Source organism: Bombus vosnesenskii, unplaced genomic scaffold, assembly GCF_011952255.1.
Source record: "Bombus vosnesenskii isolate JDL3184/JDL3185 unplaced genomic scaffold, Bvos_JDL3184-5_v1.1 scf7180000013379, whole genome shotgun sequence".
NCBI lineage: Eukaryota > Metazoa > Arthropoda > Insecta > Hymenoptera > Apidae > Bombus > Bombus vosnesenskii.
This window is the reverse complement of record NW_022883009.1, coordinates 1,362,228-1,480,869: the sequence shown is the minus strand read 5'-3', so window position 1 is coordinate 1,480,869 and position 118,642 is coordinate 1,362,228. Positions and strand designations below refer to the sequence as shown.

Below are 118,642 nucleotides of genomic sequence, written 5' to 3'. Positions count from 1 at the left end.
GTTTAGGAAGTACATTTTTATCATCTCGTTTACCTTCGACTATTCCTTTTGTAACTGAGATTTGGGCACCGTGTGAATTGCTGCTTTGCCAGGAACCGGATGCTATACTGCTGCTAATCATTTTTTTACCAACTTTCGCGCGCGAAATACAATTTCTCGTTGATGAACGTAAACATTCGCGAAATTGCTCCATCTAGCATTTTTCGAATTTTTACACCTGATTTGATAACGATTTCGAGCTTTATATCGCGCATGAATGTATTTTTTTAATGAATATTATTTTATTAGGAACGATTCAAATATCATTCACGCATTTCTTGTATTTTATATGCACATTACATTTTACAATTTTTTGCACGAATTGTTCAAAATAGTTGCACATCGACATTTTATTATATTATGCAATTTAACAATTTGGTAAGAACTTTACTTATTGTCTCAAATATAGAATTTATATGTGTAGTTGGAATTTTTCTTTTTAAAAGCAAATACTTAAAGAATAATGCATAATTAAACAGACTGAAAATCTACATATAATCTTTTGTCAAAATCAAATACTTAATTAAATACTCTAGTCGATGTAAAAGAGAATATGTTTGTATAATAAGTTTAATACAAAAATTTACATATTTTATTTTTTACCGTTAGCAAACAATTTCATTAAATACCAACTTAGCTTATTCGTTGCATTTTTTTACTACATTGCGTCCTTCGTGCAATGAGCTCTAAAATTCGTTCAAACTGTTATCATTTTAATGAGTAACAAATGATAAATGATGATTATTAATAATGCGATTATACACGAAATACGACGAAGTACAACGAGAAGTATAACACGGACGCGCTTGCAGATTTATAGTCGGGCAAAAAAATTATCACATTTGTTTTCATAAAGATGTGTATATAGATGAAGTTGATAATCATAAGAATAAATTCATTGTTACCGCAAGGATTAAGTATTGTAAGATATAATATAATGATGTTCATCCGACCAATAAATCGGAAGCTATCGGTTCTGGGCAAAACAGGCTAGACTTCACAGGTGACGCGTAAACCCCCTGTATTTTTATGAATAAATAAGATATTTTAAAAAAAAAAGTAAATCTGAAGTCTGTTTGGAGATGCCTTTCATAGGGATTATATAAATGTAGATAATATATTATACATAATGAACATAAATACACTATATTATTATATATAAATAGTAAGGAATAAATAGAATTATTATATATACGATGAAAATAATATTATTACAAGTAAATAAACTAATTAAAGATGAACAAATTTGGTGATATCTTTATTATTCTATACCCATACCTACATACGATAGTTTCTCCCTTTATCATTTCACGGTATATATATGTATGTATACGTATATGTGTATGCGTGTTATATGTATATATTTGTACTTTACTTATCACAATAATAACGGGAGTATTATTGATAATGTCAGTTGCAATTTTTGCGCATTTTTATTACAGACGTTTCATTACATTAACATAACAAAATCTATACTTTCAAGGTACATGATCGTTAAAATGTTGTCTACCTGTGAGATCTTTAAGAATTATGCGCAGTGTTCAAGCTCCTGCACAAAACGTTTATTAAGCTAAAGTAGTCTCATCATTTAATGTCATTGTCTTTATTCCTGTGAGCTTACCGATGTAAATCGCCGCAAGCGCTTGGACACTTCGATAAGATTAAAGCGATCACAGACAGAGGCATTTCAAAGGTGACTGCTGTGAATACCTAAGTAGACACAGAAGCTAATACTTTTATGATTCCTAGGATATCCCCGTACTACGTAGGCATTCTCACGCATCACCACCGTTTTACGATAATAATAGAGGCTGCAAAACCGACAGATCGAGTTTGTAACGTAAACTCCGTGTCTTGCCTTGTGTAATGATCTATCTAATATAATATCAATAATGTAAATACAAAGCAGTGATTAATGTAAAATCGTATAATTGCATATTGTAACAATCTGGATATATTATATATATATATATAAATCGTATTTTTTATCGATAATATTGTAAAATGTAAAAAGTATCGTGTAAAGCAATCATCGAATTGGACGCCGAAATATCTTACGAGATAATAATAAAGATCGAAATATGATAAAGTAATTGTTAATGATATTTTCTGGAATATAAAAAAGTGAAGAGAATTCCTTACACACGCCTTTGTTAAGCTCTCTGTTATTTATATGATCCGTCCTAGTTCGTCTATGATTATCCGTCAGTATTTACTTCTAGTAGACCGTCGTGTTATAGTTCTGAAGGCACTGTTCAAAAGTTGACTATTTTTATTTTTTTTTTCATTTTTTTTTTGAAATAACAAGTCTTCAAAACATTTTCAAACGATCCGACATGGAAAATCGTTACAAACATCGATGCAATTTTCACATGCCTCGCTTGAACTATATCACAAAACTCAAAATAGAGTAGTTTCAACTTGACAACCAGTGCCAATGCCAATGCCATAATTGTCGGGTCTGTGATCGGTTAGGGAATATCATGAGCTAGTAAATCGATGGTCAGAATTCAGGCTTATGATACGCAATGGCCGGTGCGTTCCATTGATTATGTATCAATATCGTATCATTATATTACACAAACGCTTATTAATTTAGAGGCACATTGCTAAGGGTCTTGGTTCTTAAAAGTTGCTCCCTACATTAATGAACTTATGACAGTCTAGCTATTATAATTATTCAGTACGACAGCGATTTGGCATATAATGTGAAAACTGTACAAAGATTCTGAGAATATAATAATATTCAAACTATTGCTCTGTACACATAAAAGTAGAACATAGTTAAAAAGGCCGATATTATGAAAAAATTTCAGTACTTTTTAAGATATTTTGCAAATAGTATTTTGAACCCGTAAAAGGAAAAAAGGGAATGAAATATAAAATTGTCATGTGCATAAAAATAATAAGAAAACTTCTATTATATAATACAATTTTTCTACTCAATTTCCTTACCTGGGCAGGAAATCTTTGGCTACTGCTACATACTATTTGTACCTCGGCAGAATCGCCGACTTTATGTTGCTAAGAACACTGATTGCGCATCTAGAATAAAAAGAATTGCACACAGCGTACACAATGTCTAAATCAGAAACAGATCAATTACATACTCAGGAAGACCTTAACAGTAGTATATATGCTCACGCTTTAATAAACCTGAATTCTACGCACAACGATCATAATATCAATGAAGCATTCACTATACTCAGAGACTCTCCCACTTCGGAATGTTTAAATGGTTTCTCATTTATTCATTCATACATTACTGAACCTGCTGTTGTTTGTGTTCATAACTTATTTTAAAGCTCTTAGCCTTTAGAACGGTACATTCACAATACTGCTCTGAGATACGAATGCTCTAGAATGTCCACAGTAGACAGCAAAAGCGTCTAGACCATAGTGTTCACATTTCAATGCGAAACATTTTTCAAACTAGGAGAATCAGGCTGATGCAATGGCAGGCGCAATTATATATAAAAGTTAATTTCTTAATATACAAAAATGGATAAATTTCCTAAAAACTGTGTAAAATCATTCCTTGAATAAGTAATCACACAACAATCCTGTTCTCTAAATAACATTTAAGTATAAAAACATAAACAAAATTTTTTTAATTAAAATTCTAAATAATACTTCAAAATTTGATGCTCCGTCAAAGTATCAGCCTGTGTCCGTCAACATGAAGAAACAGTCATGTAATTCCGTAACGTCTAGACGCAGATACCACCTTTCTGCATCCAAACAAATGGAACACTAGATTAGATCACAAAAAGTATGGTGTAATAGTTAAAGGTGGAATTACTCTTTCAGAATCAGGCACTGCCTGAAATAGCACTGGGTTTCTTTGATCGACAGTTGTAAACTGTAAAATACTAGCTACGTTACCACAACGATAACAATAATTTGGAGCTGACCATACTGTTACAAGCTTATCATTAAACATGTACCTATAACCTGTAAATAAGACAGAAATATATGAAATATAATCATAAAGTTCTTTTGTGTGCATTTTACGCATAAATAAATACGTATAATTTGTGTAACAATATATACCTTCATGAACCAATTGATGAGCTCTACAAATAAGTTTAAGATCGTTGATTTCCATAAATTCATATGTTACTTTACTTCCAAATAACCAACCTGCTCCACGTGGACTAATAGTCCATGATTCAACATCTTCTGGATCGGACCAAACCAAATCACAAAAAGCACCTAAAACAGAAATCGAAATGTATTCAAGTATAATATAACGTAACATATTAAAAAACAGTAAAAATACCTTTATGCGGAATTTCTTGATTTCTTTCAATCGTTCTAATTTGATCTAATGTTTTAATGGCTGGAGACAATCCACCATGTACACAAAGTACTTGTTCATCAATTAACTAAATAAAAATATCCACGTTTTTATTAAACATCATAACACAATATTAAATTTATTTATTATTTACAAATACTAACGGCAGCAACTGCAAGTAAGTCGAACACCTTACAACAGTATTTCCATGCATTCGCATTGCCATATTTGTTTTGACATTCATCTGCATAGAATATAATAGATCTAATTATCATAACTATCAAACATGCAGAGTAATGAGTTACTATCAAATAATCTTTTAGATGTTATATTACAATAAATACATCACATTTTTATAACATAATATATACTAACCATAAAAACCATAGACATGAGTGATTTGTCTGGATTCGTGATTTCCTCGAAGTAATGTTATTCTATCAGACCATTTAGCTTTAAGTGTGAGTAGGCGAGTAAATGTTTCTACGCTATAATACCCTCTATCTACAAAATCTCCCATAAATATATAATTTGTTTCTGGCACAGCGCCTCCATTACGAAATAATTCTTCTAGATCGTAAAACTAAAAGAAAATAAACAATCATAAAAACCGATTTATATAAAAGAATCATACCTTTATCGTTGAAATAGTTATCGTTATCTCTGAAGATATCATGTTGAGGTTAGAATAAAACTGTAAAGTTTACCTGGCCGTGAATATCTCCACATACTGTTACCGGAGTAGATACTGGTTGAATATTAGATTCCTCTAATAATATGTCACATACCATGTCACAAAGTTTCTGAACAAAATTAATTTTATTGTTAAGAGACATATAGGAGATTCAAGTAACCTATGAGTGTATGTTTAAGGTCTTGTTATATATGTTAACAAAATATAACAAATTGGTAGTATTATTATTAATATCTTTCACATATTATTTACCTTAAGGTCATTTTCAGGAAGATACTTGCACTCTTTTGCAAGTTCCATCCATTTATCGATGTCTGACATTTTGGACTCGTATCGCAGAAAAATACTGATCGCGCCCTCACTTACATATGTGTGCACTGAATTTGTAGTTAATTTATATATTTTTAAGAATTGTTTTAGCGGATTAATTTCAATTAAACTTTCGATCTTTATTTATTTTACTCATAAGACTTTAGACATTCTATTTAACAAAAAATGACTATTTTTCATCGTGCTAAACACAAAATTAATTAACCTACTGTGAAGTAAGATTAAAAAAGACCAATTTTCATTCTGTTCAATCCTTTCATATTATTGGTCCTAAATTTTCGTACTGTAAACAGAAAATATATTTGAAACTGAAACCATTTTAATAAAAATATATCGAAATATCTTTCTACTCGTTATTAATAATGCCAATATATACAATCGTGTCATATCACAATATATGTAGTTGCTACTTAATGATTTTAAAGTAGATGTTACTTTTAGGAATATATGATATATCTTCCAATAATGTCATTTAAATCCTAGTAATTTTTGTTTTTCTCTTGTACGCTTAATAAAAAGTTTGGAAGACTATTTGATAATTTTACTACGCAAACTCAAAACTACTCAGTAGAAAATTTAAATTTATATCATTCCAATGTTTTCCAAAATTATATACTATCTGAACATTGTATTAGTCATGAAACATTTGATGAAATTACATTTGCAAAAAAATAACTATAATCAGTAATATTGAAAGTATACATTTTAACAGAATAAAAAATGGATTTTGTTTAAATGTTTTTTATACAATTACATAAAATAATTAACCAATGCATCAGAGCAATGCTAATAATCAGAAATTAATAATTATGATATATATTATTGCCTTCAATTAATAATTACAATGATAATATGACACAATCTATTAAAAAGTTTTAATATTACATATAACTGTATATAATTACTGGACCTTTTGAAATGAATATTTATGGATTAAATATTTGATTATCGATTTTGCAATATATGTAATAGAATCTAGTATTCCTATTGGCCACCGTCTATTTTCTTAATGGTTATAAATGTTCCTCGCCAATAAAAGTATTTACCGCGCAATATTTTAAATGAATAGCTAGATTCAGGAAGAAAATGATAATTTATCATGACTGGATCAGAAAAGGACAAAAGGTATAATTTCAGGTTCCTTCGATAGCAAATCAGTGTGGGACGTGGAAAAAGGTCAGCAGCAGGAGGACGATATGGATTTTATCTTGCAACGAAAAGTGGGTCACAACGAAAACGCCTGTGCGCACGCTTCGATTATCGATTGAAACGTTACGTTTCTTGAGTTCGTACGTTGGATCTCATTTATGTGAATACAGTGACTGTGGATGTTCGTGGAATGAGTTCCTCGCAGTAGGCCAGTTGGCTGACATCTCTAGTTCGTTGTCCGTGCGCGATCGCGAGTTTTGGAAAAATGCGGTGAAATTCGATGTATAACAACGTGCCTTCGTGAAATCGGCCATTTTGATAGTGCGTGTTTCACGAAAACGGATAAGATCGTTTCTGGCAGCTACCTTCAACGGTTGTGCGTGGAAGTGGTGGCAGCTCGGAGTCGACCACAGGACACAGCCGTAAAACTGAAAACGATAGTGGTCTTGGGCTAGTAAGAAAATAGCCTCAACAAAATGGCAGGAAATACGGGTATGGAACAATTAATCCCAATCGTGAACAAGCTCCAGGATGCATTCACTCAACTCGGGGTGCATATGCAACTTGATCTACCACAGATCGCAGTGGTAGGTGGTCAAAGTGCAGGAAAAAGTTCAGTTCTTGAAAATTTTGTTGGAAAGTAAGTATCTCATGTCCTGTCATTTTAGCGTTTTTCATTTCATTCAGCGTGTAATACTTTCTGATATGTTTTAAGAATTAGAAGAATAATCGAACGTTTGGTTTAAAAGGCGTGGCGAACTACGTCACATTTTAATTCTAATATTTATCATTAGTTATATAAATTCGACTATTCCTCTTTTCTATGCCCCTTTAGGTTAACTATTTTAATCTATCGATCGTGACATCAAAATTAACTATATCTTTATGATTTGAGGCCGCCTACACAGCGACCTGTCAAATGGTTATTTTCCCCGTGCTATAATATTTAACTTTCTGATAAATTACTCAAAGTGTAACTAGGAAAATTATTAATTTAATTGTTCTCGATCTAGACCGCTTAATGTTATATTTTATTAACTTAGCTTTCTCCGGGAGCTATGAATATGTATATTAATGTGATAAAAATGTTAGCAAATTTGTTTAGTGCATCAATTTCATAAGTATCTTATGCATAATTTTGCTTTGAAAGAATCATTATTAGAATGGTATCAGTAACCGCATTTAACTTATTCAATTAAGAAAAAATATAAATGTTGCTAAATATAAAGGTATAATAGTTATAAGATATGTTAATTTCTAACATTTTTCTTTTATCTTTCAAGTTTTAATCTTTAAAAAGTGAATATTATTATATTTAAATATATTATATATATACTTTGACATATCCTAGTATATCCCTAATTTTATGAGATAATTATAATATTATTATTATAGTAATTATTAGATAAGAACAATATTTTTTTGTTTTCAGGGACTTCTTACCTAGAGGATCTGGTATTGTAACCAGACGACCACTTATCTTGCAACTGATTAATAGTACAACTGGTGAGTCATCATAGATAAATAGATTATAAAATTTGTTATATTATGAATGAAAAAAAAAGTTTGACATACATTATAAATTATAATTGCTTTCAAGAGTTTTAATATTACATAAAACCTTTAAATTACACTATGTCAAATTATATAATAACAGTTTATTTTATTATATATTTTAAATTGTTTATACATTGTTCATTATTTTCTTTTGAGATATACTAAATACAAAATTAATACAAGTTTTAATGGCTTGGTATTTCTTATAAAATTTAGTACTATTTATCTGTAATTGTTGTCTGTAAAATTATCATATTTCCTGTAACAATGAGCTTTTGATAAGCAGGAAATCAAGAATATTATCACTTTCAGTATGAAGTGAAGCAATGAAAACTGTTTCAATAAGATATTACTTAGAAAACTTTACATATTAGCAAGTAAATTATTTCTCTATTGTAGAAAATGCTGAATTCTTGCATTGTAAGGGTAAAAAATTTGTGGATTTTGATGAAGTACGGAAGGAAATCGAAGCAGAAACAGACAGAGTTACAGGCAGTAACAAGGGTATTTCTAATATACCAATAAATTTAAGAGTATATTCACCTAATGGTAAATACAGTCTTTTATTATATGTTGATTTATGTTAATAATTTCATTAATATATTTATTATTATTAGTTCTAAATTTGACATTGATTGATTTGCCTGGCCTCACGAAAGTACCAATTGGAGATCAACCAGTAGACATAGAATCTCAAATTAAAGCTATGATCTTTCAGTTTATCAAAAGAGAAAATTGTCTCATATTGGCAGTAACACCAGCAAATACTGATTTGGCAAATAGTGATGCCCTTAAACTTGCTAAAGAAGTAGATCCTCAAGGTACATGTTTTTAAATATTTTAAACTTAACAGATATTATGTATTATATATATATATATATATATATAAATGTTAACAAATACATACAGAGAATTATTTACATTGTAAATTGTTTAAGGTGTTCGTACAATTGGCGTTATTACAAAATTAGATCTTATGGATGATGGTACTGATGCAAGAGATATTTTGGAAAATAAATTATTACCCCTAAGACGTGGTTATATAGGTGTCGTTAACAGAAGTCAAAAAGACATAGAAGGTCGAAAAGATATAAAAAATGCTCTAGCAGCAGAGAGGAAATTTTTCTTGAGGTATAGATCAATCATAAAGAATACTTCCATGAATCAATTTTTTAACAGAATGTCTAAAATATTTCTTTTTGTACACATTTAGCCACCCATCTTATCGACACTTGGCAGATAGGTTAGGGACACCATATTTGCAACGCGTTTTAAATCAACAATTAACAAATCATATTAGGGATACTTTACCAGCATTAAGAGACAGATTACAAAAACAGTTGCTTGCACTAGAAAAGGATGTGGAACAGTACAAACATTTCAGACCTGATGATCCTGCCATAAAAACTAAAGCTATGTTACAGTAAGTATTTCTTCCTTCATACAGGCTATTATATGTGAATTTATAATTTCTTTAATTTTGCTAACTTTTATTATATTAGAAAATAAAATAAACTTAATGAAAAAATAATGATACATATATAACAAATAATGTATAAAACATATTATTCTATAATAGATTCATAAGTATTACTTATATAAACTCTTTTCCTTTCCTTAAAATGCATTATGGGTGGAGGGTGTTGATATTTTAGAGCCTTTATTCTTATTTTTCAGATCAATTCAAATGTTTCTGTAGGTATCACACTTTTTTTTCATCCGTGTGTATCATTTGCATGTAAATTTTAATACATCTTTGTATAACCAACTAGAAAGTGAAAAATAACAACAAATTTTCATTAAAATTAAACATTTTGATGTATTAATGAATTATGTAGAATTTATTTGGCTTTGCAATACTAAATATCATGACTCTCTGCCCATACAACTAATGTTGAGGTTTAGTGCTTGTTTTTATATTGATTGAAAGAAAAACATTTTTAAGGATGATACAACAGCTTCAGTCAGATTTTGAAAGAACTATAGAAGGTTCAGGATCTGCACAAATCAATACAAATGAGCTCAGTGGAGGTGCTAAAATAAACAGATTATTCCATGAACGTTTTCCATTTGAAATAGTTAAAATGGAATTTGATGAAAAAGAACTGAGAAGAGAAATTGCTTTTGCTATTAGGAATATTCATGGTAAATGATTATTTCAGTTTTAATAGTTTATCACTGTAATTTCATTACATGTATATATTGAGATAAGTAAGTGACTTCAAAAATAAATTATTAACAATAGTATAATGTCATAGGTATCAGGGTAGGTTTGTTTACTCCTGATATGGCCTTTGAGGCAATAGTCAAAAAACAAATAAATAGACTCAAAGAACCTAGTCTGAAGTGCGTGGATTTAGTTGTACAAGAACTCAGTAATGTTGTACGCATTTGCACTGACAGGGTAGGTACAGTTTATTAAATTTGTAAGGTCTGTTCTCTTTCGATAACATATTTTTAATATAATTTTTATTTTACATGGTAGATGTCACGTTATCCTAGACTGCGAGAAGAAACGGAACGTATTATAACCACTTATGTTAGACAACGAGAACAATTGTGCAAGGAACAGTTAATACTTTTGGTTGATTGTGAACTTGCATATATGAACACAAATCATGAAGATTTTATTGGTTTTGCCAAGTAAGTTACCTACATTTTGTTATGTGTTTTTGTAGCTACTCAGCCAAATCAAAAGAGTAAATAATATGATAGAAGAATTTAATTTTTGATAATCGCACATCTAGCGCTATATGTTGCTCTTATTATTATATTCATAACTGCAGTTATAGATTTTAGTGTACTTATACATATCTACAAAATTCACTACACTATGCTTAAATAATAAATCTTCAAAATATTAAAAATATTTCCTAAATAAATATTTTAATATAAATATAATAATAAATATTTTTATTACTATTAAATTATTCATGTTTATATAGAACATTTTAACGTAACATAATAAAATAATTTTCTAAACTTGTACAGTATTATCAATTAGAAATATAACATAAATTATGTTTTTTATTATTAAAGACATACAAATATTTTCATAACAAATATTAAATATTATCTTTGAATAAATATAATTTTTGCTAATTCCTCTTTCTTTATAATGATGATAATAATAATAATCTATATTTTTAATATTGAATAAATTTTGCATCATGCATTTTATATCATGTAGATTTTTGATATATGAATTTTTTTTTACCTATACACCATAAAATGCTTGAATCATCAATTCATGATAAACATGATAGACAAATTTAAGTTTTTTTTATAAATCTTACAAACCTTATGAAATCATTAAGTGTATGTCTTGAACATTTCTTTATATCTTTAACAATGAATCACATAATAATATGTTTTATTTCTGATTACTGTACATGCTTAATTAATACTTTTGAGAAACTCGAATTTGCAGTAATGAATTCTATCTATCTTGCATGACTAATGTAAATTCAACACATAATATAATTCACATAATGACAATGTGCTTTACTAATATAATACTTGTAAAAACTAGTTTCATTAGTTTCATTATGGTTATAACTTAAGCTTTTTATGAAATAAAGGAAAAGATGATAAGAAAATTCACCAATTACATATACTGTTAGTTATATTAGTTTGCTTGCAACCTTTTTTTTGCAAATTAGGAATTATATATATTGATTTGTATTTTATTCTATATAAAATACATATCAATGTATATAATACATATATATTTTATACCGTGTGTTCCTGAACTAATACGACTCAAAATAATTTACATTTCGAAACATATTTAGCATAAGACATTTAATATACATTCGACTATATTCATATGACTTTCACAATCAAACTTATACGGTATATTTTATAATCAATGCATGCTATGCCAAAATCAGTTCACATTGCAAGCTTTAAAATAGCGATTCTTAGTTTACTTTGTTCTTTAAAGCTAAGGCACACATTTTTAGTATCATTAATAAATAGTAGAATTTATTGTTATTTTCTCTATTTCATGTACATCTATATGACCCATTGTGTCATATATATTGTCATATTAAATTATATCTCACTTACATTTTTTCTCTTTGCAATACGCATACTTTTAATATTTTAATTCTCTCTTTCTGTATAGCAAACATGAATTTTATTCATTTTTATATTTTGCTTATTTGACACTTTAACATCTTAAAGATTGTAGTTCTTAAATATATCGCGAGAAACGGGTTTAAAAAAGAAAAAATATTAGAAATATTAAAATGATTAGCAATTTCAGTTCAATTTTTGTTTCACATTCAATAATAACATTCTATTTCCGTTTTTAACTTTTTAAATCATATTATGTAAATTATAGAAAAATTTACATAATAGGTTTCCTTCATATTATATAGTTTGCAATAATTGAATTAGGGAATAAGAATACTGTAATTACTGTACAATTTTTTATGTCATTAAAAGGCAAGGCATACTTAATATAAAAAATTATCTATGAATATCAACTGGTATACATATTTTTCACCTTTTTTATACTTATTGCATTAACGAACGTATGTCTTTCCTTGAACTACATGGCATATACACATTTCGTGACATTTCTTTCCATTCATTAATACTTTATATTTCACAATTAAAAAAATTATTTAATTATATCGGCAGCGCGGCAGCCAGTAGCCATAATGCAAGGTAAGAATTATAAAGTACATTGGAACAAAAATTTACACTACATTTTTCTTCCTTTTCTATTATCACGCTCTTAATTTGTTATGCTTATTTTTTATTTAACTTTTTCTAGCTTTCAGTTTTATAACAAAGAACGGAATCCTTAAAAAGCAATATTGAACTCATTTCCCATATAGCAAAAGATTGAAAACTATATTTTTCTAGTGTACTTTAAAGTCTTTTTCTTTTGAATGAAATAAAATTTTATGTGTTTTTATTATTCAGTATTTCATTACTAGTTTAGTGTATAACATCATAAAAGGTTAATACTATTTATACATATATGTACATGTATACACTTTATAGATCATAAGAATAGCACTTGAAATATCATTTTTAATTATTCATATACAAAAAATGGGAGTGGTTTGTGAAAACAAAGAAATAAACTTAACCATCATGAAACATTGTATGCCATTATGAGTAAGCTATTATTAAGTTTTCATTGGCTATATTTTTTTATCTAGTTTTATATATTGTAGAATACAGCCATAATCTATCACAATTTTAAGAATTTGATCTGAATATTTTGTACATGGTTGCACAATTCAACTATATAGTTAAATAGATTATTCATTGCCACAGTCATTCATGAATACTCCAAATCGTATATTTCATACAGCAGCATTAGATTTTAGTTCCATCATTTTTCACATGATTTCACAATATATGTAATATTTGCTTCTGCAATTTTCCATGTGTTATGATCTGCAAAGATATTACAATGTTAATTAAGTAGAAATAATATTGTGTGTATTTATATGTTACAAATAATGTTTGACTGCATATTCAAAAATATTCAACTGCAACATTTAAAGCTGTATGAAAGAGTATGTGCATGGAGTTGTTGTGGCTGTTGTTATAATTCTTATATGTAACTAAAAACAATGTAAAAGGTAAATTTTTGTTTAACACATAAAGATTTCATTATTAATTAGTTATAAATCAAAGATATAGAAGCTATGTAATTATCCTCTCTATATTGTCATTTTGTGATCATGTCTCATTTTCAATATTTTGTATTATAAACACAGATATTTTGAGAAATTAAATTAATTACTTATATTTAATATATTACTTATATTTTACGATGTAAGATTAAATTTGAATATAAACGTTTGTGTACGTTAATACAAAAATTATTGCTAGGTCTTATTCTGCTAGATTTTTTACACAGTAAACTAACAAATTTTTGTGGCAATTTATTACAATGAATTTTGTACATGGGTACTCAAACGTATTTTTTTATTAACATTTCATTATAAATTATACGTTATGTTACAGTGCTCAACAGTCCTCAGAAAATGCTGTTAAATCTGGTCGTCATACATTAGGAAATCAAGTAATACGCAAAGGATACATGTGTATCCACAATCTCGGTATAATGAAAGGTGGTTCAAGAGATTATTGGTTTGTCCTAACGTCAGAGAGTATTTCTTGGTTCAAAGATGAAGAAGTAGGTATTTTTTTGCTATAATGTAGTTAATAACACGTTAATTATGTAAGTTTTATGTATTATTTCCTTGCTTAGGAACGTGAGAAGAAGTATATGCTACCTTTAGATGGATTGAAATTGCGTGACTTGGAACAAGGATTCATGTCCCGACGTCATTTGTTTGCTTTATTTAATCCAGAAGGCAGAAATGTTTATAAGGATTACAAACAGCTTGAACTGAGCTGTGAAACTCAAGATGATGTTGATTCATGGAAAGCTTCTTTCCTCAGGGCTGGTGTATATCCCGAAAAATCAACAGAGCAAGCAAATGGTGAAGGAGAGGTATGTTTCTTATTATATGATTATGCTGTTTATATTCTTTCATATATGTACACAATTAAGTATATTGTATGGTGGAAAATATAACATATTTAGGCCTGGGACACTCGAGTGCCATTCGTCTAATCACTACTCGCGTTTATTTTTTTAGATACAAACAAGATGACAAATTGTATCACGTGTAAATTTATTTATATAAATTTATATATATTGCTGAAACGCAATTGCAAAAATGACGTATGTCACTCGTGCGCACCGATTGTAACGCAACTTCGATAAAAGTATATTGATATATTATGTAATTCTTATTTATAAATTAGTTATTTAATTATTTGTTTTGATTAAAGGAAGAATTATTTATTATTATATTGGAATATATTCTGTTATGTTTATTAGAAAAGATTATTTTGGTTTATTTTAGGATATACAGCGGGTGAGTTAGTACGAGAAATGTAATTAAAATATTTTGTTTGAATTTTATATTTTTAACTGTGTGGTGATGTGATGCATTAGTTTGGAAATATTTTAAATTATTATAGTAAATTATTCTTAAGACTATTGTTAAATATCACATTCTAAAAATATTTCAATTATTTATTAGATTTTATGACTAAAGTTCTATTTTAACATCGCAATGTTCATAAACTTTCATTTTATATTAAATACAATAATTATATTGAGAGAAATTGATTCTTTGCATCTTTTGAAAATATATTTAATTTAATAGCGTTTCTTTTTAATACAAGTATGAATTGCGCAATTTGCATATGTTTTATATTATTCAGAAATTAATTAGATTCCAATATTACATTCACAATAGTTATTACATTTTTTGCTTCTAATTAACTAAAGGAAGGATATGAGGTTCGTACAATGTAGAAATTTTGTAGTTATACAGAACACACAACACTTACATGGATATGAAATACCACTACACTTAGCTTTGCTTTTTTGCTGATAATGAATACGATTAAAACATGTATGAATTGTTTGTAAAAATACTTTATGTTTCCCTGCAAGCAAAGTTTCCATTTGAGCACAAGATCAATAACACTTTATTAATTATTGAAATGATGTATTATTTTTTGTTCTTATTTATGTTAACTATGTATGTGACGTTATCTGAAGTATTGCTTTTAACTTCATCATTTCAACAAAGAATGCAGGAAATTTATTATTTCCATATTTATAGGGTGGATCGGAAGCTCAATCATCAATGGATCCTCAACTTGAACGTCAAGTGGAGACCATTAGAAATCTGGTGGATTCGTACATGAAAATTGTCACAAAAACAACTCGTGATTTGGTTCCAAAGACAATTATGCATTTGATTATAAACAATGCAAAGGATTTCATTAATGGAGAGTTACTGGCACATCTATATGCAAGTGGTGATCAGGTAAAATACATATGAATTTAGTATATTGTAATTTTATATCCACAAATAAATTTCCAATGTTCTCCTAAGCTTATTATTTAAAATTTTACTGTTTATTTCCTAATGAAATAATATTTCAAGGAATACTTTTTATTTTTTTCCATTAACAACAATTTTTTGTAAAATCATTACATACACTAAATACTTACAGTATTCTAGTCTTTTCTGCCAAATTTATTGTATACTTCAAATTTAGAAAAAAGTATGTGGACGTGAATTACAGGCTTCAATGATGGAAGAATCACCCGAAGAAGCACAAAAACGAGAGGAAATGCTACGCATGTATCATGCATGTAAGGAGGCACTTCGTATTATTGGAGATGTTTCGATGGCGACAGTATCTACTCCAGTACCACCACCTGTGAAAAATGATTGGCTAGCATCTGGGGAAAATCCAAGGTAACAATTATGTTATTATTTTCATTGTCGCTTATGCATTTAACTAATTTATTATCTTTCAATCTTGTACTGCCTGCTTTTGCCTCATACACTTGAACACCATTGAAACAGTCTTGGGTAAGAGTTACTATGTACATTTATTATACTAACTAAAATTTGTTCTCTTTTTCAAATGTACACTTATTTCTCTGCTTTGTAGTTTTATTTCAAGTATGTAGGTCCACCGATATTTACTTTGAAAAATTATTTTATCGTTTATACGTTTCTTATGTTTTGCATAAAATTAGAAAGAATCTCCTATGATATTTTTATTTGCACATAAATTACATATATTTGAATACCTGTTAGAGTGAAAGCATTTAAAAATGTTTTTAATATTAAATTGTAGTACAGTGTAAATTATAAATAAGAAAAGATTGTGTGTTCTAATCTCAATTACGACAGTATAATAAATATACAGCCTTTATGGAAAATAAGCTGTTCAATGTATAGAAAAGTCTTTAATAAATCAGTGAAAATTTATATTTCATTTGTCTCTTGATTGCAAATTTCAACTGTGATAAGTTAACAAACCATACAGAAAAGAGGCTATATAATTTTTTTTTAATGCCCTACACACCATGAATATTTCGTGTTCTCTTATTTTTATCTTTTGCTTTCTACATAGGAGCAATAAATATAACAGCTATTGTTCATTTTATGTGTTACAGGTTATCACCACCATCTCCTGGTGGGCCAAGACGCGGAGTGACACAGCCACCACCTCTTTCTAGTTCTCGAGCCCCACCTCCGGTTCCGTCTGGTGGTCGACCAGCACCGGCTATTCCTAACCGACCTGGACCTGGTGGACCTCCGCCAGCCCGTGCCACACCTGGCCTACCTCCTCCTCTTATACCATCGTAAGTACTAAGAATTTAATATAATTTTCATCCAATTTAACGGAATTGTACCTTGTGAAGTAGTACAGAGAATTTAAAGAGACAAAACGTTTGGAACACTCTGTACTATCGAGTATCTTTCGATTGTCGAGTTTCTCACAAATTTTGCACAATGTTCTGTTAGTTTGTGTTGAGGTAGTCTTGTGTCTTAATTACAAAGTAGAGGTCCTTTTTTTTCTTAAACGTCACGAAATGTTTTAAAGAGAAATTTGCAGTTGCTTGTCCTCCATAGCTTTGTCTAATTGGGGCTTTGGTGCTAACTTCACTTTCTATTGCAGGCGCCGACAATAAGTCATCGCACTAACTCGCCTATTCACTACTAATTAATATACATATATACATATATCAATTGCATCTAGTCAGTGTATATTTTACACGAGATACAATTTCCTAATGCTATATGTTTTGTCTGCAAGTATTATGAATTATTATTGTTAATTAGGGGTGTGTAAGTTGTATAAAAATTAATAAACTTGTGAATATTTGTATTAGTTAGAGATTAAAAAGAGCTTCCAAGAACTTTGACGGGCGATTTATCTTATACGTATTACGCATTATATCAGTAATATATCAAATTATTTCATGGTCCAATTACTTCGTAAGAACGAGCGAGGAATTATTATCCGTATTGTTTCGTCGTTTTCATATTATTTAACAAATATTATAGAAACATGCTGCTCGCTTTTTGTAATCATCCTAAACAAATTTATACAATCCCGATGTAATGTTACAAAATTGCACACCTCTAATTAACAATCTAAGTGTCTACGATATATTTAATCGGTACTAATGACAAAAAGTATGTATAAATAGATCACGATTCATTCGCGACGAACAAAGAAAAATGAGGTAGAATGACATTTGTTTCATTGTAAATTAGTTGAATGAAATTGTAAATTATATCTGTATATACAACTAAGAACATTGTAAAATAAATGATCTTGAGTTCTTATCACAGGTGGTGGATAAGTATTCATTCGCTTTACTAACAGCATGACATTTTAATTGTCGCGTAAATGAAATACATTTTCAATCGATTCGCAGAGCGATATTTCAATCGATGTAAAAACCTGTATGAGAGAATGTGATACATGAATATATACGGAATAAGTTTTGCCATAACGTGTTGCATTTGCATTTGGCAGCTTCTGAAACTCTCTTAATATTACTGCTTTCTTGCCATCGTTGATTCAATTGGTAAAATCACAGAAAAAGCGAGAAAAATTGATTTTAATATTGTCAACTATTTTGTCATTATGGGGGATGAATGTGTCGGTGCCTGCATTGAAAACATTCTTTCTATTGAACGAATATCAAGCAGTTGATCGTCAACGCTCTACTACTCGTTATCGAATTCCCGCGTCTGTCGCTTAGTAGAACCACGCGAGAGATTACACATACTTCTTAGGACATTCGAGGATGCACGATATCAGTCTAAAATGTAGTGCATCATGCAGATATTAATTTAAATTTCCATATATTAGTCGAATTCTCTCTTTATATAGTAGCATACTATTGATAAGGCATTGAAAACAAATAAGATTTGTAGTAAAAGCTTAGTGTCCGTGGTGTATGTTTAGTCGTGGGGGTGGTCTTCAGCAGAGGGTGACGCAAGCTGCGACGCAGGCCGCTGCTAATGCCGCCGTGAACGAGCTGATGGAAGCATTCAAGATCAAGTAAATACTCTTGCTGCCTCATAACTCTTTTTTTATATGCGAGATATCTTGCTCTTTTAACCACGATAATGAATTATTATGGGCAATCTTATTTAAGTTGCGCTAGATTGGTAGACTGTTCAGGGTTGAGAATGAACACTAATTTGATGTCTCACTGTTTTCCGATAGTGTGTTTCGATAACCAATTTTTGCGAATTATAACCAGCTATGTTTTTTTTTATCTCCCTCGCTCTCTCTCTCTCTCTCTCTCTCTCTTGCATGATCCGAAAAATTGGATTAATAGCGATGATGTTGCCTTCAACGTTATATATCGTTATTCGACATACATACGTGTGCGAGATATAGACATTATATATACATATTGAAAAAAAAGAGAGTGAACATCCCTGTGCACACGTTATAGAAAAAAATATACGTGTGTAAGGGAATATCTCTGTATATTTGTAAGACATGTAATTCGCTTCGTTACATTCCATATGTATGTTGTTCTTACTTCGTAAAGTAGTTTATTGTTAAAAGGAAATAAATATTCTTTCATGAACTGTAGAATGATGACGTGTATTGTGTAATCCCAGAAAGCATAAAAAGCTGTAAGACCTGATATAACATATAATTTATTGCTGTTTCGCTTTGGATGCTGATATCAAGTATTGAATACTTGTACATACATATCTTCTTGCTTAGAGATATTTAAAGAAAGGAGTTCAATTTTTTAGACCGATATATTTATATCTCCAGTGACTCTATATCCTGGAAAGTCTACCAGAACCCTACGATGTGATCAAAGGTAGTTTCGATTAGGCGAAAGTCCGATTCCGATTGCGATGTCAAAATTCATTCCCTGAATTTTCATAAAATAAAATAAAAAATGTCATGCTGTTGGGCAAAAATTGTCGACAATTATTATTGAATGTTCGTTTTATCGCATCTGTTCGATCGATTTCTAATCGGCGACAACTGCGTTACAAATAAGTTTTAGTATCTGTAATTATTAATTGCGTGACTCAAACACAGTCACATATATACACACACAGATACACATTACACACTGTTTCTCTACCTCTTTAGATGTCACCACACTTTATTCCATTCTTAGCCATTAATATTAAAACTGTCATATAGAGTTATACATATATACATACATAGCTAATTCCTAATGAAGTATTAATGAAAAAAATGTGCTCAGACATAGGATGTGATATAGCGTAGAGTGCTTCAAGGATTTTGCATGAAAATCCTGAGTCGCGAACTCTCTCCCTCCCTCTGAATAGTCTTAATAAAAGAAGATTAATACTAACGATACCGAATGAGAATAATAAATATATATTATATATATACAATACAATACTAATCGTATGTCGTTATAATGTATAATGAATGTATATCACTCAGCATGCGTTCAGGAGCTGCGTTATATTTGGAAAAGGTATTTGTTGTTTCTTATGCTCCTCGACCGTGTTTAGCAAATTAAATCAATTATACATGTACATATTATAAGGAAAGGGAATATGATGTATTCTACTACATTCTTGTAATTAAATCCACGGGGCGCGATGTGCTTTCAGATTTATGTAGTACACATGTTTGATGATCAAGAATGCTCCTCTCTGTACTATATTCGGAATATTTATGTATAAACTTTTGAATAAGATTATACAAAAAGGAAACTTATTGGTAAATAGATGAAACATTTGATGATACTTAACTCTTAAATAGCTGCAGAATCGTTTACTAGAGAAATGTTTAAATTAAAAATTATATTAACTTTTTACAAAAATGGCATATGTATTTCATATATTATTTTCACGAATTTATCTTTTACTTTTTTACTTGTTATAAATAATAGAAGTTTCGTTATCAATATTATCGTAATTAATTGTTAAGAAGTCTCGACACATTTACCGACAACGCTATCACATTTTGCGTTATAATTACTCGACTTAGAGTAAACTTTGTCCCACTTCAACGTGACTTTTACATATTGCATACATGTATGTATAAACATTTTTTTATGAGCAAATTATTCGTCATTGCAAGAACGATACCATGCAAAGAGAAGGATTAAGTCTGTTACCAGTGACGCGTGAAGTATCGAGGACAATGATCGAAGTGCCACTATGAAAAAAGAAAAACAAAGGAAGGGAAGAAGAAAAGAGAATATGTATTACTTTCCATTAGAGCAAAATATCGAAGGTTTATCTTGGGCAAATAGTAACTATGAAAGAGCGTTGAGGACAATGATTCGCATTTGCCGCGTCACTATATCTTTCGTGTTTGTTCTGATCGATCGAATCAAAGAAGAGGCAATCTCGATGATGTACAATTCTAAATTGAGTGAAATCCATTGTTAACTCGTTCGTTTCAGTGTTAAAAGGGCCTAATAATATTCATTGATGTCGTTCCACCATACATATAGAGATGTATTTATTTACGTCAAATTTACGTAAGAGCCGCCACCTTCTCTTTTCCAAAGATAATGTCTACACATATAAATTGATATTTTGCGTTAAAGAAAATGGCTTTTGGAAAACAAGATTAGATGAGGATCAAACTTACAGTCTGAGTGAAAGCACATCGCATTCGCAAATCGAATTATCTAACGCCTGTTGATACTGGACACAACCTTTAATCCGTAATTTAGATCATTCGCTGAGTACTAATAGATTGAATTGTACCGTGTACGTTGTTTTCTATCAAGGAAATGAAAAGAATTACGGGAAGATAGACACAGACATACACAAAAAGAACAGGAAACTCGGAAAAGCGAACAATCACAAGTGGTATTACTGTAATGTTAATGTACAGATATATATATATATGTGTGTGTGTGTGTGTGTATATATATATATATATATATTATGTTGTTTTATACATATATATATATATACATACATATACATATATACATATGTCTATTGATCATTTTATGCACCGTAATTCCAGAATTAAGTAGATCATACATTGAAACTACCGAAGTGATTGTGATTACGATTCACAAATTGTGAATACAATTATAATTATAATTATTATAATTATTGTTATTATTAACGATATCATTATATTGTATATTGTACAGGATAAGAAAGATAACGTTATTCGTTTCAGTAGCGTGTCAGATTTCTTGCTCGATAGATCGTGAATTTTTATTTTCGTAAAGTTACATACTTTAACATGGTTCCTTTAGAGACAAGTCTTATGAGTATTAAAAAGACGATAGAGATACAAGTAGATGTACAAGCCTCGTAAGTGCGTGGTGTTGCATTTCAATAACACTGGGTATATCAAGTAGTAGAAACGTGCGAAGAAAAATTGTTCTTCAGTACGTGCAGGTTCTTATATGTTCATCAACAGTATTCTGCGGTTCCACCCTTCGAGATTATATTTCGAGTTTTTTACATCACTTCTTGTACCTTTGCAACTACAAAAATTTTTGTCTAGTTCGTCGAATATGCGTTTTGGCCTTTGGTACCAATATACGTGGTACGTTGAAACTATTTGTGAAAATTAGATGAAAAAGATTTTTACATTGACATTTAATTTGTGATTCGTACAAATTTTGATTACTAATGGGAATACCCGATTGGGTGGAATCTTTATTTCAAGTATTACAACGAAAAACGACAAGTGAAGTTGCCATCAGTGAATCGTGAAGGAAAGAATCTTCACGGTTTCCTACTTGATGCGTCTTTACGTTCGTACCGTCAATTAACAATTAATCGATTGCTTTGTTTCCAAAGAAGAAAAAAGGAGAAATCTCCGTACATTTTAACTTTTACTTCATGTTGTACGATCTATGATAAATACATTTTTTGGGTATTGGGCCTAAAATGAGATCTTTGAAAATAAGCTCGGCTTTTGTGACTAGATCCAATGAAAATAGCGTTAACCGTGTTTAGCGATTACTCTATTTAGAGACCGATTGTGGATGCAAAAAAAGCAAAGAAATCATAAGCTCCTTTGTGAACATAAAATACAAATATTGTTGCCGCACTTTAGCTTTTAATCGTTCAATCGAAAGGCGATCCTGAACGTATCTACAATAAAATTAATTGAATACTTTTCAAAATCAGGTGCAAATTTTGTAACCTAATAATTATATAATGCTCGGTTCAAACGTATAGTATTCATTTGTCTGAATTAAAAATACTATTTCTTTACCGTGTATATTTCGATTGTTTAATACCATCCTGTGCTGACATAAGTACGTTCAGATCGTCCCACGTTCCAGAGAGAGGAAGAGAAGAGAATAAATCGCGCAGGAAAAACAGAAGAGAGCAGATCGATGAATGAGATTTCATGACTGCAACACGCATCCTATTCACGCGACAGATTATATTGTTACATGCTTCCATCGAAAAGCCTTAAATGCAGAGAAATTCTAGTTAAAAAGGTTACTTTGCGTAAGACGGATCATCGAGTAATAAGCGTGATTCTATTGTATATCACGGGCCAAGCGTAAACGTATACAATCTCACGTAACAAGAACATGCGAACGATGGAAATGAATGATGGTAAATGAGCGATAAAGACGAATATGTAATTAATAAAAATCGATGGAAATACTATTCGTGGCTGGATTCGTCGCCGACGTTATTTTCACGTGGTCAAAATTTAGATGGACGTCGGAACGAATCGTAGACAACAGATCTCTAAGTAACCCACGTGTTATCAATGGATCGATCCTTGATAAAAATGATTCGAAAAATTAAAAACAAGTATTCAACGTTTCTGAAGATGTCAATAGAGCTTACTGCTAGTTTTTAATTACATTAGTAAATTTTTCATAATTTTTATACCTGTTATACCCCTGATTTTTGATAGAAATGATCGTTTTCTACATCTCACTACAAGAGAAAGCGATTGTTCGTTGAACTCGATCACCGATATTCATCCGCGAACATTTGTTGTAAAAAATATTTCGTAAATTCAAAACAAGGAGAACATTGACAAGGGGGGTTACTTAGCAAATTATTCTATGTGGATTGTGCACCTTACACGATTCACCATATTGTAATATCGCGCGATGGTCGCGTGATATTTCCATACACCGTTTTACTGCAATATAATTGTATATATAGAAAAAAATAACATGTTATAAATTCAAAATGTATATCTACATATATACATACGTACGTACATATAGATATATTCATATATGTGCAAAAATGAAAATTGGGAGAGAAGCGTGTGTTATTATCTGATGACCGGAAACGCATTTCCGCTGGGGAAATTAGTATCCAATGAGATTAACGTTCGATTACTGCGGCTGGATAGTGTTCTTATCGTGTTGTAACACTTGTGTTTAATGTGTTGACCACGTTTTTTACATGTTCCATTAATTCTTCTCTGATTCTCGCTTAATTCCATATACCGTTGCGTGCAAATAACAAGTAATATTTTTAATAGAGTATGTGCGAGATTGTCCTGATCGTTCCCGCACGCTGAGATGCGTATTCGCGTTCTGCGTTATTTTTTGTTTTCTTTCTCTTCTTTTGTAATCAAATCACTGTCCAATGTCTGCCACCTTTTTAATATTTTTTCCCATAAAAGCATCCAGGATCTTACCTCGTGAAGTATTTTACATACGAATCAATTCAATTGTATTTATCTGTATCCAAAGGACGTTTGAAAAGATGCAATTAAAGTTAAGATTTCATTGAAAATGTCTAAAGGTATGTAAATTTAAAAACGGTTGCGAAAAATTGTAGAATGAACGTCCTTTTTATACATTCATTTCTGCATGCGTTTTTGCTACTGCTTGAGCATGTGCAATTGGATTTTTTCTTTTTTTTTTCCTTTTTGTTTTTTGCAGATCATCATCCCATGTTGTATTTAATGACGTCATTTATTCGTTTATTATTATAAGTACTTTCTTTCTTTGTGCGCTTTACAGAACAAATTCGTAGTGTATTTTTGTCGTTATTACTTACAAGTACATACATTCATATTGAAGGAGACGATATGTCTGTTGCACTTTACTCTCTGTTATATATTCGACAATTATTATTACTTCTCTTAATCCCAATTTTATAACGGAAAATATATTCTATCTCATATAAAATACTCTCATTCTCATATCATAGCTTAATAAAGTAAATATTAGCAATGCCCAATTAGATTTATTCACTTGGATTTGTTACGTATATAATTTCTAAGGTGAAGTAAATTTAATTGGTCATTGCATAGCTTTACTCAATCTCTCCAAATGCGAATTAAAATATATTTAAAGAGTAGAAAATATCATTTTGTTAGACAATATGTCTTCGATTTTTCGAGAAAAATGAAATGTGACAAGCACTTACAATGCAAATAAATTTTTGATTTTACATACAATTTAAAAATATATGAAAACTATAGAATTCAATAAATTTTATTTAAAAAGAAATGCACAGTATTTTTCACAAATTATACGATTATCTTCGCATTTGAAGGGCAAAATTATGTTTCGTGTTCGCGCGACGTTCATCACCGCTTTACTTGTTTAAAGTAATAATCAATCGTCGCGTCTCAAAAACTTTGGTGAGAAGCACCGAGTACTTAATCACTGTCTGTGTTATAGGCGTCCTGTACCCAATATTCCTCCCCGAATTCCCGACAGACCGTACTACGGCCGATTAAACTGAGCTAATCCATGGAAAGCACACGACATCTGTGCACATCCACGCCCGAAAGTATTCGAAGAGTTTCGTTCTGAAACAAGCCGATGACCGGGACACGAAAACGAGCTCAGGACGAAGAGATGGAAGACGTTACCCAACATTTTTAAGTGGGTGATAGATGAGATGAATTCGGGTGAGAGATCCCCTCCAGGATCAGAACGCACGTCCTTTTCAGATCTGTGTCCTCCTTTAATTTTGGTTAATGTCGTTGCACAAAAATTGTTGATCGTTTTCGTCCGCGTAAAGAAAATCGGAAAGGAGGGACGTGATCGATGAACGGAGCAGGAGGAACAAGGCTGTGCCACAAAAACAAAACGGAAGAGGAAGAGGGACCAAGAAATGAACAGACGAGAGCCATTGTAAGGGAAGAAGACGGTTTACTAGTCTGTTACTATTAGCGATCAGTCGACAGCCAGAGATCCAATTAGTCACTTCTACTTCTTCTTTCTCTCTTGATATTTCATCTTCTATGTTATTTATAACGTCGTTAGACGTGTTAGATTACATGTTAGTTGTTAAGTATTAAAAGAATCGTCGATGTGCTGGATGCGCACGACGAATGCTGGAGGAACGATTGTTAGCTTGTGTAAGATGCATCTTCCGGCAAGAAGTGACACGGTTATTCTTTTAAGACCCGTTAGCGACTTCGTTTTCTTTCATTAATGGTTATCAGTATTATAAAACAAAGGGAAGAATCGAAATCGAAATATGTATTCATCCTCATGGACTGCGGATGTTATGAACACAACTAAAAAGACTTCTTCTAAATGTATCTCTTAAATATTCTAAGTGTTATATAAAGAGTTCTTTACATTGGACATTTTGTATATTTTTACGTATTATATATATTTTACACGTTTTTACGTACATATCTAAGTTTTCTATGCATGAACATCCGCAGTCTAATGATATATTATTTAAAATCGGCAAACCTTGTTACTGTTTATTATTAATTTATCAGTCTGCGTCAATCGATTAAGAACTTTTCGTAAATATAGCAATGGAAACTAGAACTTCTAAAACGTTTAGGAAAACCATAGACATGAAAATTATAATTAAATAGTCATCGGTTTTTGCTTCTTGTCCGGGGACTCGCTAACAAGGTATTGTTCAAATGAGATTCGTGGACGACGTAACGCGCAACCCGATTACCTCGATTTTAGGAACTTACTAGAGCAAAAGAATACACACGGTTCACCCTACGATTCATTTAATTGACGGGTGAACGAAATACGAAATGAAAATATTCGATCGACAACAGCATTCCAGAAATGTCCGTGTGCATGCCTTTGCAAAACAAAACAAAAACAAGGTATACATACATACATATATATATATGTATATATGTATGTATGTATGTATGTATGTATGTATGTATGTATGTATGTATGTATAAATATAGAATGGGTGAAACCACTACGAATCATATTGTGATAATCACATAAAATGCAACAGTCCTTTTTGTACGATTAATTTATTGAAGTACGATGACGATGCCATTTTACAGCTTGAATTTAGGGAAAAATATGATACAATTTACGGACAACGAATTACGGAACAGGAATCCACCAATTTGATCTTTTTGCGGTTGAAAACGGAATTAGATGTACATGTAACGCGCGAAAACTTCAATCATTTTTACCTTTTTTTCTTGTTACATTTGCATCTTAACGCGGTAGCTGTCATGATATAGATGCTTTTGAGGGATAGGATACAGGAAAGCCAGGGTCGTGTCCTGTTCCTCAGAAAATATTAATTATTTTAAAACAGAAGCCAATGTTGTAGATAGGAGAAAAAAAAACAAACAATTGTACATATAAAATCAAATACGAGTATAGTATTACGTGTCGATTTATATGAGAAGGTGGAGGCATTTTTTGTCTTTCCCCATACCATCTCTTTTTTTTTCATTTTGTATTGAACCAAACTTCACGCGTCGATAACCGATCCACTATGATATACGACACCGACTGACATTTAATGTAAGTATCTAGGACTCATACGACGAATCAAATAAACGATATTTAATACGAGCTCATAATCCTTTAATTGCTTTCCAGCACGTCTGAACCTTCCGGTAGTCAATTTTTCTTCTTATTCAGTATGTATGCGTCAGCAAATTCTTGTTTCCTGTCTTGGTTATATTTTATAACGATAACGTCAATACTACCTGATGTTCCCATTTAAAAATGCAACTCAATATATCTTTATGTTAATATTCAATTATGGTGGAAAAACTCTATTATATATATCTTCTTCTTCATCATTAAGGATCCTTTAATTTTTGCAGTAAATCATGATAATGATATACGTGATATATACATGAAGATTATATTGATCTTTAGAAATTACATATGTACTTTAAACAGCCGAGCTAGTTATAATCAGTATGGCGGCATGTTATCGCGATCAACGAAGAATGGGTCAAATGATCGATCAAATGAAAATACTTGCCAGTAATTTGGATGAGTTACGTGCTGAAATTAATGCATTAAGAAATACTTACTTGCGAAACGAAGAGGATCTTCCACATGCAAATGATTTCAAACGAAATAGGAGTAGCGAAATTAATATTTTACATAAATTAAGAAGATATATGAAGAAAGTAACAAACATATACACATTGAGGAAAAGACAAAAACGTGATAAAATTCGAGAGGTATATTATTTACAACATGTGTATATTGAAATATTTACCAATTAGTTTATGCTATTTGTTTTTGTTATTAAATGTTAAAAGTAAAGAGAATTCATGTTTAGTTATGTATATGTACATCACTATTACTACGAAAGTGATTATTTCTTGAAAGTTTGCAGATTAATGTAGTTTTTATGTATAAATGATTTTTATTTTTTATAAAATTACAATTTTATTCTATATATCTTGTTACCAGTCTTATTATCCCTGTACGAATATGGACCCTGCATTACCTATGTTTTTAAACTGCATCATTCGTACCCGAAAAAAAGAAAATATGTTACAAATACCAGCTAGGATTAAATATTTGAAAAGTCAAGGCAACCAAACGAACGAGAATATCGGAAGTCGGCACTATATAACGAAACGTCCATCAGCATCTATGGACACTGAAAATACAAACTATCACGGATCATTATTCACAAAACATGGAAATGAACAATATAATAAAATAATATTTCCAAAACAAAATACAACTCTTGTTCCACATTGTTCCGAAATAAGTTGTGAATTAGATTTCCAAATTGAAAACTCAATATTTTCCTCTGGATCCAATGTGAATATTTTTTCAGATTCGTATACTTTAAAAAATTGTCCAGAAAATACAAAAGTAGTTTTGTCAAATGGTAATAACAAGCAATCTGCAACAAAATGTACGCAAACAAGAATAGCAAAACTGGGACGAAAGTCCAAAAATTTTAATTTTTATTCTAAACGACCTAATCTTTGCTTTTCTAAAATAAAGAATGCTGTGATTGAAAAAAGAATTATAAGAAATTCGAATGAGCGTACGTTTACGATACGTCGAGAAGTCAATAATACGAAGAATTATCCAAATTTGAAGAAAAATCGTTCTGAACAATGTTCGTGTAGAAAGAAAAGAAACAATTTTACCCAATTGAATGGTGAAAACACGGGTGGACAAAATTTTCCCATCGAAAAAAATATAAAAAAAATAAAAAACATGTTCGAAAATCTACTGCCTGTTACAGAACCAGAGTTATCGTCTTCGTTACTTTCTTTGGAGTTAGATATTAATATTTCTAATAATTCCAGTAACATCGAGGAATTTTCAGAACGTAGAAAACCAAGAACTTATATAATACGTCAAACAACACAGGAATGTAATCGAAATAACTGGTTGAATAATTTTGAGAAGAGTGTCGTTTGTGTGGAACATACTTCCGATTTGACCCTTTCTTCATATAGTTTTTCTAATCACAATGTTCATTTTAATTAAGGGAAGTATTCGTAGTTATTTATTTTTATTCATGGGATTATACTTTGTTTAAATTCTAATGTTTCAAAATTATAAGTAAAATTATATGTAAATCTTCATTACATTAATTGTAACTAGGATATAGTTTCATACGCGTTTGTGTTGCAATTTATTAGATAACAATACAAAACAATATAATATTTAAGTAATAATATACAAAATCTATATATACAAACAATATAATATTTAAGTAATATACAAAATCTATATATAGATATATTTCTATTTTTTATAAAAATCTATATTTTATTTACTTTGTATTTATCATATATCACTATATTTTAACAGTTAAACAAAATATTACAACAGTCTTTTTAAAATTACATGTAGAAATCTTTACCATTATGTACCAAATTAAAATTTGATAAATTGCACCATAGTTGCCAGGAAAAATATTTTATTTATCTACGTACAATTAAAAAAGTTGTAAAAAGAATATGCAATACTGTTGCAATTCTCTATAATCGTAAGTCGTATATAGTATTTAAATTTCCTTTAATTATTACAGTTGAATTAACAATCGATATTACACATATCAGATCATCAAATCATCAGATACTGTTCATCTCTTTTGCATAATTTGAGAGTTATTGTTGGTAACTGCAGTTGTAATTACCGAGTTCGCGGCATATGCATGGCTGTGAGAAATAGTCTCCCAAATCGCCGCGAACTTACCAAACACCCCATCATTAGAATTGTTTTTCTTGAAATTATGTACCGAATAACGGTTATAAAGTCCCCAGATGCTGTTCATTAATTTGCTGTTATATTTTAGCGGTGTAAGCTCTCGGCCTATAAATATTTCGTCGAAATTAATTAATATATGTATATAATATGTGTATATAAAAACACAATATATGGCAATGTGATTCTATGAAAAGACAAAAATATTCTTTCTCGTAAAATACTATTCTAATAACATTCTAAATTCATTATTTAATTCGTTATTTTCATAGCAACCTAAAATATAATATATGATTGATACTTCATGGATTTGATATGTACCTTCCGAAGGGGGTCTCATATTGAATGTGTTTTCTTTACCCACTTTTTCCCTCTCCTCTATTGGTGGTGTTATCATAGCATTGCGTTCTAAATTGCGGCGGACTTTGCACGCTGCAAATGCACCCTGCGGAATAGCGGCCATTCTCTCGCAATCTACAATAAAAGAAAGAATGCAAAAAAACCACTTATAATATTCAGTACTATTTTTAGTTCTTAATCAGAAATGATGTTACTAATCTTTTCTGAGGATAATTATCGCAACACCACTAAAAAATAATACTAAGTATATAAAAAAAAACGAACCTTTGCAAATTTCGAAAAGCAAATCCGCTAAACTCCTTTTAACACTTCTCGTTGTTGCACTTTCTTCGCGGATCTTGATTTTGAAATGTTGAAATTCCTTGACCCACAGGAACTCTCGACCTTGTTTCAATGTTTCAAACTTCATACAGCCTCGACGAGAATTTCTCAAAACAATCATCGACTAATTAGAAAGTTTTTGTAAAAAGAAGAGAAAAGAAAAGAAAAGATATATATACAATGAAAACGAACGCACTTTCTATTATTTTGCAAACAAAACATTCGACGCTCTAACTTTGTTAGGACCCAACGTCGTACTAACTTCATATAACAATATTGGTTTCGATTTATGAACGTGCCTCGCAAACAAGTGGGGAGAGACAGATTTAACGAGAGACAAAATGGGAAATGAACACGGGAAAAAAGCATTTTTGTAACGAGTAGTCGAGATATCAGCGTTCTTCGAGATTGATGACGCCGCCGACCACCACGACTTTCTTATCTTTACAAAGACCTCTCGTATTTAAAGTACGCACTTTTATTCTGTGATATGTAATCTACATGTGTATTACTGAAATAGAGAGATCCTACTATAATCTTTACAATTTCTAGATTTATTTTGTATAGTTTATACTGTTATTATGTAAACTTTTAATCTTAAAAGGAAGAAGACTTATGCAATTGATAACGAAAATGGAAGAAAATTAAATATTTCATTTTCTGACATAGATTTGTAAAATGTTAAAAACAAATCTCTTTCATAAAAGGTTCATCATTTATATCTCAATAAAATAAGTTTGGTTTTTCATCCATCCAAAATTTCTAGTGCAATGTTGAAAGCAGAAATATTTTGTAGTATATAAAAATCCATTTAAATATATTTGAATAGTTATATTCACGTATTTTTTACATGAATTTTTGCATGAAATTTGTTTTAAATTTGAACATAAATTGATGATACATTGTAAGCGAATTTTACTGTCATGTAAGGTTAAAAATTCCTTTTGTTTCGTTCTTCATCTTATCGCTATAAAAACGACACTTTTGAATAGTTCCAACAAGGAGAACCAATTCTTCGGTGGGAGAAAGTTAAGTTAATTACAATAACATAATTTTAATAATTAACTGTGAAAAACCAACAAAGAACATAATAAATTTTATTATGTCAGATGGTTTAATATAGAAATACAATAGAAGTAATCATATTTATAACATTTTCTACAAAAATAATAAAAATTTTTCCATTATTAGGAATTTATATTAGATATTTCATATATATATATATACACCAATCCATATTAATTTTTCTCATAATCATGACTCCAAATAGGTTTTCGCTTTTCAATGAAACTTTTGATTCCTTCTTGAGCATCTTTCATTTTTAAACTATTAATCATTTTTTCAGTTCCTAAGAAATATGCAGTTGACATATCAAGATCCAATTGTTCATACAAAAATGTTTTTCCAACATGAATAATAGAACGGCTTTTCATATTTATAGATGTAGTAATCTTTTCAATTTCTTCTTCTAAATAGGACACAAGATAAAATATTCTAGAGTTAATAGCATTTCAATTAATTATTCTGTTAAATGAAATTTCAACTTACCAAATTTATCATTTTGTACAACTTTACTCACAAGTCCTGCTTCGTATGCTTCTTTGCCAGTAATGCTAAAACCTGTAAATAGCATGTACATTGCCATCTTCTTGGGTACATTTCGAACTAAGGGAATACCTGGTGTAGAACAAAATATTCCAAGATTGGCTCTAAAATTTAGTGGTAAATAAGTATTATTTAAACTGTAAGAATTCATTAAGGAATATGTATAACACATTTATACGTAAAAGTAAATTTGTATTTATATTTAAATTTATATCTAGTATACAGAATGTATATACCCTGGTGTAGCAAATGAACTTTGTTCAGTGCAAATAGCAATATCACATGCAGTAACCAATTGACAACCAGCTGCAGTTGCTATACCATCTACAGCAACAATTATAGGAACAGGACTTTGAGTAATTGTTCGCATCAACTCTGAGCATGTTTCAAAGATTTCCTTGTGAAGTTTCTCATTGTTACCAGTCTAAACAATGCAAGCCAATCATTTCTCTACAATGAATGTAAATTCTTACATTAAAAAGACTTCTACTACTAGTATTTCATGATCCATCTACAAACCAATTCTTTTAAGTTGTGTCCAGCAGAAAATACTCTTTCCAATCCAGATTTAATAACTATGGATCGAAGATTTTTACTATCTTCATCCTTTTTTATGTTTATTAATAAAGACTTTAACATTTTCAAAGATAAAGAATTGCGAGATTCTGGATGATTTAATATCAATGTCTTTACCTAATTGCAAAAAAAGGAAAAGATAGTTTAATAGTATATTTATAATATTATTGATAGTTAGTAAATGATAATTAAATTAATATGTTAATAGTTAATAATATATTTTTTACTGTAGATTTAAAATTAATATCTATGGGAAATAGGAAATTTATTGGTACTATTTTTGTAGATGTAATATATTCTTACTCCATTATCTTCCTTGATTTCTAGATATTTTTCTTCTGAAAACAACATTCTATTTATAGAAAAAGTCCTCGTACTAGATCTTCCCACCTGCAATATCCATATACATACAATAGAAGGAACAATTTGAAGCAATTTCACAATTCTCGCTAGATTCTAATCGTGTAATCCCGTAAATCTTCATAGGTATCAATGCCTCTACATATATATATTTGTATCTATTTGGAACCAAAATTTTGGACATTATCTTTAATTGTGTTATATTAATATATATGTTCCAAAACGTACACATAACTAAAATCTTTATCAATAAAATTGCAAATGGAAAATAATTTATTAGAATTAGGTTATATAACCTTCATTACGTACGGTAACACATACTTTACGTAATATGTACTTATACATATATATAATTTATTTTGAAAATGAAATACCTGAAAATAAATAAAAATATCTTTCTTTATAAATCTTAACATTTTAGGTTGATTCCTTTTATATTAATTTCTTTGTAAAATAATAGTATTAATTCTGTTACTTTTTCGAAAGCAAATGTAACTTGTGACATATACTGATTGTAAATCATGATTTGGCTAAAGTAATGATAATGACGATCCTCAATTTTACAAATAGCAAGCCATTCTTTATATTAATATAAAATATTAAATAGTAATCAACTGGAAAAAAATTATTTTTTCTTTAATGCATAAATAAATGTGAATAATATGATCATTTATATCAGTTTATACAGAACTACAGAACAATAACAAGTATAACTAGAATCAAAAGTAACAGATATTTCTAAGTTTTGTATAAAAAGTCATTGACAACACAATATTTGCTTAAATGTAATATAATGAACAAACTAAATCTTAAAGAAATTTTTTAAACAATATTTTGGTTACATTTGTACATTAACCAATTATTCGGTACATTAAATAGTGTTTTTGTTACAAATAACTATACTTTTAAATGTTTTGGGTACAAAAACCATTATAAATAATCAAAATTCTCTACTGGCGACCATTATCGAAAACAGAATTCTTTTTTTTTTATTTTTATTAATTCTTATACTGTAACTTGTTTAATTTTGGTTATAATAATAATTGTTGCAAATTGTTGCAATCCTTGTCCATAACTCATACTTTATAGACATAGGGGACAGGTCATACAAATTAATTAAATATCTGCATAAACAGCGTTATAAAGGAATTTCTTAAAGTAAAAAATAATCGTATATATAATAATAAGAAGAAAAATATTGTTAAGACTTGAACACTGGATAAATTAAATTAACTGGATAAAAGAACTCGATGAAATTTCTACAAAAATAAATCAAACAAACAAAAAGTTTTTATTCAATAATCTTACAGAATGTAGTATATAAAATTTAGATAACAGATAAATCAATAATCAGATGAAGTGGGGAGCAATGTTATATGCAATCCAATAATAATTTCATCAAACCTCTGAACTCTCCAACTGTCAGAGAATCTGTCATCGGTTACCATGGCAATCATTGTTTCCCCTATCAACTAACATGGCGGAGGTTGAGGGTAAGTTTGCATATGTCAAACAGTCTCTGTTAGTATTTACGAAGTCATGGCAATTCGCCTGATACAAATAACGCGTCGAGAGATCCCAGCGATTACCGCGTGAGTTTTTCTTCGTGTTATACTTCCGTCCGGTTCCAGTTTCGTAGCCGGAGCCGTTTTCTAATAATATATGTATACAAGAACCACGCGAACGCGAAGGTATTCGGATGTACATATGTATAAACGGAAAAGAAAGGAGCTAGCATTGATCTCTGATCTTTGATCGAATAGATCGATTCCTTTCGAATGAAAAATAGTGGCAAAAGGTGAGGTCATATTTTGAATTTTACACAAAATCGGATTGATGCCTGGCGAATGAATAATCGACATACAATCTTGATACAATTGCGATCGAACGTAACGTATGTGATATTTATGTCATAAATGATAGACATGAAATACTGCTATAATGTTTATTACTGCATATATCTGCTAGTTATTTTCATTAAAATTACTGCAAATTGTTTAATTCATTGGGTTTTATTTAATAATTTACATGAAAATTTGAATTTTTAATTTTTGGGTTATTTGAAATCTTATTTTAAAATTTATTTGAAATTTTGGAAATAATTCTATTGCTATTTCTATCAAAAGAAAATTTTGCTTTAACCTTCGAAATGCTTTTAGTTGCATTTGTCATTATTATAGAAATAATTTAGATTTGTTAGATAAGTAATGATTATCATTGTTATTATTCTCCGAATCAGATACGTATATAATTAATTGTTTGAACGTACATAAATTGTTCAAGTTATTCAATTATTGAAATGTTTCTTACATCAATACTCATTTCAATGTATACATATATGGACTTGTATGTGTTTTTAATGTACTCCTAACAGTATTGATTAAATCTACGTGTATACATATATGACATCGATATATTAAATTATTATATTTAAGAGAGATCCATGTTATATGGTCACAATATTTACCGGAATTGAAACCCGTAAAATGAATTAAGAACATGAACTTGTGTGTAACCGCTACTTCTTTGCAAATAAACTCTAGGCAGTGATTGCACACGTTGCTGAACTTTTATCGACAATATGAATGCAATTTCACATTCGAAACTTTTTAAAATTTCGTCGGCAACTTAATGCCAATTACATTGTTACTCTTTGAATTTTGTTCTTAAAAGATCATTAGTGCTTTCATATAATAGAGTGGGATTAAGAATAAAAAAGAAAAGAAAATATGTTATGTGTGTGTGTGTGTGTGTATATATATATATATATATATATATATACACATAACTTATTCGTAGGTTTTTAATGGAAAAAAAGTCCACATAATTCGTCTTACATAATGAATAGATATTCGCTATATGTTTCAAAACAATCTGTCGTGACGGCTTAGGTGACAAAGAGGCATCGTGTATCTAAAATCACATTTACACTTTATTCGAAGCGTCGTATTTGATACTTCATAAAATTATTTAACTCCTCAGAGACGAATTTATTAAGTCCAAAAAAGATTGTCCTCTATAATTATTTATTTCATATTATTTTAAATTCTTTTTAATATTTTTACTTGCTCGAAATATACTTAAGATAATATTAGAAAATATTTTAAAAGGCTTAAAAAAGGTAATTTCCACATATGGAGGCATTATATTTGCATTTTTTAATATTACATTTGAATTCAAGAGAAAATAAGTGCACACACTGTGTACATATGCACATATATGTCCTTATCTCTTACTACATTAAAAAATTTAGAACTAGAAGTTATCTAGAAATTGACCTCAACTAATTTTCTTGATAGAGTGAGAATGAGAGAGTAAAGTGAGAGTGAGAGTATCAATCCTATCGCTATTAAAAGGAAGGAGCAAACGTTCCTGACTCTCTCGCAGTGACACCTAAAATAAACTCCATTTAACAAGAGAAGAGAACGAGATCACGGATACACGTTGCGTACAAGAACAGCCTCGTGCCGATGAAAAGACTCAGTCGGTGCGTCTCCATGCTCTTCAATGTTGTGCTGTGTTTCGAGAGGAGCTATCGCAGGGGCGGACCAAGGGCCGCCCTATGATCACTGTTCGACGATAGAGCAACTTATCAACTTAACAGAAATAGTCCAAGTCGAACAATCCCGTGAATCAGGTGAGATTTATGTGATGAAAAGTGGAGATTCTCTCAAATTTTCGTGAGTGCTTTTCGTTCGCCTTTGATTACTCTGGTCTAATCATTGTGTCATTTCTAATTAACAACTTAACAGTCAAATTTGATTCTGTTAACTTTAAATTACGTTTTTATTGATTCGTCGTTAATATTGTTTCTTTTCTTTGTTCATATTTCATGTGGTGAACGTTGCAATCAAAGGTTTTTTTTATAGTTTAGTTAAACAAAGGATATTCCAGTTAGAATATATTGAAGTTAATATTAATTTCTTCATGTTTATGTAATCTCTTTTGTTTTTTGCAATTTATTATAATCCTTGCCTTTCGATGCTTATATCACAAACGATAGGATCGAATGTTCCTGGAAATAGTGTTATAAACAACGCGGAATTCATTGGATCTCCTCGGTTGGTAATGAAAGAGAATGCCAATATTGTTATCTTGTATTTTATGGCTAGCTCGTTACTATACGCCTTACTGTTAGTTACGTGATCTGCAAGTGAAAGATGACATAATTTCTTCCTGAAGTAACAATGTGAATGTCTGGAATTCTTAGTAATTTTAAAATCAAATAATAGAAATATCTTTCCTGATGCAATAAACACGTGAAAGGATACTTTATTAGATTTATCGATTTAGGAATTTATCGAGCTCCTTGCTCGAAGGAACAGGCTTCTGAAACTCAGATTTAGAAAAATACGCTCATAAATCTATCTATCATCGGTGTACAATGTAAAAAAATCGCAGTGATCCGCATAAAGAGAACGAAACCCATCTGTCGCTAATCATCGATGAATAACGCGTCGGCAGGATTATGAATTCATCCGTGAAGGTGACACTTCGAAAAGGCAAACGTTGGACGGTATTTAACGTGTTCATGGAAGTCATCGAAAAAGCGGGGAAGGAAGGAATCGCCGCGCTGAGAGCAGCATGTTGCAGCTCTCGTCCATAGCGCAACACTAGACTCATAATGCTCAAACGGTAACTCGGTACGCCAAAAAAGGAAGCTTGATCGTTCGTGGGCGAGTAGTTCTTGCGAGGGCGACACCTCGTCCTCATCCACCTCCACCTCGTCTTTGTTGTCGTGGACGTCGTTCAAAAGAAGAACCACACAGGTGGCTGCTATCTACGCGTGCACTGCAAACGATCGATCTGTTCGATCGTCAATTACCTATCGATTCATGGAATTCGATCTTGCTCGATATCGAATCGATACTTTTACATGCGCTTGATCTCTACGTGTTTCTGTTTTTTGCCTTAATAGTTTCATCGCAACTCTGGGTATTGAAGTGATTAGTTTGGACATTATCAGTTATGAGAAGCGAATAGTTTGGACAATAATTTCGGAGACTTTAAGTTTGACGAATTGACCTTTGGTACAGAGTGATATTAACTGAGTTAGAATTAATTGTGATACGGCGCTGCTGATTTTCAAATAAATCCTTATTTGAAGCTTGTAAATATAAATAAATCTTTAAAAAAGCTTTAATCGTTAAAGCTAAAAATAACATTGTAATTTGTAAGATTTCAGTGACTTCACTTAAGCTCTAACTTAACGATTAATACCAAAATTACTAATCTCTCGACGCGTTCATGTGTGCACGTTCGAATGACTTCCATTTATCGCAGTCTGAGTCAGAAATCATGGATTCCTCGATTGAAAGAGATGAGAATATTATCAGGCTGAACTGTTGAAGATACATTGATATCGGCTCACTAATGCTGGCTGACGCGTTTCGATCGTTCTGATTCATTCTGCTCGATATACGGACGCATCTCGTGTGCCTGTCGAACAGGAGGATCACAGCAGCCAATTAATTCTTGGTAAATGGACACAGATGTGCCGCCCATCCTTCTGCCGTGCGCGATCTGCGCACGGACCTTTATGCCGCAGTCGTTGGACAAGCACTCGAAGATTTGCGAGCGATCCGCGAACAAGAAGAGGAAGCCCTTCGACTCAGCCAAACAGAGGATCCAGGGCACCGAGTTGGCAGAGTTTCTGCCCAAGCAAGAGAAGAAACGACGTTCACTGGATGATAAATTCTCCAATACCAAATCCACTTGGAAACAAACGCATGATGATTTTCTGCGGGCTATCCGCGCAGCACGCAACGAGATCGTAAGTCTTGAATCCTCTGATATATTAACGTAAACCAATCAAATTTTACAGGTGTATATTCAATCTCAAGATTAATAAAAGTCAGAGGCTTTAATTTTAATTTTAAAATCAGATAAGTAAATTAGCTTGAAATACATACCTTTATGTATTATGTAAAACGTATCGTATGTTTAAGAAAAATTGTTACTTGTGTTTTTAAAAGGAAATAATTATTAAATTAGTAAATAACTATTTCGTAATTAACCTAATGAAACGGAACGATCAGTAAAAATAATTGGCACAATTGTTACAAATAATTTTATATATTTATGACTTCGATTCAAGAGACAAATTTATACATAATATGTAAACGGAATAATTGGGTAATATAAGATTGCACGGTTGAATTGAAATGAGAAGGTAACTAGTGAGGCAGGCAGGGGGAGGTGAGAATTGCAGGTAGAATTAACCCAGATGCATCACGAATGATACAAGTGCGTTCGTGCATGCAATGAATTCTCTTCGCGAAGTGCTTTATAAAATTATAGTTTGCTTATATCTGCTTTGCTGCTTTGTTGATAAATCGTAATATAATTATTGCTGATTGAATTTTCATCTGTGTATCTATTGCTGTGTAGTAATAATTATTATATAAGATATATAAACTGTAAATTTGAATATATAAAATCTATTTGCATATCGTAGGATTTTATACAGTGCTGCAATATATTTTTAGGCAGATTCTACGATGCAGAAACAGTGTGGCACAACGATCATATCAAATGCACCAACACGCGCTAACGAACAGGGCATGTGTCCTACCTGTAACCGGCATTTTGGTGTCAAGGCATACGACAGACACGTGGCCTGGTGCAAGGAAAGAATTACACGAGCGCCGGTCAGCCCTGCGACGAACATCGCCAAGGAACGTCTTGAAGCAAGGATGAAATATCGAGCTCCAGTGTTGAAGAGTCGTCGACAAGCAACCCGCGAGAAGTATTCTACAGGCTCAGCGATCACCCTGAGTTCCGGCAACAAAACGTTGCCGACACTGGCAGCTAATAATAAAGCCAAAGAGAGCGCATCAGCACCGAATTGCAACAAGACCAAAGACAACCCCGTTAAACAGAAATCGACTGTCGTGTAAGTTGCTTGACTTTTTCCAGGAAAAAGCGAATACTTTTTGGCATACAACTGAAATTCATTTATTTGAGCCTCGAGCCTATCATAAATGAAGTTACCCTATCATAAATCGGTTCATGTGACCGGAGTACATATAAATTCGGTGATAAAATCTACCCTTTAACTATCTTTCACCTTATAAATTCAATGACATCTTTCAAAAATCAAAACTTCACTTTTTTAATAACACGAACTTCTCAAATATCTATACATACATATACTCTAATTTTTAATTACTTTTACAATTACAGCAGACGTCTTAGTCAAACGAGAGAGTCCTCCAGTCCTACGGTTCCGATGAAGTCACGATTGATAGATCGTATAAATAGGTATGTTGCCTTTGAATATACATAACCACAATCAATGTGCGTCTTAGGAAATATATACGTGGAGCTTAATTTAAGTACATGTTAGTAGCGTGCATGAGGAGAAGGAAAAGGGACAAGGTTGTTTTTAGTCAGAAATATTTAAGCGACAGCATGCATCAGATATTGATAAAGCCTGATGACCTTCTCCTGATGTCAGGCACACATCCTTGATCCTGTTTCCTCATCCTCAGACCACTGGAAGACGAAGCCGGACCGGTTACCTTTCGACCTGCTTCCCCTGTTAAAAGAACCTCTCACCTCCCTGTTCCGCCCTTAAAACATAAGAAAGAAAGTTTCGAAGAGTGCAACAGCGTCCCCTTGCCAAGATCGTACAGCAAACAATCGAAAAAGACGCAAGGAATAGTGAGACAAGATAAAACCACGAGCCAGAAAACTAAACAAGACGAGAGGCATCAACTATTACATTCTGCTAGATCATTGAAAGCGAACATCGTTTCAGCTAGAAGTCAAGGCAATCCAACATTAAACGATATTTCGATTAACGACGACATTATGGGTGTCACTGTGAAGTCATGCATCATATATAGAGAAAATCAGTTGATAACGTGGAAACAGCTTGTGGAAACAAATCAAGCGAAAGATGTGAAAGAAAGCATTAAGGATTTATCTTTGAACGAAAAGCAAATGGAAAATGTCGAATTTGCATTAAGTATGAATGTGGAAAACACGAATCGGTCGACTGCGTCAACAACGTTGAATCAAACGTATTCGTTTAAAGATTCGCTAATGAGTGATAAAACTGATGACATGCATATTACGAGGAGTAAAAAATGGAAACCAGTAAAACATAGTCCTCGTGTGGAATTCTGTTTAGGAGATTTGGATAAAATGAGTCACATTTATACTTCTTCGATTAATTCCGTTGTCTCTGAAGAAGCGAACACAACAAGCGATTCTAGAAATTCTTGTAGGGATTTAAAACTGGGAACTCTTAAAACAAATGTGTCAAAGCATTCCGTAATAAAAGACGAAAGAATGATAAATAAAATGCGATCTCAAGAAGATAATTTTTATTTCGAAACCTCAGATGCAATATCGCCTTCTGAAAGTTTTAAATCATCGAGGGATAGAATTTTAGAGAAGAAGCAACTAAAGCCGACCACTTCTGCTGATTCTTTTGCACAAAGTAATTTTGAAGATAATGCGGAGAATTCTTGTAATAATTTCAAAGTTATGCATTCACAAAAAAATTTGTGTGAAAATAGCGATATTCATGCATTGAATACCAATGTACCTATAATAAAAGGAACAGGACTATTAGATTGCAAAAATTTACAAACTATACATGCAAATGAAAGCGTTGGCGCGATAGAAGGAAATATAAAAGGAAACATACTGCCTTTACTTGAAGAAAATTTGCTATCTTCAATTTCCTATGGACAACTTGCAGACATCTGCAAGATAAGTGAACCCGAAAAAAATAAAAAAATTGCTAATAGTAATATGCAGGAAGCAAATCAAGAGGTAACTCAATTAATGTTACATAATGATCAACAAAATAATGAATGGAGTAAACGAAAATATATTAAAACTGCCGACAATGATAATGATGAACTTGATATTGATACAAAAAATTCGATTCAATCGGTACAAAGTCAATGTGAATATTCTACGAGAAATGAGAATATTAATAACGATGCGTTTCATAATTCTGAAACAAATTGGATAGAAATGGAAACTAATCCATTTGATACAGACGTTATGTTACAACCAACTAGATCAAGCACACCATTTAGGAACATTGAGAATTATTCGGAATTCAAATGCGAGGATTACGAAAATTTTAAGAAAGAATTATGCCTACTACCAGAAAATTCTGAATGGAAAGTGGAAATTGACACGCAAACAGGATCTGAGATGTTATATCGGGTTGAAAGCAGACATTCAAATTCTTTAAACTCCAGGCATTCGTCTCGTGGTAAGACTCGTGAATCGGAAAAGATTAATTTTGCAGTTAGTCCCTCTAACAATAGACATAACGAATGTAATAGGAATATAGAAGGTTCCTCAACAATTTCGTCTCCGATAGTACAAAGAGAGAGAAAAGTTTTGTTAAGAGATACGTGTTCCTTGTTAAAAAAGAAAGGAGAAAACTTCTTGAACGTTACATCGCCAGTGCAGAAAGAAGAGCAAATAGAATTTCCAGAAGTGCACAAAAAAGAAGTTGCGAATCAAATAAATATTTGTAACTGTCCGGCGGAAGTTTCCCTAAATTTCAAATGTGAGAACAATGTTGGCGAAGCATCTGTTAATATTAATGAAAATTCCTTACATTCTGAGAGTCAAGTTTGCGATACATTGTTAAATACGAATGTTCTAGCAAATAATCTTATGGAAGAGTCTTCGGAAGCACAAAGTAAAATAAAGTTTAACGAAAGTAATTATAATTGCAATCTAACCGAATCTTTAGCGAATCATTTCGGTGTAAACCCGAAAAAAGATGATTGTTGTTATAAGAGAGAATATACTGTTATTGAAGATAATAATAATTCAAAGAATACGTCAAATATATCCGAGAAATCTGCCGTGAAAAAAGATGGCATAAGCGAAGAAGTGCAAGAAATCTACAAAAATTGCTCGGTCAAAGATTTCGATTGCGATAGTGATAACAGCATCGAACGTCAACGTGTACAAGATAATATAAGTAACTTCAAATCTGTCACTGACAAAAACGATAGAACCAAGCAGAATTCCCGCAGTTTACGATCGATAGTTTTGTCGGAATCTTGCTTCAAATTAAGTCAACGAGTTCGATTGCATGACTCGTTAATAAATCGATCGACAGCCTTGAAACCAGCCATGAAAACGATCGAGGTAGAAAATATGAGTATTTTGAATGAAAGCAGCGATAGTTTAGCATCATCCGTCGATGCAGTAGATCTTACGGATGTGAAGCAAGTCGAATCTGTTGAAGTGGAAACGATTGAGGAAATTGGTACAAGAAATAGAAGTATCAAATTTAGAATATTGCCGGAGATTAAAAGCCATATGATAATGAAAAAAAACTGCAACGAAAAGGAGAAAATCGATAATCAAACGTATTGGGAGAAGGCATCGAAAGCTTCGAAGAATAGATTGATCAATCTCGATCCACCGCATCAGGAGGCGAGCAGGTTTCTTAAGAGAAATCCAAAATTTCGCATTCTCCCATCTGTTCCCAGTAACTCTTCCTTGATATGTCACAGGTAGGAATAGGCTTGTTAGATTATTTTTCAGGATATTTATTAGTTCTTTATAGAACAAATCTTTATAATACGACGACAGTAATATATTTCGCTCCTAGTAAAGTAGTTTTATAAATTTACTTTAAAATAAATATGAAGTTGAATTGGAAATGTTATCTAAATCTATATTTCCTAGATAAACAATTTAATAATATGCTATCGATGTTGTCATTTGTAACGTAATTTATTACAAATTGAAAATATCAATTTTCATTCACCGTTACGAAATGAAAACATCAATTTTATACTGTATTTAGATTTCGTAATGCACGTACAATATTATAGGAATATAAAACTGCCATTACGTCCCGTATGGAGCAATTATGTGCGCAGGAGACCGGATTTTAATCTCGTACTTAGCGGTAGAACGTAAGTCCCAGCAGGCTAAACAAACATTGTCAAGACAAATTTCTCACTTCTCGCAGAATTGTCATCAAGTTAGCTCATTTTGTCGAAACGACAGCTTCAAGCCAATTCTTATTATGATATCGTTAATTGTTCGAATCGCAAATTTAATTTTGGCACGTTCTTTAATGTATATTGTATCGCATGTGTGACTCCACACGAGTTTAACTATCACATTATACGAAGATTTACTTCGAAAATTGGTTAAAGAACATGCTTTGCATGTTTATCCCAGGCTGAAATGCTTCTCTGATATTTTGTGTACATATCGTTATCGTTCCACAGGCGCATTATCGACCTTGGCATTCGTTGATTGCTTTCTAAAATAGGAAATCTGAAAAATTCGATACACTACAGATCAATGTAAGCATGGGACAGATTTTTCGATGAATTTCCGTTTACTGCTAATATCTTCGTTTTAAATTTTATCATGGCACATTTACTACATTTCAAGCAGCTATTTTCAATTTATTCCGTGTATATATTTACGTACGTATACGCGATATCCTCTATGAAATAAGATTTTATATTACTCACTCTGCATTGATTCTACTACGTAAGACATCTTTCTTTTTTGAGATCTTTCGTACAGTAAATGTTTTCTTGAACATTTTAATCTTACGTATTGGTAGAGTTCTATAAAATACATTACAAAAAATAATCTTAAAATTCCTAAATATATATTAAAAAGAATGGTTATAGTTCTGTTATATACTTCGATACGAACATTGTAAATAAATTTATGTTACGTAATGTTTTACTTAATATTATTGGTATACAAATTGAATTTAAACTTATTATTGACTATAGGTGGACTATAGATTATGATTTCTCAAATTTTTTATTTTATTTATTTACACATTTTTTAATTACTTACGAAGACGTCTATCTATGAAAATCGACGGATAACTTTTTGAAATCTTGATACATAGTTTTATGTAAGCTCTATATGTAAATTTCATTATTTTCTGTATCATAAATTTTCCTGCGAAATTATATTAATATTTCAATTTGGATAATCAATGAATCAATCACAAAACTATTAATAATTTAAAAAACGATATGTTCCCGAAAGAAACGTCTCCTAGTGCAATAGGGATGACATTGAACCGCTAATTGTGCTTTCAGCGGCAGGGATTACGATCCTTTCTTACTAGCAGAGCAGCAGATGAATGACCTGCTGTCGGACACCAGCGAACAATCCGTGACGGACAGTCAGCCGATTGAACAAAACCAAGATTCCTCTTTTCCTCTTTCTCATTCCTCGGCTTTCGTCAAATATCCTTGCCAGCCATCTCTTTCGAGTCCTGAAAAACGATCGTCCTTGATAGCTCCTCCATCGGAATTCGACGATCTCGTGTCAGATTTCTCGAGCGATTCCACCGAGACTAACTCGTTATCACAAGAAGCTTTTCTCAAAGATCTCAAAGAGAACAAGGAATTCAAAGGTTCGATTTGTAAAACGAAGCTAGAAAAGAAATCTCCCATTAGAGAGTTAGGTAGGCGAATAATTATCGATAAATCGAAAGCTTTAGGCGGTGAAGTAATCGACGCTACAAATTGTGGTAGTAGAAGTTTTGTTGGTAACTCGGAAAGAGTTCATAAAATTCTTGACAAAGTCTCAACAAAAGTTATTCGGCCTAACGTTAATCGCTCCGTTTCCGTTCGGTCGTCCTCCGCATCTAAAACTACCCCGGATCGAAAAAATTCGAATAATTCTCATGAAAAAAGATCGTTTCATAAAAATAGCGATACCTACAAGTCATCGAATAACAGTCTAAATAGCAGAAATAATAATTATACGAACCTTTCAAGCAGTAATTTGAGCCTTAGCTCCATAATATCTTCGGATGTGGACATCAAACGATCGAATTCTGTGTTCGACGAATTGATGACCTCGTTCGAGAATGAAAATAGTTCCTTCCCCTCCTTGAAATCCTTCATGAAAAGTGATTCCTTATCCGTATCTAGCCCTGTTCACGGCAGACAACGCAATGGACAGATTAGCGATGAGGAACTATCTTCGCCCGAGAGCTACAAAAGACAAGATTACAATAAAATGAGCGCCGATTCCGCTTATAGCAGGTTAATATGCGATTGTTTAGTGATATAGTATGTATAAAATATTAGTGAAAATTCTTATCTTATTATTCTACTACATGACACATACACGCGCGCGCGCGTATATGTCCTATACGGTACAATTTTGTATACGTATATTCCGCGTCTCTTTAGAGATATTTAAAATATTTGACCCCTAGTTCTTCGTTCATACTCATATTTCAATCGATGTTATTACTCAAATCGGTTTATATTATAGGTATGCATATTTTTTACTTAACAATTATCCGCTTCGATAAAGATTGCTCTGCATTACAATAATACATTTCAAAGCTCTAAATATTTTCAAGTCAATTTTTACACGAACGATAGATTATATTCTAGAGTATATTTTGGATTATGTGTGTAATTTGCCGTAATTTGCCGTAATTTTCGTCGGTACCATGTAATCTCCTGCATGCCTAAACCCCCATTCAATTTCTTCCTCCTAGTTTAAATCGCAAATATTCGCATCATGGACGCAGCACTAACGATGTGGTCGGATGCTTCGACGAGGATTTGTTGAGGAACAATCGTCAAGACAGCGATGGAGTCACGAACATGACCAAATGCAAGATGTCCAAATATTGTCACCGATGTGGTTTCAAATTCCCGGAAACTGCCAAGTTTTGTTGCGAATGCGGTATCAAAAGACTCGTGCTTTGAAGCACTCGGCTGATCGACCGATAAAAACAACTTTGAAGCACAAGGAATCGACTCTGAGTAAATTGTTCTAGCCTCGAATCGATTGCAAAAGCTTTTTAAACGAAAGGGACTATAGTCTATAAGAAACAATAGTTTAAAATTGCAGACGAAAAACCGATTCAAACGTATATATAAACAATCGTAATAAGCAGGTACTCGAAGCACGAAGGATAAAGTATCGGCACAAAGGAATTGAAAGAAGAACTATCCTAAATATTCGTGAAACCATTAGAGAAAAGAAGATTTTTTATTCTTGCAGTTTAGGGTTAGACCTATATACTTATGTGCTCTAGTTACTGGTTTTCGGTCATTGTGAAATTTGCAGAAAAAAAATCTAGAAACGTTAAATTTTCAAGTATCAATGAACACACAAGAAAAACGAAAATAAGTTGCAGAAAATAGATCCGAATATAAATAATTGCAGAATTGTTGGGCAGTAATTGCATCTCTGTCATCGGGTAATGTCAACTTAAAGGACTCGCCATCATTATCTTAGTTAACACGAGAATTAGATTTTAAAAGGTCAATTAATTTGGATTTAACGTGCTGCGATTGTAAAACTCGAACTTGTTCTATTTCAAACATTCGCGCGTATATGTATGAAAATGAAATAAGAATATAAAATGAAAGTTACATATAATACAATTGCTTCATCGCAGATTATATTCTTTGTAACAAATATGTGAAATTATGATTTTTGTTGTTTCATATAAAAAAATGGACGAGCATTTATACGCATTATTAAAAGGAAACTTTGCATTTGTTTTTTTGTTGAACTGCAAGTACATGACAGAACGAAAATTATAATTTTATAGTATAACAATTATGTACTTTGTTCTTTGTACTTTGGGTTATCTTGTTCGTTGTTTGATACTCATTAATCGTTTTTGCTTTTTATTCTTCAACTTTACGTTTGTAAGTAAGCGATATATCGAAAACCGCCTTCTTCCACCTTCTCCCTGAATTTACCTCCTAGTAATTTTTTTATGAACTTTTTATATAAGAGTGAGCACAACGAATCAAGGCGGACAAAAATAAATCATACATTTATTCAAATAATGTATTTTATATATGTGTGTAACGAAATAATTGTAGCGTAAGTTTAAGAGTATTTATTAGTAATAGTTCAATTGCTGGTACAATTTCGCGCCTAAATAACAACGATTAATCGTTACATTAAGATTAATAAATTACGGGTGGGTAGCGAAACGCACGGGCAGCGCTTTTAATAAGTCTAAAAACTTAACTTTAATAAGTCGAAAAACTTTCTTCATAGAAAGGAAAAAATGAAAAAAACGAGAGTAGTTGTTACACATCTGCCGAAATAGCGCCAATATCCTACTAAGAGTGATTCGTCGTTATCATCCGTACTCAAAGAGCATTGAAACAGGAAAAAGAACATTTAAAAAAGAATCTACCAAAATATATGAACATAAATATTAACAGAGAAATCCATACCAAACTAAATGTACATTGTCCTAATAATAATATAACAAATTATCTATGTTTTGAACTGTATTTTTGCAAGTGCAATAAAGTTATGCTTATACAAGATCTAGTATTGTACCTATCTATGAGTTTTACATTCTGAAAATAGTCATGATTAAATATTTTGCTTCTTTTATCAAATGACGAACAAACATAGCAGCTTGTTTATGTGTAATTATACTTCATGCTGCACACAAACTTCAAGAAATAATGTTACGATCTGTGAACTGTTTGCCACGATTTTTTGTAAGCAGTAACAATTATTAGAAAACTAATTTTTTAAAGTGCCTTGATTTTTATATTTCGGTTTTTTGTAGCGGTTTGGTTCACAATCTCAATACTTGAACAGAAAAACTAGTAGATATTTTCACGTAAATGTCAGTCCAGGTGAAAAAGCCAAATGTGGAACGGAAAATAGTAACGTAAAGATTTTCTAATAAAATTTGTTATTTGTCGTTTTCAAAATGTATGTCCACGAATAATTGACATTTTAATGTTTCAAATACTGTTTGCAGGATTATCCCCTAATAGATCATTGTTACGATGTTGTGATCGTGGGCGCGGGTGGTGCAGGGTTGAGAGCGGCTTTTGGCTTAGGTAATTTAATTACAAACACGTTCCATATAACTCGAGAATTAAATTAAAATAATATATTACCCATCTGATAATCTACAGTAAAAAAAGCTATTATCTTTTAAGTCAGGTTAAAAAAGTAATTATGCATTTTGTTGCACATGCATTGCATAATTCTATAGTCAACTTGAAAGGAAAATTGAAAATATGAACTATTTTTTAATTCATAAATCATGTAAACGAGATTTGACTGGTGTAATTCACCGGTGGGCTACAATCTGCACTTCCATCTGGCAGCGCGGGTCACCGGTGCGTCACACCTTTGTTTTACCATCACGCGGCGTGACCCGCCGGTCAATCAGATTATATTAAATAGTTAGCCATTTTATAAAATTTCTATTTCGAACCCAAGAAGTTTGTCTACGTAACACGTTTGAGCCGACATAATTTTTCGTACGCACCTTCTCCAATGATATTTATATTTTATTCCAGTTCTCGTTAAATAACATTTTTATAAATTAAAATTGGAAACGTAAATGCCGCGCGATGATAAAAATATGGTGTGACCCACTGGTGATCCACGCCGCCAAATAGAAGCGCTGGTTACGGCCCACCAGTGGATCACACCAGTTTGAACGTGTTAAACATTGTACATATTAGTTTAACGAATTTATTATTTATTATGTTTATTATCTGCCATTAACCTACCACGTAAAGTTAGAAAATTCATTATTCTTTAATTATCAACTCTCAACGATCTTGTTTTCGTGCTTTTATTGAACAGGGAGTAAGGGTTACCGCGTGGCAGTGGTCACAAAATTATTTCCTACAAGATCTCACACTGTCGCCGCTCAAGGTGGAGTAAATGCCGCTATTGATGAGAAGGAGGATAATTGGCTTTACCATATGTATGATACCGTTAAAGGGTCTGACTGGCTAGGAGATCAGGATGCGATACATTTCCTAACAAGAGAAGCACCTCGAGCAGTTTATGAACTCGAAAATTATGGTAATTTTTTAAGTACCAAATATAGCTTTTTTGATGAAGTAAGATAAATAAGGAATAAAATAAAAAAAGTTAACATAAGTGAATCATATTTGAAAGTCTCTCATATTTGAGAATTAAATTTACCAATTTATTAAATTAAAATTAATTAAATGAATAAAATGAATTAAAATTAACCAATTATATGAAATTTCAAATTTTAAACTATTAGCAGTATCAAAATTTACGTATTTTAGGTTGTCCCTTTAGCCGTACGGACGATGGAAAAATCTATCAACGTGCATTTGGTGGACAATCGTTAAAGTTTGGAAAAGGTGGTCAAGCTCACAGAACTTGTGCCGCCGCGGATAGAACCGGTCACGCAATACTACACACTTTATATGGGCAGAGCCTCCGTTACGACGTCCATTATTACGTCGAGTACTTTGCCCTCGATCTTCTTATGTTCGGACGATGCTGCAAGGGAGTTTTAGCATGGGAACTAGAAACCGGACTTCTGCATCGCTTCAGGGCTCATCATACAGTAAACATTGATCTTTGATTAATAGAATTAAAATATTTGCTGCATGACGATGTACAAAGCGGTTCTTTTAATTTTATAACATCGTATGCATTGAAATTATATTTTTTGACAAAATAAGTAAAAGGAACGAAGAAAGAAAACAGTTTGCAAATTGTTTACTAAATATATGTATAAGTCCCATGCATGCCACATTTCATCGTGGTTTTTGCTTTTGAAAAATTTCAGACACGGTATCCTTAGCATCATGTTACCATATTATCCTACGAAGCCAGGGAACGGCGCGACGGGTCGTTAAACATGAGCATTAAATATCGAGCCGATAAACAAGCTGACACCTTTTCCAGGTATTAGCTACAGGAGGAGCAGGAAGATGTTACCTGTCCTGCACCGCGGCACATGTATGCACCGGAGATGGTATGGCGATGGCCTCCAGAGCAGGATTGCCCCTTGAAGATATGGAGTTCATCCAGTTTCATCCAACCGGTATTTGCGTAGCAAAAAGGAAAACAGAATCCGCAAGGGCAAAAGCTTTCCCCGTTTAACCAGTCGATTTTTCCGCCAGGAATATACGGCAGCGGCATTTTGATAACAGAAGGTAGCCGTGGAGAAGGCGGGAAGCTACTCAATTCCGAAGGAGAATTCTTCATGGAACGATACGCGCCGAACGCGAAAGACCTCGCGTCTCGCGATATCGTATCCAGAGCAATAACAATGGAAATATTCGAAGGAAGGTAAGCATATAGGAAATTTTATGAATATGTTTAACACTTTCGTGGCCATACTCGACAATAAAACTCCATTTATTTGAATTTTACTTATTACACATTAACTTATGATTAAACTTAGGAATTAAACTTTTATCTGAGCGTGAACTCCTATTACTTGGAATTCACTGGTAGTGGGGAAAATCAGTGAACCCCGATTATATTAGGTTGTCCGAAAAGTGTCTTTCTTTTACAGACACGTCCTTTACAACAACGTATCTTTATACAAACATGAAACTTAATCTGTCGAACGTTGTGATCTTTATTTTGATAAAAAAATGGATCATACGTAATTCGATAAAATAATATAAAACGAAAAATGTTGTCCATGCATTATTTCCTTATAAAACGAAAGAAACTTTCCGGACGACCTAATATAAACTCTAGCTATAGGTGAAATGTTTAAAGTAATACATACTACAAGTGAAAAGTCTCAAGATTGTACGAATAAAAGAAAATAATTTAATATGCAATAATTACGATACATTTAATAGAAATACACAATGTCAAATTCAATTATAATGTGAAATACATCCCCGACTTTTATCGCTTAATATCTTAAGTTTTAACTTTTGGAATATTAAAATGAACTTAATTTTTCACAATTATACTTTTGGTGAGCTGGTCAAGATAAATGGAGTTCTACCGTATAACGAAACATACCATACTCTTCGGTGCTCTCCGGCGCCGTTACTTTATGAAAACAGATTTGTTTTTACCCGGTCCCGTTATGTCTATTTTCTTATATCTTCCCTCTCATTTATCAGAATTTAAAAGAGATTTCTATATTGACCTTTGGTAAAACTATTGAACGAGAAAGAAGACTTACTACTGTAGACATATTAAATTATCTAATACTCTGTAGGTACATTAAATTATCTATTTATATAATATTTATATACTAGCACATGAAATAATTTTCAGGTCATAGATGGAAAAAGATGGAAAAGTTTCATTACATCATAAGTGCGAAATAAACTTATAATCTCTGAGTTAACCTCAAGTTTTCTTGATAAGAAATTGTAACACTCTTTATATTTATTATGTAAGATGATTTGTAAGAAATCCAATGATATTCATATATCTAAATATCTTAAGAAACATACGTATACATAATTTACATATAAGTCTATATACATATATTTATTTATTTATTTATTTTATTTATTTATATAATTATATCTTTGATATAGGTTATATAATATTATATAAATATATAAATAACTTATATCAATATATACAATTTATACTTTCCACATTTGTGCTTTAATAACGATCCTATGAAAGTTACTGCTAATTTATCCAAACGAACCTAAGTCGCAAAATTAAACACACAAAGATCATCTCCTTCTATTAGCACGAAACTACTGCATCCTTGTGACTTCCATGAAATTTATTCCATTCTAGAGGTGTAGGTTCGAAGAAAGACCATGTATTTTTGCAACTACATCACTTGCCAACAGAAACAATACGCACGCGACTACCAGGAATTTCGCACTTAGCCTGGGTCTTCAGCGGCGTGAATGTAGAAAAAGAACCGATACCTATCATTCCCACAGTGCACTACAATATGGGCGGCATACCCACGAACTGGCGAGCACAGGTGAGTAGTTAGAACGCCCTTCGCTAAACCAACTACGCACGAAGCATGAATCACTGGTTGGTAACTCTGTCCAAGGTTCTGACGCGAGAAAACGAGGAAGATAGCGTGATCGAAGGACTCTGGGCAGCAGGTGAAACCGCGTGCGTGTCTGTCCATGGGGCCAATCGGTTAGGCGCCAATAGCCTTCTGGAGTTAGTCGTTTTTGGCAAGGCAATTTCCGATCAGATCGACTGCATGACCAGGCCTGGAGAACGTCACGAGGACTTACCATCCGTAAGTGCATAATTTATTTTCGATGGTTCGTTATACGTGGCACGGAATACTTAATGAGTTGTGGAATACAAAATTATGTTTCTTCGCGTATTCTAAATTCACATAGTTTTTTAGTGGGACCCATTTATGCTTCCATAATTGAAGAAGATACTTACAAAAATTCTACAACATGCTCTATGGCTATCTGTATTATAATACATCCACTCTGTATATGAAATACTCATCGGTAAACTTAGTTAAATACGTAAATGCTTCGATTTTAAGATCTGTTGTCTCAGACAAAACACTAATTAGTGAAACACTAATAACATAAATATTTCACAGATGATTGGTTTATGTATAATAATAATAATAATAATTAATTTTTAAACATAAAGTACTAAAGATTACTCCAATTATGATTTATTACTTTTAGAGGTAAAAGAGAAATTAAATCTGCTCTTTTTTGTAATCTTATTTTATTTTGTAGTCTCACCGATAACCTATACATACATCGTTCACCGTATGAAGCAATGAAATTCAATGTCCAATTAGTATTATATTAGAAGTATATTATTAGTATATTATGTTTTAACGACAGAATATTAAGAAGGATTTACAATAAATTGTGAAATAGCAATGACATTTAAAATATCAAAATTTTGTCTTAATATTCTGATATATATATTGTATATTTTTATTTCATTCTATTAAATAAACAAAATTATTTATTCTGATCAGAAATATCTCAAATTATTCGACTGTGAACCTTCAAATTGTATATTAAATACACAAAGAACACATTAGGACATTTTAATTCAATTAACTTTCATTCATAACCTCTCATTTATCATCCTGAGATAAAAACATTCAACTCTGAATAGTGAAACTCGAATCGAGGATTCAAGTTGAACAATCGAACGTAAGATGCTGCCTATTATTAATATCCTATTGTGATTTTTCCTCTGTTAGTTATACACAGCTATTCTCATTTACGTGTATGTGACGTCTTTACGTACATAATAATTCTTTATCTGAATTAAACATTAATATTCAATGTTGTCACTGAAAAGTTTGAAATAGCAACGATATACGTTTGTATTAAAATCATTTATCCTGACAGGTTTAACCAATTTTTATTTATAATCTCTCATTCATCTTTCAATAATAAAACTCAAACGCAATTGAAGCTTCGAATCAAATAATGAAACAAAATACCGGCTATTATTAAGATCCTATTGTTATTTTGTCTCTTATAACTATACTCAATTGCATACTTACGTATGTGTACAGATTGTTGGCGAGGAGTCTATTTGCCGCTTTGACGCGACTCGTTATGCAAAAGGTTGTATTCCTATCGCCGAGCTGCGAGAAGAGATGCAGCAAACTATGCACAAGTATTGCTCGGTGTTCAGAACCTGCGATGTATTACAACGAGGATGTCGTGAGATGACGCGACTCTTTACCTGCGACTTGCCGGATATATGTGTAGGTGAATTGATCGAAATGATGCATTTATGTAAGATTGAGTTATAAGGTCTTCATCTTCTCGACATTTAATCTGTTTTATCTGTCATACGATATACTGTCCCAAGTTTTTCTCATCAGACGATGTCGACATGAACAGAAGAAAGAAAAAAATATTAAACTATATACAAATAGTGCGAAGCAGCTTCGCCGATCTGCTACATAGAGTTGTGTAAACACAGCCTCATAAATAATTAATTAAGACATTATATCAAAAATATAAAATAACAATAGGTTTGGTTTGTGTTTGATACGATGTAAGTAGGAGTCAGGAACAGATAAGGCATTATACATTACGAACGTAGCAATGGTTAAGTGTTAATGGCTGAGTGTTTTCAACGATAAATGGGATCAATTTTCGACCCTCAAAATTATAAGTTGAACTGTATTTTTGGAATAAATTAAAGAACAAAATTTACTAGACATAAATTAATATATATCAGGAATAAAAGAAATTTTCTGATGATTAATACGTGTTAAGAATTAGAAAGAATTGAAACTTATAACATGTTCGAATTGTTTTAGGTTCAAGATCAATCTTTAATCTGGAACACAGAACTGGTAGAAGCCATAGAATTACAAAACATGATGTTGGTTTGTATGCACATCGTTTACGCGGCCGAAAACAGAAAAGAGTCTCGAGGGTCTCATGCTCGAGATGATTTCAAAGTATTTATATCTTTGTTTAATCTAATATCTAATTCGATCTGCAGCTGGCTAATATTCACGACGAAATCGAACGAAAATTATATTTGCAGGAACGAATCGATGAATACGACTACTCGAAACCTCTTGAAGGTCAGAAGAAACGATCATATGCTGAGCATTGGCGCAAACACACACTCACATGGTCCCGACCAGATGGATCGGTAAGTTATCGGGATTTCCTATTTTCCTTTATCACTTATTTCACGGCATATCAATGCATGTAAGCGCCTCGATGGTATACTTTTTCCGACAGAATTATTTTGTTTATTGATAACTTTAGCTTTTTATAGTCAACATTTTTACTTTATATTATTGATTTATTATTAATATTATATTTTTATTATTATATTATAGCGGGGGCGCAATGATTTTTATTAAATGATTTTTCGATCATAATTAAATAAAATTAAATAATAAATGTTCGAAATTTTATTTCTAAATTAAAAATGAAATATAAAAGTGTAGCTGCATTTGAACCGAATTTTGAAACTTTATCGCCAATTATATTTAAACTTGCGAGATTTATATAATATGGCAATTGTGTATTCTTTTTATCAGTTGAAATATCAGAAATATTTCCACCTTTACAGATCAGCATTTCTTATCGTCCTGTCATCGACACGACACTGGACGAAACAGAAGCCCGACATGTTCCTCCATCGATTCGAGTATATTAATACGATCATTAAATCCCATTACGATTCTTCCCTTTCACCTTTCTCGCCTGATTTTTTCTTTTTTTCTAAATTAACATGGCTAATAATATTACTAATATTATCAACATTCTTTGTATTGACATGATTGATAATACAGATATGAGCCATGTTTCTATCTTGAAACCGCTAAAACAACGAACCTGCAAATTTTGTTGTTTATACAACTTTCGTCCACTGTGTCGAATCGATTACTGTAATTAATTCCAACCGGAGGCACGGACCTGTCTGTCACCTTATTTTACATAGTCAATTAACGAAACGTATCACTTATCCTGCAGAGTGAAAGCCATTCTTCGCACTGTTTACGACCACTATCGGACATTGTAACACGATTAAAAATTAGTTACCGTTACCCTCGAATATTTTCGCAAAGAGAAATTATTTCACATCGATATTCGTAAAATCGGATGATGATTATTTGATAAGTAAATAACAGAGTGAAAGATAGCTACTTACATCGATGTATTCTATTTTTCATTCAGAATTTAATATTCAAAGAACATCTCCTTAAATTATATTTTTCAGAATTGTTCTGGAAGTAATTACGTTTTATTTCTTGACTATTTACAAAATAAAAAGCTGTGTTCGATACAAATGACTCTGAATTTAGAAAACAATGTTCAATGAATCTAAAGTGTATGTTGTTTAAAATTCTTATTTTTCCATAAATAAATATAAGATAAAATGTTCGGAACAATTAGAAAAACCAGAATATAACTGATCAGAAACAACGAAGGACAAAGCTTATCTGCATGCAAAAGTTTAGTCGAAAACATATCAAATAATTTTATTGTTTGATTGTATCGGATATAAGATGTAATAATAAAATAAAATAATATAAAAGAAAGTATTCATTTTTTATTACACGTACACACAACATTTTATATGTTTAACATATTTATATAATAAGGTTTTCTATTGAAAATTTTAAAAATTTAACAAATAGATCGTATCTGTAGAACTCATATATATTTAAACATGAACAATGAATACTTACACTAGCTATATATGAATCAGTGCAAGCTAATTTGTTTCGTAAACCGTACTCCTACATTCCTACACTTACCAACACTTGATCAGCTATTGTATTGGTAACGTCTGACTAAGGTACCTGTATGTGTGACACCATGTGACACCCCACTATACGATATAAGATTTACCTATGTATATAGAGACGAGCCTACAAAGAATCAACCAATAGGGAAACGAAACGTGCGCCATACCGCTAACCCCGGAGTACGACAAATCTTTCTCATTTTTTTTTCTTTCTCCCCGTACTACAGGAAATAAAGTTCGGTTAAGCATAGGCACCGTTAGCAGCTGTGTTAACAACCTCATAAAGCGTGAGAATTTTTGCGAAATCAATGGCTGTGGAATTCGAAACACAAACAATCATAGATTCTGAAGTTTTCTGAAACATCATAGTACACGTGTACATTTTGAAACCAACTTGGTATGATCGATATTTCACCAAGCAATGAATGGCCAAATTTAAATTTAAAAAAACAACGACTACATACAAATATGAATAAACTTACCTCTTTATTGTTAAAGTTCTGTAACTCTCACTAGCATTTTTAATTTATATCGATGCCTACTTGTAATGATTTATCGATAGAGTTTGAATTATTTAGATTTTTTGGTTTAATATTCATTCCTTAGAGCACAGGTAAATGATGTACATTACACAGATTATATCGAGTTACTTTCCCTTTAGAACCCACGCACTCGTATAGCTACATAATTCAAAATACCGTTAACACCCCATCGTATGTAAAGTGAAATGAGAACCGCTTGATTTCTTTCGCGGTATCGTTTAATTTTCCCGCCTACGGTTAACTATTATTTGTGACGTTAACTTCGAAATTTCGAAGGACGAAGGATTAATATTAAAACAATTATACCTTAAAAATGCTAAAAACAGACAAAGTGTATGAATGAAAAACAATGAGATTGAAGCAAAAAATTAGCGAGCACCTCACAAACGAGGTTATCTCGTGACGATAGGATTGGCAGCACTGATATTCGTCAGGAAGCTTCCGCCAGTAGTCGGTACTCAACCGACTTGTACACTTCACGTCGCCGTGCGAGAAGTGCGGGAGTGAAGTTAACAAATATTAGCATTTGCACGGTGAATCCGAATCGCGCATTCGATAAAGAGGTGCGCGTGTTATTGTTAATAATAACATTTTCACCTGAGCAAGTGACATTATACCGAGATGAGCGGTCTTTTGAAGCTATCGTCTTTACTGGCGAGAAATCCTCCCACAACGACGTTGGTAAGCCGATTTTCGTTAAGTTATGTAATTTTTAATCTAACAATGATATACCTGCTATATAATACTCGGCGTTGATCAATTACGTAAGTTTACTAACATGTCTTAACGAATACCTGCATCGATTCTCTCGCAAAATATTTTTCGTTATAAACATCAGTCTTTTAAAATTGTCTAAAAGTCATGAATAAATAAATACTGGAAACACGCTGATTAAAATAATAGTGATTTGAATAAATTCAGGCTAGACAGGAGAACGTTTAGCAGACAATTCTAACGTCGAATGTCTTTTCTTACCGCACTTCTTTCATTTCGTACGCGCCACCCCACAATAGCCGGCCTACTCAATAATCATGATTTTCACTGCAAAATAGGTAACAACGATTCTAATTTCCGTTATCTTCACTAAACAAATATTTTTTGTCTATTCTTCACTTTAATGTTGACCTTAAATACGTGACAATGAAAAAAATTGCTGTATCTTATTTTAGAAGTTTAATTATAATTGCGGATAAACTACCGGCACGGGAAACTGACATTAGCGCGAAATTACACTCTTTAAATATCATTTCATATGTTAATTCATTAACTTTACCATCTTCGAATTTCTTTTTTTATATTCATCATACTATATTAATCGGAAATAAAAGCGTAATAAATCTGTTTTAGATAATTACTTGGTTTTCATTCTATTAATTTGTTTCGTATTAAATATTCGATTTTATAACCACTAGCCATTTTTTCAACATGACTTTAGTATGATTAAAAGTGTATAAAATTGAAATTTAAATGCAGTATATCTAGTATAGGACAAAAAACTTATCGCCAACATATCATTTCTCTTAGTCTCCATATGGTAAATGATGTTCATCGAGTAATACATAGTTCTATTCTATGGCCTCATTGTGAAAACATTTTCAATTCGATAAGGATAATTACATTCCGGTATATAACAACTTTTTAATCATTTATATGATACATTCAATAAATAATAGTCCATTAATATATTTCAGTACATTTCGATAAAATTGCACGAAACGCAATTAACCTTGTTTATGATACAGGACAATCACGCGTCTTAATTAATTACATAATTTTACATATCATTATTATATTTCTATCGCAATACTAACAAACTATTGTTATCACAACAAATTTTTAAAAATTATTGTAAATTAGGTTTATTTTTATGTATCTTTAAAAAAATTTGTCAAAATGTAGTCTTATTACGAAAAATATTACTCGAGATTAAATCTTCGGTCAGATATCGTTGATGTTGCAATGCCATTAAAAATCAGTATATCACGAGTGACATGTTACGTATTAAAGTACGGTTAAATCATTTATTAAATCGAATTGCGTTTTGTAACGATTTAAACAGTGTCACCTTACTTTTTTCAATTCAGTTTCTAAAACTGCTTCGTGTTTTATAAATAGAATATTAATGCAATGTGATTATGCTATATATATGTATAAGTCTATGCATACATACACTTGCTATGTACAGACACTATAGATATAAGATTCAGTCATGATTTTGTATAATTATCACATGTGATATCTATTTATCCTAACCAATCTTTTTATCATGCTTTCATGTTATTTCAGAACAAATTTGGATTACTGGTCATTACAAATCGCAAACTTCATTATACCCCAGATGGCAAGGCTGCAAAAATCTCAGACAATGTTTCTAAGCATTATCCATTAGTAGATCATACTTATGATGCTGTTGTTGTGGGTGCTGGTGGAGCAGGATTGCGTGCAGCTTATGGCTTGGTCGCTGAAGGATTCAAGACAGCAGTCATTACTAAACTATTTCCTACAAGGTCACATACTGTTGCTGCTCAAGGAGGTATCAATGCTGCTTTGGGTAATATGGAGGAAGATAACTGGCAGTGGCACATGTATGACACAGTTAAGGGATCTGACTGGTTGGGTGATCAGGATGCTATTCATTATATGACACGTGAAGCACCAAAGGCAGTCATTGAATTGGAGAATTGTGGCATGCCTTTCAGTCGAACTTCAGATGGTAATATTGTTTATAAAATATAGGCAGCATTGTATGTTTTATATAAAAAGTAAATGTATCATTTTAAATTTTGCACGGATCATAAATATATTTTAATACAAATGAAAAATTTTATTATATATGAAAAATTTGAGTCTTCTTAATAATAAGTTACACAATGAGAAAAGTTATCAAAACATCAATTGGTTATAAATACCATCACATTTATATAACTGATTGTATTGTATTTATGAACTCATATCCGACATATCTTCACTTGTATTTGTGGCTGTTGTACCAGAAGAGATCGATTCATTATCTGATTCAGTATTACTTTTACTCTTAATAGATTTTTTTGGTTCCTATAATTAAAGACCTATACTATTCATACTGTCTAAGAGATAAAAGGTTTTAGTTAATTTAATCAAATAAAGTATTAACCTTTTTCTTTCTTTCTCTCTTGCCAGTTTTTTCTTGTTTTTGTGTATCTTCATTCTTTGGTTGTTCTGTATTTGTATTAACGACATTATTTATGTTTTCAATCTTTTGTTGATTTTGCTTTTTATTTTTAATATTCATAGCTGCCTTTATATATGGTTGTTTTTCTTCAAAAGGCATTTTTTTCCATCTTTCACCAGCTATCTGGAATATTTTTGTACTTCTGACACCAGTAAGATTCTGTAAATGTAATTTTTTTATTGATAAGCAAAAATAGATTTTTTATATGCTTAATTACTTGTCTGAAGTCCTGAACAAAATTTATGAAAGCATTTGAACTTATCCATTGTTTAGAATTCTTACATGGTGAGCGAGAACGAGAATGGGTTCTTTGATTTGAACTATACAAATATTAAATATAAACAGTAATTGTTTATATAATGATAATTAATTAATCAATTTATAACAAATCAGTCATAAAAATATCTAAAAGTGTACAAATTACTTATTTGACTTCAGTCTATAATTTGATTCAGATTCTTTTATTTTTTGAATTTGGTTATCTGTTTTATATTCTTCGTCTTTGCGATTCTTTTGAGCACATCCATTATAATTTTGCTTCTGTTTTATATTTTTATCCATAGTTGAAATCCATATAATTCATAATTTTTCAATGTTTATAATAACACCTAAGCATTTTTTACTCACGAACCTGTTATTCTGAAGACGTAGGTATTATTACTACCAAAATTTATAACTATCAAAAACAGTATTGATAAGAATTTATAATTGACATTTAAAAATAACAAATCACATTTTACGGTTGCCATGTATCATAGTTGGAAGCGATATAGTGTGGTCGTAAATTAAAACGTAAAACATTAAACGGTGATATCGATTGATCTAGCCGCTCTCAGGGCCGTATGCATCCAGTGACCAGGGTTGCCAGAAAATTCTCTACCGCCAACATACCTACTTGAAAGGAAGAAATAATTCTGAATTGTTATTATACAGCCCTGAACAAGGGTCACCCACAATTCGAGCTCCTTATCTCCCCTTAAATGTCTCAATTTATGACCTCATTATGTCATTTTCAGCTGATACCTAGGTATTGTTGTACTCCTACTAGTAATGTGAATATGCTTATTTGTTGTATAGTTTCAATTTCAAAGTGATATTTGTAATGATAAAAGATAAATTTATAGATAAAATATTCCATAAATTTATAGAATAATCAGAATTATTAATCACAAAAAGGCGACCTTATTATGTATATGCAGTATTAAAATAAAAATTTTTCTGAAATAATCATTCTTATTTTAGGCAAAATATATCAACGTGCTTTTGGTGGACAATCCCTGAAATTTGGGAAAGGTGGTCAAGCTCACAGATGTTGCTGCGTAGCAGACAGAACAGGTCATTCTCTGCTTCATACATTATATGGTCAATCATTAAGCTATGAGTGCAACTATTTTGTCGAATACTTCGCCCTGGATTTACTAATGGAGGATGGAGAGTGCAGAGGTGTGATTGCTCTTTCTTTGGAGGATGGTACACTCCATCGTTTTCATGCTAAAAACACAGTACTAGCAACTGGAGGCTATGGTCGTGCATATTTTTCTTGCACATCTGCTCATACATGCACTGGTGATGGCACTGCAATGATATCTAGAGCCAATTTGCCAAATCAGGACTTGGAATTCGTGCAATTCCATCCTACTGGTACAAAATAATGTGTAAACATTGATTTGATTTCTACATTCGTTTATGATATATTTATAACATTATTTCTTATTTTAGGAATATATGGAGCTGGTTGCCTCATTACAGAAGGCAGTCGCGGTGAAGGAGGCTATCTCGTTAATAGTGAAGGTGAAAGGTTTATGGAACGTTATGCTCCAGTCGCGAAAGATTTAGCCTCTAGGGACGTTGTATCTAGGTCTATGACTATAGAAATCCGGGAAGGCAGGTAAGTCGTATAAATATACACATACATATATAGATTATTCTGAAATCATACAAAAAGTGGAAATACATAATTTCTTTGAGGCGAAATAAATGGAAAATTCTTTTACTATCTGCACTGAATATCATTATACGATTTATTACTGTTTATATTAAACATTTAAGTAATTTCTCTACTAAGTAATCATACAATCTTAAAAATCCTTGTGATAAAAACAGATAAAAACTAGATTTTAGTCAAAGTTTATTATAAACATAAAATTTATATTTATTTATATTGATTTATTTTATTTCATCGCTAAAAATTTAGATACACTAACTGCATAATTTTTTGATAGCTTATAAAAGAGTTATATGAGATTAACAATGGTTTATTTATCAATATGACTTAATTTTATTTAGAGGCGTTGGTCCAGAGAAAGATCATATCTATTTGCAACTCCATCATTTACCTCCTGAACAGTTAGCAGCCAGGCTACCTGGTATTTCAGAAACAGCAATGATATTTGCTGGAGTTGATGTAACAAGAGAACCTATTCCTGTTATACCTACGGTACACTATAATATGGGTATGTACCCTGTTTTTTTTTTTTAAATTTCAATCCTAAAAGGAAGATACATTATTAAATGTTAAAAGTAATGTAAGCCTATTAGATAGCAATTTCATACTATTAAAAATTTAATTATATAGGAGGAATACCTACAAACTACAGAGGTCAAGTTCTAACAAGGAAAAATGACGAGGATACAGTTGTGCCTGGACTATATGCCTGTGGAGAATCAGCTTGCGCATCTGTTCATGGTGCTAATCGTCTTGGTGCAAATTCATTATTAGATTTAGTTGTGTTTGGTCGTGCTTGTGCTAAAACAATCGCAGCGGAAAATAAGCCAGGAGAAGCCATTGGTCCTCTGAAACCTGTTAGTAACATGTTTTTGCAATGATTATCGATTAGTATAATGCAAAAACCGATTATTGTGATTAATATATATTTTAGAATGCTGGAGAAGAAAGTGTAGCAAATTTGGATTGGGTTAGAAATGCAAATGGCAGTATTTCTACGGCAGAATTGAGATTAAGCATGCAGAAAACTATGCAAACCCATGCAGCCGTGTTCAGAACAGCTGAAACATTACAAGAAGGTAGAAATTCAATTGAAAATTTAATTTAGAATTGTTGTAGAAATATTGTAAATAGCGATTTAAAGCTAAAATATTTTTTAATTCTATTAGGCTGTCAGAAGATGTCTGCTTTATACAACAAGTTGAGCGATCTGAAGGTGTCGGACAAATCTATGATCTGGAATTCTGATCTTGTAGAGTCTCTTGAATTACAAAACTTAATGATCAATGCTATGCAAACAATAGTAGCTGCGGAAAATAGGAAAGAAAGTCGCGGGGCTCATGCACGTGAAGATTTTAGAGATAGAATCGATGAATACGATTATAGTAAACCGATAGGGAACCAGGAGCCCAAATCACTGGATCAACATTGGCGAAAACACACACTTACAAAAATCAACCCCCGAACAGGCGAAGTAAATATCGAATTATATACGAATTATATTCACTTTCTTTTAGAATAGCTTACTAAATTAAACTAAATTTTTCAGGTATCTATTGAGTTCAGACCAGTCATAGATAATACTCTAGATAAACAAGAATGTGCGACGGTTCCACCTGCAATTCGTTCCTACTAGAATTCTGTTCGAAGTAATATAATTTTAATTATATTTTAATTTTAAATATAATTTTAGCCTGTCCTAGTCTTTTAATGAAATTTGTTCATGGTCATGTATTGTAAAATTGTCCGTACAATTGTTTAATTTTTGTACAGGACGGAACGATCGACAAGAAGAAGTTACCAATATCCTATCATTACAATGCAGCAACTTTATTTATTACTGCACGTGAACCATGTCGTACACCAAAGTGTAATTCTTGTCAATACTTGCACACGTTGCAAGCAAGATTAGTTGTCCTTGTAGGATAATGGTGCTGAGATTCTCTTTATTATTTCAAAGAAGAGTTTGACCGATCTCTTAGCAAATCAGTGCTGCGTTTATGTAAACTAAATAGTAAAATATTTTAGCGTGATTTAGGCAGCAAATAATTTCACGCACAGATTTTTTAAGGAGCAACGTTGCCCTTACCTCTATATGCAGTCTTTTCAGTATTTGTCTCTTTGTGTAATTCTCAGTCGGAATAATGTCTTTTTCTACCGAACAGTTTTGCAAATTGTACCCAATAATATTAAGAGCTATATAATGGAGATATTTTGTACGATAATTTATGAGTTAATATTCTCTAAAAATTGTACAGCAAAAGTATGCCACTTTCAATGCGGCTATATACTTAAAGTTCACAGATCAATATAGAAACAGTCTTAATTAAAGAGTAACAACTAGACTTAATACGTTTGTGATCAAAACTTCCCAGTATTTGATATTTGATAGTAAAATTCATTCTTTTCTGATATAGCACAATTTTGTCCGTGTTTCTAGTTTGGAGTGCTTATTTCAGTACTTATTTCAGCATTCAATATATAGTATGGTTTGTATCTTCTTTGATGATCAATCTGTTTCTACTTTGGCTATTACAGTAGTGTATTATTTTTATCGTACTATATATTTCATGAAATATACAAATAAGTAATCTTGAAATAAGAAAGTGCATAAACAGAATAATGTACTTTGATATAATTCAACATGAGTGGATATGCTACACAGCATAATAAAAATGTACATAAAATTGTCAATAAAAGAGAAACCTTCGCATACTCCTTTTTATTCACTATATTATTTTGATTAAAAATTATTCTGCTGCGTAAATTATGCGTGTCTTGTATATGTAAAATTTTACTTTTCATATGTATGATTATTGTGTTGTATATATATGTCTTGTGTTATTTATTGTTATTTTGTGTTTATAAATAACACCAACTTTTTTTGACGAATATCGTTTATTAAACCCATAATAATAATTTTAATGTTTTGGTCATAAATAAGAATTTTATTGATTAAATAAAAATTGCTACCAAACGTTTTTTCTAAAGCATTAAACTAAAGCCTGCAGCTAGGCTAATACTTCAGAAAATGTTCACGAGTTATAGTTTAATATAAATGAGCATGGACTTGATGAACATGTTCTCACATACGAAATATTACACTGTCAAGAAATATACAGATATGTTCAGAAATGAATCGTGCATAAATTATACAATTATTTCACGAAAACTAATATTAAAAGCATTTCGGTGAACGGTTTAAGAAATGAATGAAATGGTATAAATTCAATAAAATTATTGGCACCAACATAAATGCTTCTCTTTGATCGTTTTTTTCATATAAGCTACATATACATTATTTAGCTAAAACGGAGTAGAAACATATTATTACGTGGAAAATAGTAGAGAGTGACATATGATTTAGCTACTTTTAACTTGACAAATCTAAAATCGTATTTTACAATAAAATTGTTGTACATATGGTTATTTAAAGTTGGAAATTTTTCCATTGGAAACGCGGTATATTTTTAACTCATAAAAAGAAGTTTAATTCACGTTTACTAGCTTTCTATGTTGATTGATTTTTTCACAGTTCTGCTTCTTAGGTTAATTTTTGTGTTTCTTGGCACTTAGCACCAACATTTAAGAGTGCAATCGCAAATGAAGACGTATTATATTTAGTATAATATACCAAAGTTTCTATGTCTCTATGAAATCAATCTTTTGCCACTCTGTACGTATTTCCATCATATGCAATAGAAAGCTTTCATTTATAATTTAATGGTATAGGTCTATGATGTTAGATTGATGTGAGGTTATGGATTCGGTTAATTAATTTTGTCTGAAGTTAATACGTCTTCAAATTTTAGTTAAACTCTTCTTGCGCGTTATATTGCAAGTTCCTCTTAATTATCAAGCAATTATTTGAATATAATGTATGTTGTTTTCGAAAAAGATATAGTTTACCCAGCTTTCAATTAAAATTTAACTCCTAATTTTGATTCCGTAAATCTAATAATAAATACATATGCCATTCTTTCAGATATTAATCTTCTCGTTTCATATCTTTTAAACTACACTGATCCAAGATACTATCTTTTTACAAATTGATCTAATAACAGAAATTCATTTTGCTTTATAATCTCGTAAAATGGTACTTAAACCTCGAAAGTTGTGTTTTCGAGACCAAATTTACAGTAGCTAATAAAGAAAAGTCTAAAGTGTAATTTTTCGTCACAAACTAAGCGTGAAAATACTTATTGCAGATTCGTAAAACCGTGATACACACGCATGCGCGCGCATTTTGGAACTACTTATTCACGCTCTACTACCATTTTGGATAAGTATTTTCTCGTTACTTTTGCCAAAATATAGCAGCATTTCATTGTAGTGAAGGATATATAAAAACTTATGTACTGAATTCAAACAACGTTGCACCAATATTTATCGATTAACGAGGATATCCGCTAACCGACCGCTATCAACGAAATGTAATTACAGCCCTGATTAATTCTTCTAAAAGCACACAGCTGTATCAATTTGTCGGTCAATTGTTTCTGAGAGGCGAAATCATTTTAACTATTAATTCAATTAAAGTTTCAGCGGCTAATACATATTCCCAATGAAATGCGATTCAAAATTTCTAGTAATACAAAGAGATCGAACGTGGTATTGTATCATATTTCTTGATCTATCAAGAAGCAATCGTCAGCAGCGAAAATTCCACGCAGTAGTTCTTCGCCTTTTTAAACCCAAATGTCTCTTGAATTCACGATGACGATGAAGATGGTGATCTTTGCTTAAGCTCTCAGAAGATTCTTCGCTAATCGACCATTCATGGTAATGCATCATCAAACATGAAGCCATGGAAGAAGAACGGGTTTCATTGTTCGATGTTGTCCGTTCCGTTCTCGCTCCTCAGGAACATAATGTATCATTTATACATCCAAAATCCACATTCACACATTTCCGACTCGCACAATGGTGGTGGGGTGACGCTATATGAATGGTGATGGATTAAGTCTTGTGCATGGTTGACGGTACACGATGACGTCTTTCTATGCATTTGCTGCTGAACATAGTTCACGATGTGGCTCGTAGTTTTTCCAACGCGGGCACCAATGGCTCCTCGATGGAAGGACCGCAACTTAATCCACATTCACCAATCCATCTTGCTTTACCACTGGCATGCGACTGTAAAATAAAAAATTTATTTTTCTATATTCTTGATTCATTCATTTTATTATACTATAATGATCTATAATAGATGAACATTTTACTTAGTCGCAGAAAGACAAATGTGCGTCGTTGCATGCATGGTATTTTTCGAATTATAGCTATATATTATAATAAATTATAGCTATATGTTATAAATTATAACTATATATACCTATATAATTCTTTTTACGACAGACAGTTATGCCATTTTTAATATCCGATAAAACCGATTTTAAAACCGATATCAATTGCAATTTCATTAGTCCTAATTGTTCATAGAAAGTTACAATATAATTTATAGAACTTGTATACTTTCTGATAAAAAATATCATAGTTCTTCTATTTTTAAAATATCTATTTCTTTAGAAACTCATTTTTTGTACTAAAAATTATATATTTATTATAAAATTTTGTATATTCTTTATTTATGTAGCTATTTACATCATGTTCATTCTTCGTTATATTCTTATTTCTTTCAATTTCTTGATCTTCATTTATTGATTAAAAAAGGAGCTAAAAAAGTTTTATTGCTTAAGCTCAGCATTTATCGACTGCTTCGTATAACTAACATTTAGAACTTATCGCGAACAAGGCAGTCGTTAATATGACCTTCATGGTAACACGAGGCTGTTATAGATGTCATGCGCAAAATCGATAAGAGTACAACTACTCGTCTTACAGCTAATATTGAACATCTGATTAAAACATAAAAATTGATTTTATTATTCTATAATATTCTATATTTTGCTTTTTTCTATTTTAATTCTTTGTCGGGACACACCTAACATTATTAAATATGCATATAGTTTTGAAGCTGATGACAAATTGCATATAATTGTCATTAATTTCATTGTACTTGGATTAAAAATAAGTTTATTTATTTTTCTAAAAGCAGATTTGCATTTCTTATTTCTGCGCTAATGAGTCCTCATTTTACGGCGTTTATAAGGTATATTATAGTTAAGAGAAGAAATAGATATATACCATAGTAAGGTCGCGTTTCCACGAGGTGCGACAACGTCCGTCACAGAGTGGACACGGCCGCTGAAGGGAATAGCCACCGCATTCGCTGCAGTCCAGAGAGACATGTTCTTCGCTCCACGAAACCCCACATCTATAAATAAAAAACGTCTTTGATGAAAGAGTTTATGATGCTTTAGACTTACGAAAGAAGGATCAATTTCTTTGGTATCTATAACGTGGAAAAATATCATAAAATATCATAAAATAATAATATCATAAAATAGAAATAATCTGCTTGTCCTCTTTCTGTTAATCAAAATATTAAAAATTATTATTTTATTATCAAATGTATGTTACGTTAATCGAAAAAAGTAACTCGACTGGATAATATAGTCTCTTGATATCTTATTTCTATAATTATAAAATCATAAGGTGGAAGTAATTGTAAATCCAATAGGTTATGAAAATGTCTTAAGTTCAATCTCAGTGCACTGTATCGCGCAAGCTCTTGAGTACGTACGTATAAGAATACGTAAGTTACATATATATTTCTAAATGTACATAAACTAGATATTAAATTGTCCCAGAAGTTTTATAAGAAAATAATAGATGCACAACATTTTTTGTTCTATTGCAACAAAATGAATCATACAGAATTCAATAAAATAATATAAAATAAAAAATGTTGTGTGTATTTCCTTATAAAACAAAAGAAACTTTTGGGACAACCTAATATTTATTATGCGTTTAAGGTAAATGTACGACACTTTGAATATACGTGAAATTTAAAAAGATTGTATATATTTTTTTAAGGAATATCTAATTTTTAGGACAGGTACATCTTTAAAAATAATAAAGTTTAAAAAAACGACAATAAAATTGAAAAATTTCTAGAATTTTACAAGGTCGCAGCAAGATTTTCAACCAAATCAATCATTTTGAATCATTCACACCAAAGTACCAGTGACGTAATAATCAGATTGAAACAATGGATTTCAAGAATGACGGAGTTTAAATCGGATTTCTTCATGGCATTTGATGCGTCTAATACGCGACCAACGTCTAAAACATATTTAATCATCGCGACTCCGGATCATGTCGGATTCTATTACCGACCTATTATTATCGACTCGACGTCAAGACAAGAGTTCAACTTTGCTTAGCCAATTACAAACCGTTCTCAGGATCCTTGCTGTCGCGCTAATACATACAAGCATATGTTAATGTACATATAAAGCGCGGTCTTAATCACTCTCAATACTTGATCGTCAAGCGAAACAACAGAAATAGCGCATACAGAATGATTTTAAGACGATTGCAGAAGTCAATAGCCTAACGAGAGTGTGTAATTCCTAGCTTGTATTAAAAATTATACGAAGAAGAACCCAGTCAGGTGCATTATTTCTGATAGCTTCTACTCTTGAGCTAACTACAACATTTATCAATTTCTCTCGTTTAACATGGAGACGTGTAGTGCGACTGTATATATTACTTTTGACGTAACAGATAAGTAACTATCAAATTTCATACACCATTTTCGTGCTATTGTCGACATGTGCGCTTGACGCAACCTACAATTTTAGTGTATTTTTAGTGTATCTTTTAATAAATTATGGATTAAATTTTGATTTCTAAAATTTCAATATATCTAAGTTGGATACAAAGCAGTTTGCCTTTTATATCTTTAAATTTTTGTATTTTAATGTATTTTGGAAATACCTATTCTTTAGAAATTTAGAACATCCTTATGCTTCAAGTTTTGATGATGGAGAAGTATTTACTATTAAGATCTATTTCTGAGTAATTCAATCTATCACAGTTTTATGATGAAATCTTAAATTTTAGATGAAAATTTATCATCAAATGTAGATATGAAAAAGTTTTGAGTTAATTTGTATTTCATAAAAACTTCTAAATTATCTTTACATCAATCTGTCCTGATGGAGTTTGACGAGACTTTTTTTAATTACTCTGTTATAACGTGTATATAACGAGAAAAATAATAAAAATAAAGAAGAAAATAATTTTTTTTAACGAAAATTTCTTATTCCTTATTTATTAATTATAATTGGAATTAGAATTAGTTTAAATATGCAACTCTGCACAACAAATTTTGTAATTTAGAACGGAATGGAAACTTACGTGAAGCAGGAGTTCAGTTGAGCACGAAGTTCCTCAATAGTAAGGATCGTGTCTTGATACTGAGGATGAGATCCTTGGAGGCCATCGTCGACGCTCCCGCATGAACTATGGCAGGATAAGGAGATATTGCTTCTAAAAAAACAAAATAAATGCAGATCTTTAATATGGAGTGCATCAGTTTCCTTATTAATGTGTATATACTTCATTTAATCTAAACTATAGCTATTATATTTATTATAAATATAGCTATCAAAATGATCGAACGTTTATTGCTTTTTTCAAATATGTAATTTCCTTTCCGACCATTTTTATATTTTAATTACACTTTTAAACAATCCGCACGAAATAAGTTAGATAATCACAATTATATAATCACTCTTTTATCCTGGTACCAATAAACGGCTTTACATAACGAAGGAAAGAATTTCAACAAATTTTTGCACTATTAAATAGGAAAAATAGACAGTATATGCAGAAGGAAATCTTTTCTGTTAAAAGCATTTTCAATACCATATTCTTCCTATTGAAAAATACACGGAATTTACAACATGGCACAATTTATCAAACGACCATAGGCAAATTAGATTTTTTAAACTAAAATAGACTGTCAAATATGATTCAACTAGATCGAAAGGCTGTCCTTGAAGATATTCGTACGTTAAACCCGGACGGTGTCACGTTAAAGTTATTTTTTCTTGCAAGTTTTTACCGACCGTTAGGATGTTCACTACTCACGTCAATCGATAATCGGCATACTTTACATAAGCCTCGTTCGAAAGTGTTTGCCTTTCTGACTGTCAGTTGAAATATATGACCACTACTTATAATGAATATAGCAATTAATTATAAACTAGGATACCAAACAAAGGCTAATTCAATTTTTCTTCGCAAGATTTTACACTTAACATTTTGTCAATTAAAGTACAAACTTGTTCACAGGATTCTGTGAACAGTGTTCTTTAACCGTTTGAGTCGCAAGCAGCGCGATCGCGCTGTTTAGATTTTGTGTCGAAAAGTCCCAGTACAATTAAATGTTACGGACGACTTCTTCTAAATAATTTTTATTGAACAAAACTTGAAATATTTATAAACTAATAGTACGCATATATAATAATATAGATGTATTTCATAAAAATAAGAAATATGACGAGCGCTATTGCGCCGTTTGTTTCTCTACGCAATCGATTAAGACAAGCGCTATCGCGCTGTTCGGGTTTCTTCGACCCTGTTATTTTAAAGATCCCTGGGACTCAAACAATTAATCATCCAATTTAGTAAAAGAAAAAGAATGAATTAATAGATAACGAAAATTGGTTCATATATCGATCAGTAGGCGATTGAACAAAAGTACCAGCTGAAATCTTCCATCCTGCTTATCGTGTTTTGAGTGTTCGTCTACCTAAATCATGATCATGTGATAATTCTGAACATTCGAGAAAATGGAAAATTGGTGGAACAGGAAAGAAGTAGGAAGAAGGATAATTCACTAAGTATGGATGCATATATATATATATATATATATATATATATATATATATATATATATATGTATGTTAACATATGCAGCATGGAAATAAGGAAGAAAAACGTTCCTTTCACGTGATAGTAACGTGGACGAGCGCGTAATAAACGTTCGTGTAAGTTTATGCGCATATGAGAAAGAATGACGTGCAAATCTCGGAATCGGTAAATCGAGCTCTACTGTTTTTCTTTTCTACTACGAACTCATATGGGCTCTAACACTTCAGAATCTTTCAAGGAATCCAGGAGAAGAAAATAAGATGAGAACTGGATAAAACTAGAAAACAGTTGTTTGCATTTTATGCAAAGATTGGTTGCAATATTGGGATGACTCGTTTGAATATAGGTCATGTTTCGGGCGTCAAGTGACGTATAAGAGTCACTCACATGAAATTATGGTTGATCAAGAATAAATGAATTTAATTAATTTTGAAAATGATGTAAATACCTGTTGTCATTTAATAAAAAGAGTAACTATGTAATAAAAACTTAAATTATTGTTTTTGGTATACCTAAGGTTTATGCTAAAAATATTCATACGTTTTTAAATGCAGTAAAATATAAAGAATAAAATGTATGTTAAGATCAAATATTATTTTTTTCTTATGTTCTTTATAAAATGTGTGAACCATTTATCTTTTTATCAACTTATACGAATCTTAAAACAATAGATATGTAGTCATTTTACGGCACTAATCGTGTAAATATAAACCAGTATAATCAATAAGATGAATTGATAAGAATATAAGATAAAAATGTACGAGATACAAACGTTCTATAATTTAGAAATTATTACTTTCTTAATTTACGTTTAGCAATAATAATTTTTGTGCTATAATGTTCTGATTCAGATTTTTCCTACCGAAATTAGATTTTAATTTATCACGTATACATTTCAAACGTACTTAGGCTAACAAATTTTTATTAATTTACATACAAAGCAATTATGGAAATGTAGTCATTTGATTCCATCCCAATCATGAAATATCTTCATTAACTTGAATATTACGCTAATGTATCGACGGGGGTTTCTCGTAAATTTTTTTTTCTTATCTTCCTTGTACTGGCGCGACGATCTAAGACGTCAGATTAATCTATTGACTTACGCTGCAAACTTCATTCTGTTCACTTTTCTTTCGAGGCTATTGCGTTCAGAGAGACCAACACAAACAAAATCATCTCGTATCATCGACTGTTCTTTGAACAGTGTACAAAAACGTGAAACGAACTTCCATATGCAGCTCACTCGTTAAACGGGAATCAACGTGGCTGTGTAGGCTGATGGATCAAACGTCTCTCTCTCTCTCTCTTGCGCAGCAATTTCGAGAATTTCCGGCTGGCGCCAAGTATTAATTAATTGCGACGAAACTAAGTAATACACTGTGAAGTACTTTATGGTATATACCATGTGGACACAAGTCTTATGAACTTCTGAACAAAACAATGCACGAAGTTAAGTTAAAGCGTTTAATGTCATGAGTTAAAATAGTTATAGTAGTAACCTTAACAAATTTTAAATTAAATTTATAAGGACGTTGCAACCGAGTGCTTGGTTAGAGAATTCTTGAGTTGGAACATTTACGCGCAGATATCATTTCTTTTAATTTACTTTACCTTACTACCTTTTGAAATGTTTTCGGAAAACGGTTTGCCAATTACATTTCGTTTGGCATTATTTAATCTATCATCAAAATCCCACCAAAATATTCATATTTTCAACGCGAGATCCAAAACATAAAGAATTCACATTCGACCCAAATAATTTAATTGCTGCTTGAAAAAGTAGTGTCTCGTGTCTCACAAGCAAATCAGATCCGGATCCGAATGTCGGTCGAGGTTTCTCTCCCTGTATACTCCGTATACTCGAATAATCCGTCAATAACGGTCTTTCGAAATTTCTACAGCATGCATTTGAATCAACAATTTGGACATGAAAATAAATTAAAAAATTTAGAAAAATGGTAAATATAAAAGAGAAAGAGGAGAAGAGAAAATACCATTCATTTTATCGACACGCTGTTCGATCAATTTTTCCTAAACATTTAAAATTCTACTTTGAAACACTTTTAACATTCATAAATTTTCTGGTATATTTATAAGTTGTTAGTATTTTTCCTTACTTAATATAAATAATCTGTATCAACATTCATAGGAATCCCACGATAAAATGTTTTTCAATAGAGGACTGATTTTGATCTTCTTCTTGTCCAGATAACCCAGTCAAGGTTTCCTGATACTATTGGTAACAAAGTTTTCAATTTGGTTCCTTACTTTCTTCTACAAACTGTCGTTGCATATAATCCTCCCACGTCTCATTTTCTGAACCTAATCTATCCCTTGATATTAAATTTACACGACGGTAGAAGATCAATATAACAAAAAGATAAATAACTAAATTTGCAAAGTCCGTTATAGAGAACAAAAGAATTAGATCTTTATAGAATCAGACATAAGATTGTTCAAATCGTTCAGAAATAACAAAACAATGCATAGCACACGTGACTTTTTACGTTTACCGTAGCTTATCGTAAGGCATGCACGAAAGCTAAATGTCAGAAAATATATTTTACTTCTAGACATCCAAACGATAAACTGCGACAATGATTTGTACGAAACTATGCAATACTTTACTAGCCTCGAAATAAAACGCAGTAGAACAATAGTATCGGTTCAAATCTAGCGTCTATTACGAGTGATCCGACAATTTCCTTTGCTAAAGTTGTCCTTCGTGGTTTCCTAGTACAGTAGCGTAACAGGTACAGATGTCGTGGGCACGCCGTCGTATTATGCAAAAACGAGAGAGAGAGACAGAGAGAGATGCGATTTCTACGAATAACATACCGCTAACAACAATAATTCCGTAAACCGATTCTCTTACTGATTCTGCTGTTTTTAACGTAGCAATGTAAGTGTAAATACAGCATGTTCGGTTTAGATACATTTTGGCTACTTTTTTTTGAGATATTAAGAATACAAACAAATTTTGCATATGATATTTAGTAGAATATTCAAATTTGTATTAAATTCATATTTATAAAAAGTTATGAAGATACGTGTGAAAAACGTAAAACGAAGTTGTATATGGTATTGTCATCCCTGTCGGTTTTGTATAGCACGAATGACATTTTTCGAATTTGTCCTGAAGTTATGACACAATAAACGTTTCTTGTTCGAAGTTGTACGAATTTCACTTTCTTTTTAATAGTGAATTACATTATGATATAGTAAATATCCTATACCTCTTACAGCGATCATATTATCACATAGGAATTTCGCCTTGATAAACTTACGTATTCCCTATAATTATATCTGAGGTACTTGTTAAGAATAAACTCTTTCCTTTATTTTCAAATCACTACGAGAAAAGAAAAAGCTTTCAATAAGCAAAAATATATTCATATGCCTCAAATACATTGTGTATTTATATTCAACCTTGAATAAATAGATTATTATTCAAATTTATATTTCACAAATATTTTCGAGTGCACCGTGATATATATATACCCAATAAATTAACATCGATAAAGGTATGTAGTTTCATTCAAAAACGACAGATTGATGTTAAAAATATTTATAAGGGAAGAATTATGTGAATATATTTAAACTGCATATGTATTGTATAGGCACATATCATTCGGTGGAAATCAGAAGCATTATTGGTTGCTTCGCTATGGCTGATTCACCAAAAAATTGACAATGGTAAAAAATAGATCGATTGAATAAACGAGACCACAAAGAAATTCGTTTTAAAAATATCGGTTTCCGCTTCTATGGGTTACGATATCGCGATGCGTAATTTAAATTAGAAAAGATTTAGAACCAGACGAACAAATACAAAAACCTTATATTCCCCATTTTTTTCAACTTATCAGCAATTGTTCTGTCTAAATAAATGAATTGCATATAAACATATTTGTCTCCCCTACACTTTGCCCAATTCTGTTTATCATAAAATACGATGAACAAAATATCGTAAAGCAACTCACCCGTGGCGAGAAAGACTCTCAGTAGCTGGTTGCACGGATGTGGTTACAGACATGTTGTTATTTTGATGCGTTACAACTGCAATAGAAAGAGAATCCGCATTAATTGGCATGTACTCAAGGGAGTAATCAAGGACGTGAAAGAAAAGAATCCCCGAGAGAATTCCACAATATGTAAACAAGGCTCGCTGGAAATCCGTTGATAGGAAAGGAAAGGTCTTCAAGTTGACGAACGAATATAGTATGTGGAACACACGAACGCGAATTGCGAAGGACATCCACGATAAGTTTCACCGTCGATCTTTCACCTTGGCACGAAATAGCCACTTTTACTTTCCCCGTGAGAAAAGAAAGCCAAACGATCGCAGTACACGCTCTGAATCCTTTATTTTGACCAATCCGAGTTTCCACGACGTAATAGATTATGTAATTTGTTTTACAGCTATATTTCCTTACACGGAAACAATTTCTTTGTCAATAGAGCAGTGAAGGTATCGCATACGGTATAGGATATGTTGACGGTTTACGAAACTAAAATTTAAAACTATAGAGAAATTAAGTATATGCATATATGAATAAATAGCAACGTGAGAATAATTTTGGTGGTACAATAGAAGTCAAAATGATGTAAAGAAAATTTAAAATACTTTAAAGAATAATTTGATATATTTTGTGCCATTCTGTCTTTGCTTCAGAATGTACCATGTTAAAAATCGTTATATTATGCGATAAAAAATCAATGTAGGAAGGACTTTATAACGGCAATAATTCTAAAATAAGATCGCAAATGGATGGATACAAGGTCATGAGGGAATGCCAAGGATTTTATCATTGACACACTGACAATGCGTGGTGGATTTCATTATCAAACAGCCACGCATGTGCCTTGATTTATTCTTAGAAAAGAAAAGCAAGGTAAGAAAATTGGTAACTTATTTGATGCCACTAAAATAAAACTGATGATTTCCCTTTAAATAATCATTTCTGACATATTTTACTTTGGTAATACTCTTAAGCCCAACTCAAAACTCGCTCGAAATAAAACGTTGACTTCATTACATGATTATTTCACTGTCTTGGTCATGAATACTTTTACCACACGCGGGAAACACGTATTTACATCTGAATGAAAGTCATTACAAGTCATTTCAAAATTAATTATCCGTTTCGTTATACGATACCTATTTCACAATTACAAATTGAACCTTTCGATTGTGCAAAATACCACGTCACACGTGGCATATGCGTACTGTTTGAGTTTTATTATGAAAAACTTTCACGTGTATCAGTCAAAAACATGTGTTTAACTCTGCTATTAACAAAAATAATTGTTAAATAAAAGGATGTTATATCTATTAGTAGTAACACCGATATTATTGTTTTTTCATAATACATATAAGATAATTACTATAAATAAATATAATTTATACGTGTGGCTTATACAAATGGTTTCTTCATTAAAATTCGAATATTGAAGGTCCTATTTTCGATACGTGGTGTTGGATCAAAGTACTTTCATGCAGAAAATTCCGTCGTGGCTTAAATTTCCAATGAAACGTAAATATGACGTAGTAGGGAATATACCCGTGAACCGAACGGTTACGCGATAAAATAATGACGTAGTATGTAATCGAATTATTTATGACGTATTTTGTTACAACAATATCATGACGCATTAAATACAACTTCTTTGGGTACGGACGTTACGTTTGAGATTTTTAATTCTTCATAAATTCATTTTATACGTGGACTATAAGTAAATTGCAAATATTTACGAAGTTTCAATCGTTACAACAATGGAAAAAGTTCTTAAAAACGTACGTTTAAAATACAGTTCTAGAGATATTAATATGTACGTGTATCTTCGCAAAAATTGCAGAGGATTATCTTAAAATTTCTAGGAAAACTTTACATAAATATCTAAAACGATTTGGAAACTTCACGTGCGTGACCCACGCACCCCAACGCGGTTTCCATAAATTCTCGATTATTCGACATAGGGAAGCTTCGAAAAGTCACGGTGGCAGGCTGACGAAATGAGTTAAAACATCGCCGTGAATGAAAATCCAACCACTTTGCCGCCTTTTACTCTTTTCACGTGACGAGCCTCTAAGATTAGTTTTTGCTTTCACCTCTTTCAGGCCATTAGTTTAGAGTTATGTTAGAGGAAAACAGGGTTTGCGAACTGCTGCCAGGTATCCCGAGATGCAGCCGAGGCACCATTCCATGTGATCATGTATTTTTATTCTATCGGTAGACCAGAATAGAAGAGCCTTAAGAAAGAGGTGTGCAAGTAATGGCAGTATGGATACTATGCGGCTACCAAAGTAGTCTGAGGTCGTTGGCTACGTTCGAACTCGAATGCGTCCTCGAGTACGAAGCCAATTCTGTTTGACCCTTTATGCTATTTTATGTAATTAAAACATCAAACTGCTAAATTAAATTTTCTAACATATTATATGTTATGCATAATGTTTTAGTGCATAATGCTCATGATTATTCATTTCAACAAAAAGGATAAAAAGCTTTTCTCGTTTTACACATTCTCACGTTTTATTTGTTTCATTTCGAAAATGTTCTTTCGTTCATTCTTCATATTTCTTTCTCCTACGTTGTTTGAAGGAAACACGTACCCAGTAGTATGTATGTACGTCAGAGGCGGAAGCGGATGTATGTTTTACGTGGTATGCTGCTGTTCTTCACTTCTTTCACAAGTGCGCAAAGGGCTAACCTAAGTGCGTGAGTCGTGAAGGGCTTTTCACCATCGTTATCCGTGGCTGCGTATATAGTGACTCAAGACGATTCCATTCGAAATAACGCTCGAACTAACGAAGATAAGATCTGTCGAGCAACAATATAAGGAATCTTTCTTTATTTTTATTGGTTTAATTTACTTTAGAATAATTTATCTTATTCTCTCATTATTTAAATAAAATTCATCAAATCGATAGTTGTATAGTTGCTTATTGAATATTTTTTGCGAACAAAATTCTTTGTTAAATGTTGACTTGAATCTCCCGTTTAGTTTTCATCTTTCTACACTTCAAAGTCGTCAGAATTATTTTCTTTTGCGTATTTCCTGATAATTCTACAAAAAATAGTTAATTAAAACAATTATTAAAAATTATTGAAATAATTGCTCTTCGATCAAATCTTTTCTCATTGACTTTATCTTACGATTACACAATTTTGCATCATTACAATATAGATGTACTGTATCGATATTAAATATGCCTTTTTTATCTCTATCGAATGAAACGTAAACAAAATTTATCAAATTATAAGAGACGTAGCATCAATTTTGTGAATATTCGTCAGCTTTTGTGAAATTATTCATAATTAATTGAGGAAAAGCCATTATCTCCTATTGTCACTAATTGATGTTTTATTTAGAACAGCACTTGTCTCCAGACACCTTACACGTTCGCGTTCCGGCGAGGGGTTGAAACGAGGCCAACAACCCTCGAGGTCGTGACTGTCTCTCGGGATGCAAGGGGAGGGAGACTGAATTCGAGATATCGATCGACCTCGTCGACTACTGTGGCTGAACTCCCACGCGGATGCGTGGCTACGGAGCGAATGCGGAATCAGGTCGTTTCAACTACGATATACAGAACGGAAATACATGTTTATACACGAAGTTTGATCGATATATCTTCATTTTACAATTTTCTGTTTGAAAACAGAACATGGCAAAAAACTTTTGTTTGTCGATTGCATATGTCGCATGTTTAATCAATGGAAAAATATTAATGTAATAGTCTTTAACATGTATCTAAATATATGTTATATTGTACAAAGATCATTGAATTAAAATGGTTTGTTAACAATGAATAAGTTAACCAATCAAACTTTCGTAATCACGAGAACAGATGATGAACGGATAGCTATATACAGATAATAATTATGTGAAATGAAACACGTTGTGTCCACGTTGATCGCGTGACAAGAAAATTGAAACTACATTGACTTTATATAATTGCAACGTTTGAATTGTCGCAAAGTGGCAACATTGCAAGGACCCTTCGGTTGCATAATATTCGAGCAGTGCACAAAGAGATAGAAAGATACAGTTTTCTTCTTCAATTAAACACTAAATACGGTAACGGAATCAAAATTTTCCCTGGTAAGAGAGATCATATTACAAACATCATGGCTCCCAACAAGGAATTAATATAAGAAAAATGTAAGTTACAGCCTTTGCAAATATTTATTAAAGTGAAAACAGAAAACTTAATTGTATTTTAAGATATTTTACGATAGGACAAAACCGGACAATGTGATCTTCGTGAAATTCCAGGTAGAGCAGATTTTATGAGAAATAATGAGTAAAAGTCACTTTGAACTACATAATATAAATTTGAACCACGAATTTAATTGTCCCTATGTTCAGTAAATCAAAAATATGACTTGTAATAACCCGGAAAATTTTACTAGAAATTTTTTTTTAAAGGAATAAGAGCAATACTGCCAAACGAAAAGTTAGCCCTCCTTGTATTACCGCATTTTACGTTTTTAAAACAGCCAACGAAATGTATGAAACGACTTTGTATGAACGAAATGGTCAGGAATGTAACGAAGCGTTAACAGGATTGAGAAATTAAAATTCCACCTCTGGAATTCGCCGTCACTGGTGTAACGGGTTTCCAGCGAGCCTTTGTACAAACAAACGAACTAAGTAACATGGAGGTATGACCTCGTTCATCGTCCATCGACAATTCTTCGCAAAATTAACCACTCACCCGAGTGTCCGTTCGTCGACCGAAACACGCAACGCAAACATTTCAAACTCTCGGAACGGTACCAACGTTATAATCGAAAATCGTTAAAGAACTAATACGTTTTTCTTTTCTTTTCGATAACTATAAATATCAAAATCCCGATATTTCGATGATGAATCTCTGCTATTATAGCATTTGAAAAAGTTTGTATGGCAATAGTAGTTAGATTGCCGACACGAAACGGTTAAAACTTTCGTCGATACACGACTGTTGGGCGTTAGACAGAAGAACCAATCTGAAGTTAGTCACGCAGCTCAACGTCCAGAGTATTGATTCCCACGCTACGTTCTTTTCTTCGCTTTCTTTGCATGTGTCGCTTCTGCCTCCCCTCACCGCGGTGAAACCACCCTTTTTATTACATTCTTACTTTTCAAAGCGAAACTCTGCCACTTTCTGTGCAAACGAACATCACGAACACGTTCGACGTGAAAAGAAAATCTTGCTGCTTGTCGTGCTTTCTTAAAAGGAAGGCATGGTGAAAGCATGGTCGAGTGCGATCTTCCAACACAAAGAAAGCGAAGACCAAAGAACTTTATTATAAACGCCGCATCACACTTTGTTTCGACATTCGTGTTTCATCGCATCGAACATCACACAGATTTTCATGCACACTGTTTTTCTAACACAATTGCAACGCGATCTGCGACACTTGTAATACGGATTAGCGTACGCATGGTAACGTGTAGAATCTGTATAACTTACATTTCGCAGAGAAAACTGGACGGCAGACGAAGTATAACGGTATTCGCACTGTCTTTCACTTGATTCTCGAACTTTGATGCGATACAATGGTCAGAAATATAAAATATCGAAGCTCGACGAAAACAGACGGTTACGAATTTAGTTAAAAGATTGAAGCTAGTTAGCGAAGAAAATAAACCGTCACGACGTCAAGTTTCAAGTCTGACTGAAGATACCCACGGTCGCGCAGGGGCCTTTTATAACTGCGGTGTGGGTTGGGCAGCGTGGCAATCGCTGGACGGCGAAATAGAGGGGAGAGAGGAAAGCCGAGGCAGAAACCCCCATCTGCGCAACTAACAATAATGCAACTATGTGTATGTATATACATGTGTCTGCTTAAGCTTGCTGTGACGAGCAACAGAGGGGCAGCGATTCTCTGCGCGTGGCGCCGGCGTGTACGGGCACATGTTAATAAATAAATTATGAACAGTTAGTACGATAACGAATCTTATCTCTGATGAATTCTAGAGGCCCAATACCCAATGTCCATGCAGATAGCGTAAAAATACTGATCTTCGCATTCCGTAAACAAAGTTTTAAAATTTCATTTAAAAATACATTATATTTCATACTATTAGAGTTTTACAATATCATCTTTTTGTGCATTCTGAATTTCCAATTTTGCGTAGGTTTAGCTGTATAGAGCAGAAGTATGCAACCGAATACCGACAGATCCCGAATACAGCTGGATGCAAGAACTCTAGAGAACGAAAGGCGTTTGTCACGTGTTTATACACCCTTTCAAATTGTGTGGAGAAGAAGAGAAACGTAGGTTTATCTTTAACGTTAAAATGTCACCGCCCTCGGTGTTGCATTTATAAGCGAGCGTACATTGAGCCACCTTTGCAGATTAGACGCGACAGAGATTCTCAGTTCAGCGTTACATTATTGGTTATCTATAATCGACTTTCTATAATCTTCATGTTCTCTGCATTTAAAAGGACAAAGAAAAGAATAAATTCTCCCTTTTCGCACGAATCATTCGTACACACGTGCTCGTTACAAAGATTGAAATTACTTATATTTATATTAACTGCACTATTTCCACTACGAATACTGACATCTTGAGACATTTTCCATTCAGCCTAAAATGTCGGATCCCAATTTTTGTTTTTCTTTTCGATTTGCTAAATTAGTATTACGAGAAACGTGTATTTTTATTAAATTCAAGATTCTTAATTTATTCTCATCAGTTTTGATGAAAACATCGTTACGAACATACGATAATATAAACTACAATATAAATAAAAATCGTTTAATCTCTCTCCTCTACGAACTCCTCTAGTAAAGAATATCGATCATCCAGTTGCAGTTTATCAAGAATAATTATACATTTATGGGAAATCTAAATGTGTAAAGATATACAAAATGTGCATAATATGCAAAAATTATATGCAAAAATACTCAAAGTAAAATATTTGTCATAAGTTATAATATTAGAAAATGAGACAAATCTGTATTTGGTTAGAATACAATGGCTATATAAGAAGCCGGATGATACAAGCAGTTAAACTTAAATATTAAAAATAAACACCAGATTTATTTATGCACTGTTTAAGAGAGACCACCCCATTATGATTTATGCATGAATCATTCAAAGAATGCCGAATCATATTAGAGTAATCGGATGTAATGAAAGTCTTGGTGTGTATGCATTCTCGCGTTGGTTGATAAAAAAAATGCATAAGCCAAAAGTTACATGGATCTAGCATGTATGAACAATTCCAAGGAAATCGTGGGCGTTTTCGATCAACGTGGGTCTGTTCACTTTGTAGAATGTAAGTGAGAAAGATTGAATTGATACGGTATAAATAAGCATAATGATAATTTATAATGCCGATTTTAATGCTTTATTTAACATAATTGACATATGGGACTGCTTTTAGTAAAATGCTTATCTTAGGAAAGAGTTTCGTATATATATATATATATATATATATATATATATATATATATATATATATATACGAAATATATATATATATTGTATATGAAGTACTTTCTTGTTTTCCAATAATGTTGCGTTTATGCAACTTATACACATTATTTCATCCTTTATCCTTAATGGATTGAAAACGAAGTCTCTTACACTAAAATAACTCTATATTTTAAGAATCCCTTTCAGACGATTAGATCGTATTCTTATTCAGATTTCCCTAAAATAGTCTTGAAACGTATATACACTTTTCTGCATGTCTATGCTTTGACTTATAGATATCTATGTCTTTTCACGATCCAACTGCAACATTTTTAGTATTTACTCGTAACTGGCGTTGCCCCCAACCATTCGTGTGAAATATATTTTTTAGGTCCAGGTTAAGAATAGCATAGGGATGAATAAGCTTTCCTCGTCGATGTTTTTGGCATTCGTGACTTTTTCACCTACGTGTACACGTCAGCACAGATTCCATGCGTACAAACGTCCTGCAAAGGTTAGAAGTTTCCTTGTTGCGTCGCGTCGACCCAATCGTGCATCCAATCACGCGCTATCCTGAGAGATTTCACCTTTCTAATAACGTCGTTCGACAACCCTCGACTGACTTGCAGGTGGTTTGAAACATCTCTTGACGTCTGGACGTATCCGTGATTATGATTTAGTCACACAGTGGGGTAGTTCGATGTAAAAAAACAGACGCATGTGTATAAGCAATTTGCGTAGCACACACGCATTTCGGAGATTGTAGGATTGAAGGTCACCAGAAAAATCTTGCACACGTGGAATCAGACGACTGTACGATATCTTAGCTAGCACGTGTCGCTTTTGACAGATATGAATCCACGAGTTACAGATTAGTTGAGAGAAGAGCGCGGAAAAATTGTATCTTGCTTCCTAATTGGATGAAGCGCCGCTCCGGTTTAATCCGACGCAACCGACGCTGATGATGGCTGCCAAATCACGCCCACGTGTGATTTCGCCGACGCCAGTTGAATCTCACGGTGCTGCTGTTTCTGTTTGAGTAGTCAGTTTCACTGCTCTGTTAGGCTTTGGTCAGTTTGAGTTTTCAAGAGATTGTGTTGGTTCGAAAGCTTTTTATAACCGCATATCAAATGGTTTATTTGAATTTTCCAATACATTTGTTTGCCAGATTAATTTTCCATTTTTTATTTACGCTTGATATCACTATTACTTAATGAACACACACATACAAACACTTTCGAAATAAGCAGCTCCATTAAAATTTCCATCAATTAATCTCATCGTTTTACAGAACTATCTATTAGTTAAAATTTATTTCTACATGCAAAGATGTGTTAATACAAAAAAAAATTCATGCTTAATGTGTTAAATCTACTTTATATTGTATAAGAAATGTCTATCCTATTCCATTGGAATAATGGAATTTACTTTATATGTAAAATGATCATTGTGGAGAGAGAGAGAGAGGAAGAGAGAGAGTTATTCTATTGTGCACAAAGAAAATTAATCTACTATTGCACTGATAATAATTTTATAATTTATAAGATCTAAATAATCAACGCACAAGTCTAAATTGATGAACAAACGTAAATATCATTTGAGTATGAAGAATAACATTTGCAAAACTGTCAAAATCTATCTTTCATCATATCATCATATCATAACATTCGTTCGAATAAATTATTGTGCTTGATCTAATGAAATCACTCTATTTTATCCAGAAAAAGAATCTTATTTTGTTATACAACGGAAATGTACAAAGAAACAAATAAATCTATTTACATCGAAATTGTCTAGAAATAATACAATAACATCAATGGTGTGCAATAGCAAAATTAAGTAAATAAATTTGTACCAGAGCGGGCTACAATATAATAATAACAATGATAATAATAATAAATAATTCGACCGCGTACTCGAACACTTAATTATAAATGTTTGGAAAACACTTGCGTCACGCTAACTCTAGGTTACTGACTTATGTAAATTTCAAGAATAACGCAACAGTCACAGATACACAGCTAACGGCGATCGTTTATGCTCGTTTGCGATAAAGACGACGCAATTATCCTTGATGTTTAATAAATACCCGCATTTTGCATCGATTTTTATGAACGAATGATTACCAATAGTGGTACGTCGCGTTGTTGCAATCCGGGAATATTCCAAGAAATCGTCAACATAATCACGTTATTAATGATACTATAGTTACGTTTTAATCGTTATCAATGACTGGTCTCCTTTTGTGTCCTATCAGGTGAATGAAGTTAGCGATGCAAGCTATTTTTGTTTCGCAATTGTGGCAAAGTGAACGCGAATATAGTAAAAATTAAAAGTTAAATAGAGTAATAACATTATGGTGCGAATCGTACACGATAGAGATCAGATATTATTCGATATCTTTTACGTGAGTGAAAGATAGGTTTCTAAGATACCTGGGATGTTTGATAAAACAAGGAGAAGAGCCTTAGTATTTAGTTGTTAAACGAACAATTTAAAAATTAAGAATTGACGATCTTATGATCAATCGTAAGAATTATCAAATAAAAATTTTGAATTGACAGTGCATAAAAATTCGCTTGGTATAACAGATTAAATAGAGGAAATATTTTCAATAACAAACGTGTTTTCCATTGTTTGACACGATATGCTACGCGTACGAAGCAACTGTCATCGTTTCATCATAATATCAAAAATAACACAATTTTCGAGCGCAGCCAACACCTGCTTCCTTATTTCTCCGAGGAATAATTAGTTTACACGTTGTTAATCAGTCGCGTCGATCGCGTTATCGTTATCGTTCACGGCGAGCAATTGTTTAAACAACATCGTTCGAACCAGGAATCACGCAGCCTCGGAATTTTTAATGCAAACGCGCTGCTGACGTCAGTATCGAATTATTCTCGATAATTCAACAGTAGTACGTATGAATTACGTACGACACACGGAAATCGCATATTGTGCCATAAAACTAACGGGCATGACGTGAGAGTTGCGTGTTGAAAAATCTATGTACACACCGAGATTCTTGTGACAATTGATAAACCTTTGTGTAACGACTTAGGATTGAGTAACACGCGGGATTTGTTGAATAATTTCATGATGATCAGAGTGAGAAATGATTTAATTAGATACGTAAATATAAAACTATAGAAAATAAACATAGAACTTTCAATATCCGAGCATCTACTGTCCATTTGCTATACGTTCCACTATTCGAACGTTTCATTATTTGAATGTTCGAAATATAAAATTATTGTGATATGCGTTAATATGAAAATAGTAGGGATGTGCGGATACCTGAGGCTGTGGTCTGGTCGGATGGGATTCTGAAAGTTTGCCTGACACATAAAAATGTTCGAGTGCACGTAATTTCAGGATCCGATATTGCATTCGGGGCATGGTTTTCTGTCTTACTTTAAATTAGATCTCAAAATATCAAATAGTAAACATACGATGCTACAAATATGGACAATGGCAAGAGAAATAAGAATTTTGAATTCATTCTGAAAAGTTAGAATGATTTGAAATCTTCTTTTTCCTAAAAAAAAATTTAGATAATAAGTGAAAAATAAATTAATTGTAGACAAGAAATGGAATATATTCCTTAATTTTCGTCGGTTGTAAATCTTTTAAAACCGACTCGTAGAAAGCACTGGCATTTCCACGAGTTCTCGGTGAACAACTTATTCGACAGACTTACATATGCACCAGGGCCTGCGTAACTCTAACGCAAATATCACATGCTTGCTACTCAAGCATAGAATGCAAATAAATTTAAGCAAGATAACTTGATGTAATTATTCACGATTCGTATTAACGTGTGATAATATCATGTGGATGGAAATAGTCTCGTGACTTGTGACGCGAACACTTGTACTTTTGTGCTAGGTTTATTAACTTACTAACAAGATACTGTCGCTTTCGAAATCGAACATTATTAAGCCATGTATTGAATAAGCGTTAATATATGCATAGATATGAGCAAGAACGTGTATATTTAATGAAAATATGAATTAATTCAACATGTTTTAAAAATTCGGAATAAGATGAATTTGAAAAACAAATATGTTTCATATTACTGAATGTAGAACTAAAATTTGTTTTTCTTCCCATTATACTATTTTTAATTCTTACATAAAATGTTAAAATACTGTATAATTGATAAAGCTTGCTTTGAATTTTGTTCTAGTATCCTAAAGTATCTGTTGGCAATTGAATTCTCTGTTTTGTTGTATTCGTTAAATCATCGATATCATTAAATTATGCTTACTTTTTACTCTTTATCGCGTCGAACAGTAAATATCATGTTTCAAATTACAAATATAAGTATATAAAAATATAGGTATATAAAATTTAACAAATCAATATGAATTACTTCATAAATTACTACGTCCACGCTTATGTAATATTTAGCCTGAATATAAATAGAAACATCAGATTAAAACAAATTTCATCATGCGACAGAAATTTGTTGTAACAGTCAAAAAACATATTTTCCTAAGTATTATAGCGCCATACTTACGTTTTTCCCTCAAGAAAATGCAGAAGAAACTCACATTACTCAATTTAGTTCAAATTAATAAAGAGTAATTAAGGATATTATACAAGAGGGGAGGAAAACTTACAAACGTAATAGCAATGAATGGAATATTTATGGAAACATTTCCAATCTCTCGTGTACCACGTGAAGAATACGAATAGAGAAATGCTCAAAGATAAAATTCTTGTTACATTCGAATATTTGAAAAGAAATGTACCCAATAAATTATTTTTTAAGTTCGAAGGAGGAAAAAAAGAAAATGTTGAAAAGAAAAATGTAAAAAGAACTTATGAATTCGATTCTTTTTCAGATTGTGTCGCACAATTTTAGCGTGTCACGCCCATACCATGAATAAATTACAACTAAAATCATCTATGCTATCTCAACAGATCTCAAAATATATACAGGGTGGTTGGTAACTGGTGGTACAAACAGAAAGGGGGTGATTCTACGCGAAAAAAGAAGTCGAAAATATAGAATAAAAATTTTTAGTTTGAGGCTTTGTTTTCGAGAAAATCGACTTTGAACTTTCGCTCGGTACGCGTGCACTTTATCACGTCTCGTTATAACGGATCTCACTGTAGATCGTTGTCTCGATGGAAAAATTAAAAAAATTAAAAAAAGAATTTTTGTTCTGTATTTTCTTTTTTTTTTTATTATTTATTAAAATTACAATCAATTCTCGCGTTGAGAATTTCTATAATTTTCGAGAATTTTCGACTTTTTTCGCGTAGAATCACCCCCTTTCCGCTTGTACCACCAGTTACCAACCATGTCGGAGATGAAAGGACACCGGAGCATTCCCTTTGGAACTTCGTGGAAAATGCGTAAAATTGTAATTTAAATTCTATAGCCGTAATTAAATAATTGTTGTCATTCTACCTAATTGTATTTATTTGATATTTGTGACAATGAGCTTGGGCTCAAGGCGACAATTAGTCGCCGAACGTAGCCGCGATCACGGGACGAACGCTTTGTCTAACAAAGGTATGGAGTAATAATATAGCTCTCATTAAAAGAAATATTTGTAGAGATACTCGACAGTAAACATTGCAACGATTCCTTCGGGCAAGATGATTACTAGATATCGATGCATCTACACAGTACAAGTTCAGCTAGCCTGAGGATCCGTTATAAATCTTAGGATTTTGTTAATTAAGGTCCTTCAAACAGACAAGCAGTCTTTGTCCCAATTATGGGAAAATAGGAGAAATCTATTTTTCTCATGAACAACGTCCATTTCCCTCACTTTCCGAACAAAGGCATCTCTCCACGAATCCGATGATCTCGTGTCCTCAGACACATCCCATCATAGTTTTCCTTTACAGCATCATCGCGACGGAAAGTCATTCTCTCGTGAGGTCGTATTAGCGAGTTACTTAGTGTCTGTACGCTCGGTGAATATTTTACGTTTTAACAAAGAGCTAGTTTAGTAATATTTGTATCGTAGACAAGTAAATCAAGTCCAACTTGGATTTTGGAAGAAAGTACATTTGTTATCCCATTGACCGCGGATTCGTTTTTGGCCCTGAGACCATTGTCATTAGTGTCTAATCACCACGATTACTTGTCAATTCTAGAATATTCACACTCGTACTAATAATCATATTTGCACCAATCAATGTCTTCTCTATTGCGTAACAACAATGTGTAATCCAAATGAAGATTCGCTTTACGCCCTAATCATAATGAGAACCCGACATCTAAATAAAACTCAGGCCGTACTAACGTCGCGTAATCAATATCGTAAACACTAAGTCGCGGTCCATTCTTCGGAGGAATGTTCTCCTGGTTCCGTGGTTACCTCATTAAACAGTGTCGCAAACGATTGTTGACTGCACGTGCATACGGACGAAATATCGCGTGATCTGTGTTCTTAACGCCGTTCTTAAGTGAAGCCGGTTCGAGCCAGTCTTCAAGATGTCGAATTGCCTCCCAGTGACGTTAATCGATTAGGCCAGGTCTTGAACCAATCGCTCGAGGACCTGAGGAGAAGAATGACCAACGTTGTTCTACAAATTACAGAACTAACCATTCACGAAAATTATTGACGATTGAATCGCTACAAATTATCGCAACTTGATAAAATCTTCCTTGTGATGATTGCAGAAATCTGCTAAATAATACGATTATACTTTTTATAGTTATTTCTATTATGATTATAAAAGTAACTTATATTGAATATTCCTGTAATGAGTTTGTAAAAACACTTGCGTTTGACAATCTAAAATTATCATTAAAGACTGCTTATCAATTGTTTAAATTTGATTAAACACTTGTTCCCTGTTCAATATTATTTTGTAACACCATGTATGGTTTTAAATTTAACAAATAACTCTATGCGTCGTTAACAACACAACAGCGATATCTCTTCATCTCGCACCTATCTTTTACAGAAATAAAATTTCATTAAAGACATCGATGATGAATGAAGAAAAAATAAACGGAGAATGGACCTCGATGAAGGGAGGAGAAAACTTAAAGGAGAAGAAGAAAGTTTACCTGTGACCGTTTTTACAACATCAATGGCGTGTTCTCACTGCACCATGACGCAAAAAAAATTAATTGCGAAAGCACGACGCGCGTGCACAAGCTTTTTGCTTGAAACACCGTGAAAATTGAAAACCGATTAATTGTGTGACGTCAGCGTTCACGATGTTAACCTGATGAAAATCTGTAGGCTGCACTTCTAAAGTTGGTTCACACTTTTATATGCATGAAATCAATGTCGCACGATGCATTTAGTTTAAAGAAGGGAAGAGACAAAATTTCCTGTGAATCTAACAGTATTTGAACAGAAAGTTTTAAAGTTTTTAACCAATACCTTATGCACTATTTTATTTGCACTTCACTGCTTCACCTATAGGTACATAATTCTTTTTATATGTGTGCAGTAAAATCAATTTGCTATATTAGTAGCTTTTTTAATTATTGCGTTATACAAAGAATATAGCAATTTATAAAATAATGTTTTATTATTATGGGTTATATTATTATAGTATTGTAATAAAAAGAAAAACCTGATTATTGAAGATTGTTTTAAAAACACAAATATGGGATTTACTAAATATTTGTGTTATTAATTATCGTTAAGTTAACTGTAATTCAATTCTTCTTAATTTAGGTAACAAAAATAATATTAAATACCAATAGTGATATCGATCTATGGCTTAATAGTTGATTGCATTATTTCCATTAACATTTTTTCTTTCTTTTATCTGTCAGACAAGACGATAATAATCGTGACCAAACAATTCCAACCGAAAGAGAAGCCAGCTTCGTGAAAGCACGGTAAACACAACTACTTTACACGCTTATAAAGCTCATAAAATCGACCGTTTCGCGATACAACTATCTTTCAAAATATTAGCAATTTTACGTAACCTATTTTTTTAGCCTATTTGCAGGTAAATTCGCGCGATGATTATGATTCATCAAAGTCGTACGAGAAATGAGTTGTCCCTGAGTATTTGTACTTGTCGCTGGAACAAGGTTAACGGTTTTTCATAAGGAGTTAATGCGTGAAACGGGCATGGAATTGATTCCAACACGTTTTATTATTGTTTCTTTACTTACCGATTCATTAACATGACATTGAGAGTTATTTATTAAAACTTTTGAATGAAGTATTGAGAAACTGTATCGATGGTTACTATGAAATTAATTCACCTACTTTTCCTATTAAATGTGATTAGTCTTCCCTTCGTATCTCATTTTTCTAATAAATCAAAAAAAGTGACAAGGTGCAAGAAAGAAACAAGTATTTTAAGCCAAATAAAAGATAAATAGAAACGCAGTTTTAAAAATGTAACTTGTTTCTTCCATTCAATAGTGCTGAATTCTTGACTCCTTTTCCTTTTTATGGTTATCTAGTGGAAACATGGAATCGAAGGATGGAATTTATTCGCGTAATGAAAAATTTTGTTTCTGGTACATATTGCCGATAACCTAAATGGCATGGGCTATATTAAGAAACTGAAAACTGATTTAAAAATAAATAGAATTGCGTTCTAATCTTAATAATTTCATCTCTTAGATTTTAAGTTTGTTTCTTTAATTTCTGTAACATTACTCATGTTAATAAATTTCTTTAATAATCTACGTTTTATACTTTTTAACATATACCTAATAGATGATAGATATATTTATCTACGGAGGATTAACAGTAACCCCTATATCGCAGATATATTATGTACTGTATATTATCCCCTATCCTAAAAGACAATAGCATAAGACTAAATTATGATACAAACAATATCTGTCATTTTGGGAAGTAACTTGCAAGAAGAAAAATGGAAATTGATAGTCGACAAAAAATCGTTCTTACAAGATAATTGGTCGATTAGCATACTTGCTTAGGAATGTCCTTGCTTACAGGGATATCGAGGATAATAATTTAAACTGATGTAATTCGATGGAGCCGTGCGTAAAGGAGGATAATTGTAAACCCAGCCAGTTTGATGGCCAAACATTATCGGTAGATTTTTATTTTTAATAGTTATTTTATTATAAAAATTTATTGTTATATTAATAACAATTTATTGTTAACATTTTGTTGCCGCTGCAATCGCCGTTGCAATGCATTTCGTGTAATGCGTGTGATGATAGTTTTATTAAAATATAACCATATCTGGAGGAAATATTGTTGCGAATACTCAATTTGATAAACAACAAGAAAAATAAAAAACTTTTCAATTCTAGAACCGCTCATTTTTATATATTATCGTTTATTTTTTTTCATCTTTTACACCACAACAAAATAAACTTTTAAAATATAAAATATATTTTAGGATACGTGTGGTAGGATCTAAATAACAATTTACACTTCGCTACAAATTACCTTATAGAAATGTATGCCTGGTAATGTATAACTTGTGAGTTTATAATGTTGAATTACATGATTCTGTGTCTGTTTCCATTATAACAAGTTTACACTGGTTTTAACTGAAGTGCCTTCTGTTGCAGTGAATCAACCATGGCTTAAACGAATATTATGCGAAGGCACAATATGTTACATTAGCTCACAAATCATTCAAATAATGTTTCTAGAGAATGAGAAAAAAAGAAGAAAACTTGAAAAAAAATTTTTAGGCAATTGGGGCAAGTTGTAAGGCAATTTTTTCGTGTTCTGTATAAACCTCCGATATTCTTTTAATATTAAATTAGAATAAAATCATTGTTACGTCGCGTGAAATGGTCCGTGCGACGTCCTTCAGTGTCTGACCGTCAAAGCCCAAGCCCCATTCGACAGACCCTCGATAAACCTAAGGCCCCACCAAAAAGCGAATCTTATTAGCTTGCAGGGACCTTTAATCTTGCAAGTATTTGCAGTTTATAACTGGTATTTAAAACAGTCTTTAGGTCTATTACACGTTCTTACAAATTACGGAAAAAGCGGATGAGTGTTTAACGGAAAAGCCGGGTTTTCCCATGCACAAGTCACCCCCGAGCCACGTCGGTAGGCTTCCTCCTCCAATCTTTACTTTTTAATATTGGTGTTACGTCGGGTGATACTCTACCTAGACCAGGCCACACACCACGGGCAAGATGGGAACCGGATGTCCGCTCATCCTTACTGCGTATCCTCAACAATCTTAAGGACCCATCATGAATCTCAGGAATTTGCCAGCTAAGGTTCTTCAGACCGAACAAACATCTCTTTACTGAATCGTTTCTAAAGCTTATTGTTTACTACGGGAGTTAGTTTTTCTCACGTATGACACTTCACACTAGCATCTTTCTATAGAGGGCGACTAAGACCCTTCCTAGTCCACCAACCTTCTTTTATCCAATCAGAAGCAATGTTTACTGCCCTCACTTTCCTAACCAAAATTGTTATCAACAAATCCGATGGTCTCTTGCGTTAGACACACCCATCACTAGCTTTCCTCCGACACAGCATCCTCACTTTAACTTACTTATTCTTCATCGTTAGAATAGTCAACGTGTCATTACCGGGCTTCTATCCTTAAATCAATCACTTACTTAATTTATACATACGTATCAGTGTAATTATCTTCTTTACAAAGTTGTTGGAATAAACATTAATTTATACCTGTTAATTCAGTGTAACCTCAATTGAACCACCCTTATTATCGTAACAGAAATCAGGGGATCGATCATTTCGTCGGGGCGTCGATTATCTAATCGTAACGGGAATTTACACGGGGACTTTCGTTGACGTGCTCTCTCGCGATTGCGTCTCTCCGCGAATGGTCGAAAAAACAATTGGCTATAATCAATGGGCATCGCGGATCGTTACCGTCACTGTCCTAACGAAAAGTGTGAACAACGAACCCATGTCCTTAGTTCAAAAGACACACCCACCTCGGGCTTTCCTCCGTAATCACATAAAAACGAACTTCACTTTCTTCATTGTTAGAATAGTCAACATGTCATTACCGGGCTTCTATCCTTAAATCAATCATTTACTCAACTTATACATACGCCTCAGTGTAACTCTTAAGTGTTGGAAATATAAATTTTGTAACCCTGTTAATCACGGCGTTATACCACCTCAACCACCTACCTATTATCTTAACCTTAACGGAATTATTTAATTAATTATCTTAACGGAAATCAGGGGATCGATCTATTCGCGGCGTCGATTATTATAATCGTAACAGGAATTTACGACTCCCGTTGACGTGTTTCCTTGCGATCGCGTCTCCCCGCGATTGATCGAAAATACAATCATTCTGTTGTATTTTTTTCATTTCTATAGCAATTTATAATCATAATCATTCTGACTGTTTAAAGTTAAAGATACAAGTCGAACAAGTCTCCAAAACGGTCACTTATCTTGCAAAACAGAAAAACGCACATATATGGCCAAACGAATATGAAACAAGAGAATTTCTCTCAGAATGTTGATGAACTGATGGCTACTGTTGGAAATTACATATTACATACATATTATACATCTGACTCTCTGATGTTTTAACGTCATTCAATAAATTGTATATTAGTATTCCCTGGCAAAATACGTGGCATAGCAAAGCTACGATTTACTTCTGTTTTCTGCTTCAAAACGAATCTTTTACGAGTCGAATGTCTTTTCGTAATCTAATCATTGCGTTTCAGGTATTAATATTTTTGTTTCAGAATTTTCGTTGTTTCTCATGACGTAACAAAAGGTTGACTATAACTCTTGATATGATATTTCGAGACAAGAAGAATAGAAAATCTCATGTGGTACCAAAGCGGAGGCGTAACGCGGCTGAAAAATTTCCATTACCGTTATCGTTCCAACGTACACATATCGAGATATCGCTTTGTATTGTGATCGATAAGAAAGTCTTATCAGGGGGACGGCTCAATAAATTATATCGGAATGAAAGGGATTTAGGTCGTGGGTACGTGAACCATTATCATTCGCTTATCATTAGATTCATCTCGAATCGGGCATCGTCAAGTTCCTCTTGATAAATCTTTGTTTCCGTCTTCACTTTGTCCCAATTTTACCATAAGATTTCTAATTTAATTACACATGATACAACTAGACAGTACAAAATATTAAGTAAAATAATTCGAGAAAAATGTACTTACTTACTCAAATCAACTAACGCATAATTATTTCAACGTGACATTTGTATCTAAATAAGATACTATATCATCTGAAATCTAAATAATTAGTTTTGATATATTTTGTTTAAATAATACCCGATGAATATCTTTACATATTAAAAAATTTTTACTTGCAGCCTAATTGAACAACGCAATATTGCAATATTGTACAAATATTTTCAGAGACTACAAATCAAACAACAGACAAGAGAAAGAAGAAATGCGCGACAAAACGATTTCACGGATAATATTACCTGAATTAAAGTTGGGGGAAGTGTCAAAAACCAGCTCGAATACACGCATAAATGGTCATGGAGTATAAACTTACAAGCAAGAAATCTGCAAGGAAATTCTGTGATGTGTAGGAAGAAAATAGGGAGGAGATATAGATAAAGTTCCGAATAGTCCCGATGACCGATGAATGCGAAAGCAAGAAAGAGGGTAGTATCCCAAATATAAATTTTTAGCTTCGGGTATATATTAATTTCCGAGATATTAATAAACAGCCTTTAATCCTTCGCTGCAGTAGTTGTTGTCATTGATTGTTGAATAATCGATGATAAAACAACGACATCGGCATCGGTATGTACAGGGTGTTTCACTTAAAATAAATTATTGTAACTTTGATCGCCCAAAAGATGTTTTATACTCTGTTTAACTACTCTAGTAATTACGCAATCAAATGCTGATCGGCCACGTCACACCGCAGCGCGGCGGCCAAATTAATATGTACTACTACTAACATTAACCTAACCTAGCTTAAAAACTAAGGCGAGCAGTGGGATATTTTTGCATATAGCTCGAGAAATAAGGTCGATTGCCGCTTATATGTTATACGTTATATAAATGAATACCTCAAGCTAAAATTTTATATTTGGAGTCCACCCTCGCCCATCAAATTTTACGTAGATCGGTCGCCGGGGCCATTCGGAACTGCAGCCTGAAATATAAGTGGATGGTGGTTTTACGAGTCTTCCCGCCTGCATTCCATGGTGCAGCCAACAACCTCAGAAGCACATTCGTAACGCAGAGTCAGAGAGCTGATGCGACGGTGAAGAAACCAGAAAATGCAGCAACGCACAGGGAATAAGCGCCAAAAACAAAGATAAGGTTAGTCAATAGGAATGTGCGTTTTTCTTTTTCATTTTTTTGACGGGATTTGAATTTATTCTCACGTATCGCTAAAAATTTTCCAAGAGATAAAAAAAAGAAGACGAAGTAGAATAGTCCGTGGATGGTGCAGAACGACAACGAATGAATTTCACTATTGCTCCTTCTCTGCATTAGTTGCTTAAATTACGGTACATCATAATGGAATATCTGATGATGTACCGTATATTATATAATATTTGATAGAAAGATTTCTTCAAAGAAAAATAAAAATTGTAATACAACAAATCATAACTGAAATTTGTTGAAAGAATTTTCTATGCAATAGCAGTGCAAATACTTTTTGTAGTTACTACTTATTTCATATATATCTTCTTAGATAAAGAACGGTAAACTAATTAATGTTCAAATTTCGTATCACGAAAATATTCAAAATATCCAAGGACTAATACGAGTTACTGTAAGGTTGCGTAATCTGGAATATTCCGCCGAGTCGAAAAAGACCTTTCTAGATTTAAGAAAGAAATCTAAATGCACGCGTGGTCGTTTTTAAACATGCAAATACGTCGTTAGAAAAAACGGAACCAGAATGAAGATGGTAGGTTTGGAGAGAGGAAGATCAAAGCGAAGGAAAAAGCAAGGATTTTACAGAGAGCACTGGTGTGCAGCAGAAGCATTCCGTCGAAGAAAACAAGAAGTAAATAAATAGGGCTACATCCATGGCAACGGAGGAGCCAAGGCCCGCCAAAGCAGAAGATGTTGAGTGAGCAACAAAAAAGAGACGAAGAAAAGGAAGTTCTTGGAAAGGTTCCAAAGATTAGAACCTGTTCTTACTTGCGGGAAACGAACATATGGCCGTGAAATTAATCCGCAGAGCATCGATCGCGAGATTACTAAAGGATAATGTAGTTGTAAGAATAAGGAACGATAATTTAAATTTCCGTCTATATTACGTTATTCCCTGGCATTATCATAGTGTGCGAAAACAACGTCGATGAGCATGTTATTTATGGAAATTTTATAAACTTACCGGTACAGAATGAATAATAAGCAGTAAAATATTGCGATACTGTACGAGGAAAATGTAGAGAAAGTTGATTAGTTGATAGAAGATACCAGAAGCATTTTTAATAACATGGAGATAATAAGAATGGAGGGATATCTTTATTTAAATCGCGTGGAGATGAAAAGAGACGTAAAGCTGGAAGATCAGTAAAAACTAAGTTCCGTAACACTATCTTATCTTTTAACGCTAAAATCCAGGAAGTGATCATCCTGACCATTGTTATTCTTTTTTCTTGTTATTTTTATATTTTCAGATTTACGTTTCTGATGTTCAACCTAGTATTCTTAAATGTAAAATAATGTAAACGACTATTCTCATCAACGTTTTGCAGTTTCTTGGCCAACCTTTCTATCATATTAACGTTGGAGTAACGGAAAAATTACCGTAGAAACTTGAAAAACCAAGAACCTATTGACTTTTCGAAAATCTACGTATTACTACGAAATTTCACAAAGATTTTTGCTCTTTTGGTATGTAATATTTACCGTGACTACAAGGTCGCGGGGGAGTGCGATTCTCGGAATTTATATGAATAAACACAATACGAGATATTACTGCGTACACTTAGTGTTTCAGCGAAAATCAGATAACTGATATTTCTTCGAAAATTTCGTAGTACCTTTGTTCAGGGTTTAATATCCGGATATAAGAAAGAAGTGCTGCGAACTTTTAAATCGTATTTTTCGAATGAAAAGTATACATTTACAACGAGACAGAAAAGTTTTAAAATTTTCCACGAATGGTGTTAAACTGAAGAAGATATGTATATAAGTAGAATAAAGTGTATTAAATAAAACGAAAAGGATACTTTGTTAGATATAATTAACAGTTTAATTCAAGCTATTATGCTCAAGTAATTATGTTGCGGTAATGTATACAAAAATTATACACGGTGGTGCTTGTAGTTAAAAATTATCAAATAATAATATATTTTAATGGTAAAAAATTACTTTATTAATTAGAAACAAATGTTAGAAGGAAAAAAGTATATTGTTCAAACAGAAAGAAGATCGCTATACTCAAATTAGGTAAAACTAACTTTAGGATCAAATCACCCAACTATTCAAGAATCAAATAAAAAATGCGAAATAAACATAGATTCTATAAGGAACAAAAACTTGGAAGAAACTATACATGTATATAACAGAGAGAAACTTATTTCTACGTGGAGGCAGGACCATCGACCGAGTGCACGACCCTCGAAGGACGTCCACCAACTTCCAACTTCTCCCTCCTTAAGCCTTCTTCCGGAGGGAACGACAAAGACGGAGATCCCGATACAAGGTTACGACCATTAATTTCGCAACGAATGCGTGAACTGCATCAGATCTTCGCGGATCATTGAAACTTCGCGAAGGCTTTCTTCACAATCAACAAATGGAATGCATTTTACAGCGAGTCCTTACAAACTGATGCACAAGGATCGAACGAAGATTTATATGAACGAGCACGAAAACGGAAAACTGGGCCAATGCCGAGAATCGTTCTCCATTCCATGAAGAATAGATCTCCATTTATCTAAATTTTACTTGTTGGAACTAGAAGTCTAGCGCGCATAGTATCGATTCAGATCATCAAGGTAAAAATTCATTATTAGTGACGCAAGCGTTTAACAAGCGAACAAAATATGTCGTTAATTATGGAGTTTGATTAACGATACATTTTTATTCGAAATCCTTTTGCTTCATTTTTTAATTTTGCCATAAAAAAGAAACGATCAATATGCTATATAAAAAACAAAGTTGACCTACGAACTATTGAAATGTCTTGTCATACGAAGAGAATATATACTTTATAGCTAAATGTTATGATGCCTTTCAAAATCATGCAGCTTTGGTATGTAACAATAAAGTTTTAGCTAACGCATGATTTAAAAATTATTCAAGTGTGCGAGTTAAATGATTCATCTTATATAAGAGAGATTGACACGTTATGCGAAACAAGGGTCACCAATGACCCATGATAATAGTAGAGATAAACGTCCTATCAGGCAAAAAAGATATTCTTCGATTCAGTGGACAAGCAGCGTGGGCGTGGGAAAAGATAGAAGAATTAAGAATGAAGGATAACCGTTATTTTTGTATAATTAAATATTATAACACATAACCCCAATCTAGTTTTATAAAAGCCACTAATTTTATGTAAATGGTGTACGATAATATGCGAACATAAACAACGTATAACCTCAAGTACTTTTGACGCATTTAAGTTGGAAGATGTTTTCAAAAACAGGATTCGTTTCTCTTGGATTTCTATATCTTCAGATTCCACATATTTTATATTCCAATATTTTAACATATTTTAAATGTACAGACATCAGCAGTCAGCTGAGAAATGATTTCCTATCAATCTCACGAAATATACGATTGCGTAGAAGCGCTACGAGTATTATGAGCTGATATTATAGATGAATGTGAAAAATTAAATACAAAAATATGATGATCTAAATAAGATAAGAAGTAATGTTTTTCAAAAAATGTAAAGAAAACCCCATTCCTGATTAAGCGATAGACCAAATAATTACATTGGAACGGTCGGCAGTGTCCAAACATTGAATTTAAAAAGGCATGGAACAGTTTGCAGATGGTTAGCTTTACAGATGGTTAGAAACATCTCTGGAAAGTTTATTCGATTATACCTTTAACTTGTTTCGATGTCGAGTTACCGTATTTTGTGACATGTATAATTCTTCGGCCAGCAGATGCGTTACATGTAATACCTTGCCATCGATCTGTGACGAGAATAGACAGAAAGAGCTAGTGGAATATTTTCCAATGGACAATGGATCTCGTCGCATTGATTTATAATGTTGCTGGAACGTCACGAAAACTGCAGTTCAAGGAATTTATGCTTTACCCCTGTCTCCTAGTGTTGAAGCGATTCTCACTTCTAGAAAAATTACATCTTCTCTAGTGTTTACTTTTCTTAATCCTCGAAGCAATTGAGTATTGTTTAACACTAAATCAATAGGAACGGTTTCTCAATCTCATACCCTTTTCTATGAACATGCCATGCACAGATGGGGTATAGACGGGCCAGTTAACGTAATTAGGCCTATGACTTCGGAACTCTATTGTAAAGTAACGCTACCAGCGTGCGGATTTGGAGCGTACATTGTACTTATACTTATACTTAAATATATTTTTATTATATATTCATCCAGGCAGTATTTTCTTTTCTATTCCGAGATAAACCTCAACACCTTGGTTGCAATGATTTAAAGTTCTGAATAAAATTCATATAACTTTTAGTTAAGTTAAGTTAAGTTAAGTTTAGTTAAGATACGATAGAACGGGGTCTATCTCGGATAGTTGAAAACTCGGATAATACGGAAAGGTCTATTAGTGTTCATAAAACATATAATAAAATCATAAAAAACTTCTAATAGTGTAATGCTGTACATGTATTTAGGTTTAATTAATTATTCAATCGGTTGAAAGTTTGATTAAGTTCTTTCACAATGCCTGACTAATTACACTTCCGTACTATTTGTGTTAAAATTTCGGAAAAGATGAAGTTGTGATAAAGTTGAAAGCATCTCGGATAATACGGAACTTCGGTTAAACGAGACTCGTATAACTGAGACTCCACTGTATTACATTATGCTGTATTTTTACATATTGTATGCATTCATTTATGAATATATATAATATGAATAAAACATAAACATCGTCTACATATTAGCTTTAGCTATTGAGCAATTTTTACGACGTCGCTATATTTCATCTACCGATTATACGTCTTTCGTAATGGAAGTCGAGTGGTGAAAGGAGACACGAAGAGTGATTACCTAGTTGGCAATCGTATAGTTTGCTGTTCGCATTTGTATGTTGTATCATTTTTTTATACGACGCAATGGGACTAAGTTATCTGTGATCGAGCCAATAAGTCAGAACCTTGAAACGATTTTCCTGTCCAGCCAGAACTCGGTTAACTCAATTAAAGATTATTGGATTAACAAGCGACTACAATAAGCACGGACAAACGCAGAAATGCGATATACGCGGTGTCGATGCACTTTTTTCATTTGTTTACAAAGGAAGACTATCCCTATTACTATCCCTATGCTACAATGAATTGTGTATCTCTCGTTTTCTCTCTTCTTTCTATTTCCTGTTTTTCAACAGGGTTTTCTAATATGATTTTCTAATATTCTAGTTCTTTTTTTGTTCTTGATTTGCAAGTTAACAGCAGAACGTTCACTTTTTTAATAAAGCTTTTTTGTTTTTAACTTCCATCTCATGAACATACGAATTCTAATTAGTATTCCCAGCATGATTTCATCACAAATATCGTGAATTTTGTACTTTTACGTTTACATATTACTAGGGTTACAGTTACTACATATGCATTAATGAAATTGTCGAAAAATAAATTGATAGCATAGACACAGTTCAATGTCTATTTATCGTTTAATAAGAAATTTGATTTCATATTTTAGAAAACTATGCTTTATATCATATCAGCTATATTTCAAAAAATAATATCGTTTTTTGTCATTAACATATATGTGATATATTGGTGTTAATAAATATTTTTATTATGAGGTCATCATAAAAATAAGACCACTGTGCATTGTCGATGATCGTATCATAATAAAATTCAATATAATTTATTTCGGTATAAATATCGATATTTAAAAATTAATGCTACGAAAATTCCCATTCGTTTGCTAAATATCTGTACAAGAATTTATTAATATTGTAAATGGTTTCAATGACAAAAGAGTGAGTTGGTTGAGATATCATTAGGCTATTTTATCTGGCGCCCCTTTTTATTATCGCGTTCCTTTGGAATTACGTGCAATTCATGAGTAGTCGCAATTGAGAATAATTACGTGTTACACGAACAGTCGTAGAACTAAATCAAGGGGAAACTTGTCTGTCATGTGTATGTTTCAGCACATTCAAGTCCATTAACCAATTGGATTTTAAAATAGGAAAATTTTCTTTTGTTTCTGAATAAAAAACAAGGTTGGAAATTATTCTGCTATATAACATAAAGCATATGTGCAAAATTTAATGTAAAAATATGTATTCTAATTTTCCATATATTTGTTATTTGTCTATAAAATTGTAGTTACATGATTTTCTACTGATAACTCAAATGGGAGAATAAAATTGAGAATAAAATATTTATATTAAACTTCTTTTTATTTAATTAATTAAAAGATTAAGAAATTTTGATTACGAATTAGAAAGCATACTCGTGACAAAGCCCAGAATGTCGTTAAGCTCAAATGAAACTAAAATTCATTACCTACGTCGAATTTAAAAAGGTTCTAGAATTTCCAACTCAGCTTATCCCCCCGTTTTCTATAATGAGATAGCCAGAAATTCATTATTAACCCTGTGGAATATCTATCTAACCTTGAAATTTTAATCCAATGAATTTCCCTTCGACCTCGCGTGTAAAAGAATGCGATTCGCGTTCTATGACATAACCGGGGACACGATGTATGTATGGATCTACACGCTATTACGCCGTTCTTTTTGATAAGATGGCATTACATCCGACGACTCCGCTAAACTCGCATGATCTACGCTTAATTACATCTTTCGTCGATGAGTTTCATACGAATCTATTTTATATCGTTTATCTGGGTCATTTTAATATTACCGCTCTAGAATTATCTCCGAGTAATTCCGTAATTAGTGTATCGAAAGTATACGATCAAATGCAATACAATCAGATTGATACTATATACATGTGTATATATGCATACTTGCGATATTTATAATTACATTAATCACTTGTATGGGTTAGTAGCGACACAAAAGAATGAAAAAATTAAATATAGTGTTCCGATGTTAATTTTTCTCTTGAAGAGATGATGATTGATTTTTTCATATCCTATCGTCATTCTTGAGATTATTATTTGGTCACGTTTTATTAAGATGTGTGATACATTCGTTTCGTACAAATTGTTTTTAACTGGGTAAGACTGCAAATACGTATCGAACATCCTTGTGTTTTTGTGTTAATTTTACCGCACGTCATAAAAAAACGCGTGTTTCAGTGTCATGGTTCATGACGCTAATGGTTCAACGAGACGGAAGAGAAATTTGCATAGCAAACAACGCGTAAAAAGAAGAATTCAAGTAAGCATATGCTTGTCAGCAGGAAGTGGTGCAAAGTACATATTAGGTTTATAATGCATCGATAATTACATTTATGCTTGACAATAAAGTAAAAAAGAACAGCTTCTTTTTGTTTCCACTATCCAATGAACAGAGTTTAATAGTTTAGTTTAGATGAGGAAAAGCTTTTCTATGCTGATAGTGAAATTCCCGGAAATCAGGATTATATCATGACACTATTCAACACCACTAATAATGAAATACTTCATCGACATTTCATTAAAACCGATTCAGTAGTTAGTAAAAAATGGACCGAGGTTAGTAGTTTTCAATAAGGAAAAAAAAAATTGTAGCAGCAAAATACATACACAAGGCAGTATCTATTCGTACTTTGTACATGCATACTTCGATGAAAATCTCTTTCGATACTATCGTTCGAGATTTGGAGTGATCGTCCGTTGATGACTCAGACAGCACATCTGCCTTTCTTGACAAAGTCCGAAATTTCCTATCCGCCAAATTGTAAACCTTACAATACGAATCAAGAGGGTAATTAACACCCTAAATGTCCGACGGGTCCGCTCTAAAGTAAACATCTAAAGTAAAGTATCAATTAGCAACACCAAAGGATATGCGCCCACGAGGGTATACAATTACAAGATTGGAAGGAATAAATTCCCATGCCACAAAAACCATGGTAAGAAGGAAAACCCGGGGACGGAGAGTTAGTATTTATAAGGATCAGGCGAAGCTTCTTGAGGAAGTTTTAAAACAGTCTTCATCAGAGCGTCAGACTCTTCGTGTTATACTAAACAGTGCAAATAAATTAACTAAACATAACATTATTCCGCATCTTAACTTGCTAACGATTCTGTTCGTGTATACTGAAAAGTGCAAATAAATCAGTTATACATAACATTACTCGGGAACTTTAATCTACCTTCACCTTGAGCATTAATAGTGTTCACGGTTCGCGAAATCAAACGATCTGTTGCAACCTGACTGATCGTCACCTAGTTGAAAAGTCGCAACAACTGCGTATATTCATATAGTAATTAACTTATAAAACCTAGGCTTTAACATAATCTCGTGAACAATGAACTGTAGATTCTATGGGACCGATCAATCTACTTATTTCATTAATACCAATTTTCGTTTTCATTTCAGTCATACAACATTTTTCTTTAATACCGATAAGATATTTCGTATTCATTCTGAAATAATGTGTAAAATCGATTTTTATAAATTATTAACAACAGAAACACAGACATGAGATAAAAAGTTATTTATTTTTTATACAAGACACAGATACTTCTACTATATTAATATTTTTTGTATAAAGTGAACGACGAGAGGACTGGTTATCTATACACGTTCCCCTAATGCGCAACAATCCAGTCTTTTCTTCCTAGAAAACTGATGGTCATAAAACGACGAGACACGTCTAGTACGGTGTCAACAAGCGAAACGGAAGTAAACAGAAAGAAATCGTTGCGGAAGCCCGTGAGGCAGCGTCGTGACTAAAATCGCTTTACGGTGAGGTCAATCGTATGAAGGTTAAGAGGTCTAAGCCCCTGAGGCGATCGATTCGCGACAGATGGAAATTTCCACTTTTGGGCTAATACCATCATTTGACCTATCTTCAAAGAAAAATCGTGTTATCGTGGCGCACGAATCGTGGCGCTTCGACGGAATTTCGTCATACTCTTCTTCATCTCTCTAATATACAAATTGGCAATGGCGAATCGTCGAAAGATAGTAGGTTATCCAAAATTAAACTTCTTTGCGATACATAGTTCGCAATTCGCTTCGATTTCTCCTGGTTAACGTCTAATTGACGTAAGAAAATCTGAGAACGAATAATAGAAACAATTGGAATTTTTAATAGGAAACAGGTTCGGTTGTGTTTGAGCAAGTAGAATAAGAATTAAAGAGATGGTAAATAAAATAAAATAAATAAATTTGATATTATTTTTTAATTATTTTTAGCGTACTCTACTGTGTATACAAATAAAAATGAAGCTGAACATTGGACGATTATTAAATGTTTTTTGAACATCAATATGTTTCAGGTCTATGAAAATGTTTCGCAATTGACTGAATGTAGAATTAAAAAGTTTCGTAATGAAACTTTTGAAAATGAAAATCACTTTAAAATATCGATCAAACTTCTCTGGATAGGCAAAATTTGTATCAATTATAAAATGTTCCCCTTGAAGCAAATTACGTTCTACGTGAAACATTTCTCCTAATGATAAATACAATAATTAAAAAAATAATCGTGCTTATATCGGACGTTATGCGCAAGATCAGCACAATATTCGAAAAATAATATCTCCTTCTGATAACTTTTACTTCGTCTTAGTATAAAAATAAAAGCCAAAACTAGAGCATTTTCTAAAATCACCCTATATAATTACATAAACCACAATATTTTTCATTTAATTTTCCATTACCGTCGTCCTAAGTTTCCCTTACTTTCACATACAATCTAGATAAGTTAGTAATAGTTACCCACGGTAGTTTCTTATAAAATTATCAATACATTCATCGTACTCTGTTATCAAAAAGTCGGTACATTATAAACAATTATTGCCTTCAGCAATGATACGTTGTAAACAGAAAACGTTCGTTCGATGTTCAGTTGCCAATGAACGTCGACACGAGCTAGCCACGAGCCTGATTCCAGATAACTCGACGGATTTGTACGAATTACAAAAAGTCAACGGAGAATTTCGACGAGCAACGAAGAGTTGAGGAAAGGGGAATAGAAAGGGGAAAAGAGGAAGAAAGGGGCGGGTGTAAATCATCGATTCTCTTGTCAACGATGCTAGAATGTGTTTTTCTTGAGAAAACTCAATCATTCGAGGAGAAAGAAGAAACCAATGTTTCTCATACAAATTTCTATTATTGCGGCAAACCATGGAGCAAAACGAAACGCTCCAACTTCCGCCTACCTCTTTGAGATATTTCTAGCGCCATAATATCCCTTAAAAATAAAATACCCTGAAACTCGAGTCAGATTCCTCACAAATGTCCGAGATCCTCCCTCTAGAAAGAAATTTCTTGGCTGTTGATATTTGGTACACGCGCACGCTACAAACAATTCGAAAAGGGACATAATGGCGAATTCACATTATACTATATGGCGCCTTAGACACCGAAATTACCGATATTACATTACATATTTACATACAATTACATATTTTACATTACTTTTACTCGGAAAACGTAAGGTGAGTAATAAATTTTTCTTCAAGGAAAGATTTTAAATAACATACCCAAAATTTTTAAATTTTTAACTTTATTAAAGAAACTGTAAGAAAATCAATCTACTCTACAGATAACCTCAAAATATCTCGAACAATATTGCAAAGAATTTATTGAATTTTTTATAAAATCGAGAAAAAATATTCTTGAAATGTACTTAATGCCAATTCGATAAGATAATAGAATGTTGTCGATTGTCACAAGATGAAAAAGACTTTGTTAACCATTAGAAAATGGAATAGAGGAATATTTGAGTAATGTCACTAACCGCTTCAGCGTTAGAATTATAAAGAATTAATTTCGTTGTGAAACTGGGACGATCTGAAGGAAGAGTACTTTAAAATTGTAATTTAAAAGATTAATATATAAAATGTATTATTATATTTAAATAAAGTGACTAATACGTGATATGCCTATTTTCTCTATATGACAAGCACGTGCTCAAACATACATCCGATACAATTACAATTTCGAACTCAAGATTTAATAATTCTGCCAACCGGATTCTCCGACGTAGTTCTGTGAAACGCGGCAATATTTATCGTTGCAAAAGGAAAGAAACGAGAGATCGTGCAAGAATCACGTGAGTCAGTCGATTATTTCACGAACACGTTGCGATCACGCGGGCTTGTCTGCGCGAGAAGCGTCTTGACGGTCGCGATGTGACGGTCGTAAAAAGGTTTCACGGTCCTTTCAGAATCAACCAGGTCGAAGAACAAGATGGCTTGATAACTCGATGGGAACGTGTTGTTTCGCCCTCCTTTCACGATCGCCTCGAAAGTATCGCGACTTCTGATTAAATTCACTCGACACGCCAGTAGAGCCAATTAGATCGAAATATTGCCGCAATAACGTACGCGGCAATTAAAGATTTTCGCTATTCTAATTAACAGATATCGAGAGATACGCGCTACTGGTAGTTACGTACACGGTATGAGTACGAATCGTACATGTATACGGTACATGTATACGTGTGTATGTTGTTATTTTGCGGAAAATATGTAGAGGTATGTACTTAGGCGTACATTTTTGGTATTAGTATGTTTTTCTATTTTTCCTAATACACGTAACATGTGACTAATTATTCGTTCATTCTGATACATTATACGCTCAATTACTTTCAATATTCTCCTACAATATGCATCGAACAATGTACGAACAATAAAAGTTTGTCTGGACTATGGAATCATGTGAGACCATATTTTATCGTCGCTCATTCGAACTGTCTGTCGGAATATCTCTTATGACATTATCTGAATGAAACTGCACTGAACTGGTACACCACGTGCAACCAAAATTATATTAATCAATCGAAAAAATGTCTGATTAATTAACAATAAGAAAAAGATATAGTCACATATATCTAATTACACAGTTATTTATTTTATTAGAATTATTTAGCAATGCAATTTTCGGAATTTCAAGTAAAGTATAGTATGTAATTACGTTCTATTCTCTTTGATTCACTAATATTTCGCAAAAAAGTAGATAAATCTTTTATTGGTAGAATATCACAATTAATTCTATGCTTCGTCGAATAATGCAATTATATAATTATTCAAATTTCCTTTAACATCGTATATAACAACATAACTACATTTGTGTTGGAACTTAAATCAATAATGGATCAATGGTGATCCTTGTTGACATTAGCAAAGCCACTACGAGATAGTTCGATAGATCGATCGAGCAGAAAAATATTCATACCTTATTTGAATCAGATTTTGCATAGCTAAGTGATAATTAAATGCAATTCTAATTAGCGAATAATAATAATAAAACATGTAGATCATAAATGGAAAGTAGCCCCGATATTTGCAATTTTAATCGGCTTTCTACAGAAAGATGAACAGTGCAAAAAATTTTTCTATTTGAATATTACTAAACTGTAATATGTAGAAGCTAATGATGAGTTGAATATTCAAAATTCCTATAAATATATAAACGCGTTGGGATTTTTGTGTAAATTTATATTCAACTGTTTTCTATTTCTCAACCACAATGTTTACAAACATCAAAAGAAAAGTTTTTAATGTAACTTTCACAGTTTCCTGCGGCGAGAAGAAAGCTTCGATCATCCCATTCCAACTAAAATTACCCTCTTCCACGCAAACTTTGCGTTTTCTATCGAGCTGTATTCAATGAATCGATTAAACCATCAAGAAACAATCTCCAGCCCAAATTACACAGAATTCAAATTTGAATCAGCAAAAACAGTAAAAAGAGCTTCTATTGAAGGTCGATAACGAACGATTCTAAGTTCCAAGAAACATCGAACCTCTTTCACTCTTCTCTTTTCCTAAACGAGATGTTTAAGTACAACTTGGCTTCACCTCTCGTCAGCCACACGGAAAACAACGTCACATCCGGGTAACGAGTTCTAGACGCGATCGATGTGTTGTTCCGAGATCGAACGACATCAGATGTGTGTATCCTTTAAGGCAATATTCGTGTTTAGGGAATTCAAGAGTGACCGATACTTCGTTTTAAGTAACTTGGGTTAATAAACATACGTACACCGCAGTTAAAAATTATATTTAAACCACCCTATTTGGTCACAAAAGAAAAGAAACAACGCGGAGGCAATGCTAACGAGAATCGAGATTTCGTAAGGTAGATTCTGTCGCGACACGGTATTACGATTTACGACGCATAGTGAAAATTCAGTTCAGTGAACTGTGCTTGGTACCATCTCTGACGTCAATGCAATTGTTTATGATAATTTATTCGATTGAGAATACTCGATCAACGCGTTATTTTCGATGGTGAGAAGAAACGAGAGGAGAAGTAAATATATAAAAATCACAAAATATGATTAAGGTTCTAGACGTATAGGTCTTTATAAAAATAATTGTAAGAGTATTTAATTGTCATTTTGTGTAAAGAATATATTTAACGAAAGTGCAAGAAGGAATTGGTCTTTTCGAACAAGATTTAACAACTTTGTGCCTCTCTCTTCGTTATAACCTACATAATTAGTTTGGCAAACTGAAAATAAGCCGACGGTTTTGTCTATTTATAACCACGACAGCCGTTTAGTAGCTAAATATAAATTTAATTTATTGGCGTGTTATTAATGTCTGTATATGGAAGCACAACGAAGCTCTACTTTAAACAGACCGAAGCATACGTACCACTTTTGTGTTCTTAATACATGCTGTTATTGCACTTTGTCTCGAATAATGTTTTGCCATCGATTTTTCGAGGGTATCCTGTTGTTCATCTTCTAGGAAATGAACAAACGTGACTTTTCGAAAAAACTAAGCAAGCATACTCTATGAGTGAAAATAAGAGAAATATTGTGTAATGACAACCGATTGGTGCGAAATGACAACCGATTGTCTTCCCTAAATATGATGGTTAAACGGTTACTGTGCCAGGAAAATTATAAGATTCAATAAAGCAAGCAAAAAGCTATTTTTAGAGGAACCTGGAGCGCGAATCTGATTTGAAACACAAGCTCGTTTTATCTTCTTTTATCTTCGTTGCGATTGATTTGCACACTTATGTTAACCAAACAAGTTTAATCTATTTTTGTAAGTATTACAAACTTATAAATCCTTCAACTTTTTAAATCACTATAATAATGTCCTATAACAAAAGCAACATCGTCTAATGCTGATACACCGATATCTGTGTAATTATTTGCATTTACAGATACAAATCGATTTTACTTGCGGTGGTGAATAAAAAATTGTTTAATGAGCAAGCATTACGAAAAAGACACCATAATTTTATAACAGATAGAATATAATATAAACAAAATTAAATGATACCAAGACCATAAAGGATTTTTAATATAAAAGCTACAATATCCATATGTACTGTGATATTTATAAGAACTAAAATTAAACTGTTTTAAAAGTTATATATACATAACATGATACGCCGCATAAAATTATATATTACCTTAGTTTAGATATTATTAATTCAGATTTAAAATTTATTTAACAAATACTTATTATTTACTTGTATATAATATACTTATTATACTTATATTATTATATTACTTATATTACTTATATTACTTATTATACTTATATTATAATACTTATATATAAATACTTGTTATTTTTTTTTAATAACGTATACTTAATTGAATTTTAACATAAATTGTCCACAGAAATATCTTCTCACGACAAACATGGCTGACAGCCGTGTCGAAAATGATTAAAAGCGCCTTTGAAGTTCGAGAGCTGATCTATTGTGACCAAAACTAAATCAGTTCACTTAAGAAGTAGCACGTGTCAATCACGTGAATACGTCCTATGTATGCCGAATACCATTCAGGTTGTGACCCTCGACAGAGGGAAGGTTATACAACTTGCTCACTTCCTTCGTTTAAGGAAATGACCCATTTTCATATAAATGTGCGTGCTAATTTCAATTTAATACAAAGGGGAGGTGAAGACCGGTCACTAATAAAACACGACCGATCAAACGAAACGCCGAATGTTCACGCTCGTCGATAAATGCATATGTGATGAGTTCGCATACGCATTCACACAGATCTTTGAATGAAATAGGTTTAGGTACATCATTTTTAACCATTCTAGGATACTTTGTTGATACTGATATCGATACTTTGTTTCTGGTTCCAACGTTCCATTAATTTGATGTAATCGAATTAAACATGAACTTAAAACATGAAAGAAGAAATAACTTATTCTTACATGTCGGAACCATAAAATCACAGAAGTAATGAGATAGCATTGAACTATTTACAACACTTGCAAAGTTATCAACTTTCTCGTCCAAAATATGCATGGTCAAAATGAAAACAAATATAGTAATGATATTGCAATTTTAGAAAATCACGAGTACCTTGCAACGGCATTAAAAATTTATAAAATTATGCAATATGTTATGATAATACAGGCTTGCTAAGTATTTATGAATTCAGTAAGTCAATTTAATTCAAGAGTTAATATTTACTTAGTATATTTTTTAATAGATTGTTTGTTGTTATGAATACAATTGTATAAAATGAATGCGATGAAAATGTAATTTTCTCTGGAAAATGTATAAAGAGGACAATAACCCTTAAAAGGTTGAACAAGGTTGATAGTTGAACTATCTTCCTTTATATATAAATTTTATATTTAATATAATTTATATTTAAATATAAATGGCAATTGTGAATAATTCACATCAGAAAGAAACTATTGTCATAAGAGGGTAGACTGAGCTTTCGTTCCAATCTAGTTTCATTCAAAGTTCGTGTTATTATACGCAGGGGGTCTTGATGAACTTGCTGACTTCTGATCGCGGAAAATTTCGAAACTGTTACGGATTTATCAATAAAAGAAATTAAAATAACTGATGAAGTTGATCTGGAACGAGTTTGAATAATTTAGCGACATACATATGCACACTTGTTAAAGTAAAAGAACTCATCTGATAATTAACATAAATGTGCAAATTAATTTTTTGTTTGTTTTAAGCAAGATTTGCATTTTAGTTTTCTATTCAAGATACATGTGTCATGTAACATTTTGAAAATATAATTTAATTTACGATTCAAACAAGTAGTATCAAAAACAAAATAAATCAATAAATTTAATGAAAGATTTGGATAAAAATGAAGGAGTTCATCAGTAATTTGATTTTATTTTATGGATATTTATTTGAGCTCCACCTAGCTAGAAATATAGGGAACAAAATTGTTGATAATGAAGGGCGCTACTATGTGAATAACAGTTAATAAGAAAATGCAAAATGCGCCGCGAATATTCAAATGATAGAATACATATAACAACTTTTCGAAATTAGTATATAAACAAAAGGCTAATTAATTCAATATGAAAATTTCATAGAATTGTCATTATTTAGCCTCGCTAAAAAGTAAATGAAATGAAAAAATCTAATTAATAACGAACAAAAAGTACATATATAAATGAATGTAGCTTTACATTAACAAACCATAATAATAATGTGATTAATAATCTGCAAATATTTATGAAAATTTTCATGAACACAACTACAGAGAAACAAAATTTATGCAATAATATTCACTCATTAAATATCATAAATACTATATTCTGGATACTTTACATACTTTTGCAACTAAAAAATAAATAACTGCGATTAGATTTACTTTTTTCTAAATTCAACAAAATAAATCAATAAAAAAAGAGCAAAGTCATATATTCGAATGCAACAAGTATCTGTTATTGCATAGTGCAACAAGATCCTGTCTGCTAGTTGAACAAAGGAGCATCATTATCTAAGTAAATGAATAGTACACGCGCGCCAGACGCGAACTAAAATCGGCTGTCCGCACAACCGCACCGACTCGAGGTTGATTTCTCAGGAAGAAAGCTGATATCCACGTGGATCCAATTTTGTCCGTAGATCGAGTTCCCGTCTCGCGAACTATGCATGCTTCGCGTCTAATATAATAATAGAGCGATAGAGACCGAGATAACCGCGTCATTCCACGTGTAGCGCTTTAGTGTAACGGATTAAGTGATTCAATAGAGGGACCGATTTTAATGAAATGTGACTTAATTGGAAGCGGACAGGAAATTTAATTATTGGTGAAACCAGTTTCGAATTATTAAGATTGCGTTTTCATATTTCATATAATTTATTTGCATACTCTGACACTCTAGTGATTACATTTTATTCTACCCCGATTCATTTGAATCATTCTACAAAGTCAGCAAATACCAGAAGATGTAAACAAAATATTAATATTAAATTCGATGGTTGTACCTCGACCTGCAAGTACGTCATTCACTCTGTCATTATAAATCTTCAAAACATCTAAAATTATCATATAAATTATACGTATACGTAAGAAACAGTCTGTTCAGTTTTTTTCCGAAATGTTTTTATACATTGATTGCATACAAACCATTAACGTCACGTTATTATTCGTAACTTATATGTTTCCAATTAAGATCAGACGTAATGGTAACGTATTCGATAGTGCATTGCAATAGTCATCGATTGTTTCGCGCTATTGTTTCACTGATGACATTAAACACCGGTCATAGGATACGCTGGAATTTTCGCAAAAAATGTTGCGCTCCATTATAGAGTATCCGCATTGTCCAGCGGCAACAACGATACCTTAGAATCGGCACGTGATCGTGCGTGCGTAATCGTGCAATTTAGTACGCAAGTGTATGCGATTTTATCAGATATTCTGGAAACCATGCGAATTGAAGAGCTTCGACGAAGTATATACATCCATACACATTTCAAGAAGATAATAAGTTTGATAGAACAATAAAAAAATTACTTATCATTAATAGAAGATAACGAATAGGATTTATCAAAATATATTTTTGAAAATCAATAAAAAATATGTAAATACAATGAAAAAGAAGTCGTATGAAGAAAAACAAAAATAGCAATTACTGTACACAATTTTGTCTCCAAATATTTTATTGTATTTGTTGTAGTAAAAAGATTTGGTTACAATGGCAAATGAAGTGTTTATTCACAAGAGAGATTGAAAGATTCATATTATACATATTAATACTGAACAAACATCGAACAGAGAACGAAACTAAAGAAAGTCACGAATACTCATTTCCTACTTAAGTAGCATCGTGTTTAATGCAAAAAATAAATAAAATATGAAATTTTAAAAGAAAAGAAAATATCATTTCAAAATTTCATTTTCCGTCCCAAATCTCTCCGTGTAAATCTCTTCTAAAGATATTCGTCTCTTTATTCGATTATGCTTTTTATGACGTATATATTGATTTAGAATCTAGAGTATTCTAGAGTAACTAGAACCAAAGGCGAATGTACTCACATTTATTAACGCCGAATGTAATATCGGTGAATTGTACGCTGTGAAGAACATTATGAGGAATAGTAGGAGGATTCGTCGGTGCAAAGTCCGGGTCATCGATATCGAAGGACACGTTTTCCTCAAATTCCGTCATTCTGTTCTCCATAATTTCGAAAACACGCAACGAACTTTGAACACCAGAATGCTTCAATCCTTTAACAGAAACGAAATTAACATATATACGGTTTCAAACTAAATATTAGATATCAAATGTATAATTTGTGATAAATAATGAATGTACATCAACGATTTTTATTTGATTATACATGTTGCAATAAGCAATCTATTCTTTGATTAATAACAGTGACCTTAGCTTGCCAGATACATATTTAAATTATACAGAAACTTATTAAATTGCAAGCATTCACCTAAAATGGATTATACATGATAAAGAAATTTCTGAAAATGTTTTAAAGGCACACTCTATTGAAATACCCCGACGCTTTAATATATGCATGTAGATACGTATATATGCATATGTATTATGAATAGTAACGCAAGGTCAGTCCCAGAGTAGGCTTACATTATTAATTGCTTTCCTTTTAAATAAAATATCAAAAATGAATGAAGCCATGATCGATATTACCCTTGAGAGAAAGAGAGAGAGAGAAATCTATTCGAACAATCTTATTCGGCAAGTTATCTAATTTACATTTATAGTATCTTGATTAAAATGTAATAGCTTGTGTAAAGAATAATAAATGACTTTTTGAACGGAAGGTATATCAGTTCAAATAACAGAATACTTTTCTTTCTTCATCCAATGAAAATGTAAAACTGAACCATCGAATAACACAAATGCAAAAAAATTAATTTCTTCTCGATAAATAGATCAATTTAAAAACAGTGCAGTGATAGGATATTTGGAACTACAAATGTATCCTTGCGAGCATTTATATCATAATAAATCATATAATTTACAAGTAGATTTATCGTTTTCAAATACGTATAGCATTAACTGTGTGTTTAATGACAATCATGATTAATCATAGTGATAAATGAATTTGACTTTCGCGAAACTATTACTGTCCAAGAAATTGGTCTTTTGATTCGTAGAATTAAAGAAAACAATAAACAAAAATAAAAAAGTAGAGAGGAAGTTTTAAAACGAAAGGTAAGATGAAACGTTTCTCAAGTAAACAATAACCCATGTACATTGTAATCGATAACATTAGTAGATTCGACGATAAAGCGGAACAAAAGTAGCACTTGAATGCAACAATCTGCTTCGTACATATTATATACGTAACTGTATATGTATCATAACTTCGTTTAGATTCTTTCTTTCGTGACAAATGCTGTTTAAATGGTTTTGAAATTCTCTAATATCTTTATGACACAATATAATAATATACAATGTATGATTAATTGCAAAATGTTAACACAATCTTGTTTTTCCACAATTTGATAATACCTTAATAATACATTTTTTTAATGTCACAAAAATACAATTTATAAAATAAAATTCGTAAAATTAATAGTTATTCATAATCTTATAATGTTAATGTTAATCAATTTTTACATAACAACTTAAACAAATAGTGCGCAGCTTCGTAAAATAATACATATCTTTGAATAATCAAAAGACAATTATAACACTTTATCTTGAATAACACATTCAATAGTAGACACAGGTATAGACTGAATTACAACGTATCAGAAAAAATGCTTACAATTAAAGACGTTAATCGTGTCATTGAAGAAATAAAAAAGTTGCAGAAGTATATATCCAGAAGAAAGAACGAAGCGTACAATTAAAAAATATTTAAGTGTTACTGAGGAGCTCAATTTTATTTGAAATATTTATTATTGAAAGTTCAATAAAATGTTATGTAAAAAAACATCATATGCTGTATCGATATATTTTCCATATTTTGTATGACTTAATATTTTGTGTTTCTGTATAGATCAATCAATGAAAAATAAGCTAAAAACTAATTTAATAGCACATTCTTAGAAAGAAATGTATAAATAATAACTAAAACTTAAGACCGCACAATCGAGATATCGATTGAATTATAACATTGAAACACATATGAAATCTTTATGGTAAGTGAATCATGTAAACTTAAATCTATTCTATAATTTATACAACCTATTGATTCCTTTAAAGTTTCACAATTCGTTGGCACTAAATTTTCGAATACTTCCGCGATAGAGAAAGCGATGCATACTTTTACAAACCGTACTAACCGATGGTTGATGGTTGACTGACAACAGTGACAACGTTTCAATTTGAAGATTCAAATCTCTACCATTTACTACGTCTGTGCCTCTACTATATCGGTATCGATAATGTCGCATGTGACATGAATATGGTAAGGGGTCAGAATCCTCAAATGAGAAACACAAAAAAACATTAATTGAGGTTATTATATATTTTTTAATTTGTAAGTATTTATTTAAATTAAAATATCTACATATTCTATAATCTACATAACTTTAAGTAACTCTAAAAAGGAATGAGAAATGATTAAATTAGTAACAGAAACTTGTCAGATATGTCTTTAAATATTTTCAATTTGAACTTGCGATTTCGAAGTTTTTAATTTTGCCGAATTTTTGTGTTAACAAAATTAAATTCAATATAAATAAACGGTGTTCTCTTAAAAAAAAAATTGCGTTTTTGGTACAAACTTTTATAATTTTAGTACATGATTAGCACATTGCTAAGGCAATTAAACAAATAAATAAAGACTGATTATAACTTATAAACTTAAATAACTTATAAATAACTTATAAATAAACTTAAATAACTTATAAATAAA

At 32.1% G+C, this 118,642-nt stretch overlaps 10 protein-coding genes and 2 long non-coding RNA genes across 26 annotated transcripts; 5 read left to right on the top strand and 7 right to left on the bottom strand.

The window, feature by feature from the left end:
- Nucleotides 1-1,449: 1,449 nt before the first annotated feature.
- LOC117237484 (serine/threonine-protein phosphatase 6 catalytic subunit) lies at nt 1,450-5,481 on the bottom strand. The gene is made up of 7 exons (XM_033501492.1): nt 5,286-5,481; nt 5,047-5,142; nt 4,715-4,922; nt 4,504-4,583; nt 4,322-4,427; nt 4,093-4,254; nt 1,450-3,993 (listed from the first exon to the last, which is right to left on the bottom strand). The coding sequence occupies exons 1-7, from the start codon at nt 5,352-5,354 to the stop codon at nt 3,803-3,805; spliced, it is 912 nt and encodes a 303-aa protein (XP_033357383.1). The 5' UTR covers nt 5,355-5,481; the 3' UTR covers nt 1,450-3,802.
- Nucleotides 5,482-6,608: 1,127 nt separating this feature from the next.
- On the top strand, nt 6,609-26,832 carry LOC117237511 (dynamin). Of its 11 annotated transcripts, XM_033501539.1 has the most exons (19): nt 6,989-7,152; nt 7,945-8,018; nt 8,469-8,618; nt 8,687-8,890; nt 9,008-9,200; nt 9,283-9,492; nt 10,015-10,214; nt 10,328-10,473; nt 10,555-10,712; nt 12,720-12,746; nt 14,067-14,238; nt 14,314-14,559; nt 15,409-15,420; nt 15,749-15,955; nt 16,218-16,393; nt 16,505-16,510; nt 17,104-17,292; nt 18,912-19,007; nt 25,567-26,832. In XM_033501539.1, the coding sequence occupies exons 1-19, from the start codon at nt 6,989-6,991 to the stop codon at nt 25,628-25,630; spliced, it is 2,694 nt and encodes an 897-aa protein (XP_033357430.1). In that variant the 3' UTR covers nt 25,631-26,832. The 11 variants fall into 11 exon arrangements, with proteins under 11 accessions (XP_033357435.1, XP_033357430.1, XP_033357438.1 ...); XM_033501544.1 differs by lacking the exon at nt 12,720-12,746 and having other exon boundaries at nt 6,609-7,152; nt 25,567-25,630; XM_033501547.1 differs by lacking the exon at nt 16,505-16,510 and having other exon boundaries at nt 17,167-17,292.
- Nucleotides 26,833-27,043: 211 nt separating this feature from the next.
- On the top strand, nt 27,044-29,807 carry LOC117237514. Its single transcript, XM_033501555.1, has 2 exons — nt 27,044-28,325; nt 28,561-29,807. Exons 1-2 carry the CDS (start codon nt 28,056-28,058, stop codon nt 29,602-29,604), a joined length of 1,314 nt encoding a protein of 437 aa, XP_033357446.1. The 5' UTR covers nt 27,044-28,055; the 3' UTR covers nt 29,605-29,807.
- Nucleotides 29,808-30,027: 220 nt separating this feature from the next.
- On the bottom strand, nt 30,028-31,671 carry LOC117237517. Of its 2 annotated transcripts, XM_033501562.1 has the most exons (4): nt 31,271-31,671; nt 30,952-31,149; nt 30,649-30,801; nt 30,028-30,435 (listed from the first exon to the last, which is right to left on the bottom strand). In XM_033501562.1, exons 2-4 carry the CDS (start codon nt 31,127-31,129, stop codon nt 30,206-30,208), a joined length of 561 nt encoding a protein of 186 aa, XP_033357453.1. In that variant the 5' UTR covers nt 31,130-31,149; nt 31,271-31,671; the 3' UTR covers nt 30,028-30,205. The 2 variants fall into 2 exon arrangements, with proteins under 2 accessions (XP_033357453.1, XP_033357451.1); XM_033501560.1 differs by having other exon boundaries at nt 30,952-31,668.
- A 513-nt stretch (nt 31,672-32,184) lies between these two features.
- On the bottom strand, nt 32,185-34,060 carry LOC117237515 (enoyl-CoA hydratase domain-containing protein 3, mitochondrial). 2 transcript variants are annotated; one of them, XM_033501557.1, is made up of 7 exons: nt 33,924-34,060; nt 33,493-33,579; nt 33,133-33,306; nt 32,850-33,037; nt 32,686-32,717; nt 32,557-32,628; nt 32,201-32,476 (listed from the first exon to the last, which is right to left on the bottom strand). In XM_033501557.1, exons 1-7 carry the CDS (start codon nt 33,963-33,965, stop codon nt 32,247-32,249), a joined length of 825 nt encoding a protein of 274 aa, XP_033357448.1. In that variant the 5' UTR covers nt 33,966-34,060; the 3' UTR covers nt 32,201-32,246. The 2 variants fall into 2 exon arrangements, with proteins under 2 accessions (XP_033357447.1, XP_033357448.1); XM_033501556.1 differs by having other exon boundaries at nt 32,185-32,476; nt 32,557-32,717; nt 33,924-34,055.
- Nucleotides 34,061-36,785: 2,725 nt separating this feature from the next.
- Nucleotides 36,786-48,864, top strand: LOC117237518. Its single transcript, XM_033501563.1, has 8 exons — nt 36,786-37,186; nt 39,042-39,322; nt 40,038-40,444; nt 40,735-40,812; nt 41,043-44,057; nt 44,382-44,465; nt 45,630-46,586; nt 47,054-48,864. The coding sequence occupies exons 1-8, from the start codon at nt 37,057-37,059 to the stop codon at nt 47,265-47,267; spliced, it is 5,166 nt and encodes a 1,721-aa protein (XP_033357454.1). The 5' UTR covers nt 36,786-37,056; the 3' UTR covers nt 47,268-48,864.
- On the bottom strand, nt 45,725-54,928 carry LOC117237520. The gene is made up of 3 exons (XR_004494023.1): nt 54,797-54,928; nt 46,309-46,535; nt 45,725-45,808 (listed from the first exon to the last, which is right to left on the bottom strand). It is a non-coding gene; the product is annotated as an uncharacterized LOC117237520 (long non-coding RNA).
- Nucleotides 49,317-56,605, top strand: LOC117237513 (succinate dehydrogenase [ubiquinone] flavoprotein subunit, mitochondrial-like). Of its 2 annotated transcripts, XM_033501554.1 has the most exons (11): nt 49,318-49,391; nt 50,152-50,376; nt 50,610-50,896; nt 51,241-51,379; nt 51,459-51,627; nt 53,068-53,263; nt 53,339-53,536; nt 54,809-55,003; nt 55,568-55,711; nt 55,801-55,911; nt 56,341-56,605. In XM_033501554.1, exons 2-11 carry the CDS (start codon nt 50,274-50,276, stop codon nt 56,425-56,427), a joined length of 1,629 nt encoding a protein of 542 aa, XP_033357445.1. In that variant the 5' UTR covers nt 49,318-49,391; nt 50,152-50,273; the 3' UTR covers nt 56,428-56,605. The 2 variants fall into 2 exon arrangements, with proteins under 2 accessions (XP_033357444.1, XP_033357445.1); XM_033501553.1 differs by lacking the exon at nt 56,341-56,605 and having other exon boundaries at nt 49,317-49,391; nt 54,809-55,007.
- A 1,886-nt stretch (nt 56,606-58,491) lies between these two features.
- Nucleotides 58,492-65,935, top strand: LOC117237512 (succinate dehydrogenase [ubiquinone] flavoprotein subunit, mitochondrial). The gene is made up of 10 exons (XM_033501551.1): nt 58,492-58,745; nt 60,351-60,777; nt 62,518-62,916; nt 62,995-63,163; nt 63,562-63,728; nt 63,851-64,077; nt 64,155-64,299; nt 64,390-64,694; nt 64,770-64,869; nt 64,994-65,935. Exons 1-9 carry the CDS (start codon nt 58,686-58,688, stop codon nt 64,854-64,856), a joined length of 1,986 nt encoding a protein of 661 aa, XP_033357442.1. The 5' UTR covers nt 58,492-58,685; the 3' UTR covers nt 64,857-64,869; nt 64,994-65,935.
- LOC117237519 (high mobility group B protein 4-like) lies at nt 60,616-61,889 on the bottom strand. The gene is made up of 4 exons (XM_033501564.1): nt 61,700-61,889; nt 61,493-61,595; nt 61,198-61,434; nt 60,616-61,118 (listed from the first exon to the last, which is right to left on the bottom strand). The coding sequence occupies exons 1-4, from the start codon at nt 61,834-61,836 to the stop codon at nt 61,005-61,007; spliced, it is 591 nt and encodes a 196-aa protein (XP_033357455.1). The 5' UTR covers nt 61,837-61,889; the 3' UTR covers nt 60,616-61,004.
- A 218-nt stretch (nt 65,936-66,153) lies between the features above and the next one.
- Nucleotides 66,154-118,120, bottom strand: LOC117237516 (protein pinocchio). Of its 2 annotated transcripts, none has more exons than XM_033501559.1 (6): nt 118,047-118,120; nt 115,836-116,017; nt 76,993-77,068; nt 71,486-71,590; nt 69,365-69,494; nt 66,154-68,356 (listed from the first exon to the last, which is right to left on the bottom strand). In XM_033501559.1, the coding sequence occupies exons 2-6, from the start codon at nt 115,978-115,980 to the stop codon at nt 68,246-68,248; spliced, it is 567 nt and encodes a 188-aa protein (XP_033357450.1). In that variant the 5' UTR covers nt 115,981-116,017; nt 118,047-118,120; the 3' UTR covers nt 66,154-68,245. The 2 variants fall into 2 exon arrangements, with proteins under 2 accessions (XP_033357450.1, XP_033357449.1); XM_033501558.1 differs by having other exon boundaries at nt 71,486-71,617; nt 118,047-118,114.
- Nucleotides 80,067-89,220, bottom strand: LOC117237521. The gene is made up of 3 exons (XR_004494024.1): nt 86,992-89,220; nt 82,838-82,843; nt 80,067-80,077 (listed from the first exon to the last, which is right to left on the bottom strand). It is a non-coding gene; the product is annotated as an uncharacterized LOC117237521 (long non-coding RNA).
- Nucleotides 118,121-118,642: the final 522 nt, after the last annotated feature.

Excerpts from the sequence above, each read along its gene's own strand:
- LOC117237484 (XM_033501492.1), bottom strand. The coding sequence starts at position 5,354 with ATGTCAGACATCGATAAATGGATGGAACTTGCAAAAGAGTGCAAGTAT. Across the intron at positions 4,923-5,046 it reads GTGGAGATATTCACGGCCAG|TTTTACGATCTAGAAGAATT; the intron begins GTAAACTTTACA and ends ATTTTCTTTTAG. Across the intron at positions 3,994-4,092 it reads TCATCAATTGGTTCATGAAG|GTTATAGGTACATGTTTAAT; the intron begins GTATATATTGTT and ends TCTTATTTACAG.
- LOC117237511 (XM_033501539.1), top strand. The coding sequence starts at position 6,989 with ATGGCAGGAAATACGGGTATGGAACAATTAATCCCAATCGTGAACAAG. Across the intron at positions 10,215-10,327 it reads TGCTATTAGGAATATTCATG|GTATCAGGGTAGGTTTGTTT; the intron begins GTAAATGATTAT and ends ATAATGTCATAG. Across the intron at positions 12,747-14,066 it reads GCCAGTAGCCATAATGCAAG|TGCTCAACAGTCCTCAGAAA; the intron begins GTAAGAATTATA and ends GTTATGTTACAG.
- LOC117237514 (XM_033501555.1), top strand. The coding sequence starts at position 28,056 with ATGGCGGCATGTTATCGCGATCAACGAAGAATGGGTCAAATGATCGAT. Across the intron at positions 28,326-28,560 it reads AACGTGATAAAATTCGAGAG|TCTTATTATCCCTGTACGAA; the intron begins GTATATTATTTA and ends TCTTGTTACCAG.
- LOC117237517 (XM_033501562.1), bottom strand. The coding sequence starts at position 31,129 with ATGATTGTTTTGAGAAATTCTCGTCGAGGCTGTATGAAGTTTGAAACA. Across the intron at positions 30,802-30,951 it reads GCTTTTCGAAATTTGCAAAG|ATTGCGAGAGAATGGCCGCT; the intron begins GTTCGTTTTTTT and ends CTTTTATTGTAG. Across the intron at positions 30,436-30,648 it reads TATGAGACCCCCTTCGGAAG|GCCGAGAGCTTACACCGCTA; the intron begins GTACATATCAAA and ends AAATATTTATAG.
- LOC117237515 (XM_033501556.1), bottom strand. The coding sequence starts at position 33,965 with ATGTTAAGATTTATAAAGAAAGATATTTTTATTTATTTTCAG. Across the intron at positions 33,580-33,923 it reads ATATTTTTATTTATTTTCAG|GTGGGAAGATCTAGTACGAG; the intron begins GTATTTCATTTT and ends TGGATATTGCAG. Across the intron at positions 33,038-33,132 it reads GACACAACTTAAAAGAATTG|ACTGGTAACAATGAGAAACT; the intron begins GTTTGTAGATGG and ends TGCATTGTTTAG.
- LOC117237518 (XM_033501563.1), top strand. The coding sequence starts at position 37,057 with ATGTTGTGCTGTGTTTCGAGAGGAGCTATCGCAGGGGCGGACCAAGGG. Across the intron at positions 40,813-41,042 it reads TTGATAGATCGTATAAATAG|ACCACTGGAAGACGAAGCCG; the intron begins GTATGTTGCCTT and ends CCTCATCCTCAG. Across the intron at positions 44,466-45,629 it reads CTCGTACTTAGCGGTAGAAC|CGGCAGGGATTACGATCCTT; the intron begins GTAAGTCCCAGC and ends TTGTGCTTTCAG.
- LOC117237513 (XM_033501554.1), top strand. The coding sequence starts at position 50,274 with ATGTATGATACCGTTAAAGGGTCTGACTGGCTAGGAGATCAGGATGCG. Across the intron at positions 53,264-53,338 it reads CCACGAACTGGCGAGCACAG|GTTCTGACGCGAGAAAACGA; the intron begins GTGAGTAGTTAG and ends ACTCTGTCCAAG. Across the intron at positions 55,912-56,340 it reads GGTCCCGACCAGATGGATCG|ATCAGCATTTCTTATCGTCC; the intron begins GTAAGTTATCGG and ends CCACCTTTACAG.
- LOC117237512 (XM_033501551.1), top strand. The coding sequence starts at position 58,686 with ATGAGCGGTCTTTTGAAGCTATCGTCTTTACTGGCGAGAAATCCTCCC. Across the intron at positions 58,746-60,350 it reads ATCCTCCCACAACGACGTTG|AACAAATTTGGATTACTGGT; the intron begins GTAAGCCGATTT and ends ATGTTATTTCAG. Across the intron at positions 62,917-62,994 it reads CGTGCAATTCCATCCTACTG|GAATATATGGAGCTGGTTGC; the intron begins GTACAAAATAAT and ends TTCTTATTTTAG.
- LOC117237519 (XM_033501564.1), bottom strand. The coding sequence starts at position 61,836 with ATGGATAAAAATATAAAACAGAAGCAAAATTATAATGGATGTGCTCAA. Across the intron at positions 61,435-61,492 it reads TTGTTCAGGACTTCAGACAA|AATCTTACTGGTGTCAGAAG; the intron begins GTAATTAAGCAT and ends TTACATTTACAG. Across the intron at positions 61,119-61,197 it reads AGAGAGAAAGAAAGAAAAAG|GAACCAAAAAAATCTATTAA; the intron begins GTTAATACTTTA and ends CTTTAATTATAG.
- LOC117237516 (XM_033501558.1), bottom strand. The coding sequence starts at position 115,980 with ATGGAGAACAGAATGACGGAATTTGAGGAAAACGTGTCCTTCGATATC. Across the intron at positions 77,069-115,835 it reads TACATTCGGCGTTAATAAAT|TTGTAACGCATCAAAATAAC; the intron begins GTGAGTACATTC and ends TTTCTATTGCAG. Across the intron at positions 68,357-69,364 it reads GGAAACGCGACCTTACTATG|TCGCATGCCAGTGGTAAAGC; the intron begins GTATATATCTAT and ends TTTATTTTACAG.